Source organism: Sphaeramia orbicularis, chromosome 20, assembly GCF_902148855.1.
Source record: "Sphaeramia orbicularis chromosome 20, fSphaOr1.1, whole genome shotgun sequence".
NCBI classification, from domain to species: Eukaryota; Metazoa; Chordata; class Actinopteri; order Kurtiformes; family Apogonidae; genus Sphaeramia; species Sphaeramia orbicularis.
This window is the reverse complement of record NC_043976.1, coordinates 2,467,142-2,611,320: the sequence shown is the minus strand read 5'-3', so window position 1 is coordinate 2,611,320 and position 144,179 is coordinate 2,467,142. Positions and strand designations below refer to the sequence as shown.

General features: G+C 39.9%; 2 protein-coding genes and 1 pseudogene across 5 annotated transcripts in view; 2 read left to right on the top strand and 1 right to left on the bottom strand.

Moving 5' to 3' along the window:
• LOC115411489 (activin receptor type-2B-like) overlaps positions 1-45,482 on the top strand; it is a 51,022-nt gene extending 5,540 nt beyond the window's left edge. The window contains exons 2-11 of the mRNA XM_030123655.1: positions 30,533-30,740; positions 32,929-33,035; positions 33,108-33,256; positions 35,860-36,003; positions 36,081-36,224; positions 41,312-41,460; positions 42,666-42,780; positions 42,873-43,011; positions 43,110-43,240; positions 44,198-45,482. Of these exons, the coding sequence (XP_029979515.1) occupies positions 30,533-30,740; positions 32,929-33,035; positions 33,108-33,256; positions 35,860-36,003; positions 36,081-36,224; positions 41,312-41,460; positions 42,666-42,780; positions 42,873-43,011; positions 43,110-43,240; positions 44,198-44,413 (1,502 nt within the window). The 3' untranslated portion in view covers positions 44,414-45,482. The remainder of the gene's footprint in view (positions 1-30,532; positions 30,741-32,928; positions 33,036-33,107; positions 33,257-35,859; positions 36,004-36,080; positions 36,225-41,311; positions 41,461-42,665; positions 42,781-42,872; positions 43,012-43,109; positions 43,241-44,197) is intronic.
• A 28,844-nt stretch (positions 45,483-74,326) lies between these two features.
• On the top strand, positions 74,327-120,023 carry LOC115411485 (ATP-binding cassette sub-family D member 3). 4 transcript variants are annotated; one of them, XM_030123645.1, is made up of 23 exons: positions 74,327-74,485; positions 79,615-79,648; positions 79,739-79,837; positions 82,540-82,628; positions 85,991-86,060; positions 89,795-89,892; positions 90,596-90,719; positions 91,790-91,846; positions 92,471-92,613; positions 94,924-94,993; positions 95,125-95,194; positions 97,019-97,116; positions 98,097-98,188; positions 98,919-99,010; positions 99,108-99,180; positions 99,269-99,332; positions 101,997-102,074; positions 102,516-102,581; positions 103,680-103,769; positions 106,704-106,823; positions 109,208-109,312; positions 110,512-110,568; positions 118,849-120,023. In XM_030123645.1, the coding sequence occupies exons 1-23, from the start codon at positions 74,367-74,369 to the stop codon at positions 118,924-118,926; spliced, it is 1,986 nt and encodes a 661-aa protein (XP_029979505.1). In that variant the 5' UTR covers positions 74,327-74,366; the 3' UTR covers positions 118,927-120,023. The 4 variants fall into 4 exon arrangements, with proteins under 4 accessions (XP_029979505.1, XP_029979504.1, XP_029979506.1 ...); XM_030123644.1 differs by lacking the exon at positions 85,991-86,060 and adding an exon at positions 87,883-87,952 and having other exon boundaries at positions 118,849-120,022; XM_030123646.1 differs by lacking the exon at positions 85,991-86,060 and adding an exon at positions 87,883-87,952 and having other exon boundaries at positions 74,367-74,476; positions 118,849-118,932.
• An 11,802-nt stretch (positions 120,024-131,825) lies between these two features.
• LOC115411689 (pyrin-like) lies at positions 131,826-135,473 on the bottom strand (annotated as a pseudogene).
• Between the last annotated feature and the right edge of the window lie 8,706 nt (positions 135,474-144,179).

Here is a 144,179-nt window from a genome sequence, read left to right as displayed (position 1 = left end):
GCCCCTATGTAGCTGGGATAGGCTCCAAGAGACCCCCGTGACCCTGGAGAGGATGAAGCGGGTTCAGAAAATGAATGAATATTATTTAACACTGTTTTATTAAATAATGGTTATTTGAATCATCCTAAAAGCACTTTTTACTGTCTGAGGCAGATGCTCGTTCCTTTGCAGAATTAGAAACATTTTGTGATATAACATTAGATCCTGTTGTGATCAAATAAAAATATGTTTAGTATTTGTGCAGATATCTGGTGTAATTCCATTCTTCCAGGAAATAATCTTTAAAAAAAAAAAAAAAAATCGCATTTTTAACAGTTGCATGATATATTGTGGTATATCGTATTGTGACCCTAGTATTGTGATTTGTATTGTCAGTACACCCCTAAAATTTAGCATAAAAGTTTCATCATATCTGATGACAGCCATCATTTACCATCAAACATTTCTATCATTAATTCATTCAACCCTGCTTTCTTTGCTCGTCGTCATCACTTCGAGGTTGTTTTTTTGTTTGTTTTCGTGTTTCCTTTGAGATGAAACTCGGTGAACGTACGTCCTCTAAACCCACCGTCGACCGTTGATCATGACAGACTGTTTCATTTCAGTCTATCAATACGTATTGATCAGTGTTAATCATCTCAGACTGTGTCTGTGGGGAAGGGGGCGGGGCTTATTTATGTGTTTACAGTCGTACGTTAAGCAGCTGTTTTTTTTTTTTGTTTTGTTTTTTTCATGAAGACGGAAATAACAGGAACAGAGATGGGTTGGATCTGTTAGTTTTGGGTTTAGATCAGGGCATCAATTACATTTTTGAGTTCCACATTCAGACCAATATGATCTCAAATGGAACCAGTAAAAAAAAAAAAAAAAAAAAAAAGAATGGATTGGATTTATGTAGCGGTTTTCAAGGCACTCAGATATAATGACGACTCCAAATTTATTTCTTGTACTGTAAAAAAAAAAAAAGTAAAATTACAAAATGTGAAAATGTGAGTAATATGAAGAACCTGAATTTTCTTTAGAAAAATGAGTGCAAATTTTATCATTGTTCAGCTTCAGTTTATCACTTATACATGTTCATTCTAACATACAGATCACAGTGGATCTACACATACACAAAACATTTAATAACAGACTGAATATTGGTCCAATTACACTGATTTATATGAAGACATTTAGATATTGTTCATATTTGTTCAGGTTATTCACATTTTGTATGAAAAAATATTTTGAAAATGTACAAATTTTCATGTAATTTGACATTTTTTACACTAAAATAATGTGGAAAATGTGTCTTTGTCATTATTTATGGTTTTGTCATTAGTTCTGTTGTTATGGTAGTATGTGACTGGTTCTGCTCCACCGTAGATCATATTGGTCTGAATGTGGAACCTGAACTAAAAGAATTGTTAATGTTTCCAGTGTCATTTTTTTGGACCCTTTGGCGTCCTGGTTTTGGCCCATGGGCGTATGTTTAAACAGTTTGGTCGTCTTCCTCTGAGGAGGCGGAGTCAGGCCTTACCTGAACCTGTTGAAGGCGTTAAACTGTGATTTCATGAAGGAGCTGGAGTCGTAACGGCGGTGGGTGTGGTTTAGGGTCTTGGTCCTGAAAGCTGATTGGTTGCAGATTAGACCTGTAGGTTCGATGTTATGGACGAATGGAGGTGAAACATGATGGAAGACGCTTTGTGTTTGAAGGTCAAACTGACCGGAGGTCAGTTCTAAATAACAGACCAGGTGAGTTCAGAACCTGAGTCCTGGACCAGGTGGACTCGGTGACGGATCAGGTCTGAGGAACATCTGGAGAATGTTCTGGATCTGCTGTATGTCAGTGGACCTGATACTGAACTACTGAACCCAGGTCCACCAGGATCCCAGACCTCAGAACCTCAGATCCAGATCAGACTCTACTGTCTGTGAATGAGGAGGATCCGGGGTCTGTGGTCCAGGTTCACTTTAGGAAACACAAACTGGAAAAGGAAATGTGAATGAGATCAACACAAAGAACTGTCCCTTTTTATTCAGGGGAAGAATTCGTTTCCAAAAGAACCAAGAAAATGTGTCACAGTTAATTCTGCAAAAAATAAAAACAGAAAAAAAGAACAATCCAATCATGAGTGAGTGATGACAACAGATAGAACATGCAGTGATGCGTTCAGGTCCGGTCGTATCATCAGTGTTTTCCCTCAGGAGGAGTTTTAATATCAGGACAGTTGTCCAAATTCCCAGCACACCTGAACGCAGCAGGTTTCACTGTTGAACTGAGACGTGGTTTCATTATTTTATACATGAAGGTATAAAGGAAACTTCATCCAGATAAATATATACAATTGCTTCTTCTTTTCTTCTACTTCATCATGTTCTTCTTCTTCTATTTCTTCATCATCTTCTTCTTCTTTTATCTCAGTTTATCTTCACCATGATCTGATGTGATGAACCCGGGTCGTGGTCTTGGTTCTGGATGTTCTGGACCTCTGGTGTCTGTGGTCGTGGAACCCACCGGGTCTGACCCTGCAGAGGGGTGCATGATGGGGAATGTGTTACCATGGCGACAGGCATGACTTAAAGGGCCGGGGCCTGTTTTTGTTGTCGGGCTCCGTAAGATTGATGATGAGGGGTCGAGAGGGGAGGGGGTGGGGGAGGGGAGGGGAGGGGGAGGGGCCGGTGGCTGAAACCAAATCAACAAAAGCCTCGGGTTCATGGAGGTCTGTCTCCATCTGGACAAACTCGAAACAAACGCATCATCAGTGAAGCACGAGGTCAGAACGATGGCGACAAAAACTCAACGACAGAGTCAAAGTTACGGACGATGAATCTGTATCCGACGCCAGAACCCGGTTCTACTGATACCGACCCGATGTAAATGTAAGACCGCAGTAACCAGCGCCGACTAGTGGATCAGAACGGCTACAAGAGCGGATGGATGAAATTAACAGAAAATACTTTAGATTTAGAGGAAAAGTAAGTGAAGATAACCTCAGTTTTTGACAGTTTTATATTCAGGAGTTAATTTATGCATTAAACATTCAATATAAACGTTAATCATTTTCTAATGAAGTGCGACATCGCAGAAAAACTGTATCGGTCGCGTCATTCTTTGACCCTCAGGTTCTTTATAAGGAAATATAATAAACAACTAGTCAATATCAGAAGAATATTTAATGTATCTGCTGCACATTTAAGTCTGAGAATGTCTGTTACTACAGTTAAACACAGACCGATCCAGACATTTGTACTGTTACTATGGCGATTCCCACCCTTTGGTCATTGGATCACAGACCCAGATTTTCGATAAATACTGGGTAAATATGGAGAAACGGATGGAAACGGAGTCAGAGGAACAGCAGGTTGAACATCAGCCAGTTCACAACCATCCTCCAATCAGAGACAGACGCAGAAAAGCATCTGAGTTAAAGCCTGAGTGGACAAACACTGGACGAGAACCACCACAACAAGGTCTGGAGTCTGGACCAGGGTCAAGTCTGGACCAGGTTTAGACGTTAATGTATGATGGAGTAAAGGGGTCTGAAATGGACCAGATACTGAAGGGTCACCGTGTAAGACTTAAAGTCCAAAAAGACTGAATAAAAATATCACATAATATTCAAAGCCTACAGAGATTAAATATTAAATATACAAAAACTACCAATTATTACTAAAATATACAGAAAGCTAACTATACTACAGATAAGAAATACGTACGACATACGAGGATATATACAGGCAATATAGTATAGTGTGTGTATGTGTGTGTATATATATATATATATATATATATATATATATATATACACACACATATATATATATATATATATATATATATATATATATATATATATATATATATATATATATATATACTGGCACGACTATACAAGGTGAAAATAGAAAATAAGGTGCATGGGTCTGATTATTGCACTGAGGTAGGGTGATGGTATTTATCAGACTGGACCTGATGGATCTGCATCTGATCCCCAGACCAGGTCCTCAGACCTCACAGCAGGTGAACAGGAATAGTTGTGTAAAGGGGTTGAAGCGTCCAATCAGAGCAGAGCTTTGTCCGGCGCTGTAAAGGATCGTCATGTGACAGATGTGAGGAGCAGACCTCACCCCCCCTCCCCCTCCCCCTCCTGGTTGTCAGGAGGGGGAGGAGCTGGGGGAGGTTCCAGTCTGACCAGGCAGATGTTGTCTGGACGTCTCAGACCTGCAGCTGGGACTCTGGATCCATGTGGTTTTGGTGTTTGGAGACGTGAACACAATGGAGTCACATGACCAACACGTCCTCGCTCTGAAATGAAGGAATATTCACACAGTTTAAATCCTGTGAAGGTCAGCTCAGTAGAAGCAGGTCGACTGAGAAACACCAAAAACCAAGACCCAACACAAACAGGGTTAAACCTGGGCCACTTCCATCAGGTCTGACCCAGTTCTGTCCAGACTGGGTCCAGCATCCTTGTACTGCCCTGTGGTTTGTGTGTGTTTAGTGTGTGTTTAGTGTGTGGTTTGTGTGTGTTTAGTGTGTGGTTTGTGTGTGTTTAGTGTGTGTTTAGTGTGTGTTTAGTGTGTGGTTTGTGTGTGTTTAGTGTGTGGTTTGTGTGTGTTTAGTGTGTGTGTTTAGTGTGTGTTTAGTGTGTGTTTAGTGTGTGTTTAGTGTGTGGTTTGTGTGTGTTTAGTGTGTGTTTAGTGTGTGTTTAGTGTGTGGTTTGTGTGTGTTTAGTGTGTGTTTAGTGTGTGGTTTGTGTGTGTTTAGTGTGTGTTTAGTGTGTGGTTTGTGTGTGTTTAGTGTGTGGTTTGTGTGTGTTTAGTGTGTGTTTAGTGTGTGTTTAGTGTGTGGTTTGTGTGTGTTTAGTGTGTGTTTAGTGTGTGTTTAGTGTGTGTGTTTAGTGTGTGGTTTGTGTGTGTTTAGTGTGTGGTTTGTGTGTGGTTTGTGTGTGGTTTGTGTGTGGTTTGTGTGTGTTTAGTGTGTGGTTTGTGTGTGTTTAGTGTGTGTTTAGTGTGTGGTTTGTGTGTGTTTAGTGTGTGGTTTGTGTGTGTTTAGTGTGTGTTTAGTGTGTGGTTTGTGTGTGTTTAGTGTGTGGTTTGTGTGTGTTTAGGGTGTGGTTTGTGTGTGTTTAGTGTGTGTTTAGTGTGTGTTTAGTGTGTGGTTTGTGTGTGTTTAGTGTGTGTTTAGTGTGTGGTTTGTGTGTGTTTAGTGTGTGTGTTTAGTGTGTGGTTTGTGTGTGTTTAGTGTGTGGTTTGTGTGTGGTTTGTGTGTGGTTTGTGTGTGGTTAGTGTGTGTTTAGTGTGTGGTTAGTGTGTGTTTAGTGTGTGGTTTGTGTGTGGTTTGTGTGTGTTTAGTGTGTGTTTAGTGTGTGTTTAGTGTGTGGTTTGTGTGTGTTTAGTTTGTGGTTTGTGTGTGTTTAGTGTGTGTTTAGTGTGTGGTTTGTGTGTGTTTAGTGTGTGTGTTTAGTGTGTGGTTTGTGTGTGTTTAGTGTGTGGTTTGTGTGTGGTTTGTGTGTGGTTTGTGTGTGTTTAGTGTGTGTTTAGTGTGTGGTTAGTGTGTGTTTAGTGTGTGTTTAGTGTGTGGTTTGTGTGTGTTTAGTGTGTGTTTAGTGTGTGGTTTGTGTGTGTTTAGTGTGTGGTTTGTGTGTGTTTAGTGTGTGTTTAGTGTGTGGTTTGTGTGTGTTTAGTGTGTGGTTTGTGTGTGTTTAGTGTGTGTTTAGTGTGTGTGTTTAGTGTGTGTTTAGTGTGTGGTTTGTGTGTGTTTAGTGTGTGGTTTGTGTGTGTTTTGTGTGTGGTTTGTGTGTGTTTAGTGTGTGGTTTGTGTGTGTTTAGTGTGTGGTTTGTGTGTGTTTAGTGTGTGTTTAGTGTGTGGTTTGTGTGTGTTTAGTGTGTGTTTAGTGTGTGGTTTGTGTGTGTTTAGTGTGTGTGTTTAGGGTGTGGTTTGTGTGTGTTTAGTGTGTGTTTAGTGTGTGTTTAGTGTGTGGTTTGTGTGTGGTTTGTGTGTGTTTAGTGTGTGTGTTTAGTGTGTGTTTAGTGTGTGGTTTGTGTGTGGTTTGTGTGTGGTTTGTGTGTGGTTAGTGTGTGTTTAGTGTGTGTTTAGTGTGTGGTTAGTGTGTGTTTAGTGTGTGGTTTGTGTGTGTTTAGTGTGTGTTTAGTGTGTGTTTAGTGTGTGGTTTGTGTGTGTTTAGTTTGTGGTTTGTGTGTGTTTAGTGTGTGTTTAGTGTGTGGTTTGTGTGTGTTTAGTGTGTGTGTTTAGTGTGTGGTTTGTGTGTGTTTAGTGTGTGGTTTGTGTGTGGTTTGTGTGTGGTTTGTGTGTGGTTTGTGTGTGTTTAGTGTGTGTTTAGTGTGTGTTTAGTGTGTGTTTAGTGTGTGGTTTGTGTGTGTTTAGTGTGTGTTTAGTGTGTGGTTTGTGTGTGGTTTGTGTGTGTTTAGTGTGTGGTTTGTGTGTGTTTAGTGTGTGTTTAGTGTGTGGTTTGTGTGTGTTTTGTGTGTGGTTTGTGTGTGTTTAGTGTGTGTTTAGTGTGTGTGTTTAGTGTGTGTTTAGTGTGTGGTTTGTGTGTGTTTAGTGTGTGGTTTGTGTGTGTTTTGTGTGTGGTTTGTGTGTGTTTAGTGTGTGGTTTGTGTGTGGTTTGTGTGTGTTTAGTGTGTGGTTTGTGTGTGTTTAGTGTGTGTTTAGTGTGTGGTTTGTGTGTGTTTAGTGTGTGTTTAGTGTGTGGTTTGTGTGTGTTTAGTGTGTGTGTTTAGTGTGTGGTTTGTGTGTGTTTAGTGTGTGGTTTGTGTGTGGTTTGTGTGTGGTTTGTGTGTGTTTAGTGTGTGTTTAGTGTGTGGTTTGTGTGTGGTTTGTGTGTGTTTAGTGTGTGTTTAGTGTGTGGTTTGTGTGTGGTTTGTGTGTGTTTAGTGTGTGGTTTGTGTGTGTTTAGTGTGTGTTTAGTGTGTGTTTAGTGTGTGGTTTGTGTGTGTTTAGTGTGTGGTTTGTGTGTGTTTAGTGTGTGGTTTGTGTGTGTGGTTTGTGTGTGTTTAGTGTGTGGTTTGTGTGTGTTTAGTGTGTGGTTTGTGTGTGTGGTTTGTGTGTGTTTAGTGTGTGGTTTGTGTGTGTTTAGTGTGTGTTTAGTGTGTGGTTTGTGTGTGTTTAGTGTGTGGTTTGTGTGTGTTTAGTGTGTGTTTTGTGTGTGTTTAGTGTGTGTTTAGTGTGTGGTTGTGTGTGGTTTGTGTGTGTTTAGTGTGTGGTTTGTGTGTGTTTAGTGTGTGTTTAGTGTGTGGTTTGTGTGTGTTTAGTGTGTGGTTTGTGTGTGTTTAGTGTGTGTTTAGTGTGTGTGTTTAGTGTGTGGTTTGTGTGTGTTTAGTGTGTGGTTTGTGTGTGTTTAGTGTGTGGTTTGTGTGTGGTTTGTGTGTGTTTAGTGTGTATGTTTAGTGTGTGGTTTGTGTGTGTTTAGTGTGTGGTTTGTGTGTGTTTAGTTTGTGGTTTGTGTGTGTTTAGTGTGTGGTTTGTGTGTGTTTAGTGTGTGTTTTAGTGTGTTTAGTGTGTGGTTTGTGTGTGTTTAGTGTGTGGTTTGTGTGTGTTTAGGGTGTGGTTTGTGTGTGTTTTGTGTGTGGTTTGTGTGTGTTTAGTGTGTGGTTTGTGTGTGTTTAGTGTGTGTGTTTAGTGTGTGTGTTTAGTGTGTTTAGTGTGTGTGGTTTGTGTGTGTTTAGTGTGTGGTTTGTGTGTGTTTAGTGTGTGGTTTGTGTGTGTTTAGTTTGTGGTTTGTGTGTGTTTTGTGTGTGTTTAGTGTGTGTTTAGGGTGTGGTTTGTGTGTGTTTAGGGTGTGGTTTGTGTGTGTTTAGGGTGTGGTTTGTGTGTGTTTAGGGTGTGGTTTGTGTGTGTTTAGTGTGTGTTTAGGGTGTGTGTTTAGGGTGTGGTTTGTGTGTGTTTAGGGTGTGGTTTGTGTGTGTTTAGTTTGTGGTTTGTGTGTGTTTTGTGTGTGGTTTGTGTGTGTTTAGTTTGTGGTTTGTGTGTGTTTAGTGTGTGTGTTTAGTGTGTGTGTTTAGTGTGTTTAGTGTGTGGTTTGTGTGTGTTTAGTTTGTGGTTTGTGTGTGTTTTGTGTGTGTTTAGGGTGTGGTTTGTGTGTGTTTAGGGTGTGGTTTGTGTGTGTTTAGGGTGTGGTTTGTGTGTGTTTAGGGTGTGGTTTGTGTGTGTTTAGTGTGTGTTTAGGGTGTGGTTTGTGTGTGTTTAGGGTGTGTTTAGGGTGTGGTTTGTGTGTGTTTAGGGTGTGGTTTGTGTGTGTTTAGGGTGTGTTTAGGGTGTGGTTTGTGTGTGTTTAGGGTGTGGTTTGTGTGTGTTTAGGGTGTGGTTTGTGTGTGTTTAGGGTGTGGTTTGTGTGTGTTTAGGGTGTGGTTTGTGTGTGTTTAGTTTGTGGTTTGTGTGTGTTTTGTGTGTGGTTGTGTGTGTTTAGTTTGTGGTTTGTGTGTGTTTAGTGTGTGTGTTTAGTGTGTGTGTTTAGTGTGTTTAGTGTGTGGTTTGTGTGTGTTTAGTTTGTGGTTTGTGTGTGTTTTGTGTGTGTTTAGTGTGTGTTTAGGGTGTGGTTTGTGTGTGTTTAGGGTGTGGTTTGTGTGTGTTTAGGGTGTGGTTTGTGTGTGTTTAGGGTGTGGTTAGGGTGTGGTTTGTGTGTGTTTAGGGTGTGGTTTGTGTGTGTTTAGGGTGTGGTTTGTGTGTGTTTAGGGTGTGTCTAGGGTGTGGTTTGTGTGTGTTTAGGGTGTGGTTTGTGTGTGTTTAGTGTGTGTTTAGGGTGTGGTTTGTGTGTGTTTAGGGTGTGGTTTGTGTGTGTTTAGGGTGTGTTTAGGGTGTGGTTTGTGTGTGTTTAGGGTGTGGTTTGTGTGTGTTTAGGGTGTGGTTTGTGTGTGTTTAGGGTGTGGTTTGTGTGTGTTTAGGGTGTGGTTTGTGTGTGTTTAGGGTGTGGTTTGTGTGTGTTTAGTTTGTGGTTTGTGTGTGTTTTGTGTGTGGTTTGTGTGTGTTTAGTTTGTGGTTTGTGTGTGTTTAGTGTGTGTGTTTAGTGTGTGTGTTTAGTGTGTTTAGTGTGTGGTTTGTGTGTGTTTAGTTTGTGGTTTGTGTGTGTTTTGTGTGTGTTTAGTGTGTGTTTAGGGTGTGGTTTGTGTGTGTTTAGGGTGTGGTTTGTGTGTGTTTAGGGTGTGGTTTGTGTGTGTTTAGGGTGTGGTTAGGGTGTGGTTTGTGTGTGTTTAGGGTGTGGTTTGTGTGTGTTTAGGGTGTGGTTTGTGTGTGTTTAGGGTGTGTCTAGGGTGTGGTTTGTGTGTGTTTAGGGTGTGGTTTGTGTGTGTTTAGTGTGTGTTTAGGGTGTGGTTTGTGTGTGTTTAGGGTGTGGTTTGTGTGTGTTTAGGGTGTGTTTAGGGTGTGGTTTGTGTGTGTTTAGGGTGTGGTTTGTGTGTGTTTAGGGTGTGGTTTGTGTGTGTTTAGGGTGTGGTTTGTGTGTGTTTAGGGTGTGGTTTGTGTGAAGTAAACACTGGTCTACGTGGTCTAACTGCATCCTTCTGTGACGCTGCAGTGGTTGGTTGGTTGGGTCATTCATTCATTCATTTGTTCATTCGTTTGTTTGTTTGTTTGTTTGTTTATTCCATGGACTTTGGCCTCATTTGTCCACCAGTCTCTGGAGGACCTGGGGCCTGTTTCACCAAACTAGGATAAGGGATTAAGCCGGGATATGTTGTCTATCCTGGCTCAACTTATCCATGATCCGGTTTCACAAAAGCAGGATAGGGGAAAGCAGGATATGTTTGATATCAGTTACCATGGAGATTTATTCTGTGGAGCTAGCCTGGTCCAGACCAGGCTAAGTTCAGGTTTATTTAATCTCATCCCTCATCTCAGTAACAGTCTCCACAAATGGAAACCAACAGTTCTTCCACTGCCCATGAAACAATGGAATCACAGTAACTAGACCCACTGTCAGTATAGAAACATTTGTGATTATTAATTTCAATAATTTTACATAAATGATTTTAGATGATTTTGCAGTCATTAGATCAGTTCAGTTTAATTGTGTTTATTCAGACATTTCAAACATTGGACATTTCTGCAGATCCAATGTTTAAAAACTCCAGAGTCTGTAAAGGAATAGGCTGAAGCCTAAGATCATTCTGCTGACCCCCCCCCCCGTTCATATCACCAAACAAATGAAATAAAATAGATCCCAATGCCTTTAGCTTAGAAACAATAGAAACAACAAAAAACTAAACAATTCAATAGTTTGAGTGGAAAAATGAACATTCACATTCTTCATATATTTTCATGACATTTAAACCTAGTTTTAAACATAAATAGTGTTGGACAGTCTGTGAACTCAGGACTGAACTGGTTCCAAACATTTCCTCCAACACACAGACTAAATGTGATCATATTTGTTCTGACAGAAGGTTTATTGAACACATGACTTCCTCTGAAATTAGAAATAATTTCCCATATTTTAATCAAGCTCTGAATATGAACAGGCAACTGATTTTTAAAATTTTCAACATGAATTGTTTTGTTTTAAAGTGGACAAAGTGACAGAACTTTAAAACTTTTAATTTGATCCTAAACTGCTGTGTGTGTTCCTATAGGACACTGTATTGATCAGTGGTATTGGCCTTTTCTGAATAATGCTGATTGGATTTGTATTAGTTCTGTCAGTATTCCCCCACACCTCCATGAACTACAACATACAACAACTTCACTTCTTTTGTATAGTTATTCCAAGGAATCTGATTACATTGACCCTTTCAGTCTGTGTATTATTTATACTCAGATAACTGACAGTTTCCCACAGATTATATATGTCATATAAATATAAATACACAGAGTAACATGATGTTCCTTTATTGAATAAGGATCAATCAAAGCGATTAAACCATCAGCTCCTTTAAAACTGAAGTCACACAGAGACTATACAAGAGAGAAAGAACAGAACCAAAGCATGTGAGAGAACAGAAGAAGAAATACACATTCAAAGGTAGAATACAGCCCACATGTCTGCACACTGAAAGAAATACATATGTCTGTACACTGAAAGAAATATACATGTCTGCACACTGAAAGAAATACAGGTCTGCACACTGAAAAAAATACATGTCTGTACACTGAAAGAAATACACGTCTGTACACTGAAAGAAATACACGTCTGTACACTGAAAGAAATGCAAGGCAAATCCATGCGTAACAAATGAAACAAAACAAACGAATGGGTGCAGTATCCTCCCTGCAACACAGTACACACAGTAAACACAGTACAGTGTACATACAGTATACACACAGTATAAATACAGTATACACACAGTATAAATACAGTATACACACAGTATAAATACAGTATACACACAGTATAAATACAGTATACACACAGTATAAATACAGTATACACACAGTATGTAACACAAACATCAAAACAGACCAAATCAATTTAAATTGAATAACAAAAAAAAAAAAAAACAGACATTCCTCTGCCCCTGCAGGACACATTTACCTTAAATCATGCATGTGAACTAAAATAATTGAACACATATTGGTCCCTGACCAGCTGACCAGCTGACCACTGTGGTCATCAGGGAAGATGGCAGGTTTGTCCCAGTCTGTGTGATGCACTTTTTTGAGGGGGGGCTCCCTCCCTCCCTCTCCTTCCTCAGGCCACATTGTGGAGGACAGTCCAGGCCACAGTGATGTCACATGACCTCAAAGGGCTGACCCTTAGGTGGTGAAGACAGTGAGAGCGTTCCTTCAGGAGGTCAAAGGTCATTTGGATCCTGGTCCTTGTCCTGGTCTGGACATGACTGTAGGCCTGCTGTGGTTCCTGGGAGTCTGTGTATGGGGTCAGGAGAAAAGGATGGTAGGTAGACCCCCTGTCCCCGAGGCAGACCCCCTGTCCCCGAGGCAGACCCCCTGTCCCCAGGCAGACCCCCTGTCCCCGAGGCAGACCCCCTGTCCCCAGGTAGACCCCCTGTCCCCAGGTAGACCCCCTGTCCTCAGGTAGACCCCCTGTCCCCAGGTAGACCCCCTGTCCTCAGGTAGACCCCCTGTCCCCAGGTAGACCCCCTGTCCCCAGGTAGACCCCCTGTCCCCCAGGTAGACCCCCTGTCCCCAGGTAGATCCCCTGTCCTCAGGTAGACCCCCTGTCCCCAGGCAGACCCCCTGTTCCCCAGGTAGACCCCCTGTCCCCCAGGTAGACCCCCTGTCCCCCAGGTAGACCCCCTGTCCCAGACACACACCAGACAATTCTCCTGTCAACACAAAACCCCAGCATCACACCCTCATAACTCCAGTTCCATCCTGGACACAGATCTGATGTACACAGCGGTTCTGAACAGAGGCTGTGTGGTTCACCTTGTGATCGGCGCTGACAGATTCCAGAGGTCCGATAGACTCAGGAGTCATGGACCGAACCAGAACCAGAACCAGACCAGTGAGACACAACACTGATGAGACAGTCAGCATGGACCATCTGAAATGATCAGATGAAGAATATGAAACCAAACAATGAACAGTGTTCATGAACCCATAAAGGTCCAGCACTACTTTAGTGTCAGCTCACTAATGAATGTTCTCTATATCTAACCCACCTGAAGTGATTTATCTCCATTTGTTATAATATTATCTTCTGTACTTTGTATTTTATCGCTATAAACCAGATAGTTTCCTATATTGAATTGACTGATCATGCAGATGTTCATTAAAGCTCAGATTACAGTTGATGGTTCTTCTGTCAGAAACAGATCAAACTGAATAAACAGTGTCTTTTTCAGTCCAATCTGTCATTAACTGAACATAAACCCAGTGTGTCCATCCACTGGCACTGATCCAACTCCATGGGTTTGACTGGAAAATCAATGTTGTAGAAGATGACGGTGTTTCCACGTTCACTACGGAGCGTCTGAACGTCCAAATGGGTCATATCTGATGACCATGAGAAGATGAAGAACTACATTTTACACCAATTATTGACATGTATTAATAGGATTAGTGGATCAACAGGAATTAAACAGTTTAGATCAGTACATGGTTTTGGTTGGTGATGGATGTTTGGGTCTTTATGGGTTAATTAACAATATCAAAGTCATGAATCATGATCAGATAAAACATGATAAGATAAGATAAGTTTATTTATCCCAAAGGTAAATTCACTGAAGTCAGTGAGTTCATCTATTTCTCAGTTCTTCAGTCTGATGCAGTTACATTTACACAGTTTCACTCACATCTACAGTCAGTTTAACTTACAATTTCACAACTCTGTTTTCACAGATGTTCATTAACTCTGTGGTTGTAGTTGTGATGGTTTCAGTGGAACAGTCAGTGTGTGTTTGTGCTCTACTTCCTCATTCAGGTGCTCTGCAGTCCTTTACTTCTGTCTCTGGTTGTTTTTGTCACTGTGCTGCTGTTGTCTTTCTTTTTCATTCACTCCTTTACTTCCTCGTTAGCCAAAATGAGGAGTTTTGCGTCCGACGTGGTAAAGTCCGCTGCTCTAGTTGCCATGGTGAATCGGTGAATCTGTGATCGATGTCGGGGTCTATTGAAGAAGCCGGGTGCACGCACTTATCCAGGATGAGTTCCACCTGCTGATGAACCTGGGTCCGTTCATCCTGGCTTGGTGTTTGTGAAACCGATTAAGCCTGAACTCCCATGTTTTGGATTCGTTGAGCGCGGCTTAGTCAGTCATCCTGGATGACGGAATCCTAGTTTCGTGAAACAGGCCTCTGGACATCATACACTCACAACAAACAAACAAATATCACTGTATGTAGACGATATTCTTCTCTATTTTACCAAAACACATCTGCGTATATGCAGCTGAAGGCGTCGGTTCATGTCATTATTTCGACTAAAACAACATATTTCACTGGAATAAACGGGTTAATGAGAACAGATAATGAAGTCCAACACTAGAATGCACTGACAAACGGAACATTTACAAAGAACCCACACTGAGAAGAAACATTATTATGGGATGACCCTAGACCTCCTCAGACCTGGTTCTGATCTGCTTAAAATGATTAAGGAGGCAAGATCCAGCTACTTCCACAAACAAGAAAAACCCCAAAGTAATCTTTGACACAGTCCAGTCCATTGTGTCCCCTGCTGTCCCTGCTGCCCCTGTGCTCTGTAAAGCTGACAGCAGTGACTTCCTAAACTTCTTCACAGACAAGATCAGGGATATTAAACACAATATCCCACCACCCTCTGGCCGTCTGACCCTATCTGATCCCCCTCTGCAAACCTGGTCCTCTTTCGACCCTGTGACACTGGAGGACATCTCAGCACTTTTATCCAAAACGAAACCCTCCTCCAACTCTGCAGACCTCCTCCCCCATAAGCTCCTTGTCGGTGTCTTTGACACTATTGGACCATGGGTCACAAAGTTTTTTAACCTGTCGCTCTCAACTGGTTTGTTTCCCAGCTCCTTCAAACAGGCCATCATAGAACCTAAACTAAAGAAAACCACACTGGACCCCACAGACTTCAAAAGCTCCAGGCCCATTTCAAAGCTCCCCCTATTGGCCAAAATCCTTGAGAAGGCAGTGTCTAAACAACTGACAGCTTTTCTGGAGACACACCAGATCTATGACACTTTTCAGTCTGGGTTTAGACAACGCCACTCAACACAAACCGCACTATTAAAAGTGTCTAGTGACATCCTGATGGAGGCTGACTCCGGGAAATCCACGGTCTTGGTCCTGCTAGATCTGTCCTCGGCCTTTGACACAGTGGACCATACCATAATGATTGAGAGACTGAGGGACCTGGTAGGGATGTCAGGTCCTGTGCTAGACTGGTTCTCCTCTTACCTGACTGGCAGAAGCTTCACTGTGTCAATAAACAACTTCCAATCTGACTCAGCGGATCTACTGTGTGGTGTGCCCCAAGGCTCTGTCCTGGGACCAGTCCTATTCTTACTCTATGTCCTCCCACTTGGCCACATTATCCAACAGTATAGTGATGTCTCCTATCATCTATTCACAGATGACATCCAGATATACTGCTCCTTTAACTCCTCTGAGCCCCACAAACTGAGTTCCTTAATCATCTGCTTGTCAGAGCTGAAGCAGTGGCAAAATGAGAACAGCCTCCAGCTGAACTCCAGCAAAACTGAGACCCTCATCATTGCCCCGGATAGTGCAATCCCAGGGATCAAACATCACCTTGGAGACCTGAGTTCCTCGGTAAAGACAAAACTGAGGAATCTGGGTGTCATCTTTGACCAGGACATGTCTTTAGAATTCTACTCCAAACACCTAGTCAAAAACTGTTTCTTCCACCTACGCAACATCTCCAAACTCAGATCTATGGTGTCCACAAATGAGCTCGAGATGATCGTTCACGCTTTCATATCTTCTCGCTTAGACTACTGCAACAGCCTGTTTACATGCTTAAACAAGAAGGAGCTGGCCCGTCTACAGTTTGTCCAGAACTCTGCTGCCAGGCTCCTGACCCGCACAAACAGGAGAACCCACATCACTCCCATCCTTAAATCTCTCCACTGGCTCCTGTTCTATATCGTCTTCATTTCAAAATTCTTGTGCTAACTTTCCGGGCCCTACATGGCCAGGCCCCTGCATACATTGCTTCCCTGATCCAGCCCTACAGCTCGACTCGTAGCTTGAGGTCTTCAGGACAGCACCTGCTGATGGTTCCACACACCTGTTTTAGCACACGCGGTGACAGGTCTTTTAAAGCTGTGGACCACGTCTATGGAATGACCTGCCTCTACACCTACGGTCCATGGACTCTGTAGAGAGCTTTAAGAAACACCTCCAAACCCTCCTGTTCAAAAAGGCTTTTTAGTCTCCCACCTGACCCAGGACCACCACAGACTGATTACACTCCATGTATTCATCATAACGTACTCCATGTGTCATCCCCCCCCCCAGTCTCTCTATATCTCTATCGCTCTCTCTTTTCTCCTCCTTTACTCTCTCTCTCTCTCTTTAACCCAACTGGTCAAGGCAGACGTCCATCCTTCAGGAGTCTGGGTCTGCTCCAGGTTTCTGCTGTTAAAGGGAAGTTTTTCCTTCCACTGTCACCAATCACAAGTGTTTGCTCCTGAAGGATTCTGTTGGGTCTGTAAACTTAATTTGATTCTGATTTGAATTGATAAAGCACTTTGTGACTCTGTCTGTGAAAAGTGCTCTATAAATAAAATTTACTTTACTTACTTTAAAGTCGGACTGGTTTCGTCTCCAATGGTCCGGTGGCATCGGGTCTATAAATAGACGGCGTACTGGGCAGCGGTCTGTTGTGGATCCAGCTGGACTCGGTCCAGGACTGGACTCAGATGAATGAACACGGAGGAGTTGAAGTAAACCTGGACCGGCTTTTATTTTGGTTCCAGATCTTGGTCCATGCAGTTCAGGGTTAACTCTAGTTTCCTGTTGGCCTTTAACCCCATGTGTGGCCTCTGCTCTGACTGTACATTAAAGCACCTGAACGCACCACCAGGATCAAGGAGACCAAACATTAACACAGAGGTTTATTTAGATTTTAATGTTTTTTAGTTTAAAGACTTGAAAACAGAAGATTAAAGTGTGGTATCCCACTGGAGAAACATTCACATTAACGATTTTAAAAGAAGAAAAGCATTTACACATTTTTCTGAAGCAGGAAAAGTCTCTATGTTCTGGATTTGGTGATTCAGGCTTTTTCACAACTTTGACAAAACTGATATAGAGTTAATGTCATACACTGTCCGGCTGCATCCGTTTGTCATTATTTTACTTCTCATGATGTTTTTGTCTTTTCTGTTTTTTCCGTTTTTCATCCTTTTGGGTCATTTAAGTCTTTTACAGTTTTCAAAATATTGCTTCTCTTTTACATCTGGCATCTTTTTCATCTTTTACGTTAAATCAGGTCATGAACTTGTCAATACTGAACTGAATCAAACTGTAAATTAAATAAAATATAAATTAAATGTGATTTGGATGAAATGATGAAAACCACAGAGATGAAAAAGTATGAAAGTGATGCAGAGTTGGAAACAACAGATTTTTTTGGGATGAAAAATGGCAAAAAAAAAAAAAAAATCAGAAACATGAATTAATATTGAAGTGAAGATGCAGGACAGGTTTTAATTGTGAAAGTATCTGAGTTGCCACGGCGATGTGTCCTATTTATAAATAATGTAAAAGTATGAAAGTGATTTGAAGAGTTGGAAACAGATTTTTTTTGGATGAAAAATGGCAACAACCAAAAAAATCAGAAATTTGTAAACAGGTGAAGTGAAGATGCAGGATGGGTTTTTATTGTGAAAGTATGGCTGTGAGTTGCTATGGTGATGTGTCTCGTATGCAAATGATGTAAAGAGTTGTAAATAATGTAAAGAGTAGGGATGCACCAATACCGATATGAGTATCGGCATCGGCTCCGATACTCAGTGTGTGTACTCGTACTCGTAAAAGACATCCGATACAAATGCACCGATCCCACTTGTGTCCGTGTGCCATTCCCAGTTCAGTGCAGCAGGTACGAGGAGGAGGAAGAATGTGTGTGAGTGTGAAGAGTGTGGAGATTTTTCAAAATAAATGACGGTGATAAAAGTAGCGCTGACTGCAAGTAAAAACCAAACTTGTCTCATTTGTCTTTTCTCTTCCTGCTGAAGCTAAACTTTTAAACCTTACCAGAGAAAACGCTGCAACATTAGTATCACAGTAGTGTTCCCTCTGTCGTCTACAGGTTTGTGATTACTGACTTTCTTCTTCTTTTTCTCATTAAACTTTCCTCTTCTTCGTGGTATTTGTCCAGTATGGTTAATTCAGAGCGGCGCCCCCTGGTGGATTAACTGACAAACGCTCATTCCAACACATTAAATGTCAGTAGCAGCACTTTGTTCCAGTCAGACTAATGACAACGACAATAAAGCACATTTACAAAAGGAACGAACAACTGGAATGGGATTATTAAGGACTCGTATCGGTACTCAGTATCAGCAAGTACTCAAATGTAAGTACTCGTACTCGGTCTGGAAAAAAGTGGTATCGATGCATCCTTAGTAAAGAGTTTTCTGATTTAAAGAAATGGCAAAAATAAATGAGAAAAATTAAAACAGTGAATAAAGTGAAGATGGAGGACAAGTTTTTATTATGAAAGTATCTGTTGCCACGGTGATGTGCCTTGTTTGCAAATGATGTAAAAGTACGAAAGTGATTTGAAGAGTTGGAAATACCAGATTTTTTTCTGATTAAAAAAAAAATGGAAAAAATAAATCTGACAAAAGGAAAACGGTTGCTAAAGTGAAGATGCAGGAGGGGTTTTTATTGTGAAAGTGTCTGAGTTGCCATGGCAATGTGTCTTATATGCAAATGATGTAAAATTATCAAAGTGATGTAGAGAGTTGGAAACAGCAAATTTTTTTGTGATTAAAAATGGCAAAAAAAACCACCAAACATTAAAGCGGTCGATAAAGTGAAGATGCAGGGCGGGTTTTTATTATGAAAGTATCTGTGAGTTGCCATGGCGATGTGTCTCATATGCAAATGATATAAAAGGATGAAAGTGATGTAGAGAGTTGGAAACAGCAGATTTTTTTGTGATTAAAAATGGCAAAAAAAAAATCAGAAACATGAAAACAGTTGATGAAGTGAAGATGCAGGATGGGTTTTTTTTGTGAAAGTATGGGAGTGTGTTGCCATGGCGATGTGTCTCATATGCAAATGATGTAAAGAGTTGGAAACGACAGATTTTCTATGACTTAAAAAATGGCAAAAATAAATCAGAAACATGAAAACGGTCCATAAAGTGAAGATGCAGGACGGGGTTTTATTGTGAAAGTGTCTGTGAGTTGCCTCGGCGATGCGTCTCGTATGCTGTCGTATGATCTCGGTAACGTATGCGCACACGCCACCAGATGCCTGTGTGTGAGCGCGACCTCTGACCCCGTGTCTGACGCCTACAAAGCCTCTCATGATTAGTCCGAGGTCATTTTGCATGAGAAAGTGTGATTTGCATTACACAGCCGTCTGCCTTCATATGATCAGGGAAGCCCAGGGGTCAAAGGTCACGCATGCACCATAGACATGTTAATGTGTCGATGCGATCATGTGACGGCGGCGCTGCAGCTGGAAGATGTGACCAAATAGACCTTCTCTCATTTTCTCACACTCGTCTGCTTTTCATGACAATGTTCCAGCTGTCGAGTCTAAAGCAGCTCATGAGATGGGGGAAAGGTCTGGACGGAAGATGCGAAGAACCGTGAGAACGTGAAGAAACTGTGAGAACATGCAGAAAACTGAGAACATGCAATGAACTGTGAGAAGATGTGAAGAATCGTGACAATATAAGAAGAAACCGTGCAAACGTGACAAACCGTGAGAACATGTGACGATCCGTGAAAACATGCGAAGAACCGTGAGAACATGTGATGAACCATGAAACAGGAAAATATTGTAAAAGATGAGAATATCGTAAAAAAAAGAAAATGATGTAAAAGATGCTAGGTGATAACATCATAAAAGGTTAAAAAATCATTAAAGACGCGAGAAGAAAATATCGTAAAAGACAAAACTAGTGTGAAAGATGAAAAACTGTAAAAGATGAAAATGACGTGAATGATGAAAATACCATTAAAGGATTAACCTCCTCAGACCCAGGAAATGTCAGCAGTACCAGCTTTTTTTTGTTTTTTATTCAGTCAGTGCCCACATTGGAAACATGATGATGCAACAGTTTTTTCAGATGCAGTTTTTAACATTTTTATGGAATGTCCTTTGTGTTGGACAGTTTTCTTTTGTATACAGTTGTGAAACTCTTGTCCACAAATGTGGACAGAAAACCCACAGCTGGGTCTGAGGAGGATAAAATATAAAAGATGCAAGAAGAAAATACCGTGAAAGATAAAACTATTGTAAAAGATGAAAATATTCTAAGAGAAAAAAAACGTAAAAGATGAAAGGGGAAAATATTTTGCACATTTTTTTTTTCAAGGTTTTTTTTTTTTTTCATCTTTTACATCATTTTTATAATTAGCTTTTTTTCATCTTGTCGTTTCCATGGCGTTGTGTTGTTGTCATGTGATATTGTCCGACGTTTGTCCGATGTGTCGTCTTTTCTCCGTCTTATAGTTTCATCATTTCATCTGGATGTGGTTTGAGTTCAGATTCAAACGTATATTTGTGTTTTTGACGATTATCATGTGACAGATGATCCTGAACTTTGTGAAACTTGCTGCTGAACTTTTTAATTGAAGAAGTTTCTGTAAATGTCAGACACACACACACACACACACCGGCCCGTCGGCTCGCTGCACGTCTCCACGGCAACCGAGGTCGACCTCCAGAATACTGATGAGTTTCAGATTCTCACGGAGATGCATGTTCCACGGCCGCTGCCATCTTACCCACAGACGCCCAGGACAGGAATGTTTATTCATCAGGTGGTCAAACACGTGGCCCGCGGACCGAAACCGGCCGCCAAAGGGTCCGAGGCGGCCCACGAGAGGAATTTACAAAGTGTCAGAATGACAGTGTAGGATGTGGGACTGGGTTTAATTCTGGTTCCACTTTCAGACCAGTTTGATCTGAACCGGGGGGTCGGACTCATTTCCTCCAGGGACCACATTCAGCCCAAGTGGATCTGAAGTGGACCGGACCAGTACAGTAATAGCACCATAAACTAGAAATATGCTTCTCACTCCTTTTCAAACATGACTTTTTTCTTTTTTGTGTGTATTATTATTTTTTCCTTCTTTGAATTTTCAGTTGTATTTTATGTTGTGCAAAGAAGTCAATCAGTAGCAGTCAGGAAGCTCGTATCATTTCCATATTCAAAATAAATCCATAAAAAAAAAAAAATTACTTTTTCTCTTTGTTTTAGTGCAATAAAAACATTAAACAAGAAAAGCACTCGGAGAGCGAAGACCTCTGCCAAGACAGATGCCCCCCCCCCGATCACCACCAAAATTTAATAATTTCTTCCTTGTGCCAGTATCAACATTTCCTGAAAATTTCATGAAAATCTGTCCATAACTTTTTGAGTTATCTTGCTAACAAACAAACAAACACACAAAGCAAAGTGATCACAATACACAAGAGGTAATTAAGAAAATACTTACATTTACAAACTATCCTTTAACAAAAATATGTGAATAACCTGAAAAAACTGAAATTATGTTAGAGAAATAAGTGCAGTTTTAACAATATTCTGTCTAAACTTATTATTTATTCGCGTGCATTAAGCACACTGTTACACAAACATGTGGAAACAGACAGAATATGAGTAAAAATGTGGAGTTTGGAACTAAAAGCAGAACAGGTTCTCGTTCAGTTTCTCATTTGTCCATGCAGGTCTTTGTTCTTGGTTGTTCTTCGAGGTTCAACTGGACTAGATTTGTTTTAAAAGAGTGAAACTGGTCCAGTGGAGTTGTTTATAGGTTATTCTGTTATTATTGGACTTTAGAACATATTTGATTTGAAATCTGTATTTCAAATATGTAGATGGTGAAATCAAAACAAAGCCAACAAAATGTCAGTAATGATACAGAAAAGGTTTATAAATAAAGTTAAAAAAAACAACCCATATATATATATATGTGTATATATATATATATATATATATATATATATATCACATCGTTCTTCCTATATACACTAATATAATAATACCCATTTACAAATGATCATACCAGTGTCAGAAAAAACAAACAAAACCCAAAAACACATATATAATATAAGTATATAAATACATATGACATTCTATATTGTCCTATATAGCGATAACATATTCATATATCCATATTTAAAGTAGATATTACCATCACAGATGTAACAAAGCCCCACTCTGAAAACACCTGGACATTGGTCTGAATGTGGGGCCTGTGGGACATCCTTTATATTTCACATGTTCAGTGTGGTTTTTGCAGATTGGACCCTTTGGCTGGTTTTGGACCCCGGACCGTATGTTTGACACCCCTGATCTGAAGTAAAATACAAACACAATAACCTTTAAAGAATGACTCCAAATTTTCTTCTGGGTTTAATGTGAAAAAAAAAAAAAAAAAAGCTTAGAAATAATGACGACTCCATATTTTTCTCTGTTTTAGTGAAAAAAAAAAAAAAAAAATTCTGAAAATATTTCCGTTTACCAACTGTCCTTTAACACTAAAATATGAATAACCTGAACAAATATGGTCAGTGGATCTGTTGGTAAGGGGATTTGCTTTTCAAAAACAAAAGAAAAACTAGTGGTTCATTGATTTTCGTTTTAAAATAGACAAATTCAAATTGAATTTCAATCTGTTTTTCTTTGTCAGTGTCAAAACAGATCAACCAAATTCAAAAAACAGATTGATTACAAACGATGGGTTTGTAATCAATCTGGACATCGTAGACATGCTCCCTCCATGAATGTCTACGAACTCCAGATTTCGTACAAACTGGAAGATTCGTACAAATCTTTGTAAGAATTTGTAAGAATCTTTGTGGCCGAGGCATTAGCGCTCTTTCCTTGAAAATGACAACATCCGGTCTTAGAAAGTGAAAAAAAAAAAAACAGGTGTTTTTGGTCCGTTTTTTCATTTCTGTCAGGTAGGAACTTTATTTTTTGTTATTAGAGAAAACGAAAATCCATCTGTTTTTTAAATTTGGTTTATTTGTTTTGACACTGAAAAAGAAAAACACCTTGATATTCAATTTGAATTCTTCTATTTTAAAACGAAAATCAATGAACCACTTGTTTTTCTTTCATTTCTGAAAAGAAAATCCAACAGATCCACTGACTAAATATGAACAATTTGAAATGTTTAAATGTAAACTGTAAAATTAAGTATAATTTTAACAATCTTCTGCCTGTTATTGAATGTTTAGTTTCTTTGCAGATCTGATCTGTTTTGTACATGACTAAATGATAAATTGAGGCAGAATATTGTTAAAATTGCACTTATTTTTCTTAATAAAATTCATTTTTTTTTCAGGTTTTTCACATCTTTTTTTGTTTGGATAGTTTGTAAATGTAAATATTTTCATAATTTAATGTTATTTTTTGCACTAAAGCCTTTGTAGTTGTTATTCTGTTCTTATTTGACTGGTTTTGGTTTTGATCCACTTTAGATCATATTGGGCTGAATGTAGAACCTGAACTACAGTGCGTTTGTCTTCCCTGTTCTGCATCTTCTAGTTCTACGTCTGCTTTGTTTCTGTACATCCTTCTCTAACTGTTCCTCTGGTTCTAGTTCTACGTCTGCTTTGTTTCTGTACATCCTTCTCTAACTGTTCCTCTGGTTCTAGTTCTACGTCTGCTTTGTTTCTGTACATCCTTCTCTAACTGTTCCTCTGGTTCTAGTTCTACGTCTGCTTTGTTTCTGTACATCCTTCTCTAACTGTTCCTCTGGTTCTAGTTCTACGTCTGCTTTGTTTCTGTACATCCTTCTCTAACTGTTCCTCTGGTTCTAGTTCTACGTCTGCTTTGTTTCTGTACATCCTTCTCTAACTGTTCCTCTGGTTCTAGTTCTACGTCTGCTTTGTTTCTGTACATCCTTCTCTAACTGTTCCTCTGGTTCTAGTTCTACGTCTGCTTTGTGTCTGTACATCCTTCTCTAACTGTTCCTCTGGTTCTAGTTCTACGTCTGCTTTGTTTCTGTACATCCTTCTCTAACTGTTCCTCTGGTTCTAGTTCTACGTCTGCTTTTGTGTCTGTACATCCTTCTCTAACTGTTCCTCTGGTTCTAGTTCTACGTCTGCTTTGTTTCTGTACATCCTTCTCTAACTGTTCCTCTGGTTCTAGTTCTACGTCTGCTTTGTTTCTGTACATCCTTCTCTAACTGTTCCTCTGGTTCTAGTTCTACGTCTGCTTTGTTTCTGTACATCCTTCTCTAACTGTTCCTCTGGTTCTAGTTCTACATCTGCTTTTGTTTCTGTACATCCTTCTCTAACTGTTCCTCTGGTTCTAGTTCTACGTCTGCTTTTGTTTCTGTACATCCTTCTCTAACTGTTCCTCTGGTTCTAGTTCTACGTCTGCTTTTGTTTCTGTACATCCTTCTCTAACTGTTCCTCTGGTTCTAGTTCTACGTCTGCTTTGTTTCTGTACATCCTTCTCTAACTGTTCCTCTGGTTCTAGTTCTACGTCTGCTTTTGTTTCTGTACATCCTTCTCTAACTGTTCCTCTGGTTCTAGTTCTACGTCTGCTTTGTTTCTGTACATCCTTCTCTAACTGTTCCTCTGGTTCTAGTTCTACGTCTGCTTTTGTTTCTGTACATCCTTCTCTAACTGTTCCTCTGGTTCTAGTTCTACGTCTGCTTTTGTTTCTGTACATCCTTCTCTAACTGTTCCTCTGGTTCTAGTTCTACGTCTGCTTTTGTTTCTGTACATCCTTCTCTAACTGTTCCTCTGGTTCTAGTTCTACGTCTGCTTTGTTTCTGTACATCCTTCTCTAACTGTTCCTCTGGTTCTAGTTCTACGTCTGCTTTTGTTTCTGTACATCCTTCTCTAACTGTTCCTCTGGTTCTAGTTCTACGTCTGCTTTTGTTTCTGTACATCCTTCTCTAACTGTTCCTCTGGTTCTAGTTCTACGTCTGCTTTTGTTTCTGTACATCCTTCTCTAACTGTTCCTCTGGTTCTAGTTCTACGTCTGCTTTTGTTTCTGTACATCCTTCTCTAACTGTTCCTCTGGTTCTAGTTCTACGTCTGCTTTTGTTTCTGTACATCCTTCTCTAACTGTTCCTCTGGTTCTAGTTCTACGTCTGCTTTTGTTTCTGTACATCCTTCTCTAACTGTTCCTCTGGTTCTAGTTCTACGTCTGCTTTTGTTTCTGTACATCCTTCTCTAACTGTTCCTCTGGTTCTAGTTCTACGTCTGCTTTTGTTTCTGTACATCCTTCTCTAACTGTTCCTCTGGTTCTAGTTCTACGTCTGCTTTTGCTTCTGTACATCCTTCTCTAACTGTTCCTCTGGTTCTAGTTCTATGTCTTCTTCTGCTTATTAATGTTGATCGTTAACGTCATCAACTCAGTATCTGTGACTTGAACTGAAACCTTTATTTGTGATATTGACCAATAATGGTTAAAATCCGTCACATTCTCTACTTTTCCTCGTTTCTTCACCGTCTGACCTCGTTCTGGGTCTTTTCTGTCGGTTTCTTCTTTTTTCTTCAACATCTGTTCGTTCAGATTCCGTCGTCCATTCTGTTTGCGTCTCCGTTTGTATCTGATCGATAATCAATAACCTGGACGTCCTTCAGCCTCGTGTGTTCATGTGTTGTAGTATCGTGGGGGGGGGGGGGGGTCTCGTCGGTGATTCAGCCCACATTTGCGTTGCCATGGTGACGGTTAATGCACAGATTGCCTGGAACATCTGTTGTGGTAAACGCTGCCAAACCTGCTTCAGAGTTTCCACTCGTCCTCAGACGGGTCCATTCTAAGTCTCCTACTTCTGTTTACTTCCACTTCTGTTTCCTATCTACGTGTTCTACTTCTACGCCTCCTCTTTCAGATCCACGTCTACGTCCATGCTTTTTCTTGGACCTGCTCTACTTCTTCTACATCTATGTTTCTACTTGAACCTTTCCTGTATGTTTGGCTGTTTTTTCTTCTACCTCTTCTCTTTCTATAGTTCCTGTTTCTTCTACTTTTTCCAGATCTACAGCTCTTGCCCTTCTTATCTGATGCTGATGTTTGTTTGTTTTTATTAGGGACCGAGCCGAGAGGGCAGGTCCACTCACACAGTGAGTGGACTTACCAGAAGCCAAGGCCCCTGTTGTTTTTCGTTCGTTTTTTATTATTATTTTCCCGACGCCACTTTGAACTGGATTTTGACCCCCTAAACATGCTCGAAAACTCACCAAATTTGGCACGTATGTCAGGTCCGGTGAAAAATTGGATAAAATGCTAAAATTAACCCCGTAGGTGCCAAAATGGGCTCTCTAGGGCCACCTATGTCAAAAAACACAGAAACCACCATAGCGGCCAGCAGGAATGTCCGAAAGACATGAAACCAATGCCAAAATGTTCCTTACATCGAGCACTACAAATGTTCCAGTGGGCGCTGAGAGCTAACTCCAACAGGAAGTCGGCAAATTGCCTTTCAAAGTAAAACCCTCAACTTAAAACTAGTATGAGCCAGTTTGTCATATTGGCTTCTAAATAGCACCAAAAGATAGAGTGAACCCTTCTCAAAAAACTGTCTTCACAAATTTCGAATTAATGTCTTAGTTATTTTTTTTATAAGTTCGGAAAAATGCGATGTTTGGCACTAATTTTTCAATTTCGACTTTTCCCCACATATTATATACCCATACGTTCAGAAAAATCACCCCAGCTCTCCCGTGCAAAAATTTTTGAGATAGGATGTACAGTTATGGATTTATAAAATACTGTTAGTTTTTCTGCTTTTTTGGCTTTAACCTGCCATTTGACCCCCTCAGCATGCTCAGAAACTCACCAAACTTGGCACATATGTCATGTCTGGTGAATACTTTCATACAATATCAAAATTAACCCCTTAGGTGCCAAAATGGACTCTGTAGCGCCACCTATGCATACAAAATTGCCCCTAGTGGCCAGTAGGAATGTCGTACAGACATGAAACCAACGCCAAAATGTTGGTCTCATCGAGCCCAAAAAATCATACACTCACACTCATGAGCTAAATCCAACAGGAAGTTGGCAATCTGCCTCGGCATGTATTCTATTTTCCAGGAATTCCAAAGACCAGGTGCTTTCCACCCTCACTGCTTATTCAGTTCAGTCTCTTATGACTAAAATTATTCATTAAATAAGCTCAGGAGTCTGTGTGCTTGCTTCTAGTCCAAGAATTTTTCAGATTGGATGTACCGTTATGGATAAATCGCAGTTTGTTTCTGCAAATTCAGGCAGACTCCTTCTGCCACAGACTCTGAGCTTTGTCTCTGTTTCGTAATTCGACACCGATGAGGAGACTGACGGGGAAACAGAAGCTGGAAGCTGATTGGCTGAATCTTTTCCTGTGGAATGCATACAGTGAAACCAGCAGGTGGTGCTGTGGTACCATGAACACACAGTCCGACTCCTAGTGTGACTGAAAACATGACAAGAAACTTCACTGACAAACTGTCTGCACACAAGAACATTTGAACAAGACAGAAAAAATATGAAAACTGCATAAGAAACATATGTATGTCAAAAATTATATCTGAATAAAAGCTGAATAAAAATGAAGATATGATAAAAATGGGAATGGTACACACACACACACACACAAACAGACACACACACAAACAGACACACAAACACACACACAAAAACACACACACCCACAAGCGTGCACACACACACACACACACACACAAACAGACACACACACAAACAGACACACAAACACACACACACAAAAACACACACACCCACAAGCGTGCACACACACACACACACACACATACACACACACACACACACACACACAATACAGTTTTAGTCAGAAGCCAAGGCTCCTGTTGTTTTTTGTTTTTTTTTATTCTTTTCTGTCCGCCACTTTGAACTGGATTCTGACCCCTAAACATGCTCCAAAACTCACCAAATTTGGCACATATGTCAGGTCCGACGAAAAATTTGATAAAATGCAAAAATTAACCCCGTAGGTGCCAAAATGGGCTCTCTAGTGCCACCTATGACAAAAAACACAGAAACCGCCATAGCGGCAGCAGGAATGTCCGAAAGACATGAAACCAATGACAAAACGTTCGTTACATCAGCACTACAAGAAATAGGAGGACGCTATGAGCTGTGTCCAAGAGGAAGTCAGAAAATTGCCTTTCAAAGTAAAACCCTGTTATATATATATATATATATATATATATATATATATATATATATATATATATGTATATATATGTGTATATATATATATATATATATATATATATATATATATACAGGGCGGGGAAACAAAATGTACAATATTTTGAGGCAGGGATTGAAAGACAGTGTATGACCAATTAGTTTATTGAAAGTCATGAGAATTTATTTGCCACAAGAAAATGTCCATAATAGAAAATGTTTTTATTCTATGTGTCCTCCTTCTTTCTCAATAACTGCCTTCACACGCTTCCTGAAACTTGCACAAGAGGCGGAACGTATGGGAGGCGGAACGCACGGGGGCGGAATGCACAAGAGGCGGAATTCACAGGAGGCGGAATGTACAGAAGACGGAACGTAGGGGAGGCGGAACGTATGGGAGGCGGATCGCCCAGTGCGAGGTCCCGCCCAATGCTGCTTGCAGCTTTAATTTTCATTTTGTTATTTCTCTTTAACCAATAAATCTTCCATATAAATATAAAATACTAATACATAAATATCGACACTGACGTCATCTACGTACTTTTTGTATCCTCTTCTTTTATATCTACGTCTACATCTGTTCTTTCTGTTTCTACGTTTTCCTCCAGATTTTTCTGATTCTGAATCCACTTCTGCATCTCCTCCTTTAACTCGTTCTTCATGTTTCTTTCAGATCTTCTTCTCTTTTTCTTCTTCTTCTGTTTCTAGTCCAACATCTGCTCCTCCTTTTACCTCCAACTCTTCTTCTTCTATTGTGTCGAGTTCTACATTTACTGCGTCTCTGTGTTCTTCATCCTCTTTTTCTTTGTTCTTGGTCGTCATCATCTTAATCTCCTTCTCCACCTCCTCCTTCCCCCTCTTCAACTCCTCCTAAATCTTCATCTTCATCCTGTCCTCATCCTCCCTCTTCATCTTCTCCTCCTTCCCCCTCTTCATCATCTCCTTTTTCATTATCTTCTCTTCCTCCTCCCTCTTCATTTTCTTCATCTCCTCCCTCTTCATCCTCTCCTTTTTCTCCTTCTTCATCTTCACCTCCTCCTCTTTCTTGATCATCTCCTCCTGCATCTCATCTTCCTTCATCATCTCCTCCTCCTCCTCTTTCCCCCTCTTCATCATCTCCTCCTTTTTCATCATCTTCTCCTCCTCTTCCTCCTCCTCCTTCATCTTCATCCTCTCCTCCTTCCTCCTCTTCTCCTCTTCCTCCTCCTCATGGATTTGTCCAGTTTTACTTTCATCTGTTTCCATCTCATCTTCAGACTCAGGTGGTTATTTTATGTTTTGTTTTTTTTTTAAACGGTGGTTGCTGTCGGTGGGAGGAGCCTCTGTTACCTCATCCTCATGAGCCGGTGGAGGTCAGAGGTCACATCTGGCACTTCCTGCATGTGTTCACTTCGTCTTTACGTCTCCATATGTGAAGGAATGAGGTTGAATCTGCAGCAGAGTCCACTGATTCTGAACGTCTGGAAAGTGACAGAAATGACAGATGACTGTAAATACTACATTACCCATGAGCCTCAGCTGCTGTTGCCATGGACACCAGGCAAAGCTACAGGCGTCACTATGTAGAAAGAGGAGAATGTGGAGTTCTTCTAAAATGATCGACCACTGGTCATTACCGTCTGCACCTTTGTGTGTTCATTTAATGACACATTTTGCTGAAAAAGTCACTGAATTCTGTGGGATTAACGGAAGACAACGGTAAAAACCGACCAAAACTAGCCCAGTCTGTTGGGTTTAAGGTCGGACTCTGAATAATGGGACTGTTCTAGGGGGCGCTGTTGAGCAGTGATTCCACAGCTGGACACAAACGTCCCTGATTCTGATCTGTTTGGAAAGTTTTCACTGGTTTTATCACATTTACTGGATGAAAAATGCACATTTAAGTCACTTGTCTTACTCTTCAATAGAAAAAAATACATCGTCATAGATGTAAGAGGAAAATTTCGTAAAAGATGAAAATTATGTAAAAGATGCTAGGTGATAATATCACAAAATATTAAAATGTCGTAAAAGACATAAGAGGAAAGTATCGTTAAAGATGCCAGGTAATAATATAAAAGGTTAATATGTCAAAAGGTTTAAGGCAAAAATATTCTAAATGACAAAACTAGCATAAAAGATGCAAATACCATAAAAGATGAAAATGTTCTAAAAGAATAAAACAATGTAAATGATGAAAATATCGTAAAAGATCAAACTTTGTAAAAGATGAAAATGACGTGAATGATGAAAATATCGTAAAAGATGAAAACGACATGAATGATGAAAATGACGTGAATGATGAAAATATCGTGAAGGTCAAACTTTGTAAGAGATGAAAACGATTTGAATGATAAAAATATTGTAAAAGGTTAAAATACAAAGACATAAGAAAGCATCGTAAAAGATGAAATTATTGTAAAAAAAAAACACGCAAATGAAAGTATTGTAAAAGATCAAACTTTGTAAAAGATGAAAACGACATGAATGATGAAAATATCGCACAAGATTAAAATATAAAAGACGCAAAAAGAAAGTATCGTAAAAGATGAAAATATTGTAAAAAAAAATAATAAAAAAAAAACACGCAAATGATGAAAACATAAAAGATCAAACTTAGTAAAAGATGAAAACAACGTGAATGATGAAAATATAAAAGACATAAGACAACAGTATGGTCAAAGACACTTTCAGTTCAATGCAGGTTTTATTTCTTTAAGCCTGTGTGCTTGATGTCGATGTTTCAGATCCAGGTTTTGTTTTGTTGTGCTTTAGTTTTTAGGTTTTCATAATCCTGGTCCATATCTTCCATCTCCGTTGTGCCTTTAGGACTGAGCCATGGCGAAGCCGACACCAGGGAGTGTTTGTACTACAACGTCAACTTCGAGATTGAGAAGACCAACCAGAGCGGCGTGGAGCGCTGCGAGGGCGAGACGGACAAACGCTCGCACTGCTACGCCTCCTGGAGGAACACCTCGGGTTCCATCGAGCTGGTGAAGAAGGGCTGCTGGTTGGACGACTTCAACTGCTACGACCGGTACTGAGCCATTCACAACATTCAGGGTTGGGGTGGTTTCAGAGGGTGACTGTGGAGGTCCAGGTTCAGGTTCATGTAGGGTCAGTAGAAGAACACGTACTAGAGTAGAAGAACCTGAAAAAACAGAAGGTCCAGGTTCCGTTCACACAGGTTCTGACCGGCGTCTGCTTAAAGCAGTGATATTTGTCTTTTTTCAATAGAATTCTTCATTTTCCAACATTTCCCTGTGGTCGACAGAAACTGTAAATTAGTGATGTCCCGATCTGGATTTTTTTGCTTCTGATCCGATTTTTTTTAGGATTAGTTTTGCCGATACCGATCTGATACCGATCCAATACCGACTTTTACAATGAAATTTTTCATATAAATTTAAAGTCATTATCTACAGGTTATTATTCTATTATTTGACTGTAGATCCCAGTTGGGCTGAATGTGGAACCTGAACTAAAACGACTCGGACACCTTTGACTCTTAATAACTTTAGTATCATTTTTACACTTTTCAAATTCAGACTGTGGGACAAATTAGAACCTTTGGTGGGCTGGTTTTGGCCTGTGGACCATATGTTTACCGCTGCTGTAGCCGGTCTATGGACAGGTCCGTCCAGGTGTTATATGGGGTGCGTTCAGTGCCGTATGTTAGTGATGCACAGATCAACGGGTTACTCGCGGGGTCAGGTTGGGGCGGGTCAAAAGAATGTCAGTTTATTTGCAGGGCAGGTTGGGTTGGGTCAAATAATTCCACAAAAGCCCCACAGGTTGAAAAAAACCCAACTCACACATCATGTTAAAGTGAAAGTGAAATTTGTAGGCGTTTCACTAATTCCTCTAAACCTCCCGCTGTTGTGCAGCTAATTTTCTTTTCCTCTACCTTCGGAAACTTTAATTTAAGGGGGCAGGACCGGTGTTTACCCCAGAACCAGGTCTGGACTGGCCCGATCTCGTGACTAAATCTGATCCGATCTTCTAAAAAATGCCAGATCGGCAGCCAATACCGATCTGTAGATAGGATCTGGACATCCCTAAAATGCTCTGCTTGGGTCTGAATTCTTCATTCATTCAACTCCACAGGTCCATCTTCAACCCTATTTCTGACTAGTGACACCACAAAGGTGGTTTGGAGCTGGCCCTTTAAATGCACATGAGCCACTTAAGGCCCCGCCCCCTCCAGGTTATTGGCTGTGCTGCTCTGTCCCGTTCAACCAACAACTGAACATTTGAGGTAATGGGCTCCAAATTTGGACAGATTTTCAGTCTGGACTCCAACTGCTGATGACGACAAACAATTATGGAGAAATACTGGAGAAATGTTGGACTGAACATTTGGATGGAACTAATTAAGAGGGAACTAGCAAAGCACCTGGAGAGCTCCACCAAGGCAGATCAGCCCCCCCCCGATCACCACCAAAATTTAATAATTTGTTCCTTGTACCAGTATCAACTTTTTCTGATTTTCATAACTTTTTGAGTTACCTTGCTAACAGACAAACAGACAAACCCCAATGAAAACATTTCCTCTGTCCTTCCTTGGTAGAGGTAATTCAAACAGGTTGGAGAAATCCACTGGATTTTTGCCCAAATAAATATAAGGATAGTTCTGCAGCAGCTGGAGGGTTCACATTCAAACTGTCTGAACTATTAGGGTCCAAATGCACAAAGAAATGAAGCCCAGACTAAGAACAGAGGGTTTAGACACATATGAGCCTTTAAGGCCCAACATCATTCCTTACATTAGTTTGGACCTCACAGACCCTGGAGACCACCTTGGACCTCCGATCGGGGACTCACTGTCCTCACTGGAACTGTTACTGTCACTGTTTTGTAATGTGTGCAGAAATTACCAAAAATAGTCACTTGCCCGATAAAGCGTTAACATAGAGCATAAAGGCCTTTAGTTTTGTGAATCGGTGCTTCTACTTGTGTCTGTTTTTTCATTCAACTCGACCCGTTTTCCCTCAGTCAAAAATAACGTCTATGTAGGTCAGATAACAGCGCTGTTTGATTGACAGGCGCTCTCTCTCTGCCTCTCGGGGGTTTTAACTCCGATGGTGAGAGGAGCGTCGTTCCACGCACAGGATCTGACATCCTGAAGGCAGAACATGTGACCATTGGCGCTGGGTTTAGAGCTGCAGACGGAGGTGGAGGCGGTGTTTCCTCTGACGGGGGCGTGTCCTCTGTTTTGGTTTCAGGCAGGAGTGCGTGGCGACGGAGGAGAGTCCGCAGGTTTTCTTCTGCTGCTGTGAAGGAAACTTCTGCAACGAGCGCTTCACCCACCTGCCGGACGCCACCGGACCTCGTGAGTGTAGTCGTCCTTCAGTCGTTGTGTCATTTGTGTTGACGTTGTGTTAATTGTGTGTGTTTGTGTCAGTGATCAAAGGCCCGCCCCCCAGCGTCGGCGTGTTAAACGTGTTGGTGTACTGCCTACTTCCTGTCACCATACTGTTTCTGGCTCTGCTCACGGCCGTCTGGATGTACCGCCACCGCAAACCGCCATACGGACACGTGGACATCATCGAGGTATGAGCACGACTGTACACGCCTTAGATACAACTGTACGTGCCTTAGATATGACTGTATGTGCCTTAGATACGACTGTACACGCCATAGATACAACTGTACGTGCCTTAGATATGACTGTATGTGCCTTAGATACGACTGTACACGCCTTAGATACAACTGTACGTGCCTTAGATATGACTGTATGTGCCTTAGATACAACTGTACACGCCATAGATACGACTGTACGCGCATTAGATACAACTGTACACGCCTTAGATACAACTGTACACGCCTTAGATACAGCTGTACGTGCCTTAGATACAACTGTACGTGCCTTAGATACGATTGTACGTGCCTTAGATACAACTGTACACGCCTTAGATACAACTGTACGTGCCTTAGATACGACTGTACGTGCCTTAGATACAACTGTACATGCCTTAGATACAACTGTACGTGCCTTAGATACGACTGTACGCACCTTAGATACAACTGTACACGCCTTAGATACGACTGTACATGCCTTAGATACAACTGTACACGCCTTAGATACGACTGTACACACCTTAGATACAACTGTACGTGCCTTAGATATGACTGTATGTGCCTTAGATACGACTGTACACGCCATAGATACAACTGTACGTGCCTTAGATATGACTGTATGTGCCTTAGATACGACTGTACACGCCTTAGATACAACTGTACGTGCCTTAGATATGACTGTATGTGCCTTAGATACAACTGTACACGCCATAGATACGACTGTACGCGCATTAGATACAACTGTACACGCCTTAGATACAACTGTACACGCCTTAGATACAGCTGTACGTGCCTTAGATACAACTGTACGTGCCTTAGATACGATTGTACGTGCCTTAGATACAACTGTACACGCCTTAGATACAACTGTACGTGCCTTAGATACGACTGTACGTGCCTTAGATACAACTGTACATGCCTTAGATACAACTGTACGTGCCTTAGATACGACTGTACGCACCTTAGATACAACTGTACACGCCTTACATACGACTGTACATGCCTTAGATACGACTGTACGTGCCTTAGATACGACTGTACACACCTTAGATACAACTGTACACGCCTTAGATACGACTGTACGTGCCTTAGATACAACTGTACACGCCTTAGATACGACTGTACGTGCCTTAGATACAACTGTACACGCCTTAGATACGACTGTACGTGCCTTAGATACGACTGTACACGCCTTAGATACGACTGTACGCACCTTAGATACAACTGCACACGCCTTAGATACGACTGTACGTGCCTTAGATACGACTGTACGTGCCTTAGATACAACTGTATGCACCTTAGATACGACTGTACAGGGTGGGGAAGCCAAATGTACAATGAACATTTAGTTGTTTTTTCTCAGCAGACACTACGTCAGTTGTTTTGAACCCAAACATATACTGATGTCATAATCATACCTAACACTATTATCCATACCTTTTCACAAACTTTTGCCCATATGAGTAATCAAGAAAGCAAACGTCAAAGAGTGTGTGATTTGCTGAATGCACTCGTCACACAAAAGGAGATTTCAAAAATAGTTGGAGTGTCCATAAAGACTGTTTATAATGGAAAGAAGAGAATGACTATGAGCAAAACTATTACCAGAAAGTCTGGAAGATACTATTAAAGAAGAATGGGAGAAGTTGTCACCCCAATATTTGAGGAACACTTGCGCAAGTTTCAGGAAGCGTGTGAAGGCAGTTATTGAGAAAGAAGGAGGACACATAGAATAAAAACATTTTCTATTATGGACATTTTCTTGTGGCAAATAAATTCTCATGACTTTCAATAAACTAATTGGTCATACACTGTCTTTCAATCCCTGCCTCAAAATATTGTACATTTTGCTTCCCCACCCTGTTCACGCCTTAGATACGACTGTACGTGCCTTAGATACAAGTGTATGCGCCTTAGATACGACTGTACGCGCCTTAGATACGACTGTACGCGCCTTAGATACGACTGTACGTGCCTTAGATACGACTGTACGCGCCTTAGATACGATCATGTGACTTGAGTGTGAACGGTTGAATGAAACCAGACTGAACACATGGAGCTGTGGCGCCCTCCTGTGGTAGTGTGATGGCACTGTAAACTCACTTTATATTCACACTGTTCAGAAATTAAATAGAAGATGTAAAATTCAACATGACTTAATGATGTGAGTTGTGATGTTTTCTGCTAAATATGTGAAATAGTGTCAGTTACTTATTTATGCTCTTTTCTGTTTTAGTGTTAAATGTCATGTGATGTGACCAATAACAATAATTATTCAAAATCAAACACTGTTTTTAATGAGTTTATTTGATCTAAAAGAAAAATAAGTAACATTTATCAGGTGACTGACTTGAATACAGTAAATGAAGAGTTAATAATTAAAAAACAAACATTGTTTTGAAGCTAAATCTGTTACATCCCATGGTTCAAACATGTTGTAGATGAATGCATGCACAGATACTGTATGTATGTATGTATGTATGTAGTACCACTCCTGTACATTAAATACACGAGGTACTTGTATTTTGTACCTCATGTACCTCTTCCATTAAGCCCCGCCTCCTCTTCATCCTCAGGATCCTGGAGCTCCGCCCTCGTCTCCTCTGCTCGGTCTGAAGCCTCTGCAGTTACTGGAGGTGAAAGCCAGGGGGCGCTTCGGCTGCGTCTGGAAGGCTCAGATGATGAATGAATGCGTGGCCGTCAAGATCTTCCCCGTCCAGGTTGGAAGCATCAGCCGGTCCACCACCATCCTCCAGGTCTGACCTCCGCTAACACGCCTCCTCTTCTCCTCCCACAGAACAAAGACTCGTGGGAGAACGAGCGCGCCGTGTTCACCACATCGGGCATGAGACACGACAACATCCTGAGGTACATCGGAGCCGAGAGACGAGGGAGTCACCTGGAGGCGGAGCTTTGGCTCATCACAGAGTTCCATGAAAGGGTGAGGAACCGAGGAGAAGGAGGTGTGACGTCCATGTTCAGGTCCTGGTTTGGTCAGTATTTTAGGCAGAAATGGAAGAACAGGGTGTGTAAAAAACACAAAACAAAAACAGGGTGTGTCAAAAAAACTAAAACAAAGTGTATTAAAAAGTGTGTGAAGTGTGTGTGTGTGTGTGTGTGTGCATATACAGGGTGGGGAAGCAAAATGTACACTGAACATGTAGTTGTTTTTTCTCAGCAGACACTACGTCAGTTGTTTTGAAACCAAACATATACTGATGTCATAATCATACCTAACACTATTATCCATACCTTTTCAGAAACTTTTGCCCATATGAGTAATCAGGAAAGCAAACGTCAAAGAGTGTGTGATTTGCTGAATGCACTCGTCACACCAAAGGAGATTTCAAAAATAGTTGGAGTGTCCATAAAGACTGTTTATAATGGAAAGAAGAGAATGACTATGAGCAAAACTATTACCAGAAAGTCTGGAAGATACTATTAAAGAAGAATGGGAGAAGTTGTCACCCCAATATTTGAGGAACACTTGCACAAGTTTCAGGAAGCGTGTGAAGGCAGTTATTGAGAAAGAAGGAGGACACATAGAATAAAAACATTTTCTATTATGAACATTTTCTTGTGGCAAATAAATTCTCATGACTTTCAATAAACTAATTGGTCATACACTGTCTTTCAATCCCTGCCTCAAAATATTGAACATTTTGCTTCCCCACCCTGTGTGTGTGTGTGTGTGTGTGTATATATTTATTTATTTATTTATTTATTTATTTTTGGGGTGTTTGTCTGAAACTGGGTTTATTTTAGTATCTGTTACTTTTCCATCTTTTCAGACCCAATAATTAAAGGTAAATGTAGACAGATTTCCCCCCAGGATGGACCTAATGAGGACCTCAGAGAAATGCACAAAAAATTATCCTCTTGCTCTGATCCATCCCATAATTAATGAATTTATAATCAAATCCTGGGTCCAAAATAGGACCCAAATATGGACATTAAATCTCTCTTGGTGTCAGTGCATCAGATGTGTAAACGAGTAAATGCTCTTCTACAGACTCTAAATACAGACACTGGGTTCAATGTGTGGATCCTAGTGGTTTTTCTAATCCACACATGTGGGTTTGGCATCAGTGTTGCCACAACAGGCCCCTTTTCCAGCTCCTAAATCTGAGCCTGTACGCCTCAGGGACTCATTTGTAAGCTTTAAGTACTGCAGCCTTTACCGTACCATAATCCACACTGTCTACAGGACTAAGGGCAGAACATGCTTCCTGAGCCCTGCCTGTGAAAACACACTGCAGCATTAAAGTCCGATCAGCATCAGGCCAACCTCTGCTATCTGCAACCCCAACAAACAATGCAACGAAGGGATCTGGATCCCTCTCATTAAACTTAGGCAACAAACACAAATTACCAGCAACATCAAAACCTGCTCCACCTAGAGGAGCTTGTGGTGATGACCCAGAGCCAAGGACAAACTCCCTAGCTTTCCCCTCTCTTACCAACTCCAGCTTTAGCCTTTCCCTTTCCAAAGCTACTTCTACCTCTGCCTCCCTGGTTTTCTGTGCCTGCTCTGCTTTTATTCTTTCCTGCTCAAGAAGAAACTGAAATCTCTCCCTCTCCATATTTGCCTTTTCTCTTTCCAGCTGCATATACTGATCAAACGATAGATTCTCAATAACCTCTGGAACCTTTACATCAGGAACTTTACTGTGCTGAAGCTCCAAAATACCACCTGACACTGCCAGGCCCTCTACAATAACCCTCAGCTCAGCCTGTTTTGGAACCTGCTCAGGCTTCTTCCACCCCAAATGCACAGCTAAATCTGCCAAATCTGCCTTTGCAAACTGAGATAATGTGCTATGAGAAGCTTGTTGCAAAAACTCTGCAATCAAAGGATTCCTGTGTTCAGTCGACATAATGTGCACCAAGAAACCAACAATAACACAGAAAACAAACAACTTTATTTGCACTTGGGTCCACGTTGCCCTTGACAGAAAACTCCCCCTAACTGCCTAACAAAAAACGTACCTAAAACTCCACCCTAGTCTTCATGTGGTACTTGTGATGGGTACTTGCGCACTGCATTGACTGGAATCAAAATTGTATACAATCAATGAGTCAGCCCAGAAAGCAACCATTAAATGGCGACCCCCCCTGCCGCAGCGGATGTGCCCCCAAGACAACTGCTCTGCCCACTTTCCCACCGCCTAAGGTGAAACCAGTGGATACAGTCCCTAGTGGACAGTGCCCTACAGCCTAACAGGGACTTCTGTCCATAGTGCACATAAACCAAGACCACTTACCATTATCACATTTAAAACAGGCTTGAAAAAACCACAGGGTTGGTGTCCAAAACAAGCAAAAAACATTCATTTCACACTTACCAGAGACCAAAACAGCTCCAACAATGAAGCACAGCAAACAGTGTGCAGGCAATCCACTAAATGAAGCACTCAGACCACCTAACGAAACAATAACCAGCTAGTTTTTGTTTGGACGAGCCCTCATTTGTTCTGGCCAGCTCGTTTAGGCCACAACAGCACATGGGAGAGACCACACGGTTGTTTTACCTTCAAAGAATGAATATTCTTTATTTTAGAAAGACATGCGGCCAAACCATGGCTGACAGCTGTGGGAGGGAGGGAAGGAGAGAGAGAGAGAAAGCAGAGGAAGCCTGGCTTCTATGTGTTTCCACCCAGGTGTGGCTCGTTTGCAGTCTTCCGTCAGCCACACCTCCCAGTCACCAGACCACGTCCTCCACAGTAGCACCAGATGGAGCCAATCCTCTGGAACAGAGACACTAAACAGTAGCAGGCAAACCACTGGTCAGGGCCATCACATCAGTCTCATTCCAGGTTTGGAACCCATCGTGTCCACCGGTGTTACATACAGAATCTGTGCATTTAAACACTAATAAATCACAAATTATTTTTCAACAGCGGTCATTTTTGTCAAACACTCTGCCTTGAATAATTAGTTTAATTCCCAAATTGCACCTGTGAGAGAGTAAAGAGATATTCCAATAAATAGTAGTGTGTAATTTTCATGTCCTTTTGATCATGTTACATGTGGATTTATGTTTGAAATATAATGTAAAATAATATAAAAATGTGTTTTATCTGAAAAATACTTTCTCTTTTATCTCCGTAAGTATTTCTTTTTCAAATCGACCCAAAGTTTTTCCAAACCTGCTTCAGAACATTCGTCTACATCTGGGTTGAATTTTTAGCCTCATGTCCTGTTTTTAGGACCAGTTTCACAGAAGAACCCAGGTGGATTTAGCCCAAATTAGGCCTAACAAGGTCAAAGAAGAATATATTGATAATTAGCACAACTTTGAGCAAGACCTGCACCATTTTTTTCCCAGTACTTTTGTAAAATTAACCCTGGAAATCACAGGTGTGTGGCTCGCTGCCTCATACAGTGGGTTGGGTTCTGGTTCTGTCTGTAATCTGGTTCTGTCTGTAATCTGGTCCTGGTTCTGTGTGTAATCTGGTTCTGTCTGTAATCTGGTCCTGGTTCTGTCTGTAATCTGGTTCTGTCTGTAATCTGGTCCTGGTTCTGTCTGTAATCTGGTTCTGTCTGTAATCTGGTCCTGGTTCTGTCTGTAATCTGGTTCTGTCTGTAATCTGGTCCTGGTTCTGTGTGTAATCTGGTCCTGGTTCTGTCTGTAATCTGGTTCTGTGTGTAATCTGGTCCTGGTTCTGTATGTAATCTGGTTCTGTCTGTAATCTGGTCCTGGTTCTGTAATCTGGTCCTGGTTCTGTATGTAATCTGGTTCTGTCTGTAATCTGGTCCTGGTTCTGTAATCTGGTCCTGGTTCTGTCTGTAATCTGGTTCTGTGTGTAATCTGGTTCTGTGTGTAATCTGGTTCTGTGTGTAATCTGGTCCTGGTTCTGTCTGTAATCTGGTCCTGGTTCTGTGTGTAATCTGGTTCTGTCTGTAATCTGGTCCTGGTTCTGTGTGTAATCTGGTCCTGGTTCTGTCTGTAATCTGGTTCTGTGTGTAATCTGGTCCTGGTTCTGTGTGTAATCTGGTTCTGGTCCTGGTTCTGTGTGTAATCTGGTTCTGTCTGTAATCTGGTCCTGGTTCTGTGTGTAATCTGGTCCTGGTTCTGTCTGTAATCTGGTTCTGGTCCTGGTTCTGTCTGTAATCTGGTCCTGGTTCTGTCTGTAATCTGGTCCTGGTTCTGTGTGTAATCTGGTTCTGTGTGTAATCTGGTTCTGGTCCTGGTTCTGTGTGTAATCTGGTCCTGGTTCTGTCTGTAATCTGGTTCTGTGTGTAATCTGGTCCTGGTTCTGTATGTAATCTGGTTCTGTCTGTAATCTGGTCCTGGTTCTGTAATCTGGTCCTGGTTCTGTCTGTAATCTGGTTCTGTCTGTAATCTGGTCCTGGTTCTGTGTGTAATCTGGTCCTGGTTCTGTCTGTAATCTGGTTCTGTGTGTAATCTGGTCCTGGTTCTGTGTGTAATCTGGTTCTGGTCCTGGTTCTGTGTGTAATCTGGTCCTGGTTCTGTGTGTAATCTGGTCCTGGTTCTGTCTGTAATCTGGTTCTGTGTGTAATCTGGTCCTGGTTCTGTGTGTAATCTGGTTCTGGTCCTGGTTCTGTGTGTAATCTGGTCCTGGTTCTGTGTGTAATCTGGTTCTGTGTGTAATCTGGTCCTGGTTCTGTCTGTAATCTGGTTCTGTCTGTAATCTGGTCCTGGTTCTGTAATCTGGTCCTGGTTCTGTGTGTAATCTGGTTCTGTGTGTAATCTGGTCCTGGTTCTGTAATCTGGTCCTGGTTCTGTGTGTAATCTGGTTCTGTGTGTAATCTGGTCCTGGTTCTGTCTGTAATCTGGTTCTGTCTGTAATCTGGTCCTGGTTCTGTAATCTGGTCCTGGTTCTGTGTGTAATCTGGTTCTGTGTGTAATCTGGTCCTGGTTCTGTCTGTAATCTGGTTCTGTCTGTAATCTGGTCCTGGTTCTGTAATCTGGTCCTGGTTCTGTGTGTAATCTGGTTCTGTCTGTAATCTGGTTCTGTGTGTAATCTGGTTCTGTGTGTAATCTGGTCCTGGTTCTGTCCACAGGGCTCTCTGGCAGACTTCCTGAAGGGGAACGCCGTCAGCTGGGTGGAGCTGTGTCACATCGCCGAGTCGATGGCGTGCGGTTTGTCCTATCTCCACGAAGACATCCCTCCGCGGAAAGGGGAGGGGCCTAAACCGGCCATTGCCCACCGGTCAGTCCCCAGTTTTCACTTTGACCTTCATCCTCCACGTTCACATGAATCTGTGTCTGAGGTGGATCAACCATCAGATGAATTTAACTTTCAGATGCATTTAAACGGATGAAGAGAACAGGAGGGTTTGAAGAAGAGATGAAAGAACAGGCAGGAGGAGGTCTGTGGGATCCACAGAGGAACAGTGCAGGAACACCACAGCCACAGGGGGGCGCCACTGTTCTGTCACAGGCTACCTAACGTCAGAGCTCAGAACTGGGAGAACATGGATCTGGTACGAGCTCACGAGTGGAAGTCCCAGGTCTGACACTGGAACTGGACCTGGAATGTTCAGTCAGACCTGGGACTTCCACCCGTGAACTCGTACCAGATCCACGTTCTCCCAGTTCTGAGCTCTGACGTCACGTAGCAATGGCCCCTCCCCATGGATGTGGTGTTTATGCAGATTGTTTATTACCTCCGCCGAGGAGGTGATGTGTTTGCCAGGGTTTGTTTGTTTGTTTGTTTGTTTGTTTGTTTGTTTGTTTGTTTGTTTGTTAGCAAGATAAGTCAAAAAGTTATGGACAGATTTTCATGTAATTTTCAGGAAATGTTACTACTGGCACAAGAAACAAATTATTAAATTTTGGTGGTGATGGGGGGGGCTGATGTGCATTGGCAGAGGTCTGCGCTTTCTGAGTGCTTTTCTAATTAAAATAAGGTATTTCTCTGACATTATTTATCTGTAAATGTTCTGCATAATCAGCAGCTCCTTTAGCGTTAGTTAGTTTTCAGTCCAATGTGGACAAGAATAAATTAAAACCAAATACGTATAAAAATATACAAAGAACATCAAAGGTAGAACAGCTGCTCTGTCCTTCTGCGCTGTTTTTCCTCCTGTTTCCCTCAAATAAACAAAGAACAAACACCTCTGGAATAGAAATGACTATAAATGATCATAACGTATGGTCCGCCATGCTGGTTTGTTTACATGTAACTCCCATAATTCCTTGCGCTCAGGCAGTTTGGTGTGACTTGCCTGGAACGTTACAAAGTCATGAGTCATGGTTTGAAGCCGTGACTTACGGGTTCAAAAAACGGCCTTGAACGCAGCATTAGTTCCAACAGAGCCCCTCCCACTTCTGACAGTGCACTTCTAACCTCTGTTTGTTCCACTTCTTGAACATAATTCACATTTGACGACTGTTCCGTTGTTTCTGTTTCAGGGATTTTAAAAGTAAGAACATCCTGGTGCGTTCGGACTTCATGGCGGTGATCGGCGACTTCGGCCTCGCCGTTCGCTTCGAGCCGGGGATCCCACCTGGAGAGACTCACGGACAGGTGAGTTCTCCGCCACCGCCATGACCTCTGACCTCTGACCCCTGTTCAGGTGCTCAGGTTACATTTGTGTGTGTGTGTGTGTGTGTGTGCAGGTGGGGACGAGGCGTTACATGGCGCCTGAGGTTTTGGAAGGCGCCATTAACTTCCAGCGCGACGCCTTCCTCCGTATCGACATGTACGCCATGGGGCTGGTCCTGTGGGAGCTGGTGTCCCGCTGCAAGGCCGCCGACGGTAACGCACGGTCACATGACACGCCTGAACACGCCCACATTGTCCACAGTAGAGTCAGCTGGTAGAACCGGCGGTGCGTTCTTCTTCTTCTCCTTCAGGTCCGGTGGACGAGTACATGCTGCCGTTCGAGGAGGAGGTGGGCCAGCACCCGTCTCTGGAGGACCTGCAGGACGTGGTCGTCCACAAGAAGATGAGGCCGCTCTTCAAAGACACGTGGCTCAAACACAACGTGAGCGTTCGCACCCGAAGCGCCGCAGTTTAACACCCACCCCAGAACAGACCCCAAGCCCCGCCCACTTCAGAGCATCATCACCCAATCACATGTTAATGTACAAACCTGGCTGGAAGGAAAAGTCTGTGATTGACTGACAAAAGAGCAGGAGTCACTATAGCAACAGCGTATATAAAGGATGGGCGTCACCATGGCAACCACACATTAGATATTCACTGATTCAGGGGACGACGTTTAAAAACAAGAATTTAATATTTATCAGCAACATTTCCTGTTGTTTATCTGCTCCTCCTTCTCCTCCTCTTCCTCATCTCCCTCCTCCTCCTCTCCCTCCTCCTCCTCTCCCTCTCCCTCCTCCTCTTCCTCCTCCTGTCCCTCTCCCTCCTCCTCTTCCTCCTCCTCTTCCTCCTCCTCTCCCTCTCCCTCCTCCTCTCCCTCCTCCTCCTCTTCCTCCTCCTCTCCCTCTCCCTCCTCCTCTTCCTCCTCCTCTCCCTCTCCCTCCTCCTCTTTCTCCTCCTCTTCCTCCTCCTCTTCCTCTCCCTCCTCCTCCTCTTCCTCCTCCTCTCCCTCTCCCTCCTCCTCCTCTTCCTCCTCCTCTCCCTCTCCCTCCTCTTCCTCCTCCTCTCCCTCCTCCTCCTCTTCCTCCTCCTCTCCCTCCTCCTCCTCTCCCTCTCCCTCTCCCTCCTCCTCTTCCTCCTCCTCTCCCTCCTCCTCTTCCTCCTCCTCTCCCTCCTCCTCTTCCTCCTCCTCTCCCTCTCCCTCCTCCTCTCCCTCCTCCTCCTCTTCCTCCTCCTCTCCCTCCCCCTCCTCCTCTTCCTCCTCCTCTTCCTCCTCCTCTTCCTCTCCCTCCTCCTCCTCTTCCTCCTCCTCTCCCTCTCCCTCCTCCTCCTCTCCCTCTCCCTCCTCTTCCTCCTCCTCTCCCTCCTCCTCCTCCTCCTCCTCCTCCTCCTCCAGGGTCTGGCTCAGGTGTGTGAGACGATCGAGGAGTGTTGGGATCACGACGCTGAGGCTCGTCTTTCTGCCGGTTGCGTGGAGGAGAGGATCTCTCAGATTCGCCGCCTCTTTACCCCGCCTACCTCCGACCTCCACCACGCCCTGCTGGTCTCCACGGTGGCGCCCGTCTCCATGGTAACCAACGTGGACCTGCCGCCCAAAGAGTCCAGTATATGAAGGGGAGAAGGTAGATCCAGACCCTACAGACACTAGACGTGGTTTTCCTCAAGTTTGTTTACGTCGTTCTGTCGCAAAAATGGCGAACGACCGTAAAACACGCAAACGCACACACATCATGTTTTTCTCAGTGGAATTTTACTACTTAAAGCAGAAACACGGCGGGAAAGCTGCTACTGTACCTTCTCTGACTTGTGTTTTTTTTAATGAATCGGTTTGTTTCGTCGTCTGTCTTCGTCCTCTCGGACACCGACTACCAGCACATGTCCTCGTTTTCTTTCCTTCTCTTCGTCATACGTGTCTTTTTTTAACCGCGTGTGCGTGTGTTTTACAAGAAAACGCAGCAAACACGACCAGACACAGGAAAACAGCGACGCATTCAGGTTCCGACTCAGTGAATGCTCTTCTATCTCCAGGTACCTCAGCGATGACTTTCATTACGTTCGCAAATTTTTTACAGTTTTCTGTCGTGTGTTCCTCCATCCGGACTTATCCACCTGGGAAACATTCACCAAGCAGCGGCGCCGCCTACAACCACCAACCACCGGACGTTCGTTTTACTACAATGCTGCAAAACCTTCGTAGGAACGCCATGACTGTTACGAACGCTGACTGTTTTGTTTTCTACCTGCTCTTGGACTTTTTTTTTTCTGTTCTCACATGAAAAACCTTCGGATCCAACGGGTTTATCCAAAATCAGACGGAAGGAAAACAACCAGGAAGTGTTTACTTTGATTTGTTTCCTTTTCTTTTTTGCTGTTTTTTTTTTTTTTTTTTTTTTTTGTCGAGGTTGAAGACTGATCGTTTTCCGGAACCAGGAGCGAACGGAGTCTTGCATGCAGAGATTCAATTGGCCGACTCAAGTCGGCGACCGCAGCAGTAGGTCGGTCACAAAATAAAACTTCTCAGGTAACCAGGTCTACAGGGGTCGGAGAGGTTTAGAGGTTTCCACGGGATGCGATGAAGGAGGCGGGGCCAGTGGACGACTCATCAGAGGGTGCTCAAAGCCGATTGGCTGTCCTGAACATGTAACGGTGCCCAAATAGGGAAGTGTTACCCTAAAAAAAACGGTGCAAGACCTCATGATGCATAGAGTGATTCATGCATTCAGGTCAGTGTGTGTGAGTGTGTGATGAGTGTCTTTATTTAGATTTTCTACTGAATGCGATGAACATTGTTTTCTCATAGTGTTTTATCCGGAGGTAAGCGACTGACTCATGACCTCAGTTTGACCTTTTAACATCCGCTCTTCATGTCACTTCGTCTTCAGTTCAGTGTCTCTGTTTCTTATTTGTGGCTAAAAGGTCAGGTTAAACTCAGATGGATGTTAAAAGGTCAAAACCAGCTGACGCACTTTGGTTTGTACTTTCTTTGTGTCGATAAATCCCAGTAGTTACCTGTCTTTACGTTCACATTCAAATACTGTCAGTTTGTTAGTATTTTTAGTATTTTAGTCGAGTCAAGGCCCTTTTGTCCGATCTGTTTCGTCATGATGCTAACGCTGCATTAGCCACATCCCTGCTAAATAAATGCGCTAGTTCATGCAGCTGGCTAAATGGAAAACAGACATAAAGCATACACAGGACACTGATGAATCCAGCTAATGTTCACTTTTTCTCTTTGGGTAAGGCGTGAAGCTAGCTAACTAGCCTTGCTAACGTCACATTTAGCATCTGTTTTTATGATTTCTGAGTTTGACTGGCTTTACATCTAACAGAACTGAGACCCAGTGTCTGATACAGACATTTTAAAACATTATTATTAGTGGTTTAACATTCGTTCACGTAGATGATGCTAATGAATAAATCACATGATGTACAAGAAGTTTACCGAGATGAGATCTGGAAATAAAACCTACCTTTAAAACAGGGAATAAATGATATTTCAAGAATAAATGTATATTATTTTGAGGAAAAAGGTGAAAGCATTGCAATAAAAGACAGAATTGTCTAAGAATAAAAGTCCAAATATTTTGAGGTAAATAAGTCAAATTAATCACAATGAGAAAAGTTGTGGTGATCCTGGAAAAATGTTGACATATTCTGGGAATTAAGGTGAATTTATACAAGAACTGAGAGAGATGTAAAATATGAGCTGTGTTAAATCACTATTTGATCCATGATTTATTCAAGATTTTTTAATCAATTATCCAACAATTCAATGCTGTTTTTCATTTTTTTTTAAATATAAACTAGTGGAGTCTTGTAGTTTGATGTTTGTAGCTCAGTTTCTACTTTTAAAATGGACATTAATAGGATGAACTGAGTCTGAGACGCCACAGTTAAACTGATTTTACCCCAGAAAAACCTGTAAACTCTGGTTAAAGAAGACTAAGTTATTATAAAATCAGACTGTAACACACGATTGACCATGAAAATATTAATAACATCCTGTCAACATCAGTTTGCATTAACAGCCCTGCCCCTTTTGTCCATATAAGGTCATTTCCAGCTCCAAAGAACCAATATGGAGACAATATTCCTTAATGTAGAATCAAATAAAACCCATGAGACTCCATTAAATATAAAGTTCAGTGGAAGTCTGTGGGAGCATCTAGTGGCCATCAGTGGTATTACACTTCCACATGTTAGTTTTAGCGCTTTGGTCTGGACATGTTGGGATTTAATGATGTAAAGAAACATTCAGGCCGATACCGTTCGGCTTCATTTGGCTCCTTTCACTCTTTCCTTGTCACAGCTAAAGGTCAAAGGTCACCCGTCAGCTCCTCGCTTACCTCCCTACCTCTTTGTCCTTCACTGTTTTTGTTTTTTCCTTCAACCGGGACCAAAACTGAGGCTCCGTTGCCTTGGAAACCGGCTGCAAAGAGTCCAGTTCACGTTGTCATCGTTGTTCGTTCGCCACTGGAACTGGAACCAGGTTTTTTCTATATGTGCGTTTTAGTTTTGTGTCCCACCTGTGATGCCATACATGTAACAGTGAATGTCTACGATGCTGCTGCTGCTGATGATGAAGAAGAAGAAGAAGAAGATGATGATGATGAAGACTCAAACTCAAAGATGAATATATTTCCGTATATTCCTTTTTAATTTTACTTCCGGTGCGTTGAACACATGCAACTCTGTCTTTGTACGAAGGGGTGCGTTCAAGGAGCGTGGTACGTTCTGCCGCCAGTAGAAGGAAGAGTAGGAAGTAGAGAAAAGCTGAAAAAAAAAAGACAAAAAAAAGATAAGTTAAATGATACTGCTCATGAACCACAGATCACCTCAATACACCAGAAATACCTCAGAAGACTTTTCTACGTGTTAAAGTTCTGTTTCTATATTTTATTAGTTGCTTTGACGACTCGTAGTCACATATTTTATTGTGAGCTTTGTTTTTTTAACTCTTTTATTAGACAAGTTAATTTTTTTTTTTTTCTTTTACATAAAATCTCCAACTGATTGAAGAGGAAAAGCTACCAGGTCGATGTAAACCGGTAATAATGTGTTTTTTCTTCTGATTTTGACTGAACTGAACTTCCGATATCATAAAACCACCTGGACTGGACTGGACTCCCATCATCCTCTTCTCACCTCCTTTCCTTTTATCCTCTTCATTTAATGTTTGGTTTTCTTTTTGTTCAGTTTTTTTTGCCTCCATTACTGCAATGACGTAACTAGACACTAGAAATAATAATGGTTGTATTTTATTATTATACCTTCAGAGAGTTGAACGTATTTTAACAGATCAGTTACAGAAACATTCAGGTTTGTCAGATGTTTATATTTATTGGTGGAAGATACGATCAGGAATTTCTCGTATTTTAGTCAAAGCAGTGATGAAATATATTAATATAGGTATTGAGTTTAAAAATGCATCCTAAAATAGTGTCAAACTGCAGATCTGGAAATTCAACAGAGTTATTTACATAGAATAACTTAGAGTTTAATTCCCTACAGACTGATTTTTAGACATTTTTGCGCTAATACCAGACATTCTGTTAAAACTGAACATGGTTTTTGGTTTGTTTTACACATGAATAATGAGATAATAAATCAGAAATCAAAGCAAAGAAATACACAGTAAAATAGAGCAGGAACCAGCTGATGATTGGTAATTATACTGAAAATGGACACAAAACTCATTTAGTTCTGTTATGAGATGGAACAAGCCCCGCCCCTCGCATGTATTGTAGTGCATTTTGTCGTGGATCCACATGATGTCACCATGTCTATGCATGTGCTGATGTCATATTAATTGCCTCTATATATGTGCCAAGTTTGGAGTAAACTGAAACAAAATTGATGTTTTTATAAACATTTGTAATTTCACCCATTATAAGTAAATAAGAGGGAAAAAAAAGATTTTAAAAATTCTTTAAAAAATTTTTAACGTTGACCTACTTATTCCAAAATGAAATCACATCTATTCTGGGTCACTGGCAATCTATAAACCCAATTTGGTCTGAATTCAAACAATAGTTTTGTTGCTACAGACATTTAAAATTTTGCCCATTAAAAGTAAATGGGGAAAAACATTTGAGAAATTCATAAGAAATGTAAACTTTGACCTACTTTTCCCAAAATGTAATGACTTCTACTCTGGGTCACTGGCAATCTATAAACCCAGTTTGGTATAAATTCAACCAATAGTTTTGCTGCTACCGTACAGACATTTAAAATTTTGCCCATTATAAGTAAATGGAGGAAAAAAAAGGATTTTAAAAATTCATAAAAACTTTTAACTTTGACCTACTTTTCCCAAAATATTATCACATCTATTCTGGGTCACTGGCAATCTATAAACCCAATCTGGTATGAATTCAACCAATAGTTTTGCTGCTAAAGTGTGAACAAACAAACCGAACCAAAAACAGTCCCCCTTGCCTCACCTTTGTAAAAATACAATATAATAAAACAATACAAAAGAATGAATAATGTTTTGTAGAAAAAGTGAAGATTTGATAGATGTCCTCTTCACAGCTGGAGAAGCTCAACACCTGATGTTTGGTATTTTCACCTGAAATGAGTTCAGATTTGACCTTGAACAGAGGACAGTGAACTCACCACAGTACCAGAGGCTGGTTCTTCTACCTTTAACCTCCATCTTTGTCTTCCAGGTTTATCACATGATCCCAGTTGTTTCCTCCTCACCTCACCTCCTTTCCTTGTGTCCTTTCCTTCCTCCTCCTCCACGTCACACTGTTTTTTTCTCATGTGACTGTAAACGTACATTAAGAATACCTCCTTAAATTTGGCCCAAACTCTGACAGAACTGCAATAATGACCAGATCTGAACCGTATTCCTCATGTACATTTACTCACGTCCATGTAGCGTTCACTGACCCAACAGACCGACTCAGATCCAGGTGTTTCCAGGTGTTTTCAGGACCATATTACCTCATTTTAAAGCCACTCGGGCGGAAAACTCTGCATCGTAATCGTTCAGGAGGTTTCGGGACGAGAAACGGAGTCAGAACTCAAACAAATATCTGGACTTCTGAAGGTCTGAGATCAGACACAAGTGCCAAAACCGCCGACGTCCAACCATCAGTGTGTTACCTTCACACTTTAGAAGAGAAAAGACAAACACTACAGCACATTTTTATGTTCACTGCAGAACATGTTCAGCTATTTCAGAGCTGCAGCTATTTTTGGATCATTAATTCAAGGGAAAATGTCCAAATATTTCAGTTTTCTTGTGGTGGTTTCCAGTTTTAACACAGCTCTGGAAAACACTGAAGAGATCTGACCACTGTTGAAAACTTCATTTTCTGTTAATTTTCTGCAAATAAATGAAATAACAAAAGAATGAAAAAAAACAAACAAACAGAAATTCCATTGTATGCATAAACGTCTACATACCTCTGAAAGGACAGATCTGTACTGGCTCTGAATCAACAAAAAACTTTAGATAAAACTCTGACAAGGTTTGATTAGTTTTGAAAATAACTTGGTTAACTCTAGGAAAATACAACAGGTAGGGTTCAAACAGGGAACTTGGATGAAGCTCTAAGTGTCGTATTTTGCCCCATTCATGACCTTTTCCTAACCCTAACCAAGTTTTATTGGACTCGAAATTAAACCAAATCTAAACCAAGGCGTTGTTGTTAAATCCAACAGTTAGGTTGGATTTCTTTTGAAAGTTTTAACTAATATTTTGAGTCTGAAAACATCCTTCACACATGACGTTTTGACAGTAGATGTAATCTGTCGTTTATGGATGAGGACGCGTCGTCATTTACCTCAGAATCTACACACATTTAACTATTATTTCATCTGATAAAATGCATCAGTGTAATCGAAAAGAAGTTGCAGCCCTGAAGTATTTGTAGCCTCATGTACTGTAGGTGTTTAACAGTAGTCAACGCATTGTAAACTTTCTGTTGGCAACGTACTCATAAAAACCCGATTTTTGGAGTGTGAAAAGAGTCTAAATTAGCTCCACGACGACTGAAACATAATGAGAGTCAACATGGCAGCACCTTTGGGCTTCCACCTCGGACGGAAACATCGCAGTCAAGTCCTGATGAACTTCACTGCTTAGGAAATCCACATCGGTCCATTCTATGATCAGTTTAAACCACAAATACAGAATATGTTGATATCAACATTTGTCAGTTATGGATTGAGACGCTGCAATGCCTGGGTTTGGGTTAACAGAAAGAATACAGAAGAAACCACAACTATTTCCTGACACTAATCGAGGTTGAAAGTACTTCTCTGTAGTGCTGATATTCCAGATTCTGACCAGCAGGGGTCAGTCTGGAACCAAAACACACTTAGAACCAAAACCACCAACAAGTCAATGCCATGTGTCTACAGACTGGATCACTCACTGAACAAAGTATAAAGGTCACTGGTAAAAACAGTAACTACAGCATTAAACCTAAACTAAAAAGGGGATAAAATTAGCTAGAAGATAATGAAACCAAAATAATAGATCCTAAACCTGTTTGTAATTGTAATGTTGAATTTGTTTGTTTACTTTTGCAAACTGAAATTTTTAAAATCAATAAAAACAGTTGATAACAAAAAAATGCTAAACCCAACTGAAGGAAGGTTAAGCTAGACTTAAGTACAGTAAAACCAAACTAAGAGGTGGTTTAAATAGACTAGAGATTGGTTAAACCAATGTAAAAGATGGTAAAACTAAACCAAAAGATGTTAAAAACAGACTAAAATTTGATAAAAGAAGTCTAAAAGATTGTAAAACCAAACTATTAGATGGTTAACTCAGGTTAAAGAGGGTTAAACAAGGCTAAAGTATAGTTAAACTAAACTAAGACGCAGTTTAAACAGACTCTCATGGTTTCATCAAGTTTTCCTCTTTAAACTAAAACTCATAGATGTTTATTTCATCAGTCACTCAAAATAATGTCTTGTAATGTTGACATGCTGACAGTTTATGTTATAGCTCTGTTAGCTTACCTATGTTAGCTTAGCTCTGTTAGCTTAGCTCTGTTTTTAGACAGAAAACACTCGCAGTTAAACCACTAATCACCTTTGTGTTGTCAGTAACTGAACTAAAGATCTGTTTGAATCCAACAAACAAGGTCCGAACTGTCGCAGTTTAGTCTGAGCCGTGGATCAACAAACGGCAGCTTGGCAAAGATGAGAACATCCCATAATAACTTTATACCTTCATAAGCCTCAGAATCAAACCCACCCGTGTAGAACCATCAAACTCCATTGTTTACATTTTCAGCTGTGTTTAGTGGAAAAAAATGACTTCTAGATTTATCACTTTTCTTTGTTTCTGACAGTTGTTTCTTTCTGGTTCTCATCTTCAACTTGGCCTTGGCTGGCAGTGACTCACTACTCCCTCTACTGGTCACATTAATCTTGTCGCTGGAAATAAATTCTTCGTATCTTTACAATCCAATACATTAGCATCTTTGGCAGAACTTCACAGATCTATATTATAAACACTACGATGTGAAAATTAGCTTCTTTGTTAATGTCTGATAGTAGAAATAGAACAGATAGACCCTTCAAAGGGATGGTGTAATCACGAGAGCACCAGGTTGGATGTGGATGTTGAGTTATATTGTACTGTATCATCAGCGAATGTTGGAAACTTACCTTAGAAACATTTTTTATCAATATTATTTAGGTAGAGAACGAATGAAAGTGGTCCTAGGACTGACCCCTGAGGCACCCCTTGGCTTATTTAGACATTTAGGCAAGAATTTTTTCTGTTCACTCTATACATACCATCCAATTAAGTGGCATCTTGATAGAAGTTCACAATCTTTATTCCAAACACTATAATTAGAATTTTAGCTCATTTATTAATATTTGACAGTAGGAATATAACATATAGACCCTTTAAAAGAAAAAACATAAACACTTAAACATTTTATTTAAAAAACAAAAGGGTAAAGTTGTTAAAATGACCACATTAGAACCTGGTTCTTTTTCAAACCCAAACTCATGGTTTTTCATCGTCTGAATCTGAAACCTCCAGGAACCAGGACGTGGACTCCAGTCTCAGTCCTGGTCTCGACTGGTCTAAAATGGCAGCTCTCCGTAGCGGTGAAGTTCTCGGACTCGTTGAGCAGCGGTTCCCGTTGGATCGAGGTCAGATTAAACCTTCGTGCGTGTGATGCTTCCATAGTCGCGTCCAATCAAGTGCCTGTCGGGAGAAAACAGGAAGTGGGACTCGGTTCCTCCTGTAAAATCCTTCTGGTTTAAAGACGGGCCTTAAGTCGACGACAGGACGGTTGGACAAACCGATGTGGATCGATGCGGATCTGTGGTGCTCCATAACAGAAGAACCTGTAGAACATGAGGAGGAACGTCCATGGGCCACCTCCTGACTCCGCCCACCGCCGCGAGCTGTGATTCTAGATGCTCATTGGCTGAGGGGTTTCCATGTGGTCAGGAGGTCGCTGTGGACGAACCACGGCTGTTTCTCAACCCGAGGAGGAGGGTGGAGTCAGCGAGGTCACATGACTCCGCCCTCACCTCTCAACAAAGCAGGTGTGTAAAGATGGCGGCTTCTGGTTGTTTAGACCAGAACACGTATGAGTCCACCAAGACCAGGTCCAAACAGAGTCCACCGAGACCAGGTCCAAACAGAGCCCACCAAGACTCTGAGACCAGGTCCAAACAGAGCCCACCAAGACTCTGAGACCAGGTCCAAACAGAGCCCACCAAGACTCTGAGACCAGGTCCAAACAGAGTCCATCAAAAACTGCCTAATTTTTCAGCATTTAAAAAGTTGCTGTTTTCACTTGAGTTGCCAAAATTAGCATTCCCATCGTATCAGATGTACTGTTGACTGCAACTCCTGCAATTTTGGTGAAAAAAAATTCACCAGTCTAGGATTATGAAGGGAGGTCTGGTTCCGTAGGGTAAATTCTCAAGTCCTAGAGATTGTTAGACAAAATTATCTGTCAAGAACAAATGATTTAATATGATCCCAGTATCCTGCCTGGAGTGAATAGTTCTATGTGAAAATAATGTTTAAAACCTCTATCATTAAGGTTGAGATATAAATGTGGACGTCAAATACAGTCGTTTAATAATAATAATAATAATAATAATAATAATAATAAACTTTATTTGTATAGCACCTTTCATACAGAAATTGTAGCCCAAAGTGCTTCACATTGATTGAAAAAAATACAATATTAAAATACATTTAGATTTGATTAGAAATACAATAAAATAAAAATAAAAACAATGAAAATCACTCGGCTCTCATTTTTTCATAGATGTCATTTAGAAACAGTGAAGTTGGTTTTAGGAGCACTTATGTATCTGCTCCAAATGACAAAATAAGTCAATCTGAAAGGGTTTTTTTCACCCAACATGTTCATAGTCTCCTGTAGGGCTGTGTATCGGCAAGAATCTGGCGATACAATACAAATCACTATACTAGGATCACAATACGATATATCATGATACTGTTAAAAAGGCAATTTTTGTTTGGTTCTTTTTTTTTTTTAAAGATTATTTCCTGGAAGAATTGAATTACACCTGAAATATGTACAAATACTGAACACATTTTTATTTGATCAGTACAGGATCTAATGTTATATCACTAAATTTTTCCAAAGGAACTCCCATCTGGCTCTCAGACAGTAAAAAGTGCTTTTAGGATGCTTCAAATAACCATTATTTAATAAAACAGTGTTAAATAATAATAAAGAAAATATAAACAATAAAGAAAACCAAAAAACAAATATGAACCTCTGCCACATCTGCATTTGAATAAATACCTAAAAATATCAATACAGTACTTTTTAATATCGATGCAGTATCGTGAAATGAAATATCACGATATATTGCAGAACCGGTATTTTCTAACAGCCCTAGTCCTCTGACTGTACCCACGTAAGAAAAAATATGAAAAAATCAGATTAGTGCTGTTCAGACTGTCTTTAATAGGTCACATATGAGCAAAAAAATCGGATTTCGGCTCGGTTTGACTGAAGTCTGAACGTAGCCTTAGATTTGATTTGATTCAGTGATTTATTCCGAACATGCCATGAAATTTAGCATATATGCAAACAAGCAAAACATAAATAATAACACAAAAATTAACAATCATAACAATCTTAAACAGAAGAACAGCACAATAGTTCCATTTACATTTACCCGAAAAGGGGCGGGAAGAAGTGCAACTGATTTAATCCCACCCCCTCTCTGTAAAATATTATTATTATATGTATGTCCCTCTTCCTTTTACTTTACTTTTTTAATGGTTTATCGTTTTAATTCCAACCTGACGATCAGAGGAGGTCATGGGTATCTTCGTGACTCCACGGACTCGACGTGTTAAAAACCAACATATAAAACCTGTAAAATCACTGTTGAAACGTGAAGCCGCCATCTTTACGGATCCACCAGGATGATGCTGACGATGCTGACGGTGGTGTGAAATGTAAATCTTGTACTTTGTTTCACTGTTGTAGCTCAACTGTAGAACAGAGAACGGAGACAAACGTGTACTACTGATGTAAGAAATACACTCTAAAAAATGTGACTGTCTACAAGCTGAGAGCTGGTTTTCATCGATGTACAAAGAAAAAAAAAACAAACAAACCCACATTCTGTTGAACCACAGAAGTCGTTTTTGTCTGAAAATATATAAATATATATGTACGTATACAGCAGGTGGAATAAATACACCCCCCCTCACCCACCCCCTCCCATTCTCCCGGTGACGTCCATCCTGTTGTGATGAAGGTTCAAGTGGGTTTTTCAGATTTTCATTTGAGAAGCAATGATCACTGTAACATAGATGTTTAATTTCCAGTCACGATGAAACTCCCCTTGTTAGCAATGACCTTTTTTTATTAACTGTGGTGGTTTGTAGAGAAAAACTCCGGATGTGGAGCTATTGATAGATCTGCCTAGAAAATGAAAAAATAGAAAAAAGTGCTGCGTGTGTGTGTGTGGCGTCCTTCTCTTTTCTGCTCTATTTCTCTATTTTCATAGATCTCTTGTATATCTGTCTTTCTACCTTCCTCTCCACTCAGTGCCAGGATCATTATCGTCTGAATGAATGTAGTTCTAGTCCTCAGTGCAGGGACGCCACGCACACGCACACAAACCTGTTCATGAAAACAAGGAAAAATCACTGTAGAAAAAAAAGCTTATTTCAATTTTATCTTTTTGTATATGGAAATAAACAATAAATACTGTCAAATCATTTTACACTGACTCCTGGGGTTTTCATTCACGTTTAATGATCATGTTTATACTGGAATCACAGACAAAACCAACATATGATACATTACATTTTTCAGTCCCGTTTTAAAACTCGCACCTGAACACATCACACAACCTTAACCCTTTACAGTTCACTCATAGAAATACTCTGAAATTCAACATTAGTGTGTTACTGGAGGACAGAACGGGACTATTACTTTTGTGAAAAATCTCAAGAAAATTTTATGTAGAAAATCAAGGTTATTGAAGTTACCATATTTGGTTCCTTGCTCATAAGTGGCAAAAAAAAATCCAAGAAGTAAATATAAAAAATAGGACCAAGGGTTTTGTAGTCCAACAGCATCTTTAAAGACGTTGATATTCATTTGACCTTTAAATGTCACTCAAGGTCAAAGGTCATGGCACCAAATGAAACCCATATGTGACTTCCTGCCCAGTCGTAATTATATGGGTCAAAACATGGTATTCCAAATCTTTCTGACAGGACATTTTACAGACACTTTGACAGATTAGTGTTGCTAAATGACCCACATTTTTACTTTTAAATTCATTTTGCTTTAGTTGGACCATAAGGGACTATCCAAAACAAGGAACTACTGTACATTGAAATAAATGTTGGAATGGCGATCAGTTAAAGTTCGCTCTCTGATGAGACATGACTGTGTTTTGACCCTTATCAAGATCTTCAACCAGGCCCGGACTGGGTAATCGGGAGGACTGGGACAATTCCCGGTGGGCCGGTATAATATTTAGGCCGCGGGGGCCGGAGTTCACTTTAAATATATATGAATTTTTTTAATGATTTTTTTTTTTTTTGGGGGGGGGGGGGGTTCAGTCATAGCACTGGGTTGATCATGTAAACTGCACAGACCATCTGTGCTCTGTAGGCTGTGGGTGCTCAGCTGTGTTTACTGTTTTAATAGAAAGAACAAGGGTGGTGTGGAGAAGCAAGAATTAAAAAGAGGAAAGCTCTGGAAGCAAACGCAGCCAAATGTGACAAAATCTGCAACTTTTTCACAAAAACCACCTCCGGTTGGAAACAACTAATGAGGACGATGAACCGGGTAAAGCACCTTTAAAGTCAGTTAATTATGGAGTCAGTGAATTGTGTGGCATTGTGGCGTGGAACATAAGGTTCTGTCATTTAAATAATAGTCTGATGCGAGGCCACAGAAGTGGGAAACTTTGTCTTGTAGCTCCTCAGAGTCAGAAAGCAGATCCAGCAGCAGACAGCAGCCATGAGCCCACAAGTCCAGAGTGGGCAGGTAGGACTGCTCAGAGAGGGAAGAGGATTAGAAGAAATAGGCTCCAATGAAGAGTATGGTGTAGGCCTGTTCAGTATGAAAGGTATCTGAGATGGTTCTGCACTACATGAATGAAACTGACACCAAGGCTTTGGAAACAGAAGGTTTGTGCTGAGAATTCAGAGCATTTAAACTGTGCTTTAGTGTCAGAAGCAGAGCCAGGAGCCAGTAGTGATGAGGGGATTGTTCCTGTCAGGATGGAAGGAAAAGGTGAGCTGTTGGAACAGACTGTGAACAAGCAGTAGTTCCACTAAAACCACTGTCTAGACCCAAACCATAGTCCTGACCTGTTTTAGTTTTATCATTAACAGTGAGACAGTAAATACACAAAGCCCACAACTGAAAGGCAACAGCATAAAGTCATATTAAATAAACCTGCATATTTAGCCAGTGTAAAGATCTGAACTGGTTCAGTAAGTCCAAATGTCTGTAGATATTATTTTTTATTGTGATCCAGGTGCAGGAGAGTCTAGAGAAACTGGAGGAAGTGTGAAAGGGAGAGCAGAGTCTACTGATGACAGAGGAGCAGCTCAGCAGCACAACCTGAACCACTAATGACACACATGAACAGGAGTCTGTGGGAGCTGGGGTTCCTTTGGGGTTCCTCTGGGGTTCCTCTGGGGTTCCTCTGCTCACCCTCAGTCACACGATATACACACAGTTTTTTCTGATCATCCTCATCAAACCCCTAATATCACTAAACCAAAAGTTTTCAATAGCAAAGATGGAACAAAACCACAAGTAAGTTGTGATGGAAATCTTTTGTTGCAGAGGATACAAAAATAATAGTTATTAGAAAGTGCAGCAAGCTTTATTTTTTGTATTTTTTTTTAATTTAATATTTGTATATATTCTTTTATTTCATTTCAAACATTTTAAAGGTTTGAAAAATGTTAACACTTATAAGAACAAATATATAGATTCTGTTATTGTTGTGTTGTGAGGAATAATAATGTTGGAGATGTGGATGTGCACTCACTGTTGAAATAAATCCACATTGTGAAGTAACCTTTACTTGTGCTGAATTAGAAATATTTTAGAAAATACACTGAATTAGAAGGCTTTGCAGAACAGTGTGTAGACCTAACATGTAAGGTTAGAATTCCATGATTTTAATAATAATTGGTCGTGATCTAAAGTGGGCCGGTCTGAGGTATGAAACTCCAGGGCTGAAAATGAGTCTCAGTCCGGCCCTGTCTTCAACTGTTTTCAAGTTATAGCACTTTGAAACTAAACCAGTGGGGATTTTTAACATTTCAAAAATACAAAAAATCTAAAATTCCCAATTTTTTGAACAAACGTTTGTTTTCGGCTAGGAGTAGAATTCCGCACAACAGACCTTACCCAAAAAACCCCTCTGCTATGGAAGTGCTGCTGGTCAGACTTTCAGTTTAGTTTTAAATCTATGGACCAGTTTTATTGATCTGGAACAGTTGGATAATGTTCTTCAGCACATCTGTCATGTTCAGCCTCTGACAAAATACATCAGATTTAAATCCAAAATAACCTCCTGATGTCTTCACAACTAATTTATGAGTAACGGAAAGTTTAAACCGGACAAAAATAGTGATTCGATTTATATTGTGATGCATACCGATATCAAATTATCATGATATGATTTTTTTCCCAGCCCTATTTGCAGATGTTAACATTTTCATATTTTAATAAAAATTTTTCACTGTTATTATTTTACTGGTCAGTCCCATTTGAGCCCTGCACAACAACACAAACACCATAATAAATTACACATCATCCATTTTTATAATTACCTTTTCCCAATAAAAGCCCGAAACATAAAGTCTGACTCAACTTTGTCAGTCAGTGCTAACTCAATAAAATAACTCTGTTCAGCTCATATCCTGTTATATATTTATAGTATGTCGTGTCATTCTATTGAAACAGACACATTTAACTTTGTAAAGGGGATACGACTCAGCCGATGATCAACCAAACACAACGGTCTGTTACACTGAATAAACTGAATATGCAACATTTACTCCAGGTTTGAGTAAAACATGATGCTCTTCCTCGTAACATGACTGTCACTCATAGTACAATGAAAGGTCTATATCTGTGTGTGTGTGTGTGTGTGTGTGTGTGGGGGGGGGGGGTTGCACACCCTTAAAACAGTAGTGTTCTATTCTAAATTTTTGTGTTGTAAAATTTCAAAAATGAAACACTAAAATATAAGTTGGAAAAAAAAAACCTGTGTAATATTTCTTATAGTAACTACTGTCATATCAGACAAATAGAGTAAATGTGAACTTGTGCTTTATGATCCTCTGATATTAAAGTAAACTACAGAACAACTACAAGTGTCATTTCAGTAACTATCAATGCCGATCTATTCTGTTCACAGGATTTAGTGTCAAATTTAGGTCAAGTGAAATATTGACACTAACATTCTCCTTTGACTTGAACCATGAAGAAGAAAATGTGAAGGAAATGGCATCCACTGTTGAACCCATAAATATCTGAAGCCAAGCAGTAACATGACATCAGAAACAAACTGGATCTGTTTTGTCACAGTGCAGATGTACGATTAAGTCTGGAAAATGACCACAGCTACAGCTCCCTAATTCTCCATGTATTTACAGAAGTAACGAAGAAAAAATATCCACATCTACATATACACCAATATTTGCTCCATATGTTCATTTACGTTTTATAGTCACATGGCTGCAAGCAAAGTACGTGGATAATGTTTCTGCTCCAATAAGAATAATCTGTTTTATGTCAGTCGCACAGTTTCATTTGTCAAGATGCAACAGATTTTTATCTACAGTGATTATTTAGTTCATACAGTGAACATACTGACATAAAACAGAACCAAAGTAAGAGTAACAGGTGGTTCCAGGCACAACAAGCCCCACCCCTCGCATGTATTGTATCTTATTTTGTCATGGATCCAGCTGATGTCATCATGTCTGTGCATGTGTTGACATCATATCAATTGTCTCTATGTATGTGTCAAGTTTGAAGTAAATTGAAACAAAATTGATGTTTTTATAGACATTAGAAATTTCACCCATGATGAGTAAATTAAAAAAAAAAAAAAAAGATTTAAAAAATTCATTTAATTTTTTTTTTTTTTTTTTATCTTTGACCTACTTTTCCCAAAATGTAATCCCATCTATTCTGGGTCACTGGTAATCTATAAACCCAGCTAGTTCTGAATTCAACCAATAGTTTTGCTGCTAAAGTGTTAATAAACAAACAAAAAAACAAACAAACTAAAAACTAGAAGCACTCGGAGAGCGCAGACCTTGGCCAAGGCTGATCAGTGGGCCCCCCCGTGGGCCCCCCCACCCCCGATCACCACCAAAATTTAATCATTTCTTCCTTATCCCATTTCCAACAAACCCTGAAAATTTCATCCAAATCTGTCCATAACTTTTTGAGTTATGTTGCACACTAACGGACAGACAAACAAACAGACAGACAGACAAACAAACAAACAAACAAACCCTGGCAAAAACATAACCTCCTTGGCGGAGGTAACAATAGCCCTTGCCTAATCTTTGGGGGGGGGGGGGGGGGTAACTGATAAGTAACTAGAAGAGCACTCTGAGAGCGCAGACCTCCACCAAGGCAGATCAGCCCCCCCCCCATCACCACCAAAATGTAATCATTTCTTCCTTGTGCCAGTATCAACATTTCCTGACAATTTCATCCAAATCCGTCCATAGCTTTTTGAGTTATCCTGCTGACAGACAGCAGTTAGTTTTTCTAAAAGGTTGAGTTTTTTCATATTTACCCAAGAATAAGTGTCTAAGCTATTGTATATCCTATAATGACATCATATAGACGGTTTGTTTTTTTGTTTGTTGTGGAGCTGTTTTTTTTTTTTTTTTTGGTCTGTTGTTGTTGATATTATTATTGTAATTGTTTTGTATTGTGTGCTGTTGCTGATTTTTGGTTTTGTGTTGTTGTGTTGAGTGTATGTACATCCTGTTTGTTGAGTGAGTTGTGGGAAATTGTTGGTGCTTTGTTTTTGTGTTGTTGATGACCCCAGGAAGAGGAGCTGCTGGGGTATGCAGCAGCTAATGGGGATCAAACTAATAAACTAAACTAAACTAAACAGACCCTGATGAAGACAGAACCTCCACCATTACACTTGGTGGAGGTAAATATAGCACTGCATAAGATCAGCTGATCCTCATACAGTCCTGATCTCCTCCATCAGTATTTACTTGGACTTCATGCTTTCGGTGAATCTGTTCACCAAACCAACATGGACTGACTATACAGCCCTCAGAGTCTGCAGAGCACAGTCTGGACTCTGCACGAGGTCCGACAGATCCTTAATGTCTGGAAGGTCCAGGCCGTTGTCTCTTAGGTCTAGTTCTGTCAAACTGGAGGCGTTGGACTTCAGAGCTTTAACCAGAGGAGGACAGCTCAACTTTGTCAACCTGCAGTTCTTCAATCTGAAGAAAGAATAAATCATGTGGATTACTGTCTATAATTCAGTCGAGTTTTAAATCAAGCAAATAAAGGTGAACCCACAGAGACCCAGTGCTGCTTTTGTGGCAGATCCCAAATGATTTTTTTTTTTCTATTTTTAACCTATCTTAAGTGATTTATCAATATTTATTCTAATATTATGTTCTGTATTTTACATTTTTAAGTGAAAATCAGGTATTTTCCTATATGTCATTTTCTGATCATGTTCATTAAAGTTCATTAAAGCTCAGACTGAAGATGAGGGTTATTATATCAGAAACAGAGAAAACTGAAGGCAGATTTTTTTTCAGTCCAATCTGTCATTAACTGAACATAAACCCAGTGTGTCCATCCACTGGCACTGATCCAACTCCATGGGTTTGACTGGAGAATCAATGTTGTAGAAGATGACGATGTTTCCACGGTAACTACAGTAACGCCATAGGTTTATTCATGATTACCTTGGCTGTTTTTGACCATTTTCTTCCATGTTACTCATTATTTTGTGAATTTTCTTATGTGTTTTTCTTCATTTTACATGTTATATTATTTGAAGTTTTCCATTTTGTTGCAGATTTTTTTTTTTTTTTTTTCCTAATTTTGTTCAGTTTCCACATTCACTACGGAGCCTCTGAACGTCCGAATGGGTCACATCCAGGGCCGGACTGAGACTCATTTTCAGCCCTGGAGTTTCATACCTCAGACCGGCCCACTTTAGATCACGACCAATTATTATTAAAATTATGGAATTCTAACCTTACATGTTAGGTCTACACACTGTTCTGCAAAGCCTTCTAATTCAGTGTATTTTCTAAAATATTTCTAATTCAGCACAAGTAAAGGTTTCTTCACAATGTGGATTTATTCCAACAGTGAGTGCACATCCACATCTCCAACATTATTATTCCTCACAACACAACAATAACAGAATCTATATATTTGTTCTTATAAGTGTTAACATTTTTCAAACCTTTAAAATGTTTGAAATGAAATAAAAGAATATATACAAATATTAAATAAAAAAAATAATACAAAAAATAAAGCTTGCTGCACTTTCTAATAACTATTATTTTTGTATCCTCTGCAACAAAAGATTTCCATCACAACTTACTTGCAGTTTGTTCCATCTTTGCTACTGACAGCTTTTGGTACAGTGATATTAGGGGTTTGATGAGGATGATCAGAAAAAACTGTGTTTCAGTCACAGTATATCCTATGACTGAGGGTGAGCAGAGGAACCCCAGAGGAACCCCAGAGGAACCCCAAAGGAACCCCAGCTCCCACAGACTCCTGTTCATGTGTGTCATTAGTGGTTCAGGTTGTGCTGCTGAGCTGCTCCTCTGTCATCAGTAGACTCTGCTCTCCCTTTCACACTTCCTCCAGTTTCTCTAGACTCTCCTGCACCTGGATCACAATAAAGAATAATATCTACAGACATTTGGACTTACTGAACCAGTACAGATCTTTACACTGGCTAAATATGCAGGTTTATTTAATATGACTTTATGCTGTTGCCTTTCAGTTGTGGGCTTTGTGTATTTACTGTCTCACTGTTAATGATAAAAATAAAACAGGTCAGGACTGTGGTTTGGGTCTAGACAGTGGTTTTAGTGGAACTACTGCTTGTTCACAGTCTGTTCCAACAGCTCACCTTTTCCTTCCATCCTGACAGGAACAATCCCCTCATCACTACTGGCTCCTGGCTCTGCTTCTGACACTAAAGCACAGTTTAAATGCTCTGAATTCTCAGCACAAACCTTCTGTTTCCAAAGCCTTGGTGTCAGTTTCATTCATGTAGTGCAGAACCATCTCAGATACCTTTCATACTGAACAGGCCTACACCATACTCTTCATTGGAGCCTATTTCTTCTAATCCTCTTCCCTCTCTGAGCAGTCCTACCTGCCCACTCTGGACTTGTGGGCTCATGGCTGCTGTCTGCTGCTGGATCTGCTTTCTGACTCTGAGGAGCTACAAGACAAAGTTTCCCACTTCTGTGGCCTCGCATCAGACTATTATTTAAATGACAGAACCTTATGTTCCACGCCACAATGCCACACAATTCACTGACTCCATAATTAACTGACTTTAAAGGTGCTTTACCCGGTTCATCGTCCTCATTAGTTGTTTCCAACCGGAGGTGGTTTTTGTGAAAAAGTTGCAGATTTTGTCACATTTGGCTGCGTTTGCTTCCAGAGCTTTCCTCTTTTTCATTCTTGGTTCTCCACACCACCCTTGTTCTTTCTATTAAAACAGTAAACACAGCTGAGCACCCACAGCCTACAGAGCACAGATGGTCTGTGCTCCACAGATACAGGACAGAGCTACTAACTGTATGTAAGGACAGATTACAACAGGTCACAGAGCGTCTGCGTCTGTTTGCTAGTACAGGGGGTGGGGCCCAGGAACAGCGGCTGCAGTTTACATGATCAACCCAGTGCTATGACTGAACCACCCCCCACCCCCTGCCCAAAAAAAAATAAATAAAAAAAATAAAATTCATATATATTTAAAGTGAACTCCGGCCCTCGAGGCCTAAATATTATACCGGCCCACCGGGAATTGTCCCGGTCCTCCCGATTACCCAGTCTGGGCTTGGTCACATCTGATGACCATGAAAAGATGAAGAACTGTACTTTACACCAATTATTGACATGGATTGATAAAATTAGTGGAGCAACAGGTATTAAACAGTTTAGATCAATAGATGGTTTAGGTTAAAGGTGGATGTTTGGGTCTTTATGGGTTAATATAAGTTGGAGCTGTATTAGTTGGCTGACTGAAGAACCCAATAGTAGTATTAAAGTCAGGTGGTTCCAAGATGGCGTCAGTGTAAGCAGTTGTGTTTTTGCGCTCTCCCTGTCCACCGGCTGATAATTTACCAGTTACACCGCCGACACTCATTTTTTTTTTTTTTTTTTTAGGATTTTAAGCAGCTGATCTCTCTCAACAATGTCTAAATCTACTAAACAAGGTCGGCCTAAACAACTTCGTGAGCCCTCGGAGGATTGTGCAAACCGTGAAGAGGCTAGCACTGGCTACACTGGCGCCGCCATTGCTGCTTCTGAACTTTGTTCAGAGGCACTACTAAAGCACATTTCAGAGACAGTTGCAGAGGAGGCCAGGCGTACTCAGACTATCATGAACGAAGCATTTGCTAAGTTTGAGTCTTCCTTGGACACTAAGATCGATAACATTATCAAACGCATTGATGATGTTGCTGCAGCCTCTGATTTACATGCCTCTCGCTTGACCGAGGCGGAGACGCGCATCTCTGGGCTCGAGAACGAGGTCACACCGCTGAAAAGGAAAGTAGCTGAGTTGGCTCAAGCTAATACAGAGCTGATGGCTAAGATCACGGACATCGAGAGCCGCTCAAGGCGGGATAACATTCGTATATTAAATCTGAGGGAGTCCGCAGAAGGCAGTGACCCAGTCGCCTATTTTGAAAAGTTTCTCCCTGAACTCCTGCAGCTGCCGGTCCCTGATATCCAAATCGACCGTGCGCACCGCGGCTTCGGCGTCCCCTCGGATGGCCGTCCTCGCCCCGTCGTTATCAAGATTCACCGCTCCAAAGACGTCTCCTCCATCTTTTCCGCTGCCAGACGCATGGGCAATCTCCAACATGAGGGCCGTCCTCTTCGCATCGCGCCTGATATTCCATCCTCGGTCCGGGTCGCCAGGAGGGCGTTCAATGACATCTGTACGGATCTCATCAAGAAGAACATTCGCTTTCGGATGGCGTTCCCCGCTGTGCTATCTTTCGAGATAAGTGGAGTTAAAAAATCATTCAAAGATCCCAAGGATGCCAGGGCTTTTTTGGCATCTCAGTGATTAATGAGATCGCCTCTCGTGACTATTTTGGACGCTGGTTTGAAGACTGATTGGTGAGTGTATTTTACTTTGCGATTTTCTGTCCCCCTCAATATTTTGCAGGGCTGCTTTTGAGCTCTACAGACACTCAGTGATTATCATCTGTGTTATGGTAATGCTGTGCTGTTTCTATATGGCCCTGTAGTTATTATTCTTTTTAACGTGCTGGTATCTTAATGTTAAAGCTGTTTCTGGCTGTTACATTTTTCTTGAGTTTTACTCTTTGGTTCTTTTTTACCTTAATGTGCAATATATTGCATGGTGGACGGGGAGGGATGAGTGAAGATTGGAGGAACCTCAGTTTGTTTTTTTTTTTTTTGTTTTTTTTTTTAAGTATATCCTGATTGTGGCAGGATGAGTAGTGAAGGTTTTTTTTTTTTTTTTTCTCCATAGGAGTTTTAGATATGGTTGTTCCCTCTCTCTTCCTTATTTCTTTTTGTATTATTGTGTTCATGTTTTGTGCTTTCTGTTGTATTGGTTTTTCTCAGGTCCAGGACTTTATATTTTTGTCTTACATCATCTGTACATGTGGTTTTTGCTTTGTTTTTACTTAAATGCCAAACACCACCCATTTAAAATTCCTTAGTCTTAATGTAGGGGGCCTCAATAATCCAGTGAAACGTGTTGCTATACTGAACTATCTGCGTTGTCAGGGAGTCCAAATTGCCATGCTACAACAGCTCAACAGACCCACTTGTTGAGAGGTGAGATAAACCGTTTAGCTAATAAATTTTATAAAGTTGTTGCACATTCCTCTGCTTCAAATAAATCTAAAGGGGTGGCAATTATTTGTCGACGCAATTTGCAATTTAAGTGTCTGGATTGCTGGTCCGATAATAAAGGGAGGATAGCAATGGCAAAAATTCACATAGAACAGACAGACATAGCTCTGTTGTCTTTATATGCCCCCAATATTTTTTGACAAAGGGTTCTATGATCAGATTACAAAAATAATGCTTGAACTATCTAGTTTTAAGTTTATTGTAGGCGCTGATTTTAACGCTGTGATGGACCCTTCCCTTGACAGATCTAGCCTTTCCCAAAACGTAGATCAAAAACATGCCACAGAAGCACTTTGCACATGGGCTAATGAAACTGGAGTTGTTGATCTCTGGCGTATATTGAACCCCAGTACCAAAGATTTTACACCTCGGTCTGCCAGACATAAATCCTTTTCACGCATTGATTATTTTTTTGTTTCCAAAAGCTGCTTTCAAAATGTTTCCAGTATTACTCACGTGCCCTTTTCTCTTTCTGATCATAAAGCCGTAATCGCCCGTGCTTCTTTACTTTCTCACCCAGCCTGCGCCCCTAGGTGGCGTTTCAATACTACCCTCCTACAAAGTGATGATTTTAAGGCACAGTTTATTTCTGAGCTGAAGATCTTTATCGATATTAATAAGGGTTCAGTTAGTGATCCTAGGATTCTATGGAACGCTGTTAAAGGTTTTATTCGTAATAATGCTACCAGCTATGCCTCTCACATCAAAAAATCCAGAATGGCCAGATTGCATATTTTGCAGAGTAAACTTGACGTTTTTGATAATCTGTTACAACAATCCTATGATGAAGAAATAGCTTTAGAGTACGACCTAATTAAAAAAGAAATTAACAATATCATCAAACACCGTGCTGAATTTTTAATACATAAAACTCGACAGTTTTACTATTTTAATGCGGCCAGACCTAGCCATTTACTCGCACTTAGATTGAGGGCTGATGAACACTTCTCAGATATTACATCCGTTAAAGCTGTTGATGGGCAAATCTTGGTAGAGCCTAATGATGTTAACTCTGTTTTTCGTTCTTTTTATGCTAATCTGTACAGCTCTGAACTTATATATGATGAAAAGACCTGCCATGATTTTCTTGGAGGTGCTCATTTGCCCAAGTTGCCTGAGGAGGACTTGCCTAAATTAAACTGCCCTGTCACATTACATGATCTTAAAGAGGCCTCCCTAGATATGGGCAGAGGTAAGTCCCCTGGCCTGGACGGAATTCCTCCTGAATTTTACATAACTTTTTGGGACCATTTGGGGCCTTTAATGTTTGACATGGTGCAGTTTGCTTTGGAGGCAGGTTCTTTTGCTAGAGACGTAAATTCTGCGATTATATCACTCCTGCTTAAAAAAGATAAGGACCCACAGGAATGCTCTAGTTATAGGCCCCTCTCCCTTCTGAATGCTGATTTAAAAATATTTGCCAAATTACTTGCGCGTAGACTTAATCCTTTAATGACCAAATTAGTCAATTGTGATCAAACGGGCTTCATTAAATCAAGGTCTTCCTCTGACAATATGAGAAGACTACTTCATATCATACATGGTGCCTCAACACTACAACTACCTGCAGCAGTTTTTTCTCTGGATGCCATGAAGGCGTTTGACCGCTTAGAATGGCAGTACATGTGGTCTCTATTAGAGTCATTTGGTCTGGGGTCCAATTTTATAAACATGGTCAAAGTGCTATACAGTAATCCAACAGCCATGGTACTTACGGGTAAAGTTTGTTCCTCGCCCTTTAAAGTGACCAGAGGCTCCAGACAAGGTTGTCCTTTAAGTCCTTTGTTGTTTGCACTGTCTCTGGAGCCTCTGGCGCATACAATACGCAGGTCTGATAGCATTACCCCCATTTCACTCAATAACACAGAACATCATATTTCTTTATACGCGGACGATGTCCTGTTATATGTGGGGAGCACTCAATCAATCTCAAACTTACTCTCCATCTTTAGCAGTTTTAGTGATATATCTGGCTACAAAATCAATTGGGATAAATCAGCCTTTTTGCCTCTGAATGACTCAATGAGAAATAGTACAATACCCGCAGACATTCCTGTAGTTAAAACATTTAAATATCTAGGTATTGAGATTTCTGCCTCTTTGCACTCTATTGTCAAAACTAATTATGAGGGTGTTTTGTCCAAGATTACAGCTGATCTGGAGAGGTGGTCGTCTTTGCCAAATTCCCTCAGATCTCGTGTCTCAATCATTAAAATGAATGTTCTACCCCGTATCAATTTTCTGAGCTCTATGCTCCCACTTCCACCATTGTCTCGCTACTGGGATAGATTGCAAAGAGTCATCACTAAATTTATATGGAATGGGAAACGTTCTCGTTTGAAATTGTCCACAATACAACGTTGTAGGTCCGCAGGAGGCTTGTCACTACCCAACTTCAGGCTGTATCACTGGGCTTTTACACTACGACCATTGGTCACCTGGTTTAACATAACAGTTCAGTGGATGTGGCTTGGCGGTTTTTGGAAGAATCTTTGGCATACCCATTAAAGTTACAGAAAGTATTATTTGCAAACACTCCTCTGAAGAAATGCCGGGCACTGTAGGGTCCCATCCTATCTCACACCATCGCAGTATGGCGCTCTGTAGAGAAAGCATGTGGAATTACATCTAATTGGAATCCTTATTCTCCCATCTTCAATAATGAAGGTATTCTGATTGATAAATGCTCTATTAAACAAGCTCAGTGCAGACAGTGGTTCGATAAAGGTGTACATTCCCTTGGTGATATATTCGGTGAAAATGGCCTGCTCTCATTTGAGGATCTATGTGTTAAGTTTAACTTGCAGCGCTCCACTTTCTTTTTCTTTCTGCAGTTAAGATCAGCCATGAAAGCCTATGGGGTACCTTGGCAGGTTCCGCTGAAAAATCATCCTCTCCTTAGCTTTTTTAATGGTACCAGTGGACTAAAAGGTGTAATTTCTAAGCTGTATGTTTATATTCTAGAAATGATTTATGTTCCTTTACACTTGGATTCTTGTTGGCAAACGGATGTCCCTAATATTCCACAAGATTTTGACTGGGAAGCAGTATGGGACTCTGTATTACACTCGTCTAAGAACCCCGATCACCAACAGATTCATCTGAACTTTATTCACAGGACCTACATGACACCTCGTAAACTCTCCAATATGAAGCTGAAGGCTGACCCAAATTGTTCTCTCTGTCATACAGGCTCATTAGGTACCTATTTTCACATGGTGTGGGAGTGCCCAGGCGTGGCATATTTCTGGGAGGTGGTGAGGAATAGCCTGTCTACTTTGTTGTCGTGTGATATCCCCCTTTCGCCTTTGGTTTTGATCCTCAATGATATGGCTCAGCTGAAATGTCGTAAAATGCAAGAAAGAGTCTTTTTGGCTGGCTTGACTGCGGCTAAGAAGATGCTAGCCACAAGATGGAAACCTCCACACTCTTTGTCTCACCGTCAGTGGGTACTAACATTTACCGATGTGGCCTACTTGGAATTATCCACAGCGCGGATGCATAATGCCAAGGAAGAAACTATCGAGCTCTGGAACCGAACTGTGTCTGATCTTAAAGCCCTTTTGGTATGAGGCGTGCGTGTGTTTGTCGTATTCCTGTGTTTTGTTGTATGACTGTATGTTATATTATTTTGTCATGTGCAGATGCAAATTTTTGTAATTAATGTCCTGGACCTCGTTTGTTTGTTTGTTTGTTTTAGGTTGTTAATTTAGTTTTTTATATTATAAAAGTCAATAAATATTTGATCACAAAAAAGTAGTATTAAAGTCAACAATTCAAAAGCTCACATATAAAATTTCTAAATGTGTATTTTGAATGAGAAGTGAAATTATGGACGAAAGCTAATTTACAAACTGATATAGTAACTTCTGTGCATGGATGAATTAGTCAGTTGTTGATTAATTGTGTAAAATCCATAACGCTGGCATTGAACTGACCTCAGTGTCTGTAATTGACATTGTGGACTAGATAGATAGACAGATGAACTTCAGTTGGTCTGAAAGGAGAACCAGTAAAACTACTGTGAGTTTACGTCACAGAAACACCGTGTTCACAACAGGAAGTTTTCTGTCACAATCGACACAAAGAAAATCCACTCAGACACTCTGGATGGAAAATAATGTGAACGTCAGACTCACCCTGAAGCAGAGCAAGTGTTGAACCAACAGTAAACACAGTGTGACTCATGGAAACCCCCTGAATAACCTGTTCTACCTGAGCACAGACGCCCCACCCTCTGCACAGACGCCCCACCCTCTGCACGGACACCCCACCCTGTGCACAGACGCCCCACCCTCTGCACGGACACCCCACCCTGTGCACAGATGCCCCACCCTCTGCACGGACACCCCACCCTGTGCACAGACGCCCCACCCTCTGCATGGATGCCCCACCCTCTGACCAGACGCCCCACCCTCAGCACAGATGCCCCACCCTCTGCACAGACACCCCACCCTCTGCACAGACACCCCACCCTCTGCACGGATGCCCCCCCCCATCTTCACGGACGCCTCACCTTCTGCATGGACGCCTCACCTTCTGCACGGATGCCTCACCCTCTGCACGGATGCCCCACCCTCTGCACAGATGCCCCACCCTCTGCACGGATGCCCCACCCTCTGCACAGCCTGGAACTCCTGGGTTAACCCTTTGTGTGTTGTGTACTGTCAGTATTAAAATGAAGAGTTTTATTCCATGGCTCAAACATTTCAACATCTGAAATGATGTTCCAGTGTTTCCCAAATAAACATCATTCCCATCGGCCTCATGGTGGCGCTGTAGTTAAGGCCATTTGATTCAACGTCAGAAAGTCCAGACCCTCCCACCCTGTTAAAATCTGACACCAGATTTATGTCCAGTCATGTCAACAAAAACCCTCTGAAAAGCAGGCGTTCAGTATGGATTTGAGTCTAAAAAGTGAAAAACAGTGAGGAGACATCAGCTGTTTGGATTTACATCTGTTCGTTCAAACTCAGAGAACTTGATAGAACCTGTTTGACCTTTAATGACTACCATTATAACAGAGCGCCTAGATTTCTTTATGTCATTTTTTTTTTTTTTTTAAGTATAAGAAAATGTCTTTTAAAGGCAGTAAATTAGCTGTCCTTGTCTTTCTTTCTGTTTTTTTTTCTTGTTTTTTCTCTGGCAGTCTGATGTTTGTTTCCTGTATTGAAAAACATTGTCTTCAGTTGAACAAATATTGTATATTTTCCTTCACACTAGAAAAATCAATAAATATATTTGATTTTTTAAAAAAGTATCCCTGTTGACATGCATGAAGCATCCTTGCTTTTAGTGTTACTCTGAAAAGGAAAATATTCCCACTGAGTTATTTTAATGTCTGATGACAATGAGCATGCCATTTACCAATTTGAATCAAATTAAAGAAATCCCCTTAAAAAAACAAAAGAAAAGAAAATATCTTGTTTGACTATTCTTTCGCACCTTTTTTCAGGAAGAACTTAACTTTCAATATCTGTCCATTAATTATTATTATTTGTAGTAAATGCTTTAAATTGTGTATTATAGACAAAAAAGACTTGCATTTTTAATCATATTTGCTATGAACAACGAATGTAAATGTTGATAATGAAATTTTATGAGATGATAGAAACTGACTTTCAACTGTTTTCCATGTGCTCAAACATTATTGTTTGTCTAGAACATTCTGCATTCATGTTCCAGCTTCTGTTTTTTGTTGTTTCTAGCCATTCATCAATGAACTATACAAACAGGAAAAATGCAGATAAAAACTGTGAAAAAATCAGTGAAACTTGACAAAAACACAGCAAAACACGCTCGCAGAACACTCTAAAACAGCACTATCACTATTATATGCAATTATTTACAAGAATTCTGCACAGAAACACAGATAAAACTTCACTAAAACGCTGCTAAAAGTAATAAAAAAAATCTTCCATTTCTCTCTCACTGACTACACTCTGCTGCTCTCTGTTACCCCCCCCCCCCCCCTCCACCAGTGCAGGCCTCTACCCTAATGTGTTATTGACCAACAGAAGGAACACAAACTCAGCTAAAAGATGACTGATTTTCTCAATAGTGCAAACGGTTCAGGACTTAAAGTCATCTGAATAAAAAAATGCTTCACCAGAGACACAATCATGCTAAAAGGGTTAATTTGTTTGATATATTACAATTTTTAATTTAGCTAAAAGAAATAGAAGGAAATCCCACTTTGTCTCCACTGTTAATTTATTTCTACTGGACTAAATAACATCTGTAACTTTTTCCTTATTTACATACATTATTTAAAAAAAAATATTATTATTATTATTATTATTATTATTATCGCTAAATAGTAATATAAATAAATAAATAAATTTCAAACATGCAAAGAAACAAAATAAAACGAAATGAAGCAAATTAAAACAAAATAACATTTAAATGAACAGAATCTCTCTTCAAGTACCTGCACGTCTGAATTTTGCTTGGTCGAAATATACCATAATTGAAACATTAGCAAATAATAAAAACACCAATCTAAAATCAATCATAGTATATGTTACAGCATGAAATCCACATGAACAAAAGCACTAAAACCACAAACTGTAATAAAAATGTACAATTACAAGGAATTTAAAGAACAAAATTAGCAAAAATGAATTAAATTTGACCCTGAAACCACCCTGAGGGAAAAATGTTTTTCTTTTTGTCTTTGGTGTCCTGTTGTTCCCAAAGTAAAGGAAACTCATTTTCAAATTAAAATTTACTCTGGTAATGATTTTTTGCACAAAAGATTTCATTTTGATGTGGATCCCTGTGTTTTCTGTTCCTCTGAAGCTGAAACCACTGAACATTTGTTTTTTAATTGTTCACACAGTATTTCCCTTTGGGCTGATATTCACAGTTGGTTGTCCTTAAAAATTGAAAATATTCCATCTTTTTTTTTTTTTATATGGTATTATTTATTTTATGGATTCATTAGAAGTTAACATCAAAGATATTGTTAACCTTATTATTATTTTGGTAAATATCATATTCATTGTTGCAAGTGGAAAAACATGAACCTGTCCTTTAATTTGTTTATATGTGATTTTATCCAGTATTACAGATCTCTACAGTATATTGTAAATATGCCCAAAAAAGCCCGAAAACTTTATTCCAGTTTATCTAAGTCCTTGCTGTTTTAATTGTATCTTGCCTTAGTCCTTTGTGCTCTATTGTCCAGTCAGATTTATTTAATTTATCTATTTTTCTTTCTGTTTCTCTATTTTCATTACACTTCAAATGTCTTAATCTTTTTGTTTATTTTGTTTCAGATATTTGCAATAGTTCTGTTTCACCATTCCACCATGTCTCCTAATGTTACTCTTCTCTAATATTTTCCCATTCTTGATATGTAAATTTGCTTTGTGCCAAAAAAAAAAGATATGTTTTATTGTGAAGATAAGGTAGAGCAAGAAGAAGTACAGGAGAGTAATTATTGCTAAACAATTTATTCACAGATGTAGATGTATGAAGAGCCACCCACTGTTCTCAATTTACGTAAATGAAATAACAAACTACAAAAAAAAAACCCAAAACAAAACACTGAAATATGCAAGAACCAAACAAGCCTTGATTGTTTGTGAAGATCTGAATGTACTGATTCCTGATTAGAACTCTGACTTGAATTTTTATTTGTTTTATTATTATTATTATTATTATTATTATTATTATTATTAATAATACATTTTATTTATTTTATACAAATACTGTTCAATAGGTTTGATGTTGTTGGCCAGATTTTAATTGATAAAGTTGAGAGGGGAAAAAAAAGGTACAGGAGAGTACCGCAGTCAGCCACTAGGGGCAGATGGGTTTTTTTGTGAAGATAAGGTGGAGCCAGAAGAAGAAGAAGAAGAAGACGCAGACCGTTCACGCTCATACCGAACCCGAACGTCTCGAGCCGGTCGTTGTGTCAGAAACATGGCGGCTCTCAGTAAATATGTGACAGCGAAAAACTCGTCCATAGCCGGCGGAATTCTGCTAGTTTTATATCTGCTGAAACAAAGAAGACGCACGAGCAAACAGGACCGGTCAGCGAGGTAAGTTTTTACAATACTGACTTCTATTTTCAACCGTACAATGGCGGGTTTCGGGTGAGTTTTCTAAAGGCTAAGTCGCAGTTGCTAGCTAGCCATTCTGACAGGTGACAGCGACCTACTACGGGGAAACTCCTCCGTTACCGACCGTCAACCGGGAAGACGAGGTTCTGTATTTGGCCTCCGTTCATAAACTGACCGGCTCTGACCTCCGAAGGATGAATGTGTTTGTGCTGCGAAAAATGATAGTGTCACGACTGGTAGTAGCTTTTCGAGCTGCACACATGGACTTATGTAACAAACTAACTTTATGAACTTTGTAGTAACTTATTTGTTCTGTAGTCTATGTCCTCAGGCCCTGACATGTCTCCTACCATGTTACTACTTTATCACCAGGACAATATAAAGCAGTGGTTCCAACCTTTTTTGTCTCCTGACCCCATTTAACATCACAAATTTCTGGCGAACCCAGACATTCAAAACAGAGACTTTTTTTTTTGCTAAAATTAATTTGTTATTAATCATGTAGTAGTTTGCTTTACTGTGTTGTGAATAAACGTTAATTTTAGAGGACATTTAGTCTACAGTGGTGTGCAAAAATATTCAACCACTTGTCAAATGTTAAGAAACTGGTGGTTTATTTGTTCCCAGAGCCTGAATTTCACTTTATTGCCACTGCAAAAGATAAAGGCAAAGGTACTGAGAATATTTCACCTACAAATTTATCAGTCCAGTCCTTTTTTTTCACATTTTACTCTAATATTTAGTGTGGCCCCCTTGGTAACAATCACAGCAGCCCATCTTTCTGACATTGTGTTGATGTATTTCTGAGAGTTTCAACCCCAGTGTCATTCTATGCTCTCAGAAGCTCATTCTAGAGAGTTTCCTCAGAGCTTCCTTAGATTGTTGCTGGGGGGGGCACGGCACACTAAATATTAGAGTAAAATGTAACAAAAAAAAAAAAAAGGACTGGACTGAGAAATTTGTAGGGGAAATATTCTTAGTACCTTTGCCTTTAACTTTTACAGTGACAAAAAAGTGAAATTCAGGCTCTGGGAACAAATAAACCACCAATTTCTTAAGATTTGACAAATGTTCTAATATTTTGGGACACCACTGTATATAATGTATATTGTTGTGGACAGAGGCAGTAAATCCAGGTGTAGATTACTGCACAAAGGGAGAATTTGATTTTCCTTGGTCAGGATATGTACAGTCAGTCCAGCTGTGATTTACAAGGAGGACAATTAATACTGAACAAACAAGAACTGGAACTATGAATTATGAAAGAGCTGCAGCATCTGAAACTGACCACAGTGAACATTTGACGCATAAACAGAACCACAGTGCTGCAGTTTCAGACTCACAGTTTGTCTGTTATGGATTGGGATTGGCTCTGTCAACTCACCATATATTTTTTATTAGTAAGTTGTTTTTTTTTTTTTGTTTTTTTTTTTTTTTATCAATTACTAGAAATTTAAGGCAATTAGAATTAGGGGTCACCCCATTAGAATTCCAGGCGACCCCAAGGTTGAAAAACACTGATATAAAGGTTGTCTGCAGGGGTTGTTGTGCTGAATTCTGCTCCCTGCCGAAAACTGCATCTCCAGCTTTGGGTGATGTAGTTTTCCCTATCTGTTTTTTATTGTTATATATTTTGTGTTTTGTGTATCTGAGATTTAAGTTTTGGAAGTTTTACATATCTTATAGTTTGCATGTTCTTTAATATTAAACAGACACAAAACATAACTGCAATATCTTACAAAAGTCTTAATTACTACACAGCTATGATGGTGTTAAGAGGCTGAATAATTCACACTTAATTTCATACCCTACAGTCAGAAAGGAGAAACATTAATCAGTAAGTGTGAGCAGGGAACATTTCAGGGTCAGTTTGGTGCACATTGTCCTCTTCATGGCTGACTTAGGAAGGGGGAGCTGTTAGGAAGGGACTAGAATTCAGCACAACAGGTGTAACTCCACTGTAAAAAGGTCTGAAGGGGAAATCAGATGTAAATAGTGAAGTATTTTGTTATCTTGGAGAACAGGGCTAATGTAATGGGTCACATCCAGCCAAAGTGAACATCAGCGTCATAAGTTAAAGTTTCACCTAGGGCTGCACGATTAATCGATTTTAAATCGAAATCGGATTTTTTAATTAGGACGATTTTTAAGAAAGGGAAATCGTAAAATCGATTTCATCTCTCTCGTGCCTGCGGGCCGTGCGCTTGCGGGCTCCCGTAGGCTCCTCCTCCTATCAGTGACAGCGGTCTGTCACAGAACTCCGTGCAATGGCCGGACTTTAAATGTGTTCATGAGCCCGCAGTACTTATAGCACTGTAAGCCGTGGCTTCACGCACGGATCCCGCAACTGAAATGGAACTGCATGCGGATCACTCATCTTCCGTTGTCCCGGATCCGTACCGTACTGTCTTCTTCCGATCCGGGTCCAGGTCTCGGGGTCATCAGCCTCAGCAGAGGAGCCCACACAGCCCTGTGCCCACACACATCCACCCGCTCCAGGATAGAATCCCTCCAGCGTGTCCTGGGTCAGTCTATTCCACGCACGGATCCCTCAGTTTAAACAGAACCGCATGTGGATCACTCATATTAACCTGGTCCACGCACGCACGCACGCACGACTGATGCCTGTCACTGACTTACATTGGTATCACTTCTGTGGGCCCAGATACCCAGGGAAAAAAATAAAATTAAATAAAATTTAAAAAAAAAACAACAACACACATATATATTTTTTTAAAAAATTAAATAATTAATTTAGTCCTCTTACTTGCTAAATTTTTCATTCACAAATGTAAGTTCTGTAACACAAAACCAAATATTATTTATTTTTTGAAAGATGTTGAACTTTATTTAAAGCTGTTAGATAAATCTGGAAACAAAAAGGCTATAAAAAACATAAGTATTTGCTCTGATTTGGACATTGTATTATAGTGTATTCCCCTTGGGAAACTTATGTTATTTTCTTGTTGCATACATTGTTTGTATACTCTATTTCATTCAATAAAGATTTAATTAAGAAAAAATAAACTTCTGTGGGTTCATCACGTGATACCATCACAGATTTGAGGTTAGAGCAGTGCCTTGCATTGTGGGCTGCTCACGAAAACGACATGCTGACTTCTGTTGTCTTTTGTAGTTTTACCCAAAAATCTAAATCAAAATCGAAAATCGAGTTTTTAGAGGAAAAAATTGGGATTTTTTTTTTTGCCAAAATCGTGCAGCCCTAGTTTCACCTATCATTTGTCAATTAGGCTCATTTTTTAGCTTAAGAACTCTACTTTATGGAACTGGAAAAATTTCAGTATTGGTTGTAGAAAAAAAGATTGTATCAATATAAAATGAAACCTAAAAAAGGACTAAAATATATAAATGCATTATTAACTTTAATTATAACATTTTTTTCTCACTTGTATCAGTAATATTTTCAGTCTGTGAATCTGTTGAACTAATTATTCAACAGTACATGAATATACAAAGGTTCTGTTCACTCCAATTATTAGTCAAATATTCTCTGCTATTATCTGTATATATCACTTAAGTTGTAATATTTCTGTTCAATAAAAAATTATGATCATATTTGTAGTGTTTTTGTTCCAGCAAAGTCTGTTATTCTGATACCGAACAAAGGTACAAACTGCTGTCCCTGTCACAACAGATTTGTATTCATAAAAACTGATCATTTCAACATTTTGATCCAATATTCATCATAATTGTATTTTAACATCAGAGCTAAAGAACTGTTTCATTTACGATCAATTTTTTGCGAGAACAACCTGTACTTTAATTGTACAGTTGCATAAAGTGAAAAAAAATTATGTTCATTTTGAGTCTCCGAGTGACGCAGCAGTCATTTAAGTATTTTTACTCCAAAATTTTATTTCTGTAAATTGTACCATGTATCACGTGAAAGTCCTTGCTGAGACCGATTCATACATGTATTAAACATGGCCATAAGTTATTTAGTTTAAACACAGACAGTATTGAACAGGACATGTGTCCCTGTGTCACTTCTAATACTTTTTGGATCCTTAAATACTGTGTAGAACTGGTACTCTACTTATAAGACAGAATCATATGAGACAAACACTGCTAACCATCTACATAAACCAAAATGATGTCCTCATGACATTTGTAAGACTTTTCCAAACTAATTTTAGACACAATCTGCAGCAATATAATTGCAATCATAAACAGGAGGATGGAATTTTCATAAATAAGGATGTTCATGCTTTATACCTGTCCACTGATGTACAAATGTGAATATACTGAAGCAGTGATGTGATGCACTTCACACGTTTTCGTCCAAGCTCGCCTCTGCAAAGCCTTGTGGGACGTACCTGTTGAACTGGTGACGCTTGTTCAGCAACGCATACGTTTTCCAGATATTCCAGTATTCAGTTTTACCTCAAAGCATGACTTCTATGTGAAACCCATACTAAGTGTATTAAACGTACACAGTTGGATAAAAGGCCTGTCCATTTATTTTTATTTTGTTTATGATGTATAGAAATCTTAAAGAGTTGTAAAATGTAATATAAAGTAATTGTTTTGAAGAATCCATTGGAAATTGAAACTTTTACGTTTTAGTAACAAGGCAGAAATCTCATTTAATTGACTGGTCAGGTTAATGAAATGCTTGACAAACCAAGGGACTTAATTATACCATGTAAAAATCCAGTAAACTGTCCTATTCACTCATTTAACATACACACTAGAATATATTATTAGAGGAAGAATTAGCCTGAAGGACTATGAACTAACAACATTATTTTGCCGTTTTATTAAATTTCATTAGTTCATAATACTGTATATCATAATGAGCATACTTTAAGCATATCACAGAATATATAATATTTTTTCAGAAAGGTGAAAAAATACTATTTGACCATTTCAATTTATTCTAAGGTTGGTTTCATGGAACTTTTTAAATGATAATTCACACAAAACCAGTTAAATGCTGATGACCGCAGGGACATTTGCGGTTACAGCTGTTGTATTTGCATTTCCGATGGATGAGCAGGACTAGCATATGACATCTGCACTGTTTGTCTGTAATGCCTCAGTACTGTTGGTGTGTCTCATTAAATATAGTTCTTTCTTGTCTGTAGAAAAGGAAGCTCAGATCTACTCCTGAACACAGAGGTATGTCACTGTCTCTTTAGTATGTGGTTTTCACTGGATTATTAGTTGTAATTGTATCACAGCTCATCTCTTTTGCATGTTTTCTAACAGAAAGATGGCAGAAAAGACCGTGCAGCAGTGGATAAAGTGTTCTTCCTCAGAATCCTCCGCATTCTGGGGATTATGGTGCCTCGAGTTTTCTGCAAAGAGGTATGATAGAAGTGATGAGAGGCTGGTGCTGCTTCTTTTTGTACGGTTTTCTGCTTTACTTTTAAGTCTTGATGTTATAGGCATCTAGATAACATGATCGGCTCTATCTCTTCTGGGTTTTAAGAGAAGTCTGTAAGGTGTAAAACTCTTTCCTCAACTTCTGTTATGTATTCCACTTAAGCATGGCATAGCTTATTGTATCATATTCTTTTATTTGTAATGGAAATGTATTTAATTTGCCCTTTTGTATGATTTTTCAAACGTTGGTTTCAAGTTCACCTGACATTTTAAGGAAACACAGATAGTGACGCACGACTTGAACAATAAAAAAAAAACAAGGTTGTCCAAGTGAGTTTGGTCTGAAAGTAAATTACTATGAGCTGTGATAACAGCTATAATAGCCATTAGGAGTGAGAGAGATAGGATTTGTCTGAATTCTGAACAATTTGGTATTTTGCTGGTTCATAATTTCTGACTTGTATTAACACTATCCTTAGGTAATACATCGTTGTTGTATTTTGCACAGACCGTGTTATTTCAGGTCACATAGTCCATTGATCTTGGCAGGATGTCACATGAACAACCAAATAAAGGTTTTTGTAGCGTTTTTCACCTGTAAGCAATGGAAGAGTTCCATTATTGTGACATCAGATTTATCAGTTTAGAATCAGTGCAGAATTCTGACCCCTTACCCACATTCTGTTTTATGGCTGTACAACATGTTTCTGTCAGAGTAAATCCCAAGTATTTCTAGTAGAGAGTAGTGTTTCTAGCAAATGTTTTCAAATTTATTCTATGCTCATGTTCCATAAATAGAGGAAGCATTTTTACCAAACTCTACATTTGCCCCGGAAACATTTAAACATTTAAAATTCAAGAGGCAGAACTCGGTGCAACAGCATGAGAGAGCAGAGGTAAAACGTGACACAGTCCACCAGTTTAGCAGTAGACACATGGTCTGACGGAGCCCTGGCAGTACGTTTATGTAGGTGTGCACGAAGCCGAACCCTTTGACACACATACACAAGCCTGTAAGCAAAGGTCAGCTCCACATGTCTCCCGTGAACTCAGCCTTATCCAATCAGTTCAGCAGATAATGAGCAGAGTCAAGGACGCCATGATACAGAGCTTTATGATGTGCAGTGTTCATGTGGTGTAACTCTCGTCTGGTGCCATTGTCTCCACAGACCGGTTATCTGATCCTTATTGCTGCCATGTTGGTGGTTCGTAGTAGGAGGAAACTCTAACAGCTCCTCCTCTAAACATAAGGATCACGTCCAGCATATGCTGTGATTTCATTTCAGTACTTTTCTCTGTAATATTGTCTAAACCTGCACAGGCCACAGTTTCTTTTATCTCGTCCATTCTGGTATTTATTTCCTGTCCTCATCTATTTTGCCGCTGTCACATGGTATCATCACAACCTATTATACAGTCTACTCTTGTTATACCGCCAACTTCCGTTCACGGCCAAATTGGCGGTATAGCGAAAATGGCGTTACAACGGGTTGCGTCCACAATGTGCATGTCTTTACTATATGATGTCTATGCTGCCTCCGTTAACCCGTTCTAATTGCGTTTCTAAATAAATCTTGATTCTGTTATGTTGTAAGGGATCATTTAAAGTGGGGAAACATTTTAAGCATTATTATCCCGTGTCGGGAAATGACGCCCCATCATCTTGAGGCTTTGGCTTAATCCCACGTCCTCTTCCCGACATCCTGACCTACTGAGTGTTCTGCGATAAATGAACGGTGGCCGTTCCGTAGACCTACTCGTAGCTTGTCGCGATCAGCGTCTGGCGCGTTTGTTTCAGTGCATTGTTAAAATTTATGTGTACTCGATGGCAATCACGCTGGCGGTATAACGGTCGGGAAATCAATGGTATAAATGTTGTTTGTGCATGGAACTGGGCTGGCGGATGGTGATAGGCGGAAATGGCGGTATAACGGCAGGCGGTTTAACGAGAGTAGACTGTAGTAGATAACACTGTAACTGGAGGCACTGAGGACAACTTAGTACTTTTGTTGTTAGATTTAAGAACCTTTTGTTTTTTTGCAACAATTTAAACTATTATTAAAATTTGTAGGGAAACTTTTAGCAACTTTTTTTTTTTTTAATAAATTTTTTATTTATTTTTATCGTGCATCTCCAAAAGTACAATACAAAAAAGAAAGAAGTTCACATTTTATGATATAAGATTTTGTGACACACAAAGTATAAACCCCACCCCCCCAGAACCAATGGCAACCCCCATACCAACCCAACCTGGATAACTTTTAGCAACTTTTGAAAAGTGACTCAAACTCGAAAACAATAAGTGACACAAAATGATTTTCACTGTCACCGTTAGAAAAACACATGGTCTGTCTGCAGCTGTAAAAGTGCATTGTGAGTTACGCTGTGTTGCCAATTTAGCGACTTTCTTGTTATATTTAGTGATTTTTCAGAGTCGTCTAGAGACTCTTTGTCAAAAGAGCCATCAGTCCCCTTTTTCTGGTGTATTGGAGACTTTTGGAGACTCTAACATGAAAACACATGCCGTTGTTTGCCTAAAACAAATCACTGAATATAAATCAGTAACACTGATATTGAAAGTTTTCTCTATTGTCTCTTTTTGGTCCATTTAGCTTGTTCATGTAGAGTGAAAATTCCAAATGTTGATGTGGTCTAACTCTTGTCTGGTGCCGTTGTCTCCACAGACTGGTTATCTGATCCTTATAGCTGCCATGCTGGTGGCTCGGACCTACTGTGATGTATGGATGATCCAGAATGGAACCATGATCGAAAGGTCAGACTGTGGCCTCACACACGTATACGAATGATTACTGGGAGTCAAAATGAAGTCAACATCATACCGTGCATGTCACATTTGAATGAATCTGCCCTCTGGTCTTTCACTTTGGAGAGTCTGCAGCAGACGGTGGGAATAACATACAGAGAAATGCATGACAAGTATTACAGATGTGTACACAGGTTCCTGGGTGGAACTGTGGGGACGTGGGTAACGGTGTTGCATTACAGCAATGGTTGGCTGGAGTTTTTTTTATGATTCTCTCCGGGTACTCTGACTTCCTCCCACCATCTAAAGACATGCACCTTAATAGGTTAATCTGGTCCATACACAAACATGGCTCATCAGTGTGAATGGCTGTTTGTTAAAAGGTCCTCTAATTATTAGGCTAATTCTCAGGCAGCACTGAGCTCTAAAGGCTTTGTCATCTCATCACTGATACACTAGAGAAACATACCGTACTTTCTGGACTATAAGCCGCTACTTTTTTCTCGTTTTGAACCCTGCGGCTTATACAGCGATGCAGCTCGAGTATAGATTTATACGGGCTAACGGTCTCCTGGGGGCGCTCTAGCAGGAAGCGCAAAAGTGAGACAGACAGGTGGAAGAGGTGATGAAGGGAAGTTTAAATCTGAACTTTTAACAATCATTTTGCGTGTCATGCACAAACCCTCATCATGGAAAACACACGAAGAAATGCATATTTTGCAGCTTTTAAGTTAAAAGCAATCAATGTGTCTGTAAATAAGAAAATAGAGCTGCAGCACGGAAGTGCCACTGAGCAACAATGGAGGAGAGACGTAGAAGGTGTTTGACTGAGCCTTTGAGGATGTTCAACTGAAGAACACTGAAGAAGTTGACTGCAGTGGTTTAATGAGCAGAAGGAAGATGAAGATACAGATCAATGACTGTTCTGGGTTTTTTAACCAGCCTGTTCCTGACGTTTTACTGACGTGTTACAGACACTGGATAAAAGCAGTTAAGGTATGGAAATAAATATTGAAATAATCTTTCTGTTTACCATCTTTCTGTGTACATATCTCATGTGACAACGTGGACACCGGCGGCTAATAGTCAGTTACAACTTAAAGTCAGCCGTGGCTTATAGTCAGGTGCGCCTTATAGCCTGGAAAGTATGGTAAACTTCTAAGATTTGAAATTTTGTAAAATTTTAAGTATCCTTTTTTTTTTTTTTTTAAATATAAAGTGCTCCATAACCTTAGCCCCTCCCCCCTTCATGGCTTCTTCCAAACACTTGAAAGCAGAGGTAGAGCACAGGCCTCTGTAAATGGAACTGTGATACCATTCAGACTGTTGGACAAAACCTACTGTCAGTAGTAGGAGGTAAACTCTGGAATAACCTGCCCCTCCCAATAAGAGAGTGTCCAGCACACAACACTTTTCAAGCTCACTTCAAACAGTGGCTCCTAGAAAACCGCAGATGCACTCATTTTTAACTGACGTACATTTCATCACACATACACTGTCTGTGTTTAGTTGGATGTAAGTGCAGAGGTGAATGTACAGGCTGATGGCCCTGAGATAGTACTATGTCTATTTGTTTTTGTTTATTTGTTTGTTTTGATGATGCCTATGTCATCATTATTTGTATTTTTAATTTTTTATCGTTTATATCGAACGAGTGATGTATTAATGCTGTCTGTTTTAGGTCTTGTTTTCTGTCACCTGCCTATGGACTGCAGATGAAAAGGAGTTATTTTTACTAATCCTGGCATATTTACATAGGTGTATTTTTTATACAGCAATGTTCATAAATGTGCATGGTCCCTATTAAATAAACCAATAAAATAAATAATACTCTGTAACATAAAGTAAAGAATAAATATTTAAAAATGAAAATATACATTTTAGGTACATTTTCTAGAATGAACATGAATGAATGAATGTTTTCCTGTTTGGATGGAATCCATCGTACCGATAGTCTAGATTGTCCTCTCCATCTTTCTCTTTTGTCCATTTACTGAAAACAAACTGAAACGCAGACGTGTCTCACCACAGCATGTGATATTATCTGTGGTAGATCACAAAAGAATATTCTTTATTAATTTATCAACAAATATCTCTTCAGGTTTGGCACAAAGGACTCAATTCTAATTTACTGTTGGAATCGGACTTTTCTTAAATACACAGTGAACATACTCTAAGTAAAAGAGGTGCATTTAAAAAAAAATCTACTGAATCAGATTTCCAGACCCTGTTCTGGAAAAACACCTTAACAGCTCATAGATTTAAGTTTTTGCATTTTAGGAAAAGTCCCATTTTGTCTGGAATGGGACTTAGTAAAACAGCCTTTAAACATTTTTTCCCTCTCAGGTCAGACTAGAGGATGTCGGTACCCTCCTCTAGACCACTGATCCACAACTAGTGGATCATGACCCAAAAGTGGGTCTTAAACCTGTTTTCAGTGGGTCGTGGGCCTTTGTCTGGGTTAAACTAATGTTAACCAGAAGCACTCGGAGAGCGCAGACCTCCGCCAAGGCTGACCAGTGGGGTCCCCCTGTGGGCCCCCCACCCCCGATCACCACCAAAATTTAATCTTTGGTTCCTTGTGCCAGTATCAACATTTCCTGAAATTTTCATCCAAATCCGTCCATAACTTTTTGAGTTATCTTGCACACAAACAGACAAACCAATGCCGGCAAAAACAGAACCTCCTTGGCGGAGGTAATAAACCAATCCTGTGTTTTATTTTTTGAAATGAGCCTCGTCCATTCACAATCCCCAACAGTAGGGGGCACCAATGCACTGCAATGATAATTAACACCAGACATTTAACACCTTAAAAGAAGAACCAACAATTTATATTTATATCATGTTTAAACTCAGGTCTGACACTGACTCCATCAGATCTGTTTTTTTCTCCACTGGACTAAAACCTCAGTGGGTTTAATTCTTCAATAAGTGACTGAATGAACTTTAAATTTTTAACTGAGTTCACAGTTTAGTTTTGATTAAAATGGACCTAATTTACTGTTCAAGGGAATATTTCCATATGTATCGTCTCCACCTGCTCGTCAGTTTGGTTTATCATTAAACTGGTCTTCTGTGTTTTCAGACTGTGATATTCTGGATTATCTCAAGTTTAAAACACAACATCTTTAATTAAATACATTTGACAAGTTAAACTTTTATAAATATGGGTCTGGTCTTGTCACTGAGGGGTGATAGTGGGTCCTGAAGACAGACCAGTTCAAAATCACAGCCTTACAATTATACGACCCACCATAACCAGGTTGTATGATTGTAAGATTTCAGTGAATGTGGGTCTACCCATCATGCATCTGTGTTGGATTTCCACGTCACCTCTGATCTGTTGTATCTGTGTTTATTCTTCACAGTGGTATTATAAGCAGAGACATCAGTCTATTCAAGGAGCACTTTTATTCCTACATTTGTGTTATACCGGCGGTAACTGTCCATTACATCTGATTACTTTGAGAGAAAAAGTGGCAAATCCATTTTTAACCAATTAACACTGTTTTTTTGTTAACATGTTGCTTTTTAAGAGTGTTGTGGGGACTTTTCAGCACTAAACATCTCCTCAGACATGGGATGTGTAACACTGACATTCCACTGCTGTGTGCCTCTGACCTTTGGGTTTTAATGGATACTGTTGTTCATATGGAATTCCATTCGGTTCATGCTCTCATGTTTTTGGCCTCTGTTTTTACCTTTAGGTCCAGAAGGATTCAGACAGTTCAGCAGTGTTTTCATCACTTTGGCTCTGTGCACCACCGTCATGCATTTAAAACTAAGCCGCCTGTCATTTTATTTAGTTTTAGTCTTTAATGGGTCAGGTTTTACAGGCCTAAATACACGTCCATCGACTATATGTTTTCAAATTCATTTTGGTAGTGAGCAGAGCCAAAATGATTAAAAACTGTCTAAATTTTTGTGACTGCATATACTGTGTTTAAATAAGTGAGTTCAAAACAGAAAGACCATACACTGGTGCAAGTCTTTCAAATCAGCTGTTTAGCTTCTTTTATTAAAATTTAGACCTGTTTCTAGTAACGGGGTTTGTACAGGTGCTTCAGATCCTTGAAAATAATTTAACTTCGATGTTGTGTTTTCAAGGTCTGAAAAGAGCTTTAATTTCAGGTGAAGTGCTTGAAATTATAACTCTTAGATTTTATTTATTTATTTATTTATTAGTTATTTATTTATTTATAATATTAACTCTGCCAGGTTAGATGCCTAGCCAAAGCTACACTGGAAAAAATCTAAATCTTACCAAGTGTATTTTTCTCATTTCTAGTCCAAATATCTCATTACACTTAAAATCAGACAGAATCACCTAAAGAGGAACTTTTCAGTGAGATATAAGAACTGATTTATAGACAATAGATCTGGAAAATCTGATTTCAAGAAATCTTACCAAGATAATTTTCATTTTTTCCATTGGCAGATTTTTTGCATAATTCAGGATTTTTTGCTTAATTCAAGATTTTTTGCTTAATTCAAGATTTTATTTTTTTTTTCTAACTTAATTAAGGTTTGTTTGTTTGTTTTTGCTTAATTAACACTCTTTTATTAAATAATTTTAGTTCCTTTGTTGGGATTGCACAAAAATAATGTTCTGATGTTAGTTCTGAACTAATAAAATATGAACATTTGAACAGGATCTTAAACTGTAATGTCTGTAAAACTTAATTTAAGTTTGAACACAGGAACATTTTGTGATATAGCATCAGATTCTGTTGTGATCAAATAAAAATGTGTTTAGAATTTGTGCATATGTAATTCAATTCTTCAAGGAAATAATCATTTAAAAAAAAGAAACAAAGAAAAAATTCCCCTTTTAACAGTATCATAATATATCGTGATACAACATATCGTGATCCTAGTATTGTGATTTGTATTGTATCACCAGATTCTTGCCAGTACACAGCCCTGGTTGTAAATATAACGTGTCCTCTGTGGCCTTTTTAGACTTGACAGTATTTGCAGAGGCTAGAGGATGAATCCAAGCTGAGCTCACTTGAACACAGTCGTGCTGATGTAGAACATGCCTTATTACTGATGGGCATTTGTAAACTGAATGGAATACCTGTGACCAACCTTGTCAGGACTCCTAGTTGTACTGTCTGGATTATTCACACTGTGCACTGTTTTTCCTAAAGCCAGTATTAGTTCCACAGGAGTTTTCATGTGTATGAGGTTCATCCAACCTCACTACCCAACACTTGTCCCAGTTTTTCCTCATGTTTGTGCATGTTGTGGTTTGCAGTGCAATTATTGGTCGCTCAACAAAAGATTTCAAGACCTTCTTGTTCAGCTTTATCAAATTCATGCCACTTGTAAGTGTTTTTTTTTTTTACCTTTTCCCTTACTTGTGTCACACTCTGTCAACTGTGTGAACTGAGTTGTTTTATTGCATCCAGTGTCATTTTGTGAATGTGTACAGAGGAGACCTGATATTCGAATACAAATATTAATTTGCATGCTTAATATGAATATTCTCACATACTAACATGACTAATCACTGAAATGTTTGGATTTGCATGCTGTAAAGTCTAAAACTGGTGGTCCTGTATGTTTCTGATAATCAAAGTTTTCATTAATTTAATACTTTGTGGCTCTCCACACACACTGAGGAAAACATATGTTTAAAAAAAAGTTCAGATATACATAATATTAGACCTCCTGTTAAGCATTATATGCAGTGGCAACTTTTAACTCCTGGTCGCTATGGAAACAGATAAAAGGAATCTTTGCAGGAAGTAATTGTTCACCAATATTGTGTGTGAATGAACACTTGCATAATGATAATATAATATAATATTATTTTATGAGTTGTTTTTATGTTATTTTTTTACTTACTTATATCTGCTCTCATATACATTATAATAATTGTATTAAATGTGTGCATGTTGCTTATAAATACTGAAAAGGGGACACACACATAGAACTGTAGGTGTTCAAATCCTATAAATAAAACATAGAGTATCACCAGATTCACTGTTTAAATGGTGAAGAACACAGGACTTATTCTGCTTTTGCATGGTGTGTTTTTCTGTCTTTTACATATAGCTAAGTAAACACTATGTTTGTTCAGCTAATAGTCATGTTAGATACCTGTACAGTCTGCAAATAACTGCACATAATTTGTTGAACCATTCAAAAATGAGCAAATAAGAAAAGCTACCAGTGTCATAGACGTCCCAAAAGCCTACAGTAACCTACTGTGCATAATGGTAATTAGTCCATTTACAGTGGAGCTGACATAGTGAGCTGCTCATTAATGTGAGGGATTACTTTGTTAACTCATGGTAACTAAGTCTGTCTCATGATGGCGACCTGTCCAGTCCATCTGACCTTACTCTGAACAGGACATTTCAGACATATGTGTATATTTAGGCTTCAGCTGTGTTATTTGGAAAGCCTTTTGAACTCTCCAATAAGCCTCCAAAATACCTGTATGTACAAAAAGACACTACTAAAAAACACAAAAAATCAAATGACAACGCAGCTGAAGGTTCAAACTAAAACTGTAAACCTCTTGTTTTCTTAGTAAGACTGATATATTTATGTACTTACCAGCAAATTGACATTTTTACATTGTTAATAAACTGATTATGGGTCAAAACACGTTATTCAAAATCTCTCTGATGGGACATTTTGGAGACAATTTGACAGATTAGTGTTGCTAAATGACCCACATTTTTACTTTTAAATTCATTTTTGCTTTAGTTGGACCATAAGGGATTATACAAAACCAGGAACTACTTTATATTGAAATAAATGTTGGAATGGCAATCGATTTACATTCGCTCTCTGACAGGATGTTACTGTGTTTTGACCCTTTTTAAGTTTTAGCCAAAAAGCCACCAAACCCATAATGTAATAAAATAATGTAAGCACTAAAGTTCTTACATTATGCAGTCATTTTGGGATGCTCTTTATTAGTATTACATTGTCTTTATTTTTTGTTATTTAATAAATAATCAATCATAGTTTTAAATTAGATTGAATAGAACTTGATTGATCCCTTGGGCCGAGCCTCAGGAAATTAAGGGAAAAAATCAGTTATTAAATGAATAACTTGACATGTGCAGTGTTTGCGTTCTGTACAGTCCAGCTGTTAAACACTGAGCTTCCTTTGGGATCTGGATGTGTGACATGTGACTGGGTGTTCACAGATAGCCTTGGTCAACAACTTTCTGAAACTGGGGCTGAATGAGTTAAAGCTGAGATTCCGCGAGAGACTCACGAAGAACCTTTACGACCAGTACCTCCAGTAAGTGCCAGCGTCCAGAACCAGCTCCAGTGCTGTCATATGTATGGTCACAGAGTCAACAGTCAAAGGGTTTTATTGTCATGTGTACAGTAATTAAACCTGTTTTCCTGTACAAGGAAAATCTTTGTTTGCCGTCCACACTGAATGTCAAGAGAATTTAAAATGTGTAATAAAAGAAATGGAATAATTTAAAGGTAGAGTAGGAGATGTTTTTCTGGAGGAATATCATATACATTTATTTACAATATTTACAACATACAAATAATAACGTTATATTCAAATGTGTTTTGCATAGATATATGCATTTATTAATTTTAAACACTTTGTGTTTGGAATATGACGTAAATAATATAATAGTCAAATATCAATATATTTGGAATAAATGTAGTTTATTTATAGAGTTTATAAAATGAACCCAGAATGACGGCACTAAAAGGGGTTAATTTACAAACATTCACACTCACAAAACTACTCACATTTGTTTTTCACAATTTTTTTCTCGTTTCAAAATACATTTTCCTGGAACTACAAGTAAATACCTACCCAAAAAATATACATTTGGTGTTCATTATTGTAATGTAAGTTTTTGACCAGATGTTAACCTTCCCTTGACTCCACCCCCTAAGGCAGAGTCCCATTGAACTATGGGTATGTTGGTATATTAGTGTCTGATGTGGGACTGTCTGCTCTGTTCTGTCGTCAGAGGTTTCACCTACTACAAAATGGGCAACCTGGACAACCGGATAGCAAACGCAGACCAGCTGCTCACACAGGATGTCGAAAAATTCTGCAATAGTGTGGTGGACCTCTACTCAAACCTCAGCAAGGTACCAGCCTGTCTGTGCTCCCACACACCCACAGGACAGTGAACTAATGCACAACCTCTGATGTTCATGTGGAATGGGCTAAAGAAATGACCCATAAAGCAAAAAGAACATTAGTCTGTTTGAATTTATTGTTGGAAAAAGTATTCAGATACTTGACTATAGTAAAAGTACAAATACACAGTGTATAAATATTGCATAAGATATACTTTATTAACCCCTCAACCACCAACAAAGGATCAACGGATCACAATTATTGAAGGAATATATACAATGGAAAAATTAACTCACAAACTGCGACTATAAGAAGCACAAATGGACAAAAAAAATGGAATAAATGGACTGAATATAGAACCTAGAATGATGATAGGACTGAATAATGTGAATGTAGTGTCATGTAGTGTACCCAAGCAAGGTTTGTTTGTTCATTTTTTGTTGTTTTTGGTGACTATTTGGTTATAAAATTTCAGTATAAACTTAAGTGAAAAAAACCCCCAACCAATCAAAAAGTAGCCACAAAATTCAAAACTTTTTGGAATTGAAATGTCTATTGGACCTTTTAACAAAATCCAAGCAAAACATTTTGCCATATCATTTTGTTTATTACAGTAAGTTTTTAAGGAAAGTATTTATCTTATTTGTAAGATTGGACCCAATATTTGAATAAAAATGTATTAATTATGGGATGGATCAGAGTGAGAGTATAATTTTTTGTTCATTTTTCTGAGGTCATCATTAAGTCCATCCTGGGGGAAATATGTCTACATTTACCTTTTATTATTGGGTCTAAAAGGATGGAAAAGTGACAGATACTAAAATAAACCCAGTTTCATAGAAACACTAAAATACATTACAGTAGAAAATATGATGACTTATAAAGTAGCAAAAATGATTGCTTATTTTTTACTTAAACGAGTGACTGGCAACCTTCACTAAAGTATTTTTTTTTGGTCTAATGTCACCCATGTTTATGATTTAGATAATGATCATTTGTTCATATTACAAATATCAGCTGCTCTTGTCCAACCATGTGGAAGAATCTTAGTCTTAATCAAGTTCTGTGTGTGTTTCAGCCTCTGTTGGACATCGGTCTGTACATCTTCAAGCTGACAAGTGCCATTGGTGCTCAGGTGAGCGTTATGGAATATGCACCATACCTAGGAAACAGCATCATGAGGAAATGGAGATCTTTTTTACTCACTTTATTGTATTTCATTCCATTTAACTGTGGGATTAATTAAAGTAAAGTGAATGAACTGGCATTTTCTATATTATTCTTAATGTAATCTGAAATGGTGTCAGACTCATAAGAAGTACACATTTTTATGTGGACCTGGAACAGGAATAACTTGATGATTATTAATTTAATCACTAATAATTTAGATAATCTTTTCTAAATTCTTAAATGTGAATATTTTCCTGTTTTCATTCTGTTTGTTTTCCTCTATGACATGAACATCTGGAACCTTAATTTCGTGAGGTTCAATCTAATCTAATTTAATCTAATATAATTTCATCTAATTTCATCTAATCTAAAGTAATTTTATCTAATCTAGATGGTTAAGGTTCAAATGAGTCAGACCATTGCTGATTCTTTAAAATCCAACATGTTGTTGCTGCTTGAAGCTCTAATAAAATGCTAAACCTTGTTAAATATGTTGAATAGTATCAATAGTCCCAGTCGATGCTGTAGAGACCTGTGTCCTCATGTGTCTAATATCAGTAACCTGTCCAGTGTGTCCTCCTGCTCATAGGGCCCTGCTATCATGATGGCCTACCTGCTGATCTCAGGTCTGTTCCTGACCAGGCTGAGGAGGCCCATAGGGAAGATGACTGTGACCGAGCAGCGCTACGAGGGAGAGTACCGCTACGTCAACTCACGCCTCATCACCAACAGGTGCACACAGCAGCAGCTCCGCCCACGCACTGTCCACTCACTGTCCACTCGCTATCCACTCACTCCTCTGTCCTCTCACTCCTCTGTCCTCTCACGCTTCTGTCCTCTCACGCTTCTGTCCACTCTGTCCTCTCTCTCCTCTGTTCTCTCACTCCTCTGTCCTCTCTCTTTTCTGTCCTCTCTCACTCTTTTGTCCTTTCACTCTTTGTCCTCTCTCTCTTCTGTCCTCTCTCACTCTTCTGTCCTCTCGCTCTTTTGTCCTCTCTTTCTTCTGTCCTCTCTCTCCTCTGTCCTCTCACTCTTTTGTCCTCTCTCTCCTTTGTCCTCTCACTCTTCTGTCCTCTCGCTCTTTTGTCCTCTCTTTCTTCTGTCCTCTCTCTCCTCTGTCCTCTCACTCTTTTGTCCTCTCTCTCCTTTGTCCTCTCACTCTTCTGTCCTCTCGCTCTTTTGTCCTTTCACTCTTTTGTCCTCTCTCTCTTCTGTCCTCTCTCACTCTTCTGTCCTCTCGCTCTTTTGTCCTCTCTTTCTTCTGTCCTCTCTCTCCTCTGTCCTCTCACTCTTTTGTCCTCTCACTCTTCTGTCCTCTCACTCTTTTGTCCCTTCTCTCCTCTGTCCTCTCACTCCTCTGTCCTCTCACTCTTTTGTCCTCTCTCTCCTCTGTCCTCTCACTCTTCTGTCCGCTCACTCTTTGTCCTCTCACTCCTCTGTCCTCTCTCTCTTTTGTCCTCTCTCTCCTCTGTCCTCTCACTCTTTTGTCCACTCACTCTTTTGTCCTCTCTCTCCTCTGTCCTCTCACTCTTCTGTCCTCTCACTCTTTTGTCCTCTCTCTCCTCTGTCCTCTCACTCCTCTGTCCTCTCACTCTTTTGTCCTCTCTCTCCTCTGTCCTCTCACTCTTCTGTCCTCTCACTCTTTTGTCCTCTCTCTCCTCTGTCCTCTCACTCTTTTGTCCACTCACTCTTTTGTCCTCTCTCTCCTCTGTCCTCTCACTCTTTTGTCCACTCACTCTTTTGTCCTCTCTCTCCTCTGTCCTCTCACTCTTTTGTCCTCTCACTCTTTTGTGCACTCACTCTTTTTTCCTCTCACTCTTTTGTCCTCTCTCTCCTCTGTCCTCTCACTCTTCTCTCCTCTAACTCTTTTGTCCTCTCTCTCCTCTGTCCTCTCACTCTTCTGTCTTCTCACTCTTTTGTCCTCTCACTCTTTTGTCCTCTCACTCTTTTGTCCTCTCTCTCCTCTGTCCTCTCACTCTTTTGTCCTCTTACTCCTCTGTCCTCTCACTCTTCTCTCTTCTCACTCTTTTGTCCTCTCTCTCCTCTGTCCTCTCACTCTTTTGTCCTCTCTCTCCTCTGTCCTCTCACTCTTCTGTCCTCTCACTCTTTTGTCCTCTCTCTCCTCTGTCCTCTCACTCTTCTGTCTTCTCACTCTTGTCCTCTCTCCTCTGTCCTCTCACTCTTTTGTCCTCTCTCCTCTGTCCTCTCACTCTTTTGTCCTCTCTCCTCTGTCCTCTCACTCTTTTGTCCTCTCTCTCCTCTGTCCTCTCACTGTTCTGTCCTCTCACTCTTTTGTCCTCTCTCCTCTGTCCTCTCACTCTTTTGTCCACTCACTCTTTTGTCCTCTCTCTCCTCTGTCCTCTCACTCTTCTGTCCTCTCACTCTTTTGTCCTCTCTCTCCTCTGTCCTCTCACTCTTCTGTCTTCTCACTCTTTTGTCCTCTCTTTCCTCTGTCCTCTCTCTCCTCGGTCCTGTCACTCTTCTATCCTGTCACTCTTTTGTCCTCTCTCTCTCCTCTGTCCTCTCACTCTTTTGTCTTCTCACTCTTTTGTCCTCTCTCTCTCCTCTGTCCTCTCACTCTTTTGTCTTCTCACTCTTTTGTCCTCTGTCCTCTCACTCTTTTGTCTTCTCACTCTTTTGTCCTCTCACTCTTTTGTCCTCTCTCTCCTCTGTCCTCTCACTCTTCTGTCCTCTAACTCTTTTGTCCTCTCTCTCTCCTCTGTCCTCTCACTCTTTTGTCTTCTTACTCTTTTGTCCTCTCACTCTTTTGTCCTCTCTCTCCTCTGTCCTCTCACTCTTTTGTCCTCTTACTCCTCTGTCCTCTCACTCTTCTGTCTTCTCACTCTTTTGTCCTCTCTCTCCTCTGTCCTCTCTCTCCTCTGTCCTCTCACTCTTTTGTCCTCTCTCTCCTCTGTCCTCTCACTCTTCTGTCCTCTCCCTCTTTTGTCCACTCCCTCTTTTGTCCACTCCCTCTTTTGTCCACTCCCTCTTTTGTCTGTCTGATGCGTCCTACAACTGCATGTCCTTTGTCTCTGTCTTCAGTGAGGAGATTGCCTTCTATAATGGGAACATGAGGGAAAAACAGACCATTTATGCCACATTCAAAAAACTGGTAGGAAACTGTTTATTTGCAACAGTTGATTAGAACAGATTTCACTGTAAAACAGAACTAATCACTGTTCTTTTACATAATCATTTAATTATACACATCATGTGTTATCGTGTGTGTGTTATTTCTTCCAGGTGGATCACTTGCATAATTTCATCTTCTTCCGCTTCTCCATGGGCTTTATTGACAGCATCATTGCCAAGTGTAAGTTTGTTCCTGTCTTTAACCCAGAGTAGGAAATGTTTCTAATCTGTGTAGAGCTGCAGCTATCGATTATTTTAATTTAATTCGATTAAACAAAGCAAAAAAAAAAGTAGAAATGTGAGAAAGACGTGTGCGAGAATGAGAACTTGTCCTTTATTCCAGAACCAGCTGAAACAACAACCACAAAAAGTATATAAAATTAAAAGGATATATTAAAAAATCTATGTAGAAATAGCATCAACAGTATAAAAGTATATATGAAAGTATGTATAGAGAAATAACATTAATAACAGTATGAAAGTATATATGTATAAAAGTATGTTTAGAGAAATAACAGTAATAACAGTATAAAAGTATATATGAAAGTATGTACAGAGAAATAACATTAATAACAGTATAAAAGTATATATGAAAGTATGTATAGAGAAATAACATTAATTACAATATAAAAGTATGTATAGAGAAATAACAACATTAATAACAGTATAGAAGTATATATAGTGAAATAACAACATTAATAACAGTATAAAAGTATATATAGAGAAATAACATTAATAACAGTATAATTGTATCTATAAAGAATAACAAAATTAATAACAGTATAAATGTGTATATAAAAGTGTCTATAGAGAAATAACAACATTAATAACAGTATAAAAGTATCTATAGATATTTAACAGTTAACCACAGACGGTAGCGTCTTCCATCTCAATGGGCCTGTTTCAGTGCAGATTTTCATAAAACATGCAAAATAAACAGAATTTTCTTCCAGTATTGAGTGAATATTTTTGATGACCATCATGGTTGAAACATTGGCAGTTAGCTGGAGTTCATTCATACAGTATCACGTGGCCTGAGGTGCAGATTAAAGTCTAGATGTAACGTGTATGGACAAACCTAAGCAATGTTTAAACTTTGGTTTAAAATTTGTATCTGCAGCTCTTCATATATAGCATAGTTTCAAGTGTGAATACTCTATAACTAAATCCATCTGTTTTTATTGCATTTATTCACATTTCCATTTTATCACTACAACCTTTCCACCAAGCATTTTTTCGGTCATATGTATGTATATATATATTTTTTAGAATTCTCAACATTACCGTCTGAATTTTTAATGTGTAAATACAAAATCAAATTAAAGCAACTAGATGGAAACAGACCTTATGTGTATGACTATGTGTTGTCAAAATTCCTTGGGAACTTTATAATTAGGGGCTGCACAATGTATCGTTTGAGCATTATCATTGCGGCGTACTTGTGTGCAATGGTCCCACCGCAGGTCCTGCAATGTAGGCGGTAAATGAACTCAACATGTTGTCATTTAAGTTCCACCTGGGTACCTGACACACACTGCACACAGCCATCCACCAATCACGAACGTCCTTAATCAGTTTGGAGTGAGTCACTGGTAACAACATTGAAAAATGAGCAACGAACAAGAGAAAATCACTGTAAACAAAGACTTGGTGCCAAAAAGAAAAGCAATGTCAGTTATCTGGAATTATTTCAGCTACAAGGATGAAACTCAAACACGTGTTCTGTGTCGACAGTGTCTTCTGCCTGTTGACACAACCAGAGGAAACACAACTAATTAGTTTGAACATTTACGTCGACACCACACAGCTGTTACATCCTCCTGAGTAGTTTTTCATATCGCAATATATTTCGCAGGGTTACAAGAAATCGCAAGGTCAGTTTTTTCCAATATCGTGCAGCCCAATTATAATGTACAGAAATTCAGTGCTTGTATTGTGTATGTGTATCTGATATTTAGACCTCCTGATTATTGATCTCTGTGTGTCCTCCTCTGTTGTTTTTCAGATGTGGCCACTGTGGTTGGTTACCTGGTTGTTAGTCGACCATTCCTGAACCTGGCCCACCCCCGACACCTGCACAGCACACACTCTGAGCTGCTGGAGGTCAGTCAAACAACACCACACACTCACATACTACCTTAAAACGAGGGCAGAGTGTACAGAAGACACTGCATATTTGATAGTATTTGGGTTTTGGATCCCTTTTAAGACGGTCGTGGCTCCGGTACCACTGTTTTGCGTACGTTGTCATCCAAATTACCAAAGCTCGTGAACCATTTCTGCCAGTGACATAATTCAAATGTCATCTTTTAGCTGACACTGGGAGCTTTCTATTGGTCTATAACACATTAGGGTAGATTTTTTTTGCATTGGCTGGGGGGGAGGAGTGGAAGTGGGCAGAGCATAGAGCAGCAGAGTGCAGTCAGTGAGAGAGAGATGGAAGATTTTTAATACTTTTAGCAAGGCTTTAGCTGTATTTTTGTGGTGAATTCTTATAAATAATCGAATACAATAGTCGTAGTGCTGGTTTGGGTTTTTCTACTAGTGTGTTTTGCCGTGTTTTTGTCAAGCTTCGCTGTTTTTCTCTGCCTTTTTTTAACTGTTTCTGTATTTTTCCAGTTTGTATGGTTCATTAATAGTTGTATTTTAGCTGAGAGCTAGCCAGGACAGAGAGAGATGCAGTGTCTATATTTGAATCAGATGATGGATGGTTTTGTCGGTGAAATGAGGGGCTCTGTCTACAACTAGACAGAAAGTGAACACAGACTATCACACAGGATAAAAATGACTAGAAAGAACTAAAAATAAGAAGAACATGGACACAGAACAAACTAAAATGTCTGATCACATTTAAAATAGTTGAAAGATTATTTCTATACTCTCTATAATAAAAATGCAAGTTTGTTTGTTTTTTTGTTTAACTATAACACACTGTTTTAAGCATTTATTCCATATAATAATGATAGCTAACTGCCAGATATTGACAGTTGAGTTCTTCCTGAAAAAACGTGCCTGTTATAATGATAGTATTACAGGGATATTTAGTGATATGCTGGGTCTGATGTGATGTGCTTGTTGTGTAGGACTACTACCAGAGTGGGAGGATGCTGCTGAGGATGTCTCAGGCTCTGGGCAGGATTGTTCTGGCCGGCAGAGAGATGACCCGCCTGTCAGGGTGAGAGTTATGTTGCAAATGTTCACTTTCATTTCAGATCAGTTGTAGAGTAATCAGGGAGCTTCATCAGCAAGCAAACAGAACAAACCCTAATAATTACAGACATAGGAAGAGGACTCATGGCAGTAGTGATTAACTCAGCCTCAAATGTATTCAGTGTAAACCTTAAACCCTCTATTTTACAACCCAATAATTGGTTAGAGGAAAATAATATTTGATCAGATCTAAATAGAGTTTAGACAAATGTCAACGTCACAGATGGACAACAAATGTGAATATCAAATTAAACATTTTTTTTTATTTCAATTATCAATATAATATACATTTATTTACAATATTTAAAACAAACATAATATTAACATTATATTCAAATGTATTTGGCATAGATATATGCATTTATTAATTTTAAACACTATTTGTTTAGAATATGACATACATAATGTAATAGTTAAATATCAATGTATTTGGAATAAATGTAATTTATTTATAGAGTTTATAAAATTAACCCAGAATGACAGCACTAAACTGGATCACTGTACAAACATTCACACTCACAAAACTACTCTTTTTTTTTTTTCACAATTTTTTTCTCATTTCAAAATATGTTTTCCTAAATCTGTAAGTAATTACCTACCCAAAAAATATAAGTTTGGTGTAGATTATTGTCATTAAATTTTTTGTACCAGATGTGAACCTTTTTTTGACTTTGCTCTGTACTGTTTACCTGCAGATTCACAGCTCGTATCACTGAACTGATGAAAGTCCTGAAAGACCTGAACACTGGCAGATATGAGCGCACTATGGTTTCCCACCAGGAAAAGGGTATGCACACAAACCCACCCCCCGAGTCTTCACTAGATCACTTTGAACTGAAAGTATCCAGAAAATAACACTGTTGTGTTTGTTTGTTTGTTTTTAGAATCAGACACAGCAGAGAAAGTCGTCCTGGTGCCTGGAAGTGGCAAAATTATCAACAGAGACAACATCATTAAGTAGGTCTCCAACTCTTGAAGTGAACACACAGTGCATTAGTAACAGGTGTGCGTTTGATCGTGTTAAAGCAACACCCCTGTTTTGCAGATTTGACCACACCCCTTTAGCAACACCTAATGGAGACGTCCTCATCAGAGACCTTTCATTTGAGGTAAAATATTCCAATATATTTTGTGAATATGACTCTATTCTGAATATGATAGGTGGCACGTACATATTCTGTTTAAAATTATGTCTTTTTTGCCATTACAGAAATGAATTTACGGTTAAGAATTTTGAAATGGACATCAAGAGGTTTTTAGTTATGAGTCAATACTGCAACAACAGTTTGATGGCAAAGTGAAGTTTTAAATCTGTCAGGGTTCAGGTTCTACGTACAGCCCAATGTGATTTCAGCTGGACTGAACCAGTACAATAATAACCTATAAATAATAATCCAAATGTTTCTCTTTGTTTTAGTGTGAAAGTTAAATTACTTTATGAAAATGTGAATAACTTTAACAACCATCAGTAACCTGAAATGAAAGTCTTTTAAAAAAATAAGTTAAATTTCTACAGTACTGTCTCAGTTTATTATTAACACAGTTTACAGATCACAGTGGATCTACAAATGCACAAAACATTTAATAACAGGTAGAATATCATTAAAATTACACTTATTTTTCTTAAGTAATTTCATGTTTCTCATGATTGTTTAGGTTGTTCCCATTTTATCGTGATAAGATTTGTAAATGTTAATATTTTCATCATGTTATTTAACCTTTTTCACATTAAACCAAGGAGAAATTTTGACGTTGTCATTATTTATAGGTTATTACCCCCCAAAAAAAATTCCCCACTGTTTTAATAACATTGTGCTACGGGAAAACTGTACAAAAAAAAAAAAAAGCATCCATAAAAAATTCGTCCTTTCTAATCAACTCATTTTGGAAAAAAAAAAACCCAGAAAAATTAACTTGTTTTAATAAATGAATGCTATTGAGGAGCTGATGAAACTTGCTGTGGGTTAAAATGTTGAGCTCTGGGGTTGAAGGTTCGAGTCTGTGACCTGGAAATAATATCAAAACAGAATAGGTCATGAAAACATACTGTGCATTTATTTTTTTCAACTTCATGAATAATATCACAACACAAGAGTGTATAATAAGGTACAATACATGCGAGGGGCGGGGTTGGTTGTGCCTGGCGCTGCTTGTTTATAGGTTATTATAACATTATTTTACTTGTATGTGTCACATTGGGTTGTATGTGGCCCCTAAAAACCCTTGACTCTTAGGGCCTGATTTACTAAGATCGCAAATAACGGGCGCAAATGTGCTTGCTCGCGCTAAAATATGCATGTGCTATTGATTTGTGTGTCAGGGGTGATCAACTCAGATTGCCTGCGCAAATGACAACGGGTGCAAAGTCTTGGAGTGCACCCTAATTAAATGAGGATTTTGCGTGCGCTACTGGTTGTTGTCATGGAGACGGTACGCTGTAAAAACTGCTCTGGGATATCCCAGCACTCATAAATATGAAGTTGCTCTTTTTCCACACAGAGGGGTCAATAGGTATTTCTCTGTCATTGTTTATCAGTGCTGAAGTGTGTTATTAGTGAAATAAATACCTTCTCTCTTTATGTCGCTCTGCATGGTGAACGGAAACTTTTAAGTCTGAGGGCATGACAGAAAACCCTCCACATCAGTGTTTATATAGAAGGTTCAGGAGCCCAGTCACAACACCGTGGACAGCGCTGTGTGTGTGTGTCTGTGTGTGCGTGGGTGCGTGCGTGTGCGTGGGTGCGCGCGCGTGTGTGTGCGTGCGTGTGTGTGTGTGCGCGCGCGTGCGTGTGTGCATGTGTTGTGCAGCGCTAGAACCCGTCCCATTTGGTCTCCCTTGCATGTGTGCAGTGTGAGAGAGAGGGAGAGATGAAAAGAGAGAGACAGAGACGTCTGTCAGTAGTTGGTCCTGGCCTAATGCTGATGTGTCACTGGTGGAACTGTGCGTGGGGGGGCAGGCCCATAAAGTGTGTCTCAAATAATTTTTTTTCTTCCGTCATTCCATGAATGTTGATGTGATCAGAACAGATTGGTTTTCTACGTTGTGCCTAAGCCCCTCCTCACCACAACTACTGCAGCCAGTTTTGCGCGAAGTTCAAACCTGCCTTTGAGATGCACTAAATATAGACGCAAAATCAGCACCGCAATCAGTTTCAGGTTTGGTAATCACATTGCACGCTCTAAATGAATATTTGCATTTACTCCCCCCAATAATTTTACGCGTTCTGGCAGAAACACCCATATTGCATATTCATCAGGGCAAACACGCTAAATGGGTTGCACGAGCTATTTTGCCCATTTGAGACACGCAAACTTCGGTGTGCCCTGTTAGTAGATCAGCTTCAATGTGTTTTTGCGTGCGCAGTCAAGTTTGCACATGTTTTTACACGTGCAAACCTTTAGTAAATCAGACCCTTAATATTTTCAGTGTAATTTTTGCTCTTCAGGATTGGACCATGTGGTGGGCTGGTTCTGGCCCATGATTCTTACGTTTGACACCCCTGTTCTAAATACAGCATGCACTTCATGTTTCAAGAGGATGTTTTTTTTAAAGAGTCCAAAGTCTGTTTTGCAGCTGAGTGTTCCTCTAGTTTATCTTCTGTTGGTAATACATTGACTGTGACTAAATATCTCATAGAATTCCACTTAAAAACTCTGAACTCTGCTTTTAAGGTGTTTTAAATGCAGTATTTGCCACCTAACCCTACCCCTAACTCTGTGGTGGTATTTGACACCTGCTCACTGTTGTGTGTTGGCTTGTCTGTTCTGTGAAGGTGAGGTCTGGAACCAACGTTCTAGTGTGTGGACCAAACGGCTGTGGAAAGAGCTCTCTGTTCAGAGTCCTCGGAGAGGTAAGAAAACACGTAGCTGTGGTTTAAACATTGGTGGGAACTATGGCATTAGTGACGTCAGATTTTTTCAGATCATCTTATTTGTCAATAAAGTTGAAGTCAGGTCAACTTGTCGTATGATGACATCATCACATTGACAGCGGAGGAACAACACAGACACACACAAGTTCAGCAATGAGCAACTTGGACTAACGTTCACTGGAACATTAACAATGTACCGTAAAGAGCAGAATAAAAAACTGGACAGACACAAGCATTAATAGTCCTTCTCAGACATTTAACCAAATGAAACACAGGCTAACACTTTGAATTTGAATCAAAAAGGGAAGCCCAGAGTCTTGTTAAGTGTTTCCCAAATATTTGTGTGTGACTGTACATCCTGTTTGTCATGTGTGTTATTGTACCCTCGTATATAAAATGGTGTTGTGTTGTTTTTTAAAGCTGTGGCCTCTGTTTGGTGGACATCTGACCAAACCTGAGAGGGGGAAGCTCTTCTACGTTCCACAGGTAAAATGACTCTGTTCTTTAAAGGCTCATATTTGTCTAAACCCAGTTTTCTTAGTCTGAGATTCATGTATTTGTGTATTTGGACCGTAATAGTTCATACAGTTTGAATTTGAACCCTCCAGCTGCTGCAGAACTATCTATATTAATTTGGGCAAAAATCCAGTGGATTTCTCCAACCTGTTTGAATTCCTTCTTAATTAGTTGCATCTCTAACTCGTTCCGTCTCCACATTTGTTCATATCAGGTCCAGACTTCAGACCAACATTTTTCCATAATTGTTTGTCAGCAGCAGCAGCTGTAGTCCAGACTGAAAATATGTCCAAACTTGGAGCCCATTACCTAAAATGTTCAGTTGGCGGTTGAATGGGACAGAGCAGCACAGCCAACAACCTGGAGGGGGCGGGGTCTGAAGTGGCTCATGTGCATTTAAAGGGCCAGCGCTCCAAACCACCTTTCTGGTGTCCTTGCTCAGAAATAGAGTTCTGTTCTATTCTGTTCTGTTCTGTTCTGTTCTGATAAAACTTATCATGTGTTAAACCCACCACTGACCAAAAGTATCTACTGATGTAAAATGTTTATAACCTTTTTGTTTTAGGTTCAGTTAAGGAACGTACCATGAACATATTGAAAAAATAAGCAAAAGATTGACTAAAATTAAGTTAAAAAAGAAGGAATTAAGCAACAAAATGAAAAACAGCTAATGTGATCAATAAAGTTAATAAAGAAATAATAAATCAACAAAATAATAAGTAACACAAACAAAATAAGCCAGAAACCGAAAAAAATTGAAGAAAAATAATAAAATAAAAACAGCACAATGTAAAATAAAGTAATAATGTAAGCAACAAAATGATCAAAAATAAATAAAATAAAGTAAAATGAATAAAAAATGAACAAAAATAATAAATAAAAATTTACCAAATAGTGTCATGAGCAAAATAAAGTTATAGATCAGTTCATGATATATTTTACTGAAAAAGTCTTTTTTCTTCCATTTTCTCTGTTTTGCTTTTGTAATAATATGATAGTATAATAATAATAATAATATTCCAGCCAGTCCAGAGGTGAAATGTGGGTTTGACTTGTGTGTTTTTTCAGAGACCTTACATGACCTTGGGATCTCTGAGGGACCAGGTGATTTACCCTGACACCCTGGAGGAGCAGAGGAGAAAAGGCATCTCTGATCAGGTAACACTGGAGTTCACACCAGGCCGCCGGTTCCACCTCACATGGGTTTATTTCACCGGTCGAATCTGCCACGAGATGGTGTTAAGGCGCGGTGTCATCATCATTAGCGATATCTTCTCTGATGAAACTCCATCAGATCCATTTCGAATTTTATTCCTTCTCTCCTTCTGTTTGTTCCTTCCTATCCTTGGGACAAAGTTCTCAAAGTTTCTTCACAGTTTTGAGAAATTTAGATTTTTAAATTTTTCATGAATTTTTGAAATATTAAAAATGTTCATTTCCTTCTCATGGTCCATTTTTTTAATTCAAATTTTTATTCAGAACAGTCTCATAACATGTTTCACAGGACATCATTGGAACAAAGTACATTGTTCTCTCTTTTTTGTTGATATTGCTCACTGAAAGGGGAAAAAAAAAGTCATTTGTGAATCTTTGTTACATGAATAAAGTCATAAACATAAACTTTGCAGTGCAAAACATAACAGAAGAGTGACTTGTGAAGATCAATGCTTTTCATGGTCATTTTACTTTGTAGAACAATAACATGAAGGCAAGGCAAGTTTACTTGTATAGCACATTTCAGTAACAAGGCAATTCAGGGTGCTTCACACAGGAAATACAATTACAAGGGAAAAAGAAACACATTTAAAACATTATAAAAGAAACATGTAAAAGTTGATTAAAAACAGCAAGTAAGAAAACAACGCATAAAATCCAAAAATATAAAAACACACATATTAAAGTAAGAGTTGCAGTTGCAGTAAGAGTTTTGAAAGAGAATATAAAATTTAAAAAGTCAAAAGCCTTTTAGTCAAAGGCAGCAGTGAACAGGTGAGTCTTTAACCTGGACTGAAAAGAACTCACTCTCAGATATCAGACCTGATATTTTCTGGTAGTTTGTTCCAGATATACGGAGCATAGAAACTAAATGCTGATTCTCCATGTTTAGTTCTGACTTTTGGAACCCAGAGCAGACCTGCACCAGACGACCTGAGTGGTCTGGATGGTTCATACTGGACTAGAAGGTCTCTGATGGATTTTGGGCCTAAACCATTCAGTGCTTTATATGCTAGCAAGAGAATTTTAAAGTCTATTTTCTGAGAGACAGGGAGCCAGTGTAGAGACCTTAGAACTGGACTGATGTGGTCCACTCTCTTGGTGAATAGTAATAAAGATTATATACACAAACAAACATATTTACATTTACTTACTCACATTTATCTACATATATAAATGATTGTGGATGTGTCCATGAAACACACACGCAAAAAAAAGGAGTAATATAAATAAAGTAAATAAGTAAATGAATAATAATAATGATAATACGTTGGTACATATAGCCAACCACACTTCTATGAAATAAGACAAGGAAAATTATATATAAATACACATATATGTATTGTATTTTTGCCTCATGTGCCTGATGTGTTGATACTGTCTAAATTCTAAACTGTCTGTATTTATGGAATTACCTTCGGTTGTTTTAGTGTTTTAGTGCCAGGGTTTTAGCTTTGGTACAAATACAGACTGTCATCATCATCATCATTTGTACTGTTTGCTTAATGTCTTGGGCCCACATTTATAAACTATGGATAGCTTCTGGGGTTTCCCTTTTTACATAATCATATCTGGCCGTAAATTATGAATAGAAGTTGCATACGTATTTTTAAATGATTTGTAAATAAAATGTGAACTGAACTGAACACACACAGTAGTATTAATAATCATAATACAAAGACAAAAAACAGAAAGGAAAAAAAAAAGGTTGAAGGAGCCTAACAGTGCACCTGTGTATTTAGTCTTTGGATATTCAAGTATAAAGTAACTATGAACATAAGAGTAACACAGCAAAAAAAAAAAAAAAAAAAAACCTTAACCTTTAGGGGTCTGAGTTTATTTTGGCTTTTTTTTGAGTACTTTTGATTTTGTCTTTATATACTATGTAAAGAAATGTTTACTATACCCATGTTTGGTATCTTTTTTTTTCAGCACAACTTCATCTATGTCATCTGTCTGTTATTTTTTTCACTTTAACCTACTTTATCAACACAAAAGGACAAAAAACACAAAAAAAATATAAAATCTGATTTGAAAAATGTATATAATTTATTGCATGAATAACACAAAGATGCTTATCGAACCTTTTCAGAGACTTTAAAAGTGAATATTGGTTCCAAATATTAGGGATATAAAATTAAAATTGTAATAAATTAAAACTATTCTCAAATAGTATAGTTTCCTCATCCAGTTCAGGTGGGGGTAATCCTCACCCTTACCTGTAATGCTAATACAGTTTGTGGATTAGAATCCACAGATTCAGCCAATTTTTTCCATTTTGAAAAAAGACAAAAAATGACATAGATATGGTCAGAAGTATAACTCTTGCTTTATATCGCAATAATAATGCTATTTTGCTTGTTTGCTCCAGTTTCAAACCGTCATATCTCTGGTTGTATTTGCTCCATCAACATCAAATAAAAATTGGGAGAGTGTTTCAAGTTCGCACCTTTGAATGCAGTTATCCTCAGTGGTCTGTGTGACCAACTTCAGACGCTACGATGTGTTGGAAATGTCATGGGATTGAGTCACAGGGCCCTGACCGTGGACCCCTCAGGGTTAAAGGAAGAGAGTTCGTACCATCTTTTGGTCCGTATTTTGATGGTTTATAACATGTCAGAGATATAGTTCCTGTTGATCACTGATAGAAGTTATATTTGGGCTCTGATTGGATGAGTTTTGTTCTCCAGTGAAAGTCCCGCCCACTTCTACAGTTAGATTGATGTGCATCCAGACCACAGGACTGGAACATAGAGACAGAACCTGACAACCTCACACATTTAACTGGTTCTGATCCACATAGAACAGACGCTGGCGGACAGGGACACTGGAGAATGTTTTTAATCATGTTGCTCTTGTGTGTGTTTGTGTGTCCAGGTGTTGAAGGAGTACTTGGACAATGTTCAGCTGGGTCACATCCTGGACAGGGAGGGGAGCTGGGACACGGTCCAGGACTGGATGGACGTCCTGAGTGGAGGAGAGAAGCAAAGGATGGCGGTAAGAACACAGCCTTCACCTAATGCACTGATAAACCGCTGTGAACCGTTGGTTTTCACACTGAAATGTGGCTGGTGTCAACAATTATCAGGTTTATGTTTATTCAGACATCAGCCATGATACAGAAAATACAAACCATGAAGCTAATTTAATTTGAATCAGCTGTGAATTATGCTGAGAGTGAAAAGGTTTAGGCAGAAGTTAAATGTTTATACAGGGTGGGTGAAAAGTAACTAGGCATTAAAAATTGGTAATAATATGGAAAAGATTCTTGGAGTGTCTTTGAAACTAGACCCTTTATCTCTACTCTTAGGACATCCAAGTTGGGGCATTATTGACACCAGCTTGAAAAGACTTTATGATATCCTCGCATGTGCTGCAAGGAAAAATATTTTCGTATCTTGGATAAATGACAAACGTTCCACTAAAACAACTTGACATGAAATCCTTGTTGAATGGTTTCCTCTGGACTATTTGACCTGTTTACTTCATTCCTCAAAGCTTAGACTTTGTCTTTTAGGTATCCCCATGAAGAACAGTCTAGTGGTGTGAGGTCTGGTGAACTTACCAAACAGGTGGACTGGACAGAGGGGTTTTGTTGAATACCCTCCACATTCAGACCTCACACCACTTGACTGTTCTTCATGGGGATCCCTAAAAGACAAAGTCTACACTATGAGACCTGCAACAGTCGCTGAATTGAGAGCAGCCATTGAACGTGAATGCAAAAAAATACCAAGGGAACTGTTTGATGATGTGTGTGATTCCATTGCTTGGTGTTGTCAGCAGTGTCTGGACCAGAACAAACGTCAGTTTGAGAACAGGAGGAACAGACAAAACAATAAAATGATATTTGGAAATTCTGTTACCTTTGGAAAATCAAATGAGTTTTAATAAACGCCTACTTTAAATTATTTAAGTTGTGTATACATTTTTTGGGACACCCTGTATATATATTATGATAAGCAGTAGGGCTGGGTGAAAAAATCAATTTAATCGATTTTGGATCGATTTCTTTTTAATTTTGCGTAATCGATTAATAGTGGATGAGATCAGTTTTTCAGAGCAGGACCGTGAGTAAATGACCCGGAAACCGCCGACATGGAAGCATGGCCAGCTCTGTCTCGTGAGCCCCTCGTGGAGTCTTGGTTGTGCTCACAACGGTTCTGGCGCGGGAGGAATGCGGAGGAAGGGTGGGGAAAACCCCTCAGTGGGAGGAAGGGTGGGGAAAACCCCTCAGTGGGAGGTCCTCCCGGCCTCAAACTCAAACCCGCAGTGCGGAGGAACTAGCCGGTGGAGGTGGGTTGCAGAACCCAGTTCTAGAACTACTAACTTTGATCACCTGTGGCTGAGTGCGGAGTTAGAGGAATAGTAAAGCAGAAATCACAAAGCTTCACCCACCCTCCAGTGAGTTTCTTGTACCAAGGGCCCAACATGATTCTGTTTCAGGGGGGCCAAACTGGTGTCGGTGCCCCAAAGTGACAGTAATGTGCCGTAAGGCTGGAGGCCACAGTCATAAAATAGAATAAAGATGAGACAGAGGTCTGATCCACTGTAGAAACATGGACATGTTTGTGTCCTGTTCATTATTTCAGAGCAGATTCATCTGTTTACTGCTGAAATGTCAGATTTATTTCCTTTCTAATATCAATATTGATTCTGTGTTGCATGGCTGCAGTAGTCAAATAATGAAGTTGCAACTCAAAATTGTATTTTGGTATCACTAAATGAATCTGAATCAATCAATTAATACTGAACCGAATCGCAGTTAATTGATTAAAAACCTTATGAATTGAAATCAAATCGATTAAGGAAATTGGCCATGATACCCAGCCCTAATAAGGAGGGTTAAATGAGGCTCCAGTCATAAAGCAGAGAGCAGTGTATTAAATATGAGACAGACCTGTCGGTTGCATCACCATAGTCCACTTTAACCAGGAGCAGTGGTGCAGAAAGTGTAAAAGAGGATTTGTTAGAGGAAAGAAAACCAATGTGAGCTTTGACCTTTGGGACCAGTACACGTTTCAAGTGAGTTTACTGTCGAGCCAGATACTAAGATACTTGTAGCTTTCAGTATAACCGACCTCAGAGCCATCCAAGGAGGAAATACAGTTAAAACCATTACATTTAGTTTTATTTGTGTTTAAGACTAAATGGAGACAGCTCACTAATACTTCCCAGCGCTAATGCTAATGCTAGGTACTGTGTGTGGGTAACATGCACAGACTGAATTTCCCTGTTAGTAAAAAAACAGTTAACCTTTAACTTTTATTTTCCAGAGGACTGACTGAGTGAGTTCACCAGGACCTGGACAGAGCAGAGAAATATTGGCTGCTTTCTCTTCCTATTAATATTTAATTCTGTGTGTGTTTGTGTGTGTGCAGATGGCCAGACTCTTCTACCATAAGCCCCAGTTTGCCATTCTGGATGAATGCACGAGTGCAGTGAGTGTGGATGTTGAAGATTACATCTACAGCCACTGTCGGACGGTACACACCACTCATTATCCACACACCGTATAGAGAACATATGAGCACATGGGCGGAGTCAAGGGAAGGTTCACATCTGGTCCAAAAAATTACATTACAATAATTTACACCAAACTGATATTTTTGGTTAGGTAATTACTTATATTTTTAGGAAAATGAATTTGGAAATGAGAAAAAATTTCTGCAAAAAAAAAAAGTGAGTAGTTTTGTGAGTGTGAATGTTTGTACAGTGACCCCGTTTAGTGCCGTCATTCTGGGTTCATTTTATAAACTATAAATAAACTACATTTATTCCAGATACATGGATATTTGGCTATTATATTAGTTATGTCATATTCTAAACACACAGCGTTTAAAATTAATAAATGCATATATCTATGCAAAATACAGTTGAATATAATGTTAATATTATTTGTATGTTGTGAATATTGTAAATAAATGTATATGATATTGATAATTGAAATAAAAATGTTTAATTTGATATTTACTTTTGTTGTTCATCTGTGACGCTGACATTTGTCTAAACTCTTTCTATTTAGGTTTGATCTAATATTTTTTTCCTCTATAACCAATTACTGGGTTGTAAAATAGAGGGTTTAAAGTTTACACTGAATACATTTGAGGAGGAAAATGTCAGAGGAACTTCACTTTGGAGAACTTTGGAATTCTGGAAAAAAATAGACATTAATTTTTTTGTCCATCTGTGACGCAGTAGTTTTAGATATTTTTCATTTAAAAATATTTAAACTAAATGTTGCCCTTGGAGTCTGTTTCAGATGGATTTAGACCTTTACAATTCTGTGGAATATTTGTGTTAAACTGGTTCAAAAGTTATGAATCAAACAGTAGTGGGCCGTCCATCTGGGATGCCCTTGACCCCGCCCACATGTTCAAGTCAAACAGTTGAAGCATCTTTGTAAATGACCTGCCAACACATGCAGCTCAGAGACCCTCAGATCCATTCCATTATGGGCCAAGTCCAGTCCATGCTGGGTTTTTTGGGGGTGTCCCACATCAAACAGAGTAATATCTATGTATAAATGTAGTGATATATGTATAACTTGTTTAAACTAAATGCATTAGAACTGTAGATAAATGCACACAGATAAACAATAAACCATCTTTTTTCTTTAATACTTTGAAAGGATATAGTGACTGTTCATGTGGTCTGATGGTTGGACTTTGTCTTTTGTCCACAGGTGGGCATCACTCTGTTCACAGTGTCCCACAGAAAGTCTCTGTGGAAGCACCACGAGGTAAGGACAAGTTTTATTCACAAAGTCTTTGTCGCATCGTAACGTCGTCTGTTACAAACCTAACAAACCTTTTGTGCACTGACCACATGTCCCTGTTGATGTAGTTCATTCTGCAAAGACTGAGCCTGTTCACATGACCAGAAACATCCAATAACTGTATTTAATCAGATAACTGTAATAATCAGATGTGACGCGTTTACATGCACTTCAGAAATATAATAATCCATAAACTCTGGTTTAGACGTTTCAGTCCATTATTGGATTTCTTTTCTTTTTTTCTTTTTTAACTTGTCTTGTCCAGCATCGTACCATTCGTGATTTCTTGGAATTAAGAGATTTTCATATTAGTGAATGTTATATTAGTTATATTAGGCCACTGCCGCTGCAGGCGGCTGCGCAAACCTCCCTACAGTAGCAGTGTGAGCCTCCGTTTCCCACAATGCACATTGCGACAAAAAAATTCTGAAGATGCCCGTGTTACTTCCTGGCTCTGAATGTAAACACACAGGGTTTGTTTATGGTGGATGGCACTTCGAAATTGGTCACTGTAATGCAAGAGATTCAGAGGAGTAATGACAGAAAGTCTTACAGATTCGTGATACTTGGGCTACGACTGAGGTTTTACAGATTTGATGAAAAATTCATCGTGAAAGTCTCCCGCACCTTTAAAATTATTTAGGAATATTGAATTGAGATGGTAGATATGTTTTTGTTGTTGCTGATTTTTTTTTTTTTTTTTAAGGTGTAAATACTTGATGCTGTTCACATTTAAGTTGATGTAAATGGTGTATCAAGAGACTAGGAGAGGCAAAAAAAAATGTTTTGCTTCTGGAATATTCCTTGTTTGCTTTTTATGTTTATTACGATTATTGTACTAAGCGAAATAATTGATGTACAAACCAAAATTCATTCATTCATTCGTTCATTCATCATAACAGCGAATTGTAGTCTGGCTCCTTTTTGCTTTGCCAACGGAAGCTTTGTTTCATTTATTAAGATCCCCATTAGCAACTGAAACATCAGTTGCTCTTCTTCCTGGGGTCTCCTCTACCTTACATTACAATTTTAATTATTTACATTAATTTTACACTATTCACACACACGCGCGCGCGCACACACACACATATATATATATGTATTTCACATTGATCTGACAGCATCATGTTCTGTTATTTCTGCCCTCTCCACTACGATACATTCATAGTTAGTCATGTTTTCGTGTTTGCTGTACTTATCTCTTTTATTGTGTTGTGTTGTTTGCTATGTTTTTGTTCTGCTGTTGTGCACTTTAGCTTTGTCTGTCAAAGCACTTTGTAAATTCAGTTTTTAAAGGTGCTGTATAAAGTTATTATTATTATTATTATTATTATTATTATTATTATTATTATTATTATTATTATTATTATATATTCTCATGTTGTATCAGATCATGTCCACATGTGTGAAATGGTTCCTCTGTGACGTCACTTTGTATTCATCAAGGAGTTTCATACATTTTGCTATTACATATAATTAAGGACATACATCCACCTACAAGTCTACAAACACAGTTGTGTTTTTTTCTGACTGTATGTGTGTTGTTTTCTGACTGTCTGTGTTGTTTTCTGGCTGTCTTTGTGTTGTTTTCTGACTGTCTGTGTGTTGTTTTCTGACTGTGTTGTTTTCTAACTGACTGTGTGTTGTTTTCTGACTGTCTTTGTGTTGTTTTCTGACTGTCTGTGTGTTGTTTTCTGACTGTTTTCTGACTGTCTGTGTGTTGTTTTCTGACTGTTTTCTGACTGTGTGTTGTTTTCTGACTGTCTGTTAGTTGTTTTCGGACTGTTTTCTGACTGTGTGTTGTTTTCTGATTGTCTGTGTGTTGTTTTCTGACTGTGTTGTTTTCTGACCGTCTTTGTGTTGTTTTCTGACTGTGTGTGTTGTTTTCTGACTGTCTTTGTGTTGTTTTCTGACTGTGTGTGTTGTTTTCTGACTGTCTTTGTGTTGTTTTCTGACTGTCTTTGTGTTGTTTTCTGACTGTGTGTGTTGTTTTCTGACTGTCTTTGTGTTGTTTTCTGACTGTCTTTGTGTTGTTTTCTAACTGTCTTTGTGTTGTTTTCTGTCTGTGTGTTGTTTTCTGACTGTGTGTTGTTTTCTGACTGTGTGTTGTTTTCTGACTGTGTTGTTTTCTGTCTGTGTGTTGTTTTCTGACTGTCTGTGTTGTTTTCTGACTGTGTGTTGTTTTCTGACTGTGTGTTGTTTTCTGTCTGTGTGTGTTGTTTTCTGTCTGTGTGTGTTGTTTTCTGACTGTGTGTGTTGTTTTCTGTGTGTGTTGTTTTCTGTGTGTGTTGTTTTCTGTCTGTGTTGTTTTCTGACTGTGTGTTGTTTTCTGTCTGTGTGTGTTGTTTTCTGACTGTGTGTTGTTTTCTGACTGTGTGTTGTTTTCTGTCTGTGTGTGTTGTTTTCTGACTGTGTGTTGTTTTCTGACTGTGTGTTTTCTGTCTGTGTGTGTTTTCTGACTGTCTGTGTTGTTTTCTGTCTGTGTGTTGTTTTCTGTCTGTGTGTTGTTTTCTGTCTGTGTGTGTTGTTTTCTGACTGTGTGTTGTTTTCTGTCTCTGTGTTGTTTTCTGTCTGTGTGTGTTGTTTTCTGTCTGTGTGTTGTTTTCTGTCTGTGTGTGTTGTTTTCTGTCTGTGTGTTGTTTTCTGTCTGTGTGTGTTTTCTGTCTGTGTGTGTTGTTTTCTGACTGTGTGTTGTTTTCTGACTGTGTGTTGTTTTCTGACTGTGTTGTTTTCTGTCTGTGTGTTGTTTTCTGTCTGTGTGTTGTTTTCTGTCTGTGTGTTGTTTTCTGTCTGTGTGTGTTGTTTTCTGACTGTGTGTTGTTTTCTGACTGTGTTGTTTTCTGTCTGTGTGTGTTGTTTTCTGACTGTGTGTTGTTTTCTGTCTGTGTTGTTTTCTGTCTGTGTGTGTTGTTTTCTGACTATGTGTTGTTTTCTGTCTGTGTGTGTTGTTTTCTGACTGTGTGTTGTTTTCTGTCTGTGTGTGTTGTTTTCTGACTGTGTGTTTTCTGACTGTGTGTTGTTTTCTGTCTGTGTGTGTTGTTTTCTGACTGTGTGTTGTTTTCTGACTGTGTGTTGTTTTCTGACTGTGTTGTTTTCTGACTGTTTGTGTTGTTTTCTGACTGTGTGTTGTTTTCTGACTGTGTGTGTTGTTTTCTGACTGTGTGTTGTTTTCTGTCTGTGTGTGTTGTTTTCTGACTGTGTGTTGTTTTCTGACTGTGTGTGTTGTTTTCTGACTGTGTGTTGTTTTCTGTCTCTGTGTGTTGTTTTCTGACTGTGTGTTGTTTTCTGACTGTGTTGTTTTCTGACTGTGTTGTTTTCTGACTGTTTGTGTTGTTTTCTGACTGTGTGTTGTTTTCTGACTGTGTGTGTTGTTTTCTGACTGTGTGTGTTGTTTTCTGACTGTGTGTTGTTTTCTGACTGTCTGTGTTGTTTTCTGACTGTGTGTGTTGTTTTCTGTCTGTGTGTGTTGTTTTCTGACTGTGTGTTGTTTTCTGACTGTGTGTGTTGTTTTCTGACTGTGTGTTGTTTTCTGACTGTGTGTTGTTTTCTGTCTGTGTGTGTTGTTTTCTGACTGTGTTGTTTTCTGTCTGTGTGTGTTGTTTTCTGACTGTGTTGTTTTCTGACTGTGTGTTGTTTTCTGTCTGTGTGTGTTGTTTTCTGTCTGTGTTGTTTTCTGTCTGTGTGTGTTGTTTTCTGTCTGTGTGTTTTCTGACTGTGTGTTGTTTTCTGACTGTGTGTTGTTTTCTGTCTGTGTGTGTTGTTTTCTGTCTGTGTGTTGTTTTCTGACTGTGTGTGTTGTTTTCTGACTGTGTGTTGTTTTCTGTCTGTGTGTGTGGTTTTCTGACTGTGTGTTGTTTTCTGACTGTGTGTGTTGTTTTCTGACTGTGTGTGTTGTTTTCTGTCTGTGTGTTGTTTTCTGACTGTGTGTTGTTTTCTGTCTGTGTGTGTTTTCTGACTGTGTGTTGTTTTCTGACTGTGTGTTGTTTTCTGACTGTGTGTGTTGTTTTCTGACTGTGTGTGTTGTTTTCTGACTGTGTGTTGTTTTCTGACTGTGTGTTGTTTTCTGTCTGTGTGTGTTGTTTTCTGAGTGTGTGTTGTTTTCTGAGTGTGTGTTGTTTTCTGTCTGTGTGTGTTGTTTTCTGACTGTGTGTGTTGTTTTCTGTCTGTGTGTGTTGTTTTCTGTCTGTGTGTTGTTTTCTGTCTGTGTGTGTTGTTTTCTGACTGTGTGTGTTGTTTTCTGTCTGTGTGTTGTTTTCTGACTGTGTGTGTTGTTTTCTGACTGTGTGTTGTTTTCTGACTGTGTGTGTTGTTTTCTGTCTGTGTGTTGTTTTCTGACTGTGTGTGTTGTTTTCTGACTGTGTGTGTTGTTTTCTGACTGTGTGTTGTTTTCTGTCTGTGTGTGTTGTTTTCTGACTGTGTGTGTTGTTTTCTGACTGTGTGTTGTTTTCTGACTGTGTGTGTTGTTTTCTGACTGTGTGTTTTCTGTCTGTGTGTGTGGTTTTCTGACTGTGTGTTGTTTTCTGTCTGTGTGTGTTGTTTTCTGACTGTGTGTGTTGTTTTCTGACTGTGTGTGTTGTTTTCTGTCTGTGTGTTGTTTTCTGTCTGTGTGTTGTTTTCTGACTGTGTGTGTTCTGACTGTGTGTGTTGTTTTCTGACTGTGTGTGTGGTTTTCTGACTGTGTGTGGTTTTCTGTCTGTGTGTGTTGTTTTCTGTCTGTGTGTGTTGTTTTCTGACTGTGTGTGTTGTTTTCTGACTGTGTGTGTTGTTTTCTGTCTGTGTGTGTGGTTTTCTGACTGTGTGTGGTTTTCTGACTGTGTGTTGTTTTCTGTCTGTGTGCGTTGTTTTCTGACTGTGTGCGTTGTTTTCTGACTGTGTGCGTTGTTTTCTGTCTCTGTGTTGTTTTCTGACTGTGTGTGTTGTTTTCTGTCTGTGTGTTGTTTTCTGACTGTGTGTGTTGTTTTCTGACTGTGTGTGTTGTTTTCTGTCTGTGTGTTGTTTTCTGTCTGTGTGTGTGGTTTTCTGACTGTGTGTTGTTTTCTGTCTGTGTGTGTTGTTTTCTGACTGTGTGTGTTGTTTTCTGACTGTGTGTTGTTTTCTGTCTGTGTGTTGTTTTCTGTGTGTGTGGTTTTCTGACTGTGTGTGGTTTTCTGACTGTGTGTTGTTTTCTGTCTGTGTGTGTTGTTTTCTGACTCTGTGTGTTGTTTTCTGACTGTGTGTGTTGTTTTCTGACTGTGTGTGTTGTTTTCTGTCTCTGTGTGTTGTTTTCTGACTGTGTGTTGTTTTCTGACTGTGTGTTGTTTTCTGACTGTGTGTTGTTTTCTGACTGTGTGTGTTGTTTTCTGTCTGTGTGTGTGGTTTTCTGACTGTGTGTGGTTTTCTGACTGTGTGTTGTTTTCTGTCTGTGTGCGTTGTTTTCTGACTGTGTGTGTTGTTTTCTGTCTCTGTGTGTTGTTTTCTGACTGTGTGTTGTTTTCTGACTGTGTGTTGTTTTCTGACTGTGTGTTGTTTTCTGACTGTCTTTGTGTTGTTTTCTGACTGTCTGTGTGTTGTTTTCTGACTGTTTTCTGACTGTCTGTGTGTTGTTTTCTGACTGTTTTCTGACTGTGTGTGTTTTCTGACTGTCTGTTAGTTGTTTTCGGACTGTTTTCTGACTGTGTGTTGTTTTCTGATTGTCTGTGTGTTGTTTTCTGACTGTGTTGTTTTCTGACCGTCTTTGTGTTGTTTTCTGACTGTGTGTGTTGTTTTCTGACTGTCTTTGTGTTGTTTTCTGACTGTGTGTGTTGTTTTCTGACTGTCTTTGTGTTGTTTTCTGACTGTCTTTGTGTTGTTTTCTGACTGTGTGTGTTGTTTTCTGACTGTCTTTGTGTTGTTTTCTGACTGTCTTTGTGTTGTTTTCTAACTGTCTTTGTGTTGTTTTCTGTCTGTGTGTTGTTTTCTGACTGTGTGTTGTTTTCTGACTGTGTGTTGTTTTCTGACTGTGTTGTTTTCTGTCTGTGTGTTGTTTTCTGACTGTCTGTGTTGTTTTCTGACTGTGTGTTGTTTTCTGACTGTGTGTTGTTTTCTGTCTGTGTGTGTTGTTTTCTGTCTGTGTGTGTTGTTTTCTGACTGTGTGTGTTGTTTTCTGTGTGTGTTGTTTTCTGTGTGTGTTGTTTTCTGTCTGTGTTGTTTTCTGACTGTGTGTTGTTTTCTGTCTGTGTGTGTTGTTTTCTGACTGTGTGTTGTTTTCTGACTGTGTGTTGTTTTCTGTCTGTGTGTGTTGTTTTCTGACTGTGTGTTGTTTTCTGACTGTGTGTTTTCTGTCTGTGTGTGTTTTCTGACTGTCTGTGTTGTTTTCTGTCTGTGTGTGTTGTTTTCTGTCTGTGTGTTGTTTTCTGTCTGTGTGTGTTGTTTTCTGACTGTGTGTTGTTTTCTGTCTCTGTGTTGTTTTCTGTCTGTGTGTGTTGTTTTCTGTCTGTGTGTTGTTTTCTGTCTGTGTGTGTTGTTTTCTGTCTGTGTGTTGTTTTCTGTCTGTGTGTGTTTTCTGTCTGTGTGTGTTGTTTTCTGACTGTGTGTTGTTTTCTGACTGTGTGTTGTTTTCTGACTGTGTTGTTTTCTGTCTGTGTGTTGTTTTCTGTCTGTGTGTTGTTTTCTGTCTGTGTGTTGTTTTCTGTCTGTGTGTGTTGTTTTCTGACTGTGTGTTGTTTTCTGACTGTGTTGTTTTCTGTCTGTGTGTGTTGTTTTCTGACTGTGTGTTGTTTTCTGTCTGTGTTGTTTTCTGTCTGTGTGTGTTGTTTTCTGACTATGTGTTGTTTTCTGTCTGTGTGTGTTGTTTTCTGACTGTGTGTTGTTTTCTGTCTGTGTGTGTTGTTTTCTGACTGTGTGTTTTCTGACTGTGTGTTGTTTTCTGTCTGTGTGTGTTGTTTCTGACTGTGTGTTGTTTTCTGACTGTGTGTTGTTTTCTGACTGTGTTGTTTTCTGACTGTTTGTGTTGTTTTCTGACTGTGTGTTGTTTTCTGACTGTGTGTGTTGTTTTCTGACTGTGTGTTGTTTTCTGTCTGTGTGTGTTGTTTTCTGACTGTGTGTTGTTTTCTGACTGTGTGTGTTGTTTTCTGACTGTGTGTTGTTTTCTGTCTCTGTGTGTTGTTTTCTGACTGTGTGTTGTTTCTGACTGTGTGTTTTCTGACTGTGTTGTTTTCTGACTGTTTGTGTTGTTTTCTGACTGTGTGTTGTTTTCTGACTGTGTGTGTTGTTTTCTGACTGTGTGTGTTGTTTTCTGACTGTGTGTTGTTTTCTGACTGTCTGTGTTGTTTTCTGACTGTGTGTGTTGTTTTCTGTCTGTGTGTGTTGTTTTCTGACTGTGTGTTGTTTTCTGACTGTGTGTGTTGTTTTCTGACTGTGTGTTCTTTTCTGACTGTGTGTTGTTTTCTGTCTGTGTGCGTTGTTTTCTGACTGTGTGTGTTGTTTTCTGTCTCTGTGTGTTGTTTTCTGACTGTGTGTGTTGTTTTCTGTCTGTGTGTTGTTTTCTGACTGTGTGTGTTGTTTTCTGACTGTGTGTGTTGTTTTCTGACTGTGTGTGTGTTTTCTGTCTGTGTGTGTTGTTTTCTGTCTGTGTGTGTTGTTTTCTGTCTGTGTGTGTTGTTTTCTGTCTGTGTGTTGTTTTCTGTCTGTGTGTGTGGTTTTCTGACTGTGTGTTGTTTTCTGTCTGTGTGTGTGGTTTTCTGACTGTGTGTGGTTTTCTGACTGTGTTGTTTTCTGTCTGTGTGTTGTTTTCTGTCTGTGTGTGTTGTTTTCTGACTGTGTGTGTTGTTTTCTGACTGTGTGTTGTTTTCTGTCTGTGTGTTGTTTTCTGTCTGTGTGTGTTGTTTTCTGACTCTGTGTGTGGTTTTCTGACTGTGTGTGGTTTTCTGACTGTGTGTGGTTTTCTGACTGTGTTGTTTTCTGTCTGTGTGTGTTGTTTTCTGACTGTGTGTGGTTTTCTGACTGTGTGTGGTTTTCTGACTGTGTTGTTTTCTGACTGTGTGTGTTGTTTTCTGACTGTGTGTGTTGTTTTCTGACTGTGTGTTGTTTTCTGACTGTGTGTTGTTTTCTGTCTGTGTTGTTTTCTGTCTGTGTGTGTGGTTTTCTGACTGTGTGTTGTTTTCTGACTCTGTGTGTTGTTTTCTGTCTGTGTGTGTTGTTTTCTGACTCTGTGTGTTGTTTTCTGACTGTGTGTTGTTTTCTGACTGTGTGTTGTTTTCTGACTGTCTGTGTGTTTGCGTGCTGCAGTACTACCTCCACATGGACGGCAGAGGGAACTACGACTTCAAGCCCATCACGGAGGAGACGGTGGAGTTCGGCTCGTAATCCCCGACACCAGGCACCGCTCTGACCCACCCAGTCCATTCAGCCTTTGCACTCAAGTCCTAGTTCTAACTGAAAACAGATGTTTTTAATCATGTGTAACTAGTTTTTCCACCTTATTTTCTTTGTTTTCTATTATTTAAAGCTCGACCGTAGTCCTGTCTAATCATTAATTTAAGTGTGATTATGAAAATTGTAATTTATGATGCCAACGTGTAGGATGTTTGAGCGGAGGTGAACGGATGCAGATACGATACAGTGTCCATGTTCTGACCCAATCACAGTCAAGCCCTGTCCGAATGTGGGCGGAGCTAAGGCTGGCTTTCGCACATCTGACACATTTAATTAGGATTATTTTCATTACCACTACAACTGGAAATCTGACGAATCTGTGTAAGATGAGGGTAAGAAGCTGCTTCGATGGTGATTCAGTGTCAATTTAAAGGTCCAGTATGTCAGAGTTCAGATTTCCTCATCGTCGTCTTTTTCCTTAATCACTTGAAAATTAGAATCGCTGTGTGTTTTTTTGCTTTTTTAGAATCATATCAGAGCTCTGCACAGACTCCTGTTCCTCCTGTTTCTGTTTTAAACTGGGTTAGAGGACAGCCTCGTTACCTGAAGAACGGACCGGAGTTTATTAATTAACCTAAATATTCCACTGAGTAGAACAGACGTAACACACACCCAGTCTAACCAGCCCTTCCAGATGCTGAGTTAGTTTACAAGTGTCGTACTACCACACACTGAACCTTTGCATTTTTATTAAAGATGATGCTTTTTTGTTCTCAGATGATAACGAATCAGTCGGAGCCGTCATCAGGGTCTGTTATGTCAGATTACAGTTAAAAATAGAAAACAGATGTAGTCATGAAGGTTAGAACAGACGTCATCCAACCACAGCTGTGTGTTTTAGAGTCAGGACAGATGGAATAACAGAAAGAGAGAGGAAGAGAAGTTTGACTAAATAAAGCACTCAGAATGCTCATCAATAACAGATTTAGGATTGAATTAGGATGAAGTTTGGTCCTAGTAGTTTTAGTTTTTGTTTTTTTTTTTTTCCCTAAATCAGTCCAGCTGCTTTTTGACACCTGTTTAACTCTATAAAACAGTTCCATCAGAGGTCCAAAAGGTCCAGTCTGACCCGTGGGATGAATTTATGAAATGTAAAAATGACCTGAGGATATGAGTCATTTTAGTTCAGGTTCCACATTCAGTTTAATCTGCAGTGGGTCGGATCAGTCAAATACTATCGTAATAACCTATAAATACTCACAACTCCACATTTTTCTCTAAGCAAATGTCAACATTTTCATGTCATTTTACTGTATTTACACTAAAACAAACTATCATTTCACAAAAAAATGTGACTAACCTGAACAAATATGAACATTTTGAAATGCTGAAGTGTAATTGTACCAGTATTCTGCCTGTTATTAAATGTTTTGTGTATTTGTAGATCCACTGTGATCTGTACATTATAATAAACGTGTAAATGATAAACTGAGACAGAATATTGGTAAAATTGCATTTATTTTTCTTAATAAATTTCAGTTTGTTCATGTTATGTAAAATTGTTTTAAAGGATAATTGCAAGATGTAAACATTTTCATCACATAATTTAGCTTTTTTCACTCTAATATACAGAAGAAAGTTTGATGTTGACATTATTTATATATTATGTTATTTCACCCGTCCGGCCCACTGCAGGTCGGATTTGGCTGAATGTGGAACTGAACTAAAATGAGTTTAACACCCCCATCGTTAAAACTCAGTAAAAACACAGTAAAAAATAAATAAATAAAGGAAAATCACCTCAACACTGGAAACAACAGGAAAAGCAAAAAACACAAAGAAAACAGTGTAAAAAAGAAAAAAAAAACCAAACCGTCTATTTTTATGAGTCAGTCTCACACTGCTCTGTGTTTGACACCCCCTCCCCCCTTCCACAGGCAGGAGGGGGTGAACTGAGCATGCTCAGATGTTTCTATCAGCGTGATTGGAAATTTTTCATATCCTCCTGAGACCCAGCACTGCATTTTTGTCCTCTGTAGTGGACAAGAGTTTCACAGCTTTATTTAAAAAAAAAAAAAAAGTCCACTGAAAAGGACATTATATAAAAAAATTTTAAAATGTATTTGAAAAAACTGTTGCATCATGCTGTTTCCAATTAAGGCAGTTACTTAATGTAAAATGGCACAGATGTTTACTTACTGGGTCTCAGGAGGATATTGAACAAATGGTTGAATTTTTAGGAATGTTTAAAATAAATCGTACATTCCAAACGCTCAGCACAGACATGTCAGGGGTTAAAGGGTTAAAACAGCTGATGCAGAGCTCAGGTCGCATGAGTCACATGTTCATTTTGAGTATTTTATCACAGTCTGTAGGAATAAGTTTCATTAAGTATCAGCTCATTACATAAATTTCAAAACACAGTCTTTGTAAATCAGTCCAGCTGCTTTTTGACACCTGGGTGAATTCCAGAAAGCAGTTCCATGGTCAAAACGCAGGAAAAAAAAAAAAAAAAAACAGAAAAAAGGAAAGAAAATCACAACAGTAACAACAAAAAACGACAAGGAAAACATTGTAAACAAACAAACAAAAAAAAAAAAGCCCGAACAACAGAAGCGATAACTGCTCGTTTTTTTCCACCACAGTAGTTTTTGAACCAGTTCTTCAGACCATGGTCGTTTTTTTTTTTTTTTACTTTTCTGTTCAGGTGAATCCGTCTATTTACTCGTTCTTTTCTTAAAGCGTCAGTTTTAACCAGTCACCTTCCATTTTTGTCCTCTCCTTTATCTCCTATAACGGTCCACTCCAAAGGAAAACCCATGTTCTTCCAGGTTCTGTTCAAACATCTCCATCCTGTCGCTGTTTCCTCCACAGCAGGGGGGTCAAACATGCGGCCCGTGGACCTAAACTGGCCCCCCAGAGGGTCCGAGCCGGTCCATGGGGGGTTTGAAAAAGACATTAACCTTCAAGGATGTCAGTCATTTTAGTTCAGGTTCCACACACAGACCAATGTGATCTCAAGTAAAGTATCATAATAAACTATTAATAATTAATAATTCTTGGTTTAACGTGATAAAGTAAAATGACATTATGAAAATATGGCTGAAGGCTTTTTTTTTTTCAGTTATTTTTTATAGAATTTTTTTTTTTTTTACAACAGTAGTGCAAAAAAGTCAAAACAATAGGTTTTTGTTTTTATACTGGCTTAAGAAAAATAAGTGCAATTTGACCAATATTCTGCCCGTTCCTAAAGTTTTTATGCACTCGATCCACTGTGATCTGTGAGTTGTGTCAATAATAAGAGGAGATGATGTTGAAACTGCACTTATTTTGAAGACTTTTCAGCTTGGATGTGGTTCGTTCAGGTTATTCAGACTCCGACTCATTCAATCAACAGTACACGATAGAACATGAGAAAGATAAAGGATAAAGTATAAAATAAAATGTATATAAAAGGTAAATAAGGTAGAAGAAAAACTCCTATAAAATATGCAAAAGAATAAAAAGAACTTCTTAGTATGTATAAAATGACACCGCATGAAGTGCGAGTGCATGTAGCAGCATTAAACAGGATTATTCTTATTTGTGTTATTGTCCTGGTCCGACCCACTTGAGACCACATTGGACTGGATGTGGACCCTGGTGGTCTGTCCTGATGTCGGACTTCATTCACTCACACATTCCTAAATGTACTTTTGAAAGCATGAGCTCAAATATAATACATGAATCTTCTACGATCGTGAACTGACATGTATTTTCAGTTCATATTAAATAATCGTGTCCAGCAGCTCCGTTAAGGTTCTGCGTCCGCTGACTGTCTGGCTGATGGTTACCGTGGCAACCATGCAGCTAGCATCCGTGTGCTTCCAGCTCCATGTGTCAGTTTAGTGACGAGACGCATACGATGAATGAATTTAAAGACTTAACGACGCAGTCCCTTAAAACGGTCACGATATAATGAATAGATCTGTTTTTCTGAACAGCCTTTCCTTCCTTTTGTTTTGATAAATGGTGTGTGTTTGTTGTGTGTGTTGGTGGTAGGCAGGTGGGCTGGAAAGATGGACTTCTCTTCTCACACAGTAGTCTCTTTTCCATCGGACATCTGCGCAAAAGTTTACCCATATTCACTAAATGCTGAAAAAACAGAAGTGCGTAATGTCAGTTTTTCCATTAAGTCACAAATGCCATGATTTGTTTATTTATTATTGCAAGATGTCATTCCATAAACATGGCGACTAAAGTAAATATGGTGTTGATTTACAGATATATATTTATTATTATTATATATTCCCCCTCTCTCCTACTAAATTAAAAAATGTTTGGGTTTCCTGGTGTGTCCACACATACCCACATGTTTCTATTAAAACTCTTCTTCCTTGGTTGTATTGTCCATCAACATTCTTTTTTTTTTTTTTTTTTTTCATATATTTATGTGACTCTAGTTGTGGACAAAGGTCTTTCCATTACAGTTTTGCATTATATACCATTTGTGCTATGCTATTCACACAATTTGAGGGTCAATAGTTGTTTTTCCATTGATTTCCAAATTACATGAATATAACTTGTGCATAAAAATTTACCAAATGGAAAAACCACAGTTTCACTAAAACTCTAATTTTTCGATTAAAAGTTTTTATGCTGGGAAGAGGTGGTTTTTCAGGCGTAGTGAAAGTGGTATATCACACAAAACTGCAATGGAAAGAGCTTTTTCCTCAACTAGAATCGTGAATAAAAAAAAAAAAAAACGGATGTTGACGGACATTACAACAAGAGAAGAAGAGTTTAAAAGAAACGTGTCGGTGTGTGTGGACACACCAGGAAACTGAATCATTTTAGAATTTAGTAGGAGATAGAGGAGTAATGTATAATAATAATTAATATGGCTGTAAATCAACACCATATTTACCTTCATGTTTATGGAATGACTTCTGGTGTCATCTTGTGATAATAAACAAACCATTGCATTTGTGATTTAATGGAAAAACCGACATTATGCACTTCTGTTTTTCCCACATTTAGTAAATATGGGTAAAGTTTTGCGCAGATGTCCGATGGTAAAGCCACTGGTGGTTTGAATGCAGGCAGTGGTCGACTGTCGTTCTCTTAACGGTTTTGTCTGAAAACGTATGAAGGAGACTCTGCTTCCTCATGGTTTTATATGAATAATAATAAAGCTATATTGACCTCACTGCAATAAAGTGAACTATAGGAAGAAGTTTTCAGAATGGAGCTTTTCTTTGTCTGTCAGTGCACATGGAAACTCACTGGTAAAGCTATAGATTATTTTTGTAATCATTTATTGATTGTTTTCTTTGATTTGATTAAATGATTATTTGAATCGGTATAAAAAAAAAAAGTAAAAATATGAAAGACATGAGTGAAAATGACAAACTTGTCCTTTATTCCAGAACCACCTGAAATGACAACCACAAAAGTATAAAGGTAAAAGGATGTATATTTAAAAAATGTATCTCTATATAGAAACAAGTGGTGCTAGGCACAACAAGCCCCGCCCCTCACATGTACTGTAGCTGATTTTGGCATCAATCCACTCTTTCATTTATGTGTAAAATATAAATTATATATGTGCCACGTTTGAAGTAAACAAACAAAATTGTTTTGTTTTTTTTTGTTTTTAATTAAAAGAAAAAATTTAAAAAGAAGCAAAATGGATGTTTTAATAGACATTAAAAATTTCTCCCATAATAAATAAATGGGGGAAAAAAAAGATAAAAAATGTTGTCTGTCTAAAATGAATCGTATCTCTGCAATGATTTAAGTAAATTGAGTTAAAACTGATGTTTTTATAGCGATTTGAAATTTCACCCATTATAAGTAAATGGGGAAAAAAGATTTTAAAAGTTGATTAAAAAATGTCAGACTTGGACCTGCTTTTCCCTGAATGTACTCGCATCTGTTGTGGGTCAGTGGTAATCTATAAACCCAGTTAGGTCTGAATTCAGCCAGTAGTTTTACTGCTCAAGTGGAAACAAGTAAACTGAATCAAAAACAATAGCCCTTAAAAACAACAGCCTCTATTTTTTATGTTCACTGCTGTCGTCAACAGATTTGGATCCAACTTATGAACAACTAAAGCTGTAACTAACGCACAACTGAAACTAATAAAACCAAATATTTGAAAGGTTTGTGTGAAAGCTTCAGTTTAAAGGAATAAGTGATGGATAATTAAATGGTTCAACTGTTAAAAGGTGAGTGTAGTTCATCAGTTTGTCCACCAGAGGGCACACATGTCTGTTAACAGAAATGAGTTCACATTCATGTTTCCAGTTACTGCTATAAAAGAAAAGTTACACAACAGTTACAGCTCATGGAAATACGATGATTGTTATTATTATTATTATTATTATTACTATCCTGTATTTGTCGTCTGTCTGTTGGATGAATGTCTCCCAGATTTACTTGATACAACACACTTCAAAGAAATGACTGCTGTGAGTCTGGTTGGTAGTACCAATCCAGGACTCAGCCAACAGAACCAGGACCGACACCAGGGGGTCCCACAAAACAGAACCAGGACCGACACCAGGGGGTCCCACAAAACAGAACCAGGACCGACACCAGGGGGTCCCACAAAACAGAACCAGGACCGACACCAGGGGGTCCCACAAAACATTTTAGAGGAAAAGACAGATGGAAAACAGGATGATACACGCCCCTTCACTGGGAGGGAGGGGCTTTAACCCCCCACACACACACACACACACACACACACACACCTCCAGACCCAAGAAATGGTATTTCTAACCCACATGGGGGGTTCTCTGACTGAGACCAGGACAGAAGGACTGAAGGGAACTCAGTGGAACAGACTGAATGGAGAACTAACTGGAAATAAAAGATGTACTGGGGAAACTAAGGCTGAATCCCAGTTCACCCCTTGGCCCCTCCCACTTACCCCTACACCTCTGTTTTGCGCGTACATGTGAAGGGGAAGCCCTCGAAACCTAGATTTTCCAGGACCACACTACGAACAGAGGGGTCTGATAAATTTCCCATAATTCAGTTCCAATCCTCGGTCAGATGGAGGTAAACACAGCAAACCAAAGAAACACACAAATGGACAGATTTACTTCAGAATCAACTTATTCATTTGGTCGTCCGTTTAATGTCGTTTTCATGTGTTATAGATCGCATTTGTGTGGTTTGTGGTTGATAGTGGTAAACAGATGACCAAAGCCCATGGACCTGAGACGGTTCCAGCTGCTGACCACATGGAGAATTCTGTCCCAAAGAAAGTTGGAACATCTGTTTATGGTGACATCGATGACGGAACAGGTCTGGAAGGGTTGGACCATTTCAGAGAGGAACGTTTACACCACTACCCCTTAGAACTGGGGTTAAAGGGGGAGGGGCCAAGGGGTGAACTGGGATTGGGCCAAAGACTCACGTGGGAAAACTGGGAAACCAAACTGGGGAACTGTGAAACACTGGTCTGCTGCTCAGGGAAGCACTGACCAACGGCTCCTGAAAACCCTGGACCATCCGGCTCAGAAACCGGCGTGGGGAGGCAGTGCACAACCCACTAGGACAGAAAACTGTCACGGGTTCGGGTTTCACAAGTTAGAAAAAAATGATGGCTCAGTCTCCAAACTATTTTCTGTGATTTTACTAAACGCCGCTCCAACCAGAATAAATGTGGAAAGAATTAATTAGAGTGCAAAAACAAAAGGATATCCAGTCCACAGTCCTGGGACCAAACCCTCTCTGCCTCCATGGAAGAAAAACCCCTCATTATGTCCCCTTAGCCCCTCCCCTGGGCATACCAAATCAACAAAAGAGAGGGTCTGAATAAAAACTTCAAAGCTCAGAAAAAAATAATTTACCAAATAATAACCTACATGAACATAAATATTACAGGATCCAAATGCCCTTCACGTGGCCTTTACTTTAAATGTAAACAGCACAAAAAACAACATAATTGAACAAACGGAAAAAATAAACCAGTCTGAGTCACATGACACGCGCCACAATGCGCCATATAAGGGTTGATCTGGAAGTGCCCGGTTCACCGTCCAGAGTGGTGAACGGAGGCGGAGGACACAGCAGCGACAGCGTCTAGGCGAGTGTGCGCCCTCAAACGCACCGCTACCCAGGGAATAAGAACCGGTTTAGAAAAAGGAGAGATGTGGTGAAAACACTGTAGTGTGGACACTGGCGCTCCACACATGCCCACCTCCCACAGAGACACGAGGAGGACGCACCATGTGAGTGAAAGTGACGCCTGCAGCCGCTCCGTCACAAAAACTCACAGGAAACAAAAACTCGGTGAAAGCAGAAAAAGAACCGGGTCCGTTCAGCACCGGCAGAGTCCATGTTTGGGCCGCATCATCGTCTGAAGTGGAATGAACGACAGGACCGGTGTACGGTGCAGAAGTGGAAACAGGATTTACTGAACAGAAACTGAAACCTGAGGCCAGGAAACCCCAAAGTCCACAGGACGAAGGGGGGCAAGGTTCAGGACCAGGTGGAGGGGGGTCCTCAGGACTGAGTCCAGGGTGGGACCTGAAGGAGCATGTGGTCAAAGTAAGAACCTGGCACCCACTGGAGCAGAGGGGCACCATATATGGGCTCCTGAAGGTACCACAGGTGTGAGGGAGGAGTCCACAAACCCTGGACCGGATCACACCCAGTGATCCAGTTCAGGAGTGATCCTCGTCCAAACCAGTGTCCTGGTTTGGACGAGTCGTCTATGAGGTGGAGATGTGGACAAAAGGAGACACCATCTGTCAGAGTCAGTCCACCACCTGGATTCATTCATTCATTCATTTATTCCTTCCTTCCTTCCTTCCTTCCTCCTCTTCAGTTTGGAACAGGATCGTTGGTCCCTTTGAGCCGTTCTGTCCTCAGATCCCTGACATGTGTACGGTACGGGGGTCGTCCTGTGCTCTCTGATCACTGGGGTCCTTCAAACATCTGTCACTTCTGTTTTGAACACAGTCGCAGAGGGAGCGCTGACGTGTTCGTCAGTGTTCGTCAGTGTGTGCAGACGTACAGGTGCCCGTCAGCTCGTACACAGGACGTCTGAGCCCCAGGTGACCACAGCGCTCCCAGGTGAAAACCACAAAATATTTGTTCAGATGCACCTTTGTTTAGACCAGGGGTGTCAAACATGTGGCCCGGGGGCCAAAACTGGCCCGCCAAAGGTTCCAGTCCAGCCCACGGGATGAATTTGCAAAGTGCAAAAATTACACTTAAGATATTCACAATCAAGGATGTCGAACTGGTTTCAGTTCAGGTTCCACATACAGAACAATGTGATCTCAGCTAAAACAACAGCATAATAACCAATAAATAATGACTCCAAATGTTCTTAGTTTAATGTGAAAAATATAATAAGACATTACACCTATAAATAATGACAACTCCAAATTTTTCTCTTTGTTTTAGTGTAAAAACTTACATTAAATTATGAACATATTAACATTTACAAACTGTCCTGAATGTGAAAAACCTGAAAAGTGAAATTTTAATATTATTTTTCCTGTTATTAAATATTTTGTGCCTTTGTCGATCCAGTCTGTAACATGCATGTATAAACAGTAAGTTGAGGTGTAATATTGTTAAAATTGCACTTATTTTTCTCAAGAAATTTCAGTTTTTTTCAGGTTGTTCACATCATTTTTGTTTTAATAGTTTGTAAATGTACATATTTTTCTAATTTAATTTTGATTACATTAAAACAAAGAGAAAAGTTTGGAGTTGTCATTATTTACAGGTTATTATGCTATTATTTGACTGGTCCGGCCCACTGCAGATCAGTTTGGGCTGAATGTGGAACTGAACTAAAATGAGTCTGACAGCCCTGGTTTGGACGGCAACGGTGTTTTTGAGGTTTGAAAACACAAAAAAGTCAAACCACCGTCAGAGTGGAAACTTAAAAACGCTCCACTGTGGCGTCACCGTCTACAGGATTGAAAACACTAACCTGTGTTTTCTCCTCCTGTACAGTTTCCATCCCGAGCAGGAGCCAGAACAGGAAAACAACAACATGTGGGATTATTTTCCTGCGTCAGACCTTCAAGTTACATTATCCACGACAACCTCACAACGAAGCGTCCATTTTCAGACATATAAAAGTCTGTGTGTTTCACATATAGTGTCAGACTGAGTTGGACCCAATGTAACATTTGTGTGGAATGACAACCAGAACACGATGATCAGGAACTCCTTTAGTTGGATGGTCAAATGGCTCTCTGACGCCCCCTACATTTTTTGAATGGGAGGAAGAAAAAAAAAATTTTTTTGATCAGTGTATTTTTATTAAATCTTTCAAACATACGAAAAAGTAAGACAAACACTGAGACACACAACAGAGGCGGAAGACGCCACAAAAAGTAAATCAAAAATTAAAAAAATTAAAATTAAAGGGTTCCACTGCGTCGTTACTCAGTCCCTTCGCACACACACACATTCTTCTGAGTCCAGCTGCGTTATCAGCTGTTCAACAGAAGAAGTAAAAGGACGTCATACCACCGTCAACTTCCCATTGATCCATTCAATGTGTGTCTAATCTGTTCAATTTTAAGGAAAAACATGACATCAACCGGTCCACATGTGTTCTGTGGATCTGGAGAAGGCGTTCGACCCAGTCCCTCCTGTGGGGGGTGCTTCAGGAGTATGGGGTCCGGGGCCCTCTGTTAAGGGCAGTCCGGTCCTTGTACGACTGAAGCAGGAGCCTGGTTCACAGTAAGTCAGACCTGTTCCAGGTGCATGTTGGACTCCAGCAGGGCTGCCCTTTGGCACCGGTTCCGTTCATAATTTTTATGGACAGAATTTCTAGTCGCAGCCAGGGGCCGGAGGGGGTCCGGTTTGGGGACCACAGGATTTCGTCTCTGCTTTTTGCAGATGACGTTGTCCTGTTGACCTCATGGAACCTGGACCTTCAGCGTGCACTGGGGCTGTTTGCAGCCGAGTGTGAAGCGAGCGGGATGAGGACCAGCACCTCCAAATCCAAGGCCATGGTTCTGGATCAGATAAAGGTGGTCTGCCCTCTCCAGGTCGGTGGGAAACCCCTGCCCCAAGTGGAGGAGTTCCAGTATGTGGGTCTGGTTCACAGTGAGGGAAGGATGGAGCGTCAGACTGACAGGTGGATGGGTGGAGCATCTGCAGTGATGCGGTCGCTGTACCGGTCTGGTGTGGTTCAGAAGGAGCTGAGCCGAGAGGAGAAGCTCTGGATTTACTGGTCAATCTACGTTCCTACCCTCACCTATAGTCATGAGCTTTGGGTCAGGACCAAAAGGACCAGATCCCGGATACAAGCGGTCGAAATGAGTTTCCTCCGCAGGGTGGTTGGGTCCACCCTTAGGGATAGGGGGAGGAGCTCAGTCACCAGGGAGGAGCTCAGAGTAGAGCTGCTGCTCCTCCACATCCAGAGGAACCAGCTGAGGTGGATCAGACATCTGGTTCAGATCCTCCTGGACTCCTCCCTGGGGAGGTGTTCTGGGCATGTCCCACCAGGAGGAGACCTGAGGGAAGACCTAGGACACACTGGAGAGACTAGGTCTGTGGGCTGGCCTGGGAACGCCTCAGGGTCCCCCCGGAAGAACTAGAGGAGGAGTCTGAGGAGAGGGAGGAGTCTGGGAGAGGGAGGAGTCTGGGAGAGGGAAGTCTGTGCATCCCTGCTTAGACTGTTACCCCTGTGACCCAGCCCCGGATTAGAGGAAGAGAATGGATGGATGGATGGATGATGACATCATATATCCATCTGCCAAAGAAGGGGGCTTTGTCATTCTTCTAATTTAAAAGAATGAGTCTCCGCCCTAAAAGGGAGGAGTAGGCGGTACTGCTGGACTGTGGCCTTCAGGGCAGGTCTGTTTATGGTAAAGTCTGATAAAAGGACAGGGGTGGAAAAAAACTATTTTGAAAGTCAAAAGAACTTCGGCACACACATCCCTCATGCCAAACTGACCCAAAAAGCCAATGAGGACACACCCCTATTTACAATCATGTTGCCATGACAACACCAAAACTGTGCCATAGAAATGAATGGGTTTTGGCAGAATCCCACCCCTCATCCTTTCTACGTCTGCTCTCAGGGTTTTCATCCAGTTTGGACCAAACTGGATGAAAACCTACGACATCTGTGGTCAAAAGTTATCAGTGACATTTTTGGTCACATGTTGGGCGTGGCTATAACGAGGTCACAATGAAGCAGCCATTTTCAGAAGTGTAGAAGTGTGTGTGTCTCAGAACGTCAGGTCGAATGTCCTCTCACTGTCGGGGGCCTCGACGGTCTAATGGGGGGGTGGTCAGGTGGGAGGGGGAGGCCTTAACACTGCATGGGGTTTTAATTGAATACTGAATTCTCCTGAACACTTCTATTGTTTAAATATTTAGAAATCAATCACATAATGGAAACACATTCACAATCCCAACATTTATAATTGAATTTAACATTAAAACACCTTCATTATGATTGTGTTAAGTCACAGACATCAGAATCAGTCAAACCAGGATTATTATTATTATTATTATTATTATTATTATTATCGTCACCACTAATGTTAGTATTTAAGTGCATTTGGATACGGATTAATACACATTCAAACAGTTTACATAATGTGACGGCCCTGCACCTTTTGGGCACTAGGGGCACTGTTGAGTTTATCTTTCAGATGGAGATGTCCTGATCTGTCACATCTGTGACAGGTGACTCACCTACTTCAGCGACTCAACATGGATGCTCTCTCTCTCTCTCTCTCTCTCTCTCTCTCTCCTGTACTTTTCTTGGCACATTGTATTCTGGTGATTGTTAGTTTGAGTTCATAAATCACTGTCACATTTTTACCTCCTCATTCGTCTGTTTTTTTGTCGTAACCTCAGAGCTGGGTTGTGCTCGTCCGGCTCTAAGTTTAGTGACTCTGAACTTCTCAGTATCTGACAGGAGTGATGATCAGAGGAGCAGAGTTTATACCTTCATCATTAGGCCATGGACAGAAGAGTGGGAGGAGTTTACCATCAAAGCAGCAGCCGATGAAGGAGTAGATGAGAACTGAAGAACCTACGTCATAAAAGGAGACCAGACCCTCCTCATAATCCACAAACACCCCCACCTTCTGCAGACCAGACTGCACAGACAGACGGACAGGAGGACCAGTAACAGCATAGTACTGTTTTCCATTTTTCAAACCAGTGCTCCAGTATCTGTTCTGAGGTCTCAGTGGGATCTGTCCTTTCCTGTTGCTGGACCTTCTGGTCACTCCTAAAGTCCAGTCAGTCTTTCCTTTGACCTGAACCTCAGAGTAAAACCTGCCTCAAGAGAAACTCTGCTTCGCTAAGATCCAAAAACATTCAGTCAATCTCTGTGGTTTGTCTGGAAGCTTCTTCTTTTTATCACCAGTATGAACCTGTCTCCGATCATCAGACAGGATGAGTTCAGGATCTGCTGTATCTGGATCCAGAGCAGATCCACCTCATACTGTTGGACTCTCTTCAGCTCAGCTCCGACCATCTTCTTCTTCATGTCTTCTGTGAGTTTGTCCTCCAGCTCAGACACAGCTGTCTCCACAGTCCCCTCATATGATGGTGGACGGACGCTGACCTTGGTCCAGGTCTTCATGGATGGAGCAGCTCTGACACCTGTGAACCTCTGGACAAAGTGGAGGTGGTCTTCAGAGCCTGAGAGCTACCCCACCTCAGTGCTTCTCTTCTCCAGCTCACAGATTTCCTGTTCCAGCTCTTTGATGAAGTCTTCAGCCTGTTTCTCGGTGCTCGTCTGCTTTTCTTGGATCTCCTCTAAGAGCTGGTCCAGACCTCTCTGAACAGACTCCATCAGAGCAGTGTAGACCTTCACACCTTCTGCTGTCTCTCTGTCTGCAGCGTTCTTACCGACCTCCACTGACCGTTGGATCTCCTGGATCTTCAGTTGTCTTTCCTGGATCATCTGCTGAACTTCAGCCTCTGTCTTCTTCAGCTCTGGCTTCTGTTCTTCATGTTCTTCTTTCAGAGGAGTAACGTCATGACTTTTGTGGTCTGAGTAGGTGCAGTGGTGACAGATACATGTGTGGTTGGTTTTACAGAACAGCTCCAGAGGTTTATCATGTTTCCTACATGTAACTGAGTATGAGGGGGGCACAAGCCCACGTAAATATTTTAAGTTAATAAAGCTGCATGTAGTGGTCAAAGAAGGCCTGAGACTAAAAAAATGAGCATTCATAAATTTATTTATAAATGTTTATATCATTAAACAAAATGACCTTTATTAAAAACTAAACCCTAAAAATGGTAAAAAAAAAAAAAAAAAAAAAAGAATAAAACTACAAAAAACACAACACAATAAAAGGTTTCAGTAAAGTAAAATGCTAGGGACTGGCTGAACGTGGGTGCACACGGTGAGAGGCAGAATTAAATGTGGGCAGAGTACTCACTACACGCTCTGTGCAACACACACACAAAACAAGAAAAGTACGAGGACAACAAAAGCATGCAAAGGTGAGTGAGGATGTGCAAAATACCACACACAGGGAGTGATGGGGCGGCAGCGAGGAACTCTATCACCGGACCCTCCACCGGCTTGGGCAACCACGCTCAGACCAGACCCTGCAGCAAAAGGAACACAAGTTAAAATCCATACAAAGGCAAAAGGGTTCAGCACACACAAAAAGGACACTGCATGGTGAACAACCAACCACATAAATCACTGGAACATATGCATAAACGTAGCCCAAACAAACAAACAAAACAAGAACCAACACGGACACGTTAGACCCAAATCATAACAACGAGACCCAAATAAAAACAGCAATGGCCGGGTTCCTAAAAGAAAACACACATAATGTTAAAGCTCTACCTACCGATGTGGCATTTCTCACAGCACTTAGTAAAAGTTTGAACATGAACAACCCGCCTCCCTCCAAAGCCCCGCCCCCTTCCCTCTCCCTGAGCTCTGAGGCTCCTCCTCCTCTCTCCTGATGTGCGATGGAAACGGAGGAGGAAGCAGAGGCGGAGGTCCGGTCTGTTTTGGCGTGTCCGCGGACCCCTCCCTCAGTAATCAGATGCATCATCCACCTGCCGTGGGCCCGCGGCTCCTGTTCCATCAGTAGACCTGTTCCATCAGTAGACCTGTTCCATCAGTAGACCTGGTCTGTGCAGTACTGGGTCAGGGTCTTCACTGCAGTGCCCAGGGGATGGGCACGCGCACTGTGAACGCGCCGCGAATTTTCCGTGGACATTTGAAGTTTCATAGTCCATACATTTATCATCCTACATCATCTTACATGTGTGACACCATGTACATGTACCTGTATGAGTCCCACCATCAGAAAAGCTGAGCTTTATGCAGACCTGTTCAGTCCAGTACAGCTGACTTCTGGACTTTTATCTCCATTCTTCATTCATCAGACTCCTGTTTCTTCCCCTCAGTTGTCGTTTCTGTTCATAAATCCGTTTTTTCCCTTCCACATGTGCATGTCAGTTCTATCCAAACACATCCTAGACAGTAGACTGTGGTCAGTGGTCAGTAGACTGTGGTCAGTGACAGGAGAAGCAGCGCCAGTGAAGCGTCAGATTCAGAGGGACACATATCGGATGTGAGGCGGCGATAATGGATCGGATGCTGGACGACCGTAATGGATGATTGACAGGAGGCTCAGTCAGGTTCGGCCAATTATTTCATTCGGACCGAATAAAATGATCGGTCAGACTTTTATTAGAAATATATGAGAATTAAACATTTTTGAGTTTCAATACCTGGTGGATTTCTTTTACATTTTAGTTTGACACACACTTATTAGGAGCATTTGAAGATGACAAAAGAAAAGTGTAAAAATGCCACATCATACGGTAGAGCTTTAATGATCAAAATATCTCTTCCGTCGCTAACCAAAAGAGTAAAAAGTTATACCAAAGAAAAACAAAGAAACAGGTACACGTGGCCCACAGGCGTCCTTCCATCCACCACAGCGACCCAGGCTGTGTCTACAGGGTGTCTATAAAAACGAGGATAAACAATGATAAAATAGCAAACCTACTGACAAACAGAATGCAGTTCAGCAACACCTACCCAGCTTAACGCAGCACCAGTCACATCAGCAGTAGGGTTAAAAACACAAAACGGCAGCTTACCTGTGCCCTGTCCACCCCCATCTACATACTCTGTCTAAATGACTGGAATGCAGAAGCTAGCACAAACCTGGTACAGGAGCTGCAGAGGGACAATCTACCTCCCGCCACATACACATCCTGTCTTCCAGGTTCTCCACAGGGTGGATCAGCTGATGTCTTGTCAGTCCTGAAAGTGTCAGATGAGGTTCCAGATGAGTCTGACAGTAGGAGGTCCGACACACCAGGCAGGACTTCAGGGCCTTCAGTCTGGGTCCAGCGCAGACGTCACAGGGAACTTGTCCTGGTTTGGCAGCTTGTTGGTCTGAGCTGTAGATGTTTGGTTCATGTTGAGCTTCATGTCTGAACTGAGCCACCATCTCTGAGATGAACGTGTTGATCTTCAGCTGAGGTTTTGTGTTGAAAACCTCTGTACACATGGGACACTGATATGGGACATGAACCCTTCAGTGTTCAGAGATGCAGGATTTGCAGAAGTTGTGTCCACATGATGTGCTGACTGGATCAGTGAAGACCTCCAGACAGATGGAACACAGGAACAGATCTGCAGATCAGACACGACCAACAGCAGCCATATCTACAGACCAACAGAACAGATACAACAGTGAAATATTTGAATGATACTAACAGTGTTTTATCAGAATGTGATTAATTATAATAATGAGACTCATTAAAGTCCTTGATGGTCTTCAGATCAGTGTGACTGCTCAGTCACATGACTGTACAGCTGCGATCCAAATCCATGACGTCGGTCCAATACTTTTATTTTGACATGTTCTGGAAGTTCACTGAAGTGTGACGGTAGAAAATGTTAGTGGAAACAAAACCATGAAGAGACGTGGAACTGAAGTCCAGACCACCTAAAGGCCATGGGCTGGAAGAATCTAGAATCTGTGGAAATACTGTTGGTTTGTCCATGTGCTCCACACTGACCGTGTGGTGGACATTAGGGGGCGTGGCTCTCACCCAGCAGGACTGTGGGTAGGGGGGCGTGGTTTTACGCTCCTGGTTTTTCTGATGCACTTGTTCCTGTGTCGGTGTTGGTTTGTTTCTGGCATAAAGGCCAGAGCTGAAGGTGAATGTGAGCTTTATTTCAGAACCAAACCAACACTGACACCAGAACAAATGCATCAGGACTCCAAAGTCTCACACTTTGGGTCGGACACACATTTACACTCGTTCACACAAACACACCTTGTATTTCTCACACTGAGAATTTACCAGGATAACACCCACCAAGTTGGACCGCTGTTTTTACTAACAGTGGAACACGCAGGAATCCAGTGGGTTCCACGTAGAGTTCCGAAGGCGCCGGCCTACCACGCACCAGCCAGAGCCCTATAAACAGAGTTACAACACGCTTTGATGACACTAGTCCAGTGATCACATGGTTCATGTAGGCCTGAATAGTTCCAAACGAACCCAGCGCTGTCATGTTCTTCTATTGGACAAACAGCTGTCATCATGGTAAATCTGAAAATAAACCACACCCACCCGTTGTGTCACTACTGTATGTACTGTTGTGTGTGTTCTACTTCTGAGTAGTGGGGTTGACCACTGAAAGGACGCACTTTATTACTGAGAAAACGGACATTTTTGGGGTAAAGGTTGGTGTTAGCTTGGGTAGGCTACTTACATGAGTGGTGCTAACTTTACCAGTTCATTCATTCTGCAATGGGACTGTACTGGTACAGAGATGCACAATTTACCATTTTCAGTTTTCCTATTCTAGGACTGTGGTCCAATCAGAAAACAGTGTTTATCTGTGAACACTGTGTGTCTGCCAAGCTCTGCTCTGAGAACACACACAATAAGGCATTAACCACAGGATAGCATACAGGCTAACTTAGTAACCTCGCATTAGCATGGACACTAAACTCATTAAAAATTCAACATTAGCAATATTAAAACTCAACAGAATTCTTATAGGATGAGTTGGATCTTACAAATACCAAGTTACAGAAGTTTCACTTCCTTTAACTCATGAATAATAACTTTAATGAACTTTTATTTATCAGAGCTCAGCTCTACAGAAACTCTCCTCCTAATGATCACATGACCTCAGCTGACAAACTGAACCAAACACCACCAGGTTCAACAGAACAACTGAAATCAAACCCACAGAACCACATCTGGACTAACGGTACCTTCCCTTAGAACCCCCCTCATTCTAGTTCTAGTGGATCCGTGTGAACTGGACCAGTCCAACTCTGGAACTACAGGACTACAGCTGAACACCCAACAGAACAGTTGGATCAGATAGAAGTGGATCCAAACGCTAACACAGACCAAAGAAAACAGAAGTTACAACGGAAATCTTACTAATACAGAAATACACTGGATAATTTGAAAGATGATGATATTAAGTTTGTGCTGGAGTTGGTAGATCAGCAGAAATAGAACAGACGACGTCACACTCACTGTAGGACACTATCGGCCCCTCCATAACCCAGAAGTAGGTGCATATTTCATCCGCCATTTTTTTCAGCGGGAGTCTATGGAAGTGTCACAACTCTGATATATATATCGAAGACTCTGCCACCAGCCAATCAAATAAAAAGAATACAGATACTGAACAGCCAATCAAAAAATTGCATCACTGTATCTGGGTAAGACTGAGATATTTCTGCTCCAACAGCGTAACAGAAGAGGACAGCTGTCACACTGAGCTGAGCGAAGGACAAGAAACAACACTAACATTTATTTAGTCATTTATTTATTTCAAATATCAAAAAACAAAAACAAGGAAAAAATGAAATTAAAAAAAGTAAGCAAACATTGGAAAAGGAGCAGGATGAAGTACAACTTCTCTAGTCCCGCCCCCTTCTTCCATCTTTTCCTACTGATCAGACGTCACATGTCAGCACCTCTAAGGAACTGAACTAATCCTACACATGTCAAAATAAACTCGAACCAAAGCTGCACAAAACACACAAGTATTCAACATATTAAAATAAACTGTGTCCACTTCACAAGTGTATTTATTACACAGATAGACTTCAGACAGAAGTAGGAACAAGACCTTCTAGATCCAAAAGGATACTGATATATGGAACACACACACACACACACACATACACACACACACACACACATGCACACACAGATATACACACACACACACACACAAATACACACACATGCACACATATACACAAACACACGCCTGCACTAAGAAATGCTGAATTAAATACATATTTTTATTTGTATAATTTTATGTGTCATTTATCAGATCAGACCCCTGCCCCCACCCCCACCAAGGCCACACCCCCACCAAGGCCACACCCCCACCAAAGCCACACCCCCACCAAAGCCACACCCCCACCAAAGCCACACCCCACCGCCAAAATCTTACAAAATTATTCTTCTTCTCTCTTTTAATTGGCAGATTACAGCCAACATTCAAAGGTGTACACTGCCACCTACTGGACCAGAGTGTGCAGATCAGGGTTCTTTACCTCAGGTTACAGTCTAGATCATATATATTCTGTTCTATATGTTCTATGTCTTTTAATCTATTCTGTATTTTATTCTTTTATTTTGGTTTTAATTATTTTTCTGTTCGGCACTTTGGTCCACTGTGGTTGTTTTAAAGTGCTTTACAAATGAAGTTGGATTGGATATAATAATAATAATAATAATAATAATAATAATAAGTAAATACAGAGGTAGAGCTATAAATACCACCAACATCAACATAATATTATATACGTTAGAATTTAACTCCTCTCTATTATTCCTGTTTCTCTCATAAAAATACAAAGATCCTTTGAACACTCTCTCATTTGATCAGTTTTACCTCATATTCCTGTTAAACTGCATCTGCGCTCTAATTCATTTATCCTGTCACAGAATTCCTTCCTCGTTTCCTTCTACTTGTTCCATTTCATGATGACATGCTCTACATTTTCGACTTCATTCCAAACATCACATTTATCTGAAATGCACTTGTCCTTTAAAACACTGTTGCTCTTCGTCTCATTTGTCCAAACCACTTCTTCTTTTCTGTTCTTGGCTTGAAAACCTTTTCTATCAGCTGATTGTTGGATGTTCTAAAAGCTTCTGTCTCTTTTGTTTCTGTCAAACATCCCCATCCTTTACCCACTCATGTTTGAATCCATCCTCTTCATTTAACTTTAAGGCTCTTTTTTCCTCCTCATCTGCTCTCTCCTTTCCTTTATCTCCACATGAGCTGGAACCAGAATCTCACTCAGTTCAGAACTCAAGAGCCCCGTCCATCAGAAAAACCGGGAACGTAAAGCCACGTCCCCTCCCCTCAGTCCTCAGAGGCGTTCCCGCCACAATATGAACCGTTTGAGGAGCGTTGGTGTGAAATGACCAGAGTTGTGTCAGTGTTTGCAGTTGAAGCTGTGGATCAGCTCAGACGGACTCACCGCTGTTTGGAGACACTGTGCTGAGACTGGAAACACATCTGATCAAGTGGGTTTAAGGTCTGTCGGACGCTTCCACACACACGTCTGCAGCTCTGCTCACACTGAGAGGAACTTCTGCTTTCACTTCTGGAATGTGATCCTCCTCATTCTGTGGAATGTGGCTCCGCCTCTGGTGTGATGGTAAAATCCAAGTGTGTGTGCATTAGAGAAATAATTCAAAGGGATATAATTTATAAACCAGCTTCTGTCTTTTTTTGGAATAATCTATATTTTAATGTGGACTGGGAAAAAGACTGAGGAAGTTCTTCATCTCAGATAAGATGCGAGCGGTATCTGAAACTGTTCCACAGGCGTTATCCAGTTCATTCAGCTCTGGTTCAGTGTACGATCAATGTTCAACCTCTTTGTTCATTTTATTACAACGCTGATGAAACATTATCTGTTTTCAGTCAAATTTTTTGGTGTGACAGTCTTTTTTTTAAGAGAAAATTGGATAATACTCTTAACCTCAAAACTGAATATCTTTTACTTGGTTTCTTTATTAATGATTTGCCCGTTAAAAAATTGTTTATTGTTGATCTCATTTCGTTATTAGTAAAATTTCACATACATGCTAGTAAATTTGCTGATCAGAAACCCAACTTTGTGGTCTTTAAATCCTATTTGGACACTTAAATGTTGCACAAACTCTAAAGCTGTTAAAACTAAAGCCTTATGTCATGAATTCAAACTGTTTTTTTTTTTTTTTCTTAATTTATCTCTTCTTGTTTATTGTTTACCTTATTTTATTTGCTTGATTTACTATTTTATTTATTCATATTATTTACTTTCTTGCTGCCTTGCCTCGAGCATTATTCATCACCTGTAATTGTTTCTTACTGTTGTTGACTGTTGGTGATCTGTTTTGTATATGACAATTGTATAAATAAATAAATAAATAAATAAATAAATAAATAGATAAAAATCCAAGTGTGTGTTGTTTTATCCCAGAGCTCAGACATGTAGAAGGGGTCAGGTTCTGGTTCTGGTTCTGGAAATACATGTGTGGACGTTGGGATGTTCAGAACCAGTCAGCTGTTGAACCTGCAGTTTAGGTTCTAAAATATGAACAGGATCCATTTATTAGTGGACGGTTCACATGAATGAACTCGTCTGTTACTGACCCCTTTTTCTAACAGACTGTCTTTGATCATTAGTGTTGATCCACATGAGCTGGTTCTGTGTGAGTCTCCTGGACTTCAGGCCTGTTGTTCCTTTGTGTTCGGCTCCCTCTAGTGGTGGTCTGGGCTGTAAATCTGCAGAATGCTGTCAGGTTTCAGCACACGCACATGAATACGAAGTCAGTGTTGGTGTTTGTGCCCAGTATGACTACAGCTGTCCTCAACTAAAACAGAAGACAAACACAAATATATGACAAAACTCTGACTGAGGAAAGAAAAGTCCACGTGTTCTCACACAAAAGAAGAGTTAGAGTCAAACCTTAACTGTTCAGACAAAGTAGAAGAAAAATAGATTAGATTGTTCCCAAAACTCTGAAGTAGAGCTACGGAAGCGTATTGAATTCACACAAAAAATAATTTCAGCTCTGTTTTCCTGAATTAATGAGATAATTATTTCATAATTACGAGAAAAAAATAAGTTTGAAAAAATTGGCGCTGTTTTTCTGAGTTTACGAGTACGGAGCCCGGGAAGGGACATGAAGAGAAAAAAAATTTATTGCGTTATAACGCAATAGTTCAAAAGTATTGCGTTATAACGCAATAGTTTTGCGTTATAATGCAAAAGTATTGCGTTTAAACGCAAAAGTATTGCGTTATAACGCAATAGTTTTTGCATTGGGATCTGCATTCGGGATCGGACAGGTGGGTCAGGTCTGACACACCTGGACCTGCAGACCTGTGCCCTGTGCATGTGCAGTTCAGATGACCGTAACTCTGTCATTATTTGTCCGATCAGAAAAATTCCAACAGTTTCTGAAACCTGAGACTCTGTGCTTTATGGACATTCTCGGGTCAGTGCGAAAATTTCACGGGCACCTGTCCTAGAAGACGCAAAATAAGCCATTCGGTGACTGGGGACGCACACAGCAGAGCGGATTCATGGAGCAGAGAACCGGAGCGCATAACGGAGTGGATAACGGATTAGATCTAGTTTTGGAAAATGTAGAACAGACGGACATCCCAAGTCCCATGACCCCCCTGGAGGTTTACAGATAGATTTGTGACCGAAGGAGCGACTGATGGAGCAACATGTGAAGAAGAAAGGTAAAGTTCACCCAGTTCCATTTAGTGGATTTTCTCCATGACTGAAGCACTGTCTGCTTTTATCTGTGGAGTTTGTACTTGTTTCACTTTAGTACATGTGTAAACTGACGATTATACTGCATGGTGGTTTTATAGAATAAAGTACGAACCGTGTAGAGTATGTGTTAGTTTGGAGTATGTTGGACTTTCTGTGCGTAAAAGTGCGCATGACGCTCTCCAAAATAAGAGCACATACACTGATGTTCGGTGACTTTTTTTCTTCAATAGTACAATTTGACCTTGTTTTGTTTGTCTGATACATTGTTCTACGTGTGTTATTTTTCCATGTGTCCACCGGTAGTTACATTCAAGGATGAAGAGAGAGAAGTCACGGTGATGAACAAAGGCTCTGGTGATGAGAGCAGAGACTGAAGACTGTCCACACACAGATGAAGGACGGAGGAAGAGCCTGATGATGATGAGTTCAAAGACCACAGACATTCAACACATCCACAGGAGGACTGACTTTTACCACAGACAGTGAACACATCCACAGGAGGACTGACTTTTACCACAGACAGTGAACACATCCACAGGAGGACTGACCTCAGGTGTACACAGACTATTTTCCATGTTCAGACTGGGCCATAGGAGCACTGCCTGGATCAGAGCTGTGAACTGACACAACTGTTTCTGCAGAACCACGAACATGAAGGAACTCTGCAGACACAGAACGGACAAATGCCCTGTGTGTGTGTGTGTGTGTGTGTGTGTGTGTGTGTGTGTGTGTGTGTGGGGGGGGGGTTCTGTGTTTTTCTGCTAAAACTAAAAAAAAAAAAAAAAACTAATTCTGTTTTTGTGTTTTTTGTCATTTTAAATTGTTATTACAGTATTAAAACAAATAGTGATTGCAATATTGAACGTTCGAAGTGGTCTGCAAAAATTGACAAAACGACTCAAAGCATATTTTCCGACCTTTTTATGATCAAAATAAGAAAACCAGTCCAGGTGGACCATCTGAGGCTCAGGAGTGTAAAGGATTTTAATACAATGCGCACATCCTCCTTCTCATGCGCAGATCATTCACACTTGGCGCACATACATCTGTATCCATGAAGCTGCACACAGACGTGAAGCCGGGCAAATAGGAATTTAATTCAAAAACCGTTGGAATTTTTCCGATCGGACTAATAATGAAAGAGTTACGGTCATACTACACAGGACAGGGGGGCGTGTCAGACCTGGCACGGTCGGACCCGAACTGGATTACAACGTATTATGTACGGACCTCAATCAAAAGAGAGCATATATGATTGCGTTATAACGCAAAAGTATTGCGTTATAACGCAATACTTTTGCGTTATATCGCAATAGTTTTTGCGTTATAACGCAATAATTTTTATTTTTTGCATGTCCCCTCCCGGGCTCCGTATACGAGATACTGTTTTCTGAAAAAACAAAAACAAAAACAAAAACTGGGCTCTGTTTGTCTGTGTCAGTGGGACAGTGGTCCCTGGTCCAACAGGAGCTCCTTCTATCTGTGCTGCTGCTGAAAATCTCTCGGGGGAGCGTGAAGTTGTTTCTATTCTCGTAACCGGTTCCGATTACAGATCATGGAACTAGTTTCGTTTACAGAACTCAGAACCAAGCTGTGCTCCGACCTCCAAGCCCCGCTTCGTGCACGATCAAGCCCTCCAAGCGCACCGGCGCTCAGAGCCTGTAGCCCGGCCTCCTGGAGGGCACGACCGCGGTGATGGGAGTCGGCATTAATGAAGTCAAATAAAATGACATTCACCAGCATTAAAGAAAATAGAAACAGCAGAACAGTGCAAATGTGGATTCATTTATTTGTCGGACCTGATGGAAAGCATTACTCAGAACTAGATCCATGGAGGAGCGGCTTGGTGTCCCAGTTCACACCCCCCCAGAAAGCTTTCCACCTGGACCTGATGGAATGCTACCGGGGGGTGAACCGGTACACCAAGCCGCTCCTCCATGGATCTAGTTCTGACCCTCCACACCGGTGCAGTTGGGGGGCTTGATCCGTGCGCAAAGCGGGGCTTGGTGGTCGGAGCACAGCTTGGTTCTGAGTTCTGTAAACGAAACTAGTTCCATGATCTGTAATCGGAACCGGTTACGAGAACAGAAAAAACTTCACGCACCCCTGAAGGCTTTTCAGCGGCACAGGCAGAAGGAGCTCCTGCCTGGACCAGGACCACTGTCCCACTGACACAGACAAACAGAGCTAATTTCATTTTTTCCAGAAAACAGTATCTCATAAATTCAGAAAAACAGCGCCGATTTTTTAAAAACTTATTTTTTCTCATAATTACGATAATTATCTCATTAATTCAGAAAAACAGAGCCGAATTTAATTTTTTGTGTGAATGCAATAGGCTTCCGTATAGAGCAGTGTGAAAACTGACAAAAAATACTAAATTAACAAAAACATTTTAGTTCCGTTTCCATATTTAACCCAATTTGAACTCAAAACAGCCTGGCCCAGTAGAATAATAACATAACAACT

Excerpts from the sequence above, each read along its gene's own strand:
- LOC115411485 (XM_030123645.1), top strand. The coding sequence starts at position 74,367 with ATGGCGGCTCTCAGTAAATATGTGACAGCGAAAAACTCGTCCATAGCC. Across the intron at positions 90,720-91,789 it reads TCTACTCAAACCTCAGCAAG|CCTCTGTTGGACATCGGTCT; the intron begins GTACCAGCCTGT and ends TGTGTGTTTCAG. Across the intron at positions 110,569-118,848 it reads CTCTGTGGAAGCACCACGAG|TACTACCTCCACATGGACGG; the intron begins GTAAGGACAAGT and ends TGCGTGCTGCAG.